The sequence below is a fragment of the Tyto alba genome, unplaced genomic scaffold (genome assembly GCF_018691265.1).
Source record: "Tyto alba isolate M040663 unplaced genomic scaffold, T.alba_DEE_v4.0 Super-Scaffold_41, whole genome shotgun sequence".
Lineage (NCBI taxonomy): Eukaryota > Metazoa > Chordata > Aves > Strigiformes > Tytonidae > Tyto > Tyto alba.
The window spans coordinates 367,609-492,615 of record NW_024881317.1 but is presented as its reverse complement, the minus strand read 5'-3'; the positions used below and the strand labels follow the sequence as shown (position 1 = coordinate 492,615).

Here is a 125,007-nt window from a genome sequence, read left to right as displayed (position 1 = left end):
CTTGCTTAATGAGTTCACGCATATTAACTGCTCCGCCCTGGGCGGGGCTAAGGCTCCTGTTACTGAACATGCCAGGAACATACGTGCAGAGGCGTGTCGGCAGGCGGTCCGGGGAGCCTGCACGCCCTGGAGTACTCGGCACAGGAGGGGTCGGGGGAGGGAAAAGGGCTACAGCCCATCGCCTGGCGTCCACTCGGGGCGTCCCCCGGTCTTGCAAGAACGAAATAAAATGTGCTTCACGGGTGAGACCTGCCGGGGCCGCTGGCGGTTGAGTTTTGCTCGCAAATTGCGGGGGCTCGTCCGAAGTCGTTGCCTGGGGGTCTCCACCACTGAGCTCGACGGTCTCGCAAATTGTCGGCGGTGACTCCACGGGGACCGGCTGGGATCCTGAGGCCCGTAATATAGACAGGCCTTGTGAGCTGCTGGGGGGAAGAAGGATAAAAAAGGAGAAGGGAGCCCTGGAAAGCGCTATCAGACCGGGCAACTCTGTGCACAGACCAAGGTAAGGAAATTGGACCGTTAAGTATTGCCTCGGCGGTCAGGGATGCTCAGGAGACGTAAATTAGTACAAAGCGATCCGGATCTGCAGTTCTGTTCTTCCGCAAGAAAAACAGCCAGAGAAGGACGAAGCGGGAGGATAGAATGGCAGAGTCTCGGGAGAAAAATGGGGAACAAGAATACTAGGCCAAGGGAAAATTCGGAGAAAGTCTCTGAAAGTATTTCTCCAGACAGTCCGTTAGGGAGGGTGTTGATAGGATGGAAGGACATCCCTTGTACGAAGGGAAGGGATTAAAAAAAGGTGATAAATTATTGTGGTTTTGTTTGGACAAAGGAACCCACTTTGAGATGTAAGGTTTTTCACCAAAATATAGGTCAACTGATGACTGGTCACGTCAGGACTTGAACTTCTATGCAAATTCACAGACCCCCTTCCCACAAGAGGAGTCTGACTACGCCTCTTGTTGGGTCCGACAAAGGACTGAACATCTTTTTACCTTAAAGGTGGAACAGGAGGAACAGGAAGAAACTGGGGGTGAAAAGCCTCTCAATCATGGGATCCCCTGAAGTGTTTACCCCTTCCTTATAATCCTCACTCCCCCTCCCCGTAACCCTGAAAACCAAATTCACCCCTTCCCTGTGCCTGTAGCCGAGGATCGGGGCCAACAAGGTGGGCGGTGAGTGCCCCCCCCCCCCTCCCCAAGAACACACCGCAGGCCAAGACAAGAATCAGAACAATGCAGGAGGGATTTGGAGAATTTCCCCATGAGGACAGGGGACCACAGCTCAAGAGAAGCAGAATCTGTGTTCCCTCTCTGGGAAGTCCCTTTGGGACAAAGGCAAGGCGGGTAGTGAGGTGTGGAACTTTAAGAAGAAAATTAGATCTTTAGTAGAAGACCCCATCAGTCTAGCAGAGTAGTTAGATCAGTTTTTGGGCCCTAGTTATTTTTCCTGGACGGAAATGATGTCCATAATGAACATTTTGTTTAGCAAGGAAGAACGAGGGATGATCATAAGGGCAGCAGTGCAGGAAGGGGAGAGAAGAAACCCACCCAGTCAAGGGGTAGTTCCAGCTGAACAAAAGTTCCCTAATATAAATCCCAGTTGGGATAACAACAATCCTGCACATAGGAATAATACAAAATATTTGAGGGAACTGATTGCACGTGGGATTAAAGAAGCTGCCCCTAAATCTCAATGGTGTGAGATCCAGTGTCCCCAGGTTGGCCAGAGTGGGTGCAGGCCACAGCAGCAGCCGCTCTCTCGGTAGAAAAGAGTCAAAAGTTAACTTTCGGAGGGTTTCTGGTTGTGAATACTCCCCATCAGGTTAAAACAGCTTTGACTCAGAAGGCTGGACGGTGGCTAACGGATTCCAAAATCTTAAAGTACGAAGTGGTATTGGTTGAAGAGGATGACCTATTATTAACAACAGCCCCTTGTTTGAACCCCGCCGCCTTCCTCTGGAGGGGCGAGGACCGAGCCCCTGATTTGGAACGTGACTGCCCAGAACTAACGGATTACCAAACCAAGGTAAGAATGGACCTCAGGGATGTGCCTCGGCATGCAGGGCTGAAGTTACTCATAGATGGGTCCTCGAGAACAACAAAAGGAAAAAGGCGCGATGGGTATGCAATAATTGAAGGAATGGAGAATGAAGTGAAAGAAATGGGATGGCTGCCTAACCGCCGGTGGCACGAACCTGTGAGCTGTGTACTCTAAATCAAACATCACAGAGGTCAAAGGGAAAAGAAGGAACGATATATACAGACTCAAGATATACATTTGGAGTAGTACACACATTTGGAAAAATGTAGGAGGAAAGAGGATTCTTTAACAGCCATGGGAAGGGACTGGCCCATAAAGAGCTTATCAGGGAGGTAGTAGTCAACCTGGTGTTGCCAGCTGAAATCGTTGTGGTACATGTCAATGGACATCAAAAAGGGAATTCTTTTAGGGCAAGGGGAAATTGATTAGCGGACAAAAAGGCCTGAGAAGCGGCCTTACAACTTGATGTAATAACCATGAATTATCTCACCCCTGAGGTAGCTGTTTTACAGGAAACTCCGATTTTTGAGGAAAAATAAATGCTTAAGGAAATGGGGGCTAGTGAACAAAACGGGCAATGGGTACACCCCAATGGGATGGAAATGTTAATAACCAACTTCTGAGGGCAGTATTGACCATCCTGCACCATGGGAGCCATTGAGGTATACAAGCCATATGTGACCTGGCGCTGAGAAAACACGGATGTATAGGAATCTACACAATAGCCAAACAGATTTGCGAAAGATGCCTAACATGTAAGAAAGTAAATAAAAAGGAACTCGAGAAACAACCCATTGGAGGGCGGAATCCGGGTTTAAGACCCTTTCAAAGTATTCAGATCAACTTTTCCGAATTACCTAAAGTAGGTAAAGTACCGTGCCTCTTGATCATTTGAGTGGGTTGGTGGAGGCCTCCCCCTTAAGTACAGCTACAGCAGTGACAGTGGCTAAAATAATTTTGGAACAGATTATTCTTAGACATAGAATAGTAGAGAATATTGATTCGGATCAGGGAGGACATTTTACCTCAAAGGTGTTACAGAAACTAATAGATAGTTTAGATATATCTTGGGATTTCCATACCCCTTGGCACCCTCCTCCATCTGGGAGGGTGGAACGAATGAATCAGACAATAAAGAGACAATTATCCAAGCTGGTGTTAGTGACTAAGCTGCCTTAGAGTAAATGTTTGCCCATAGCCTTATTGAGGATCTGAACTGCTCCCCGTAAGGATACAGGAATCTCCCCTTATGAGATGCTCTTTGGGCTACCGTACCTGGGGAGGATTAAGGAACCCCCACAAAGAATGTATTCCTTAAAAGCTATATACTTGGGCTGTCTTCTTCATTACCTTCCCTCAGGCATCAGGGACTATCAGCCCAAACTCCACCGCTGGAGTTCGCAGTCCGTAAATTCCAGCCTGGAGACTGGGTCCTAGTCAGACCCTGGAAGGACACCAAGCTCCAGCCAGACTGAGAGGGGCATTTCCAAATCCTCTTGACTACAGAGACGGCAGCACGGAGAGCCGAAAAGGGGTGGACACGTTCTACGTGGCTCAAAGGACCAACTGGACCCTGGAAGAGCGTGGCGAGTGGCAGATCCGAACCACTGAGGATCCCCTACGGATGGCATCCAAGGAAAAGCACGCATCTACCTTGTAATCCCAGCCGGGAATAAGTGAGTCATTTGAAGTAGGATTAATTGTGGTTGTGATCTGAGTGGGAATAATATTCATTTATATTTGTTGAGAAAAACATAGACTCTGTGGAAAAGATGTGAGGAGGGAATTGGGTGACAATAATTACTTTAATAGCCCTGTGCCTTGATAGAAGTTACAGTAGAAGACTGGCGACAGTGGAAGGAGGAGCTGAGTATCCTGTTATGCTTTGGATAAATATAACTGAGACAGAAATACTCCAAACTATTCAATTTGATGCCTCTCAGGTGTTAAGCTGTGGAAGTGTTGGGGCCCAAAGACAGTTCAGTAGTGAGAATAAATATCTATGTCCTGAGACACAATCTTATAGGGGTCCACCACGTCCTGGGTGGAGTAATGTGCGGTGGACTGCCAACCATCAGGGATGGACTTATTCACCATCCTCGTCTAATTCAGTACAGATATTTAAAGATCAAATAAGCATATTTAAAGGAGTCTCCGGCCCCAGCTGCTCATCCTCACAATGTAATCCTATAGTAAGAACCATCAAAAAGGCTAACGATCTCATAAATTGCACTTGTGGCCTTGGAGCAGAGGTAACAAGGAAGGACCCCGTAGCGAGATTTGGAGTAGTAGTACGGAGACCACAACCTAATATTAGTCAGGAGGAAAAGCAGCCCCCTCAATCCCCTGAAGAAAGAAAATAGAGTCTCCCTAATGACCCTAAAATCGTGACTGTTACGGAAGTAAAGGATCTTAAACAAACTTTTGAAATAGAGACAGGGTACGGGGATACTGATGCCTGGGTAGAATGGGTCGGATACATTGTACAGGGTTTAAATCATGGCAATTGCTACGCCCGTGTGATGGGAAGGCCCACGGCACGAGTTGTTCCCTTCCCCTTGGGTGGGACTCAGGATCCACGATTGCCCTCTACCAGGAGAAGGCTGCTTGGGGGCACGGAACTTGCAAGTCTTTAGCATTACTCTTTCCTGCCACACAGGGCAAGGAAATGGAGGTGCCACCTGCTTTCTCCACTGCCCCGGTACGCATACAGCTCGCCTCTCACGACGGGGTAAGAAAGCTACCAGACTGTTGGGAGAATTCAACTTATGCACAAACGCCTTGGATGGAACCAACGATGGTGCAGGAAATTACTCAGCATTAAGTACCCCCGGAGCAGACGTGCGCTGGCGTTGTGGAGGAAAAATCCTGCAACCCATCCTACCCGCAAATTGGAAGGGGACGCGTGCGTTTGTTCAGTTGGCCAACCCATTCACCCTGGCATTTGAAAAAAGTTCAGATCCTTTAAGCAGGCGAGCGAAGAGGAGCCTAGGAGTATCATCCGATGATCAAATGTACACTGACTCTGTTGGAGTTCGTCAGGGAGTCCCAGACAAATGCAAGGCAAAGAATTGGATATCAGCAGGGTCTGAGTCCTTTTTAGTCTGATGGGTAACTGTAAATAAGAATGTAGACTGTATAAATTATATTTATTATAATCAACAGAGGTTTATAAATTACACCAGAGATGCGGTAAAGGGGACTGCTGAGCAATTAGATGCTACAAGTAGAGTGGCCTGGGAAAACAGAAGAGCTCTAGCTATGATATTAGCCCAGAAAGGAGGTGTCCGTGTAATGCTGGGGAACAGATGTTGGGCTTTTATTCCCACTAGCACAGCCCCTGACAGGACTACCACTGAGGCGATGCAGGGACTTACTACCTTGGCGGGTGAACTAGCAGAGCGTTCAGGCACAGACGGCTCACTGCCTGGGTGGCTGGATTCCCGGTCTGGGAAGCGGACGGGGACGGCCGTGCCTATCCTCACCTCTCCGGAGCAGCAGGTGCCCTAACGGCAGGGGGATGCTGCACAATCCCTCATGCCCGAGGACTGGTCCAACGCCTTAGTGGAAACGCCTTCTCAAAACAGGTGCCTCGGGGCCCGCCTCCCCATCTTGACAAGGTGCTGTTACTAGAAGAACAGGAAGATAAGGACGCGACAGACGCCCCGTCATCGGAGGCAAAACACTAAATCATGTAGTCGAGACTAGAAGCTGCTTGTGGAGCAATACCCTGAGAATATGCAAAAAGCAACAGGACTATAAATAAAAACAGGGGGGGAAATGTATGGGAAAGAACGTTGTTTTCCCATGGCGAGCCTGGTAAGGGTGAAGGGGCTTAAACGCCTGGCTTTTGGTTAAAGAACGAGTGATGTGTGTCGCTGGCGCTAACATACTAACTGGAACAGTCGGAGGTAGCTGGAGACACCGAAAGGCGTGGGGACCCCGCACGTGTGAACGCCCCCCCTTAGCACGCTTGCTTAATGAGTTCACGCATATTAACTGCTCCGCCCTGGGCGGGGCTAAGGCTCCTGTTACTGAACATGCCAGGAACATACGTGCAGAGGCGTGTCGGCAGGCGGTCCGGGGAGCCTGCACGCCCTGGAGTACTCGGCACAGGAGGGGTCGGGGGAGGGAAAAGGGCTACAGCCCATCGCCTGGCGTCCACTCGGGGCGTCCCCCGGTCTTGCAAGAACGAAATAAAATGTGCTTCACGGGTGAGACCTGCCGGGGCCGCTGGTGGTTGAGGTTTGCTCGCGGGGTGCAACCCAAGAGCCGCGGCGTGACGGGGTCACGCGTTGCGGGGGGCACCGAGGGCGACGGGGAAAGGATTCGGTGTGCTGTGCAGGAGCGCTGGGAGGGAGGGGGAAACGGGGAGGATAAAGACCCACAGTTCAATGGGGAAAGGGAGGAGATAATCAAGGGCACAGAAAAACTGTCGTCGCTCCAACCGTCACATGGAAACGTTGTTTTGCGAGGAGGGATTTAACATCAACAAAGGGCGGAGGAGAGCCAGGGAAGGGACATCGAGGGGCACCAGGCGCGGAGAAGGGCGGCCCCCGTTTTCCGAAGGGGGGGGGGGGGGGTCGTCCTCGGGGCCGCGCTGCCGCCCTGCCGCGGCACCCACCGCCGGGGCGAGGCCGAACACCAGCCTGTCACCGCGCGCGCCCCGGGGGGGGGTGACGCCGGGGCAGCGGGAGCCCTTCCGCGAGCGGGGAGGGGGGGCTGCCACGTGCCCTGACCCCGCCGCGCCCCACGGAGCCGGGCTGGGGGGGGGGGGGGGGGGGGCACCCCCCGTTCGGGACCCTGCGCTCTCCATCGGGGACCCAGGGATGTCCCACCCACCGCCCCCCCCCCCCCCGCGGCGCCGATTGGCTGAGCTGCGCCCCTGCCCGCCCACGATTGGCTGGGACCGCAGCGCACAGCCGGTGTGCCTCGATGGCCAGAGGGGCCTGGCCTGCTGATTGGCTGAGGCGGCCGCAGCCTCGTGTGTCCGTGTCCTGATTGGCTGAGGCATCTCCGGACTCATGTGTCCACATTCTGATTGGCCAGGGCAGCTGCAGCCTCATGCCTTCATGTTCTGATTGGCTGAGGCAGCTGCATCCTCCTGTCTCCACGTGCTGATTGGCTGAGATAGGTGCAGCCTGGTGTCTCCTTGCCCCGATTGGCTGAGGCAGCTGCAGCCTCCTGTCTGCACATGCTGATTGGCTGAGATAGGTGCCCCCTGGTGTCTCCTTGTTTTGATTGGCTGAGGCAGCTTCAGCTTCATGTGTCCGTGTTCGGATTGGCTGAGGCAGCTGCAACCTTGTGTCTCCTTGTCCCGATTGGCCGGAGCAGCTGCAGCCTCATGTCTCCCCATGCTGATTGGACGTGGCGGCTGCAGCCTTGTGTCTCCTTGTCCCGATTGGCTGAGGCAGCTGCAGCCTCCTGTCTCCACGTGCTGATTGGCTGAGATAGGTGCAGCCTGGTGTCTCCTTGTTTTGATTGGCTGAGGCAGCTTCAGCTTCATGTGTCCGTGTCCCGATTGGCTGAGGCAGCTGCAGCCTCCTGTCTCCCCATCCCGATTGGCTGGGGGGCCGCTCCCCGGCAGGCGGGGGGCTGGGGTGCTGCCCCCCACCCCTGCGGCCCCGGCCCCCCGCCCACCGGGCCCAGTCCCGCTGCGGTGCTGGTCGTGCTCCGTGCGCGCAGCGGATCTCCGGGGGCCGCGTTTCTGATCCTGTAACGTTTGCAAATATTTGCAAAGCGGGTCGGGCCGCTGAGCCGGCGGGGCTGCAGATTCGAGGGCAGAAATGCCGGTTTAGGTGAACGTTCCTGCCGGGCGGGTCGGGTCTCTGGACGCGCCGGGGGCTGTCGGCCAGCCCTGCAACACGCGTTGTGGGTGTAGGAAGCCACGAGCGCAGGCACCGGTGGCTCGAATGCATCGGCGAGATCAATTTTCACCCACGAATACAAAAAAAAAAAAAACACTGAAAACAAGAAGTGCGCCTGCCAGACAAAGGACTGCATTTTTAGACAAACTCCAGGCTGTGATTAGTCCGTCCAGCCCCACCTGCTTCCATGGAGATGCGAATCTCCCTCTCCCGACGCACCAGCCGCATCCCGGCTGCCTTCGCGTGCACCTTCTTCCACGAGGAGACCCTCATCCTCCTCGCCATGGGAGCCGGAGCTCCTGGCCCCATCTGCGGCTGTAGGACACTTTGCAGCCAACCACCCCCCCCTACCCCGCCGCGTTACAGCCCCCGGCCCCCCCCTTTGGGAACCTGCCACCTCCTGCCACCACGGCCCCATCCTGCCCCCCCCCGCAGTGGACCTCGGCCTCCACCGCTGCCCGTGGCCTCCCCGGGTGGGTAACCACCATCCCCCCCACCACCAGACCCTCAGATTTCTGGAACATCCCAAATTCTGCTCGTCCCTTTCTTTTTTTTGGGGGGGGGGGGGGGGGGGGGGGGGGGGGGAGAGGGGGGGCCTTGCCATCAGCTGCAGTGACACAACCCCTGCGAGGTTTCTGGGGTGCAGATGGTCTTTCCCATACGCCCACCACCACCGTGGAGGAGAGCGATGCCCAGCAGCGAACTGGGAAAGCGGGGTCCCATCACCCACCCCGACGGACACGGCTCCTCCGGGCAGCGCGTACCCCCCCCCCGAGCATCCCTCTACGGGGGGGACGGAGCATCCCTCTACAGGGGGGGGATAAGCCCCCCCAAAACTAAGCGACACTAATCCCCAGGAAAAGTAAAAAATAACGCTGGGGTCAGGGGTCCTGCGTGGCCGCTGTGGAGGAGGAGATGCCGCACGGGGCTGGTGCGGGGTCAGGCTGCCCCGACCCCACGCCCGCACCGGCCCCCAGCAGCGCGGGGGGCGCGGGGTGCGTGTCCCCGTCGGACACCCCCCATCCCCGTTACCATCAGACGAGCCGCGCCCCGCAGCTTTGTTCCCCGGTACCGAGGGGCGGACGCGGCTCCGGGGGACGAGCGGGCTGGGGGGGGGGGGGGGCCGGGGGGGGTGGAAAAACGGGGATCGCGGTGCTCGGGAAACTTGGTGGGAGGGGGGACGCGGGGGCACGGCGGGGAGATAAAGGGCGGCCGCGTTAGGAGGAGCTGTTTTGCATCCCTTCACGTCAGCCCTGCCTCATTCCCTCCTTCTTCCTTCCTGCGCACCCAGCGCCGGGCCCGCAGCCGCCGCCGCCGCCGCCCCGGGAGCGCCCGGTGAGTCCCCGCCGCCGGGACCCCCCCCCCCCCCCGCTCCCCCTGCCCCCCGCTCCGCCAGCACCGGGGGGGGGGGGGGGGACCCGGTGCCGCCGCTCCGTCGCCGCCTTCTCTTTCACTTCCACCTTCCCCCCGCGACCGAGACGGGAGCGATGGCGGCGGGAGAGAGGCGGCGGGGGGGGGGGGGGGGGGGGGGGGGGGAAGCGGCGGTGCCCGCTCCGCACGTGGGTCCGCCGACCCCCCCCCCCCCCCGCCCCACACCCACCCCCCCCCCCCGCCAGTTCCCCGCCGACAAGTTTTCCCGTCGCCGCTCGCAAACTTTCTCCGCGGCCGCGGGGCCGGGGAAGTTGCGGGGCGGGCGGCCCGGGCCGGGGGGGTCGTTACCTGTTGAGGGGGGGAGCGGCGGTGGGAGCGTCAGCCCCGGGCCGGGCTGTGCGGGGGGGGGGGGGTGGGAGGGGGCAGGTAACGCGCGTGGGTGGGGATGCCCGCGGGGGGAGAGGGCGGGTTGGGTGCCGGGGCGGTCGCCGGGCAGCACCCCGGGGTGCCGGCTGCCCTCCGGGGGCGGGGGGGGGGGGGGGTGCCGGGCCGGCGGGCTCACGGCGCTGCTGGGGGCTGGGGTGTCCCCGCGTGGGCTGCGCCCCAAGTTTGGGGACAGTTTGCAGGCGCTGGGGACCGGCCCGACATCGGCTGTCCCGGCTGAGCTCCGCCCTATTTACAGCAACAGAGGGAAAGTGGGGCGCGGGGGGGCTCCACGGGCTCCGGCTGCTCCGTCCCGCACCGGGCAGGTCCCGCTCGCTCTCTCCATCACGGAGGCACCCCCACATTTCCCGGTGTCAGACCCCCCCCCGACGGCGCCGTGGGAGGGGCTCGGTCTGGGCGGGCACCGCTGCTGCCGGGCCGGGGGCTGCTTTGTCCCCACTGGGGACATCGGCTGGTCCGGGACTCCCTGTTTGTGCAGCCCTTTGATAGCTCCCTATTAATCAACAGGATGCAGCAGTTAAATTAGTTATAATTAATTAATTAGCCAATCATTAGTTGCTTCTTTGTCAGCAGCCCGTGGGGGCAGAGGAGGGGGAGCCACGGGACCTCCCTCCGGGTCCCCACCCGGCAGTGCCACGGGCTCCGTCGCGCTCCCGGCCTCGGCGCGGTGGCTTCTCGCGGCGGTGATTTACACCAGCCCCACGCAGCCGTGCAGGCAGCAGTCCCAGCAAACGTGGGCTCCGTCAGATTCGTGCAGGTAGTCCGGGCCGGCCGCAGAATTTTAACAAATGCCTCTTTGGTTGGAGGGAGACCCCAGACCCACGGCTTTCCCGGGGAGATGCCTGAGAAGTCAGGGCAGGGACACCCGTCTCAGCCCCGGGGGGGTAACCGCCTCCCGGCAGCCGGTTGGGGAGCAGCAGCCGTGGCAGCAAACGCCGTTTCAGCAGCAGTGACCGGTCCCCTCTGCGCCCACCCCTGCGTGACAACCTCCCCCCCCACCCCCCGGGAGCCGGGCAAACCCTCCTCAGCCAGAGCCAGCACGGGGAGAGCCCCGGCCAGGCTCCTCTTCTGTGAGCAGGCTTCTATTAATGCCCTCCCTGAATAGCGATCCCATTATATCCCTACAAAATGGTAAATTAGATCAGAGTAACTTGAGCTCTGCTGCACACCAAGAAACATCCCCGACCTAAACTTGGGAGGTGACTCGGAGGGTCGGGCATGGATACCTGCAGCGAGGGGAGTGGGAGCATCTTCCAGGGTGCCCGAGTAGCGTGTCTCCTCTTGTTCCTTTTGACCCTGGCAGGGGTTGGTTTCACCTCTGAGAAAGTGCATTTAGTTGGTTTTATTGGACCGCCGTGCAAAGACGGTTTTTCATTTATAAATTAGTTTAGGGAACACAGTGTGGAGAGGGATGAGCGCAAACATCATCCCGCTCTGCCCGTACAGCTGGAAATGTTGAGGATTAGGCAAAATGGTGTTTTTGTACCGCAAAGAGCATGCCAGTGTAAAATCCTGTGAGTGAGAGCGTTGCCTACAGTCCTCGCATTTATTCTACATTTCTTCTCTGTTGGGAGGTCGGCTCCAATTCGGCACCCGCTTGCGCACGGTCTCGGCACCAGCCGAGCGGGTCGTGTCCTGGTGCTCGGCCAGGCCAGGGCCAAAGGGAGGGAGGGGAGAGCCGCCTGCTGTCCCCGACGGGCCAGGACTGGGGGGTTCCTGCTGGTTTTAGTGCCGTTGCTCCCCCTTCCCTCCGCGGGTTTTGGTTTCCCTTGACCTGTCCCATCTCCTCCGGCGAGGCAGAGCTCAGCTCCTGTCCCCGGCCCGTGGCCGGGACGTGAGATGTCCCAGATACCTGCCCGGGGCGGGTTTGACTGGAAGAACATTGCTGGACAGCCGAGATGTACTGGGAGCGCCGCGGTCCCCTCCTTTGTGCCTGCCGGGAGCCCTCGGGATGAGTCACCGTCCCCGCTGAGGTCCCGGAGCCCTTCCCGCCGCGCTTGACCTTGGGGACAGAGGACAGCGATCCGGTGATTTTTCCCTTTGTCCCGCTGTCCCACGTTTTCCTCCTCCAGCCCGGTGCACAGCTCTCCTCCTCCCCGGGGCGTGCCCGCGGACGGCAGCGCGTCGCGGTGGCATTTGTGCTGGGAGAGGGGCCCGGCACAGCCCCCCCGCACCCAGGCGCGGCCTTCCCTGGAAACCCAATTTCTGTAAAAAAATTGCAGTCGGTCTGAAGGGTGCTCCGGCTGGAGTGAGCTGGGGGGGAGGTTCTGTACTTGAAAAACTAGGAGACTCCCCCTCTTCTTTGCCCTGCGTTCGATGGAGGAGCGGGGTTCTCTCCCACTGAGAGAATGAGCACATAACGCAGTTTTTTACCCAAACTTTAAATTAAGGGGGCGGAAACATGGTTTTAAATTTTCCTGGTCTTTACTCTCAACTGTCTGTCCATCGTCTGAGTGACAGCAAAGTATTTCTAATGAAAACAAACAGAGGCAACCTGTAAGCATCCTGCTTAAAAATCTCTTTGTAAAGCATGCAGCTTCCACTGTGCCCTTGTGCTGTCACCGTCCCCCGGGTTCTCTGAGCATTTGTACCACGTTCTCCATAAGGCATCGCAGGTTTTTTAGTAAAGGAGATGTGACCAGGGCAGGGGTGGGGAGGCTTCTTGTTTTTCAGATGACGGGTCTCCTGGATCACTGTGAACAACCTTAAGTGGGAAGAAAAGCCTCATCTCCCACCCTTCCTTCCTTCCTTCCTTCCTTCCTTCCTTCCTTCCTTCCTTCCCCGGCCACCTCTGATTTCACAGCAGAGAAGCCGAGGGAGCTGGGCAGCGTCTGGATCGCTCTCTTGTGTAGGGCAAGGAAAAAACTTGTAGAAAGTTCATGTGAAACTTCACAAGACTTGTTCCTGAGATAAAAAAGAGATAATTGGGTGATGGGGGAGCACCAGAGGCCGAGCAGGGGCAGGATGCTGAATTAGGACAAGGTACCTCCTGCAGCCCTGGGCTCTGTCCAGGAGTCTCGAGGGGCATCCAAGTTGTACAAATGGATTTAAAAAAAAAAAATAAGGCACGTCATTTTTAACTCGAAATAGGCAATGCCCTCCTCAGGGCTGGGAGGGGGGGGATGGGAATGTTACACCGGGTTTGTGCAAGTCTGCGGGAGTGAGGTGGGGGCCCGGGAGGCTGGTGGTGGGGCGGAGGGACTGGTGCCCGTTCTGGCCAGCTCCCGCATCACCGGGGCGGTCCTGAGCCCCCGCGGAGCACGGCCCCCCCTCAGCGCACGGGGCCGGTGCGAGTCGTTGGTGCGGCGGTGGATGAAGGAGCATCGGGGCAGCCTGGCTCGGGGGGGTCCCAGGGCAGCGGCCGGCGGGGAGCCGCTCGGCGAGGGGGGGTGAGGAGCAGAAGCGCCGGGGTGTCACCCCGGGCCCTGCGCCGCTCGCGCGGGAGGGGAGGAGTGGGAAATCCCTGAAACCCTCTTTTACCCCCAGAAGTGATATTTGCTCTCCGGGAGCGGCGCAGAGGTGGGGAAGGGCAGCGCGGTGCGGAGCGCGGTGACAGTGACATTTGGTGTGGCTGGCTGAGTAGTAGCCTACGGAGGAGGAAAATTTGCAACTGTTCTTCACCTTAGAAGGTTAAAAATTAACTGAATCGACCAAGAATCAGACCTGAGCGCTGCTGCTGGCAGGCTGGGTGAAGGCGCTGGGGACGCAGCCACAACTGGAAGTGCTGGTGGATGGGGTGCTGCTCCCTAAATAAGGCAGGAGGGGGGATGCCACTGGAAATGCCACAGAGTTTTCAGGCAGAGGGTGGTGCGGAGGGTCGTGAGCGATGGGGAGGGGGCTGGCAAACCCCCCCGGAGGTGGCGGCCGTTTGGGGTCAGAGCTGCCGTGGTGCCCGGCCCGGCCCCGGCGTTGGAGACGTCGGAACTGCAGCCAGAAAAGCGACTTCCAGTGCAAGTGGGTTTTAAATGGATGCTGTGACGCAGAGCGATTGAAATGAGTGGATTTAGTTAAAATCAGAACTCTATTCTTCATCTCTTTCCCCTTGCTCTTCAGCACATTCTGCAGGCCCCTGTGCCCTGACGAGCAGCACGCTTCCCTCTTGCGTGCAAAACCATGAGTCTCACCAGCGGAGCCAGCGAATGACGGGCACAAAGAGGTTTTGACTAAGAAGGAAATATCAGTCAGTCCTTTAAAGGCTTTATCTCAGCATGTCAGTTTAGGGAAGAATGTGTTTTAACCAGGAAGCAGCACGTGGACATGTTCATTGTTTTACTTCCACGTCTTGTGTATGTGAAACCGTATTTCTGCGTCGGCATTGTACACCCAGATGCACTTTGCTGGGCAGCGTGGGAGCCTCCGTAAGCTAAAACGGGGAATTTCCTGGGGATTGCAGGCTGAGGCCACAGACAGTTGGTGCAGAAGTGAAATCTTCAGGGCTTGCTGCTCGCTGTCCCTCTGAAGCCGTTGCCGCCCGGGCAGCCGGCCCCGCGGCAGGGCTGGGTTTGCTCCCTGGGCACGGCCGCGCCGGGGAAGAGCCGGGCTTTGCCCCCGGCAGGCAGAAACCCGTGTCCTGCCCATGGGTAACCCGGCGAGGGAGAGGAGGGGGAGGAAGGACGGGCAGAGCTGCAGGAGGAAGAGCGCTCGCTGGCTGCCTCTAAATTTATCTTTCCTGTTTCTGGGTAGCAGCGTTGTGTCATGTCCGTGCTCCGTGGTGCCGGGTCACTTCTCCCCTCGCTGCCCTTTCCCTGACATCTCATCACTCGTCTGTATTGTCCCGGCTTTAACGAGCTCTCTGTCCTTCCCCTGCTTTTTCTTCCAGACTTTTAATTCTTTAAGTGCTCCCTGATGGTGGTTCTCCCTTCCTCTGCCCTCAGCCTGTTCTCACTCCCCTGTGCCGTCTCTGAGCTCTCTCAGCGGGGGCCGGGGGGTTTAACTCTGGGTCGGGGGGTGTCTCGGTGCCTGCGGGCTCAGCGCTGCCAGGGCTGGAAGTAAAGGTGCGAGCTGGAGGACAGCGTTGGGACGTTTTCCCTTGGGTGTTCCGGGGAGCTGGCTCCCGTCCCCAGCCGGGTCACTCATCCACGGGGACCGTGGGACTCTCCTTCCTCGCAGAGAACTTTCCACCCTCAAGTACTGACCCCCCCAGCCATCTGAAACGGGGGCACCGTAAAATCTGGCCTTTATTACCTCCCTGCTCTGTGCCAATTGCAATCTTTTGTTGGTTTTTGGTTTGTTTTTTTTTTTTTTTGATCTGTCTGAGAGTTACCGTTTCCAGGCACTGACCGACCTGCCCTCCTTGGCTTTCCCCTCGGCTTTGCTCTGGAGATGTCAGTATATATTCTTGGTGGCTGTTTTGCGCTCACCCTGCAGCCCTCGCTCCCGAGTCCCCGCAGCTTCTGCCGCTGCTCCGAGGAGCTGCAGACCCGGGGCCTGGCTTTGGAGGCACGGGTGCCCTCCAGAGAGAAACGACTTTCCAGAAGGCCGAGCTGTAGGCAGAACTGAAAGAGCCTTTTCCATCGGTGGTGCCAAGCCTCTTTGCTGAATTTCTTCTCATCCTTCCCCATTTTACGCCTTGGCCGATCAGCACGCGCTTGTGAAGCCCGTCAGCGTAATTGCAGAACTCGTCTGCAGAGAGCAAGCCTTGATTTATGGGGGCTTGAGTGGTTTGGTTTCATTTTATGATTATCAACAAGGGACACATATAAGCAAATAATTTCAACAGCTGAATATTCCGTATATTTATAGGACTTTCTTGCTGTAAGAAGAAAGAGTGCAAAGTACAGCAATTATGCAGATTGTGATGGAAATGGGGACTGGGGTGGCTCAAGCAGACCCGAGTGCGAGCCAGCCCTTGGTGCTGCCAAAGCAAAGGCAAAACGCCTATAGACAAAACCAGCCTTGTAGACGCCCTATCAAATATTTATGAAGATGAGTAAAAAGTCCAGACGCCCCCACCCTGCTGTGTTTGTCCCTGTGCTTCCCCGGGGATCGGCCGGTGAGCTCGTGGGGAGCGCATCACGCCGGGTGGGTGTCCCGCTCCCCCCAGAGCCCGTGTTCGCCCGGCGCTCGCTCCGCTCCCGGGGGCGAAAGGGCTGCGAGCTGCAGGGCCCTGGGCACGGCGCAGGGACGGGGCCGCACGCGCCGGTCAGCGGTGCCAAACTCCGTCCTTTGAGCTCCCTTTAGAAAAAAAAAAAAAAAAAAATAGATACGCAGCGCTTGTGTAAAATTTCAGCCTCCGCTCGGAGTTAGGAGCGCTGGGTGAACTCCCACCACATGATAACATGCACAAAAACCGCGAGTGCAACATTTAAAATTTCCTTTTAACTTGGCCCTGTAAGCGCTGCAGAAGTAGGCAGTGAATACAGCGTTCCTCCAGGCCAGCGAGAGCCTTTGCCTTCCCCCGAGACAAGCAGCCCTGGTCCTCTGGCTGCCGTGGTTTTAAAAGACATCAGCCGCCAGAAAGGCCAGCGCTGCTGTGGTCTGGGGGGGCCGGGGGCTCACGCGTCCCCCCCCTCGCACCCCGTCCCCCCCGAGGACGTGCAGACCATTGCGCCCGGGGCCCCGGCGGCGGCTGGGGATGTCACTGGGGACCGCTCCTCCCTCCGCCCGCAGCTGCTCCCCTCCGGTGCATTTCAGGACTCGGATTTCAAAAACCCAAGTTTCTGCTCCCCTGAAGTCCCCAGGAATGCGAGGGACGTCAGAGCCCGTCGTGCAGGGCGCCCTTCTGCAGAGATCACCCCTGTGGGTTCCTCACTGATGTGTCTGAAGTGGGTTAAAAAGTAGCTCAGTTTAAATAAAAAAAAAAAAAAAATCCCCAAACTTCACTCTCTCCTAGACTCTCAAATAGTCTGAAATTATCTACCCAGCCATTATTTTCTGAAGCACCCGTCCTGTAGCTGCCGTACACTCATTATCCTTCGTTAGGGCAGAGGCAGTGCCTCCCGGCTTGAAGAGCCGCTTTCCATATCAGTCACTCTGACTTCACTGGCTCCACTTTTACCTCCTCTGCTTCAGACTTTTCATCTGTGTCAGCTCAGGCTCCGCGCTGGAGGATTTTTTTTTTTTTCCTTTAATGACAAAGTTTGGTGTTTTGAAACGGGCTCTTTGTGTTCTGGGGACAAACCGCCGTCCCTGCGCCCCGGCGGGGGCACGGAGCGGGGCCGGTGCTGGAAACCCGCCTGCGGGGCTGTGAGAGGGTGAAAGCGCCGCGGGGCGTTAGCCGCGCTCCCGGCTGAACCCCGAAGGCAGGCGGGCTCCCTCGGGGGCAGAAGCCCGGTGTAAGCAGCCCACGTCCCCCGGGCGGTGCCGTATTTTCCAGATCTGACTCAGCACGACCGCTTGCTTGGGTCAGTCCTGAGCTGAGATTTGATAAAGTGGCACTGGTGGGGGGACCCCCCCTTCCCACACGCCCGTCCGTCTGAACCGCTCAGAGGAGGATCTGGAACACTTTTCACCTTGCGGATCTGAAAGCAGCGTGGAGTTTCCAGCTGAGCTTTGCTCCTCAGAGGGTGCAACGTGCCCAGCAGCGCTGTCATCAAAGAAACCAGAAGTGGGAGATGGCCCGAGGGCCCAGCCCGGTACCTGGCGTGAGCCCGGCCCCTGCCCGGACCCCTGCCCGCCCGCCACAGGAAGGCTCCGATTCTCCCTCCTCCTTTCACCTCTGGGCTATCAAAAATTGCACTCGCCGTGTTGGTTATTTAACATTTCTGCCCCCACGGCTGGTGTCACCCGTGAGTTCTGCCGGGGAGGTGTCGTGTGGCGGATGTAATTCCCTGAGACGTTTTGCTGCGAGATCCTGCCTTTTTCGGCCCAAAAGACTGAAAATCTGAAGTTCGTGGAGGAGACACAGGGTGAAATGTGCCCTCGCCCGCCCCTCGGAGCAGCCTCTGTGCCGGCAGCAGGACCTGGCTCCCCTTACCCATACCAGCGGCTCTGACAGGTCTTACATGTGAAAGATTATCCGGTCAACTATTAACGAAGACGCTCCAATTAAACCCTCTTGGCTGTGATTATCACCTTACCCGGCCCGGCAGCGGCGTGGGCGGACGCGGTGACGGTCGCAGCCCCGGCCGCCGTGGGCACAGCAGCTCTGCGGGGAGCGGGCAGCCGGGGGGGCAGGGGGGGGGTCCGGCCCTGGCTGGGCTCTGGGACCCCCCTCACCTCCAGCAGCCGCTGTTTGAGAGGCTGTTTTGGCGTGGGCACGGTGCTGAGGTCCGTGCTCGCCCCGGGGCCGTCGGTCGCCCTCTCCCCTTCCCCGCAGCGAGAGGGGTAACGCGGGGGGGCTTGGGGAGGGGGGTGGGGGGGCATTTCCCGGCCACTGTTCGGCGCATGGGAAGATTGGACTTATCAGCAAAATCACGTGCAGCCCAGAGCGTTCCCCTTCCTCGCAGCCTTTAGCTCTGGTTGGAAATTTCTGGGGGCTGTGAATGGGTCCGGGCAGCCCCCCTGTTCCCATTTCTCCGTTCTCGCAGCCCCGGGGGGGGGAAGGGGGTGGCCGGGCCCGCCCGCTGCCGTCCTGCGGGCAGCTCTGCCTGGACGTGGGCAACCTCCACACGCGGGGAATATAAAAACCATACTGAAATTGTTCCCAGGGATAAGAGCAGCAATGCTTCCTGAAAGTGAGCCTTCCCGCGGTGGGGGTTCTTCCCTCGGTCCCCGCATCTCATCGGGCAACGCCCGTTCCCTTTGGGGTGATGCACGCCTCACGTTTATGACGTTTTGGTTGGCTTTCGCCCCTTTTACAACCAGGGTTACACCTGCAAGGGTGCTGGAGCTCCGGCTCGTGTTATCAGTTCCTCTGACTTCCAGGCACTTTTATTGCTCCGCTGAGTTCTCCCCGGGGTTTATGATTAACCCCTGGCACCGGGGGGGACGCGGAGCGAGAGCGAGGCCGAGCGGCTGCCCAACGGGCCGGTTCTGCCTGCTGCAGGCCCTCGCTTGACTCAGTTTCCCCCTGTCCCGGGGGGACCCCACTGTCCCGGTGGGCTCCAGCTTCAGCGGTTTCTTCTCGCTGCGTTTGCACTCTCCCTTTGTCCCACGTCACAGTGCCCCTTCCTGAGCTTTTGGGTTCATCTCCACCCGTGGGGGGTCTGTTATCCCCCCCCCCCCGCACCCCTCCTGAAGATGCTGAACGGAACGGGATGGCGCTGGGGTTTGCAGACCCGCGGCCAAAGCCCCTCTGGCCTCTCCCGGCAGGGGTGTCTGCTGTCGCTTTCGTCTGCCGAGGGGTTTGGGGGCTGCAGGGCGAGGGGGGCTGCACCGGGCACCGGCCCATCCTTCGCCCCCCCCGGCACCCGCAGCACCTGACCCAGGATCGGGCCCCTGGTTTTGCGTCCATCGCGACCACCCCTCATCTTTCTGCGCAAGGTTTGGGGTTTGACCTACATCTCTGGTGCCGGTTGCTTTTCATGGCTGCGCTTGTTTCTCCAGATCTGTTTTCTCTGGGTATTTGCTCGGTGGCTTTTCCGAGGGACAGCGTGGTGGCTTTTCATCTGGGGGACCTTCTGCGCGAGGACAGTCCTTCCCAGACCCGCTCAGTGCAAAATTTCATTTACTTTTTTTACATATCTGCATGTGTGATTACTGGGAGAGGTATTTTTAAAAGTAGCTTGGCGTCTCTTTCAGGGAGTTAGCAAAGAGCAGATTTATTTTCTGCTATGCTGAGAATTAACTCCCCTTTCTTCCTCTTCCCTCTGCCCCCGCTGGAAAGAGAGAGAATGCAGAAAAGAAGAAAGGATTTACATTGTGGTGGTGATTGGCACAGGCTGTGAATGAGAGGTCATTTCATCTGGCTGTTTCTTTTCAAGCGCTCTTTTTTTCGTGCACACTGTATTCAGGCTGGGAGCATTCTTTCTTTTCAAAGCTTCTCTGTCTGTCTCTCTCTTCCCCCTCCTTTATTTTTCATCCCTTTTCTTTACTTTTGCTGTGTCTTTTCATTCTGTTTTTCTCCACCCCCTTGGGGCTCCATTTTTTCTTTCCTTTTTCCTCTATTCAGTTCCTTTTTTCTTCTCGCATCTTTTTTGAATAGCTCTTCTATTTTCGGAGAGGAAAGGGAGTATGTCGAAGAGAAGTCGTTGCAGCAAGGAGGAACTTGAAAGTCTTTCTTCCCCTGTTTATTTCACTTAAAAGCAAAAACTGTTTTCCAAGGGAGAGCGAGGTTTCTGTGCAGAGCCTTTGAAGCGAGGCTGGGACGGTGGCGGGGCTGGCCGGGCTGGGATTTCTCCCTGCTCCTCGCCGCCCCACAAACACCCTCGGTCCCAAACTCCCGGCCAGCGCCCAGAGCCCCGGGAAGCACGAGGGGGTCTGCGGGCCGGTGCTGCTTCGGCTGGGGTGGGGGTGCTGGTGCTGCGAGGGGGGGCCAGGCAGGAGCAGCCCCTCTCCTTTGGCTCCAGCCGGGCTCGCCCTGCCTCTTCAGCCACCCATTGCTTGTGTTTAATGGGTGTTTCTGGCGCCGGCGCTCCCGTGCGAGCGGGCGGCAGCGTTTTCAGACGGGACGGGACGGGATCTGGAGGCAGGACCCCGGGAGCTCTGCTGCGGCGCCTGTCCCTGCGCGGGGGCTGGACGGGGACCGAGGGGCCGCGCTTGTGCCGTCGGGAAGGGGAAACGTTGTGCTCGCACAAGTAGCCCACGGGAAAGCGCGGGACGCGCCGGAGCGCTGCGCCGGGACCCGGAGCCGGGGCGCGGGGTGGCCCTTGGCCACGGGGAGTCTCTCAGGTCTGATGGACACGGGGCTCCGGGGGTGGCCGGTCGGGGCCCTTCCACGGCAGCAGAGCAGGAAGGGTCCTGTGCACGTCCACGGGGCCACCGCAATTCCGGCTGGGTCTCAGGGAAACGTCCTCGCTCGGCTGGTCCCGGAGCCGCTGCTCCCCAGGCGCCGTTCTGTGCCGCCAGCCGAGCCCTCCTAGCACCTCGGGCGTCTTGCCGCCAGAAGAGCTGCCTAGGGCTGATAAATCAGGCTTGGAGCTCGATCGGTTTGGTCTTCTAAAGAAGAGGCGGTGTTGTGCTGAGTAGCAGAGCGAGGGGAGTTCCTCCGGGAAGGCGGATGTGGGGGGCGAGGAGAATCCCCCTCCCCAAGCTCTGCTCCAGGCACCGGCCGTCAGCGGGGTCCGGTGCGGCTTCGGCTGCTCGAGGAGCAAAGGCTCTTGCGAGCCCTCGGCAGAAGCGGAGCCTGGCTCCGGCATTTGCTCTGGCTCGGCCGCTCTCTGCACAGCAGTTTTTCTCAGGAGCTTCCCGTGGTCCGGGGAGGCACTGGTGGGGATGAATCTGCTCCGGTGGGCTCCCCGCTGCGCGGCGGACCACAAAACGGGGGTCCCCTGGGAGTGACCCTGTGCTGCCAAGTCAGACCCAGGCCTCCCCGGCTCCTTCCTACCGTCCCCCAGACCCCGGAGGAGCGCGTCCTCCCCGGGCAGCCCTTGTCCTTCCCCCACCCCCATGGCCAAACTGATGCGATTCGACTCTGATTTTCAGAAAGCATCCTTTCCCCGTTCATTTTAGTCTCCCCTGGTTGCTTTGCAATAAAGTCGAAGGTGAGTGTTGATCTGAGGCCCACGACCAGGCGTGGGGCTGGAGCCACCGAGGGGCTGGGGGACGGGGCTCAGGACCGGCGGGTGATCGCCCAGCACCCGGCAGCCGGGTCCCGCCGTGGAACGCGAGGCTGAGAGCGGGTGCGTGCCCGGGGCTGCGTCTCTCCTGGGAAAACAGCGGTTCTGGGTGAACGGCGTCTGCATGGGAAATCCGGCAAAGCGGGGACCCCTCGCACCACGGCCCCGACGGTGAAATGCGGGGAGGTGAGCCCCGCGGGCGGCTCACAGGGGGTCTGGTTGCCCGATCCTGAGCGTCTCGTAGTGCGAGAGGAGAATTCTGCTTCCCCTTTGCTTGAAGGGCTCTGGGGGGAGGTTGGAAGGGCCGTGCCGAGGCACGGGAACGTTCCCGTCCTCTGGCAGGGGTGCCCACTGGGGGCTCAGGCGTGGGCAGGAGTCCTGAGCCGTGCGGGTGGGCTGCACGAGGAGTGGGAGTGGAGCTGGTGGCACGGCAGTTAATGAAGTAGATAATTTTTTTTAAAGTGAGATTCAAATAATTGTAACCCCGAGATAGAGAAGACATTGGAGGAGATGAAAAGGGAGAGAGAAAGAAAGGAAGCAAAGGACAGAGGTTTGGAATAGAGAGGGAGATTAGGAGATAGATGAAAGAGAAAGGAGAAAGATAAGAGGGAGAGAGGGGACAGATCTCCAGCGAGAGATGGGCGTTGCCAGGGAAACGGGAAGAATGAGGGAGCGACAGAGGGATGGAGGAGCGGAGGATGCTGGGGGCGGGGAGCGACGGCGGAGGGAGGGATGGAGGCTCGGGCTGGGGAGGAGGAGGAGGAGGACAGCGGGTTCTCAGCAGGAAGGGAGGCGGGAGCGGGATGTCCCGGCTCGGCTCGGCTGCCCGTCGGCTGGGAAGCCGCGGCAGCATTTGGGATCGCGGCTCCGTCCCTCCGCGGTGGACGGCTGCGGCATCCGCTGCTGCCCGCGGGCTGACCCCCCTCGCCCCACGCTTCCACCCGCCAAACCGTTCTGTGCCCAGGGCAGGGAGGTTTTCCGCAGGCACGGGGCAGCACGCTGCCCCCAGCCCGAGCCCGGCGCGTGCATCGTGGGGAGGGCTGGCGGGGGGCAGGAGGGGGTCCGACCTGGCCGGGAGAGCCCTCGCCCGCGCTCGGCCCCGAGGTTTATATTCCACTTCCAGGCGCAGGTGCTGCATTTCCGAGGTGAGAGCGGGGAGCCTGTGACGGCGCGGCCGAGAGGGCAGAGCTGCGACCCGCACCGAGGCGCGGAGCGGTGCCCGACTCCCCGTCCCGCGGAGCCAAGGGTCCCCCGCGGGAACCGGGTGCCAGGCGGGGATAAATCCCCCTCCCAAAAAACAGCCCGGCCTCGGCCTCGGCCTCGGCGGCGGCTGCGCGTGGCGCCGGGAAAAGAAACATTCCTTTTCCCCTTCCAGATGTTGCCAGTAACCTGGTGGCTACAGACACAAATATTTCCTTCTCACCCATATAACTGTTGGGGTAATAATCACTAAAAGGAACATGAACAGATCTACCGGGGAAGGGTTTAGCATGACCGGACAAAGCAGGTCCTGCTCACTTCCCGAGACGTTGTCTGTCACACAGACCCAAAGCCGTCATTTTCCCCAACTTGTCCTCCCTCCTAATCCCACTAAAAACCACTATCGGTGTCACGCTGCAAATTGTAGGTTGTGTCCGTTGATTTTTATTTTTTTAATGCAAGCCCCCAAAGATGATAATTCCCCTGCCCAGAACCACTGCACGCGATATAATGTACGTCTTTCCTTGTCAGGAAGCACATCCAAGGCTGAAGGCAGCAGTTCTGCTTTCTAATCAGCTTACAATAAGTAGGTTTTTATTTTTTTCTAGAGAAGACATTAACAAAAGTTTTCCTTTAAAAAATAGAGTTAGGTAGTATCTAACACGGGGACACTGATTTAACGAATTTAAAAATTGTTTCGATTTCTTCCAAGGTGCGGGGCTGGGTTGGTTGCAGGAACTCAGCACCACGCGTCCTCCCCCCGCGGTTTCCCAGACCTTCGCCCCGCTATGTAAAGTCCAGTTTATCTGCGCCGGCTGCCAGTTTTGAGGCGAGAAGCGGTGTTTTCGGTTGCCCCGTGTTTGGGCCCGGCTGCGGTGTCGGGTGGCTCGTCCCCCGCTCAGCCCCAGCTCCACATTTAGCGAGACGGAGGCGAACCCGTCGGCGCTCAGGCCTGGAGCAGCACAAACGCTCTGGATCAGTTTTACGAATAATTTGAGTTGTTTGTTGTGATTTTCAGGGAAAACGGTTTTTCTGTTTAGAATTTTTGTGGGTGCATTGAGCAGCTTTGTGTGAGAACCACAAGAAAGATGAAAGGCTGATTTTTCCTTTATTAAATTTAAATGAAAGCTCCTTTTAAGAAAGGAAGAAAAATAAAATCAACGGTGTTCTCACAAATATTACCTGTTGATCAGCCATTTTCCGTTAAAAGTTGTGGAAAAGCTTTAACGCCTCCTCCCCCTACACGCCCACCCCCACGTGCCCAACTTCACCCGATTTATGCTCGGGCTCGGCCCCAGCGCCCCGGGAGCTTTGCAGGGTGCTTCCACGGGGGACAGCCTGCGACCCCCCCGGGGCACCGTGGCAGGGGGGCTCTGCAGGGGGTCCCGCAATGGGGGTCTTGCAACGGGGGTCTCGCAGTGGGGGTCCCACAATGGGGATCCCTCAGTGGGGGTCCCTCAGCGAGGGTCCCGCAATGGGGGTCCCACCATGAGGGTCCTGTAATGGGGGTCCCTCAGTGGGGGTCCCTCAGCAGTGGTCCCGCAATGGGGGTCCCACAATGAGGGTCCCTCAGTGGGGGTCCCACAATGGGGGTCCGGCAATGGGGGTCCCGCAGTGGGGGTCCCGCAACGGGGGTCCTGCAGTGGGGGTCCTGCATCGGGGGTCCCGCAACGGGGGTCCTGCATCAGGGGTCCCGCAATGGGGGTCCTGCATCGGGGGTCCTGCATCGGGGGTCCCGCAACGGGGGTCCTGCATCGGGGGTCCTGCATCGGGGGTCCTGCATCGGGGGTCCCGCAATGGGGGTCCTGCATCGGGGGTCCTGCACCGGGGGTCCTGCATCGGGGGTCCTACAAAGGGGTGTGGCAGCTGCCCAGCCCTGAGCGCACCTTCCACGGGGAGGGAGCCGCTGGGGTGGGGGTGCGGGGGGTGCGGGCGGCGGGTTGGACCTGCCACCGCGCAGGTTTCCAGCCGAGCAGCTTTGGGGGGGGGGGGTTTGCTCAGGGAGTGGGGCCTGGTACAAAACAAGGATCTGGGCTGTAGTTAATACCTCAGCGGAGGTGCTGAGCGGGGCGGGGGGGCTGCCGTCCCTCGCAGGGCACCTGCAGTGGGGCTTTGGCCAGGACGGGGTTTTGTGGGAGCAGGGGGCCCTTTGACTGGGGTGCCCCCCGTCAGAGCCGGGGTGTTGTGAGCAAACACAAGCTTCAGGCTGCTCAGCTGAGGAATTGCCAGGACTGTCATGTCCAGAGCTGCTGCGTTGGTGTCTGCGGCGGCTCAGCTGCAGCCGGTGCTGGTGGAGGGGATGGTGGTGCACGACTGTGGGTGAAACCGAGGGAGTTAAAGCCGAGCCAGGAAGGGAAGAGTGCCCAGATAGCGATGGCTTTTAGACTGGTGCAGTGGCTGGAAAACCTGGAACACAGCAAGAAAGGTGCAGGGGGATGAAGGGGCTGTTGGGCAAAATGCTGCTGCAGGGGGGACCCGTCTGGTGTGAGCGGCCCCCGGTGAGAGTTGGGTGGCTAAAGATGAAGCATGAGAGGTAAATAGAAGTAGAATTACATAAGGAAGCAAAAACTATGTAAAAAAAAAAGTGCCTAAAGACTGGGAGGTGAGTGAGGAGCCGGTGGAGGCTCTGAGGAGGGTGGACAGGAGCTGCAGGGATGTGCCAGGGCAGAGCCTGACTCTCCCCAGCTGTGCTGAGAGAGGCAGGAGGAGAAGAGAGATTGCACCGAGACAAAAACCTCCCAGGAGTGGGAGGAGAAATGCTGAAAGAAACCCGAATTTCACAACCCCGGAGGAGCAGGGACGGGAGCCGCCGGCCCCGGGTGCGTCCTTCCCACGAGCGTCGGAGCGAGGAGATGCCGGGGAGCGGGACCGGGAGCCCAGGGGACACCAGCAAGAGCATTTGTGTGACTCCCCGTGCGGGAGGGTGAGCGTGTCCGTCGGCAAACGAGCCGGAGAGCACCCAAACCTGGGCTAAGGGTGTCGGTTTCAACCTGGAGGTGGGTTCAGTTACCAGCTACGTGGGCTGAGTTTGGGCAAAAAGCTGCCAGGTACAGCCGTGGGAAGGATCTGGAGTCTAGAGCTGGGGGAGAGGAGGAGGAGATGCTCTCGTGTTGCTACTGAGATCGATATTAAGACGCGTTTAATTTATTCTGTGGTTTTCTGATCTGAGAGGTGGGACGGAGGGGTGAGCTGAACATACGAAGCAATAGGTGGGAGAGGGGATTAGGGAGGTGAGGGTGGAAGGGCGTAAAGGTGACGGATGGAGCGGGTCCCCGTCCCAGCAGAGAGACACGGCACCCGGCGGAAGGGCCTGTCCCCTGGGGCGGGGGGCAGCCGGCTGCGGAAATGGTCTGGTACCGCAAAACCTGGAGCATTTAAAAAAAATCAGTACCCGCAGCACGACGGCGCGTCTGCCTTTTGCCAGTGACGCGGCTCAGAAATGGATCTCGGCTCCGCACGTGGCAAAGCAGGCACGGACGTCGTCCCCAGGGAGGGGACAGTTGGGCAGGACGGGGCGAGCGGGTGAGCACAAAGGCACAAGGGCCTTCCCGGAGCTGCTCCGTCGCTGTTGGGTGTCAGCAAGGCACGGGAGGAGATTTGAAGAAATCAGTGTAGTAGCAGATTTTTGCACAGAATTTTCTCGCCGAAAAGTTGTGAAATTGTTGAAAAATGGGGTGATGAAATTTGTCATTGCTGGTGCAGTTGTTCGTTGGCGGCCAAGGAGAGATGGGATGAGAAAGGGCTGAAAAGGCGAGCGGCTCGTGCCCGGTGCAGGGCTGGGTGATGACGGGAGCAGGGCGCTGCCAGCCGGCGCGGCACACAGCTCCGCGCCGAATGGAGCTGTGGAATGGTGAACCGCTACCGGGAAGTTCGGTTTTGTGGGGATGGACACGAAAGGCAGATCTTGGGATTGCACAAGAGAGTCGAGTGCGAGGGAGGGAGGCCAGTGAAGGAGGGTGTGGGGTGGTGGGCACGAAGGCAGAAGGGATGTTGGCAGGAGTGGGGTGGGAAGGGGCTGGCGGGGGGGGGGGGGGGACGGGGGTCAGTTTAAGGTTCAGCCTGGTGTCGTTTGCTCTTCCTGGGGTGGAAGATGGGCGAGAGTGGGATTTGCCTGCTCCTCCTCTTGCCCTCAACCTGCCAGCTTGCCTCTCAGGGCGCGTGTCTGGCCCCCCCATCCCCACTCAGCCTGCGGGTCCCCCTCGGGCGGAGGGACGAGCATGTCCTGCTCGCTGCCCCCTTTGCTTGTTTATGGGGGGCGTTATCAAGGCTGTGCGGCCCTTTGTAAAGCTTGTGTCAGTCTCCTTTTCCACACGGGGATGGAGTTTACTTCTTGAAGCATCCTGACAGCTCCCGGAGACCCAGCCCGGTGCTCTGGCACTGGGACAGCACTGGGACCGTTGCTTTGCCGGGGGGGACGGGCAGAATCCTCTCCTGTCCGTGCCCCGCTGCCCGCCCGCCTGCCCAGCACGCCCCGTGCTGCAGCTCCCGCAGCCCCAGCCTCGGAGGGACCAGTCTTTGTTGTAACAGCCCAGCTGGTGCTATTTTGTCAGCACCGGGAGGGACAACCTGGTTGTGATTATTTTCTTTCCCGTGCGGCTGAGGTGGCGGGTGCTGCTGGGGCGAGTTGCCGGGGTGCTCTGTGTGCTTTGCTGTGCTGCTTTCTTTGGCTTATTGAGCAAGATTAGAGGCGGCTCCCTGGAGAGCAGAGCTCAGGCAGTGCTCCGCACCCCGAGGGGTGCCAGGGGGGTTTCCTGGGGGAGTTGAGATATGTGACCTGACCTTACTTGCCAGCGTGTTGGGAAACAGCGTCTCCAGCCCACTCTGCGAGACCCGAGAAGGCTGAACAGGGAAGTGAGAGTGCGAAGTGAAACAAGCATCTGTCCCGTTCCCCACTTCTCTCCCCGCGGTGTTTGTGCAGCTGCAGCGGCAGCTCTGCGAGCTCTCCTGAATAGCAAAGCTCCGTTTCTCACGTACCAGGGCTCGCGCGTCCGAAAGCCGGGACTGCAAAGAGGGATTTGTGTAACACAAGGCTTTTATTTTCGTGCTGAGGGCCTGGAGGAACAGAGCTCGCCCCCTTTCTCGGAATGCCCCGGAGTAGGAATCCACCATTTACTTCCTTCCAAGAGCCCCTGCTTTAGGGTGGTTGTTCTTAAAACATAGCGGTGCTGGTTTTGAGAGCGTATGTGTGCGTCATTCTTTCAGCTTCCGCATCCTGTGATGCTCCTACTCGGGGGCAGAGACCCGGGGCTGCGCTGGGGGGGTCCTGCTGACCCCTCCTCCGCGGTGCTGGAGATGTGGGGAGAACAGTTGGGTCCCGTCTCGTGTCCCTTGTCCCCTCTCCCGTCCCGGAGGGTGCCCGCTGGCTGCGGGGCTGTCCCGGCCGTGCGTTGCCCTTGCTCGGTGGTTACAGGCACCGTGGGGGCAGGATCCGGGGTGCCCTCCTGTCCCCGGCCGGGACCTGGGGTAACAACAGGACGCTGCGAGGAGGCGCGTGGGAGTTTATTGTCCTGTGTGTGTGGCTGTGGAGAAATCCTCAGGAAAAGCGGGGTCTTAACTGGACTGGAAGAGAAACATCCAGTGTATGTGGAAGCAGAAACTGCCCCAAACCAAGGAGGAAAACAAAATCCAAGACCAAATGCGCCCCAGCCTCCCCCAGCTCCGCTCGCCAGGGCAGAGCAGAGGGACCCTGGCGGGGCTGGGCCCCAGGAGCGGGGTCCCCGTTCCAGCTTCCTCGATTCCAGCAGGAATTGCGTTAGCTGATCCCCGAAGGCAGCTCCCTCCAGGACACCCCTGCTCCCCACTGCCCCCAGCCGAGCCCCCGGCCGGCGTCTGCTCGGGACGTGGGGCTGGCCGGGCAGGATGGGTGCTCGGCAGCGATGGACAGACAGACAGACGGGCACGGTCAGGGAGAGGAGTGGGGAAGTGGAAATCGCTCTGGTCCTTGCAAACCGGTGGGGTCCCTGTGCGGGGGTGGGGGCTCTCTGGCCCGGGATGGGGGCAGGGGCCACGGGGAGGAGGAGGAGGAGGAGGGTGGTGACAACCCGCCCTTGCACCGCGGCTGCCCGGGCGGTGGGCGATGGGGTCGGTCAGCCCGGGCCCCCCGGGAGCCTCCCGGGAAAGGGGGTCCCCGGCGGGAGGTCCCGGCCAGGCTGTGCGGGCCGGCAGCCCCCGCCCCGGCTGCTCCCTCCTCTTCCTCTTCGTCTTCCTCCCCATCCTTCCTCCCACCCCTCCTCCTCCTCCTGCCGCCACCCTCCCCCGCTCCTCGCTTTGTTTCGCTGCCTCCGCACTCCCCCTCCCCCCTCTCTTCCCCATCCTCTTCCTCCTCCTCCTCCCCCCATCCTCTTCCTCCTCCTCCCCGCCCATCCTCCTCCTCTCCATCTCCTCTCTGCCCGGTTCCACAGGGTTTCTCCCCGGCTCTGCAAGGAGCTGAAGCCACCCCCCCTTTTCTCGTCTCCCCTCTATTTCTGGTCGCCCCCACCCCCGGCTCTGCACAGCCCATCTCCCTCCATGGGGCAGGGATGCCCGAGCAGGCAGGGATGCTCAGCTGGGGCCTTCCTCCTGCCCGGGCCGGAGGGTGCTGGGGGCTGGAGGGTGCTGGGGGCTGGAGGGTGCTGGGGGCTGTGGCCGGAGGGTGCTGGAGCCACTGGTGAAGGGCCAAGCTGCTGTGCTGGGGCAGAGGCGGTTGGAGCTGGGGGACAGCAGCGTCCACACAGCCTCAGGGAGGGTCCCCTCGCCGGGGGTGTCAGACCCTGGGTCCGGGGGTGCCCAGTCCTGCACCTGGGCCCCGCACAGCGGGGGCTGAGCACGGGAGGGATGCCAAGGGGAGGGCCCGGTACCCCGGGGGCTGAGCCCCCAGGCAGCCAACCCTGCGCGGTTGGGGTCCCTCCCCTTCTCTGGCTCCCCTGTTTTCACACCAGTGGTTCCCCCGTCGCTCCCCCCATCCCCGCAGCACGGGGCCGTGCGGGCGCTGCCGTGAGAACCGCGGGGACGAAAACCTGATAAAGCGGGTTCCTGCACTCAGAGAGCGGTTGTTTAGCCCAGGATTGCCTCTTGCACGGTGCAGGTGCTCCCGGGACTGCAACATAATCCGGTTTAGAGTTTATTCCTGTTTTACCTCCCCCATAGGATTTCTCTTTGTTGTAGCTGCAGAAGTAATTATATTTAGGAGAACATTCTTCACCGCAGGAGGAAGCGGCGGCCTCCTCGCTTTCATCTGGTGGCGGCTCTCCAAGGGCTGCTGGGGGGAGGCTGCTGGGGGGCCTGTGCTGCACCCCACCCAGGGGGGTCCTGGGCTGCCTCGGCCAGGGGGAGCCGGGCACCGCTGGCTGCTCCGGGCTCTGCATCCCCCCCGGAACCCTGCCCCGTCCTCTGTGGAGCGGGTACAGGGCTGTCGGGCCCCTGGGCGCGAGCGAGCTGAGCGTGAGCGTGTTCTCAAAGTGTTGTTTTAATCCTCACAAAGCAAAATGTATAAACTACCCTCCAGCTGAAGGGAGCGTCGTGGCAGCGCCTTTCCCCAGCCTACCAGCGCGCTGCTCCGACCCCCCTGCCCCGCTGCAGCTCCCCCCACCCCTCACCTCCCTCTGTTCTGCTTTGGCCCGTGGTCCTGAGTGTCCCTCCCCAGTTTCCCAGCCTGAATCGCCAAGGAACCTGCGGCCACTGATTGGGGGGGGGGGTGGGGATGGAGGGTGAAGCAGCATCCCCAGGGCGCGGTGGGGCCTGCCCCGCTCTCCTCGGAGCCACAGCCCCTCCGTGCTTTGCTATTCCAGATTCCCGGGCTGTTTATGGCAGCAATTCCTGGGATTGCTGGCCGGTTGCCCCCGAGCTCTCCAGAAAGGGCTGGTGCTGGTGGGGCGGCGCAGGCTCTGCTCCCGGCGGCCGTTCCCGCACCAGTCACACCGTTTCGGTGGGAACGCGCCCCGTGCCCTGCTCTCCGGGCTGGTGGGGCCCCCGAGGGCACAGGGAGCTCCTGGCTTGTCCCGGGCTCAGGAGCGGAGCTGCCGTCCCCGCGGTGCCCCACGCCTGGTGCTGCCACGGACCCGGCAGCCGCCGAGTGATGCCGGCAGCGACCGCCCGTAGGCACAAGGTGAGCAGGGGGGTTTTCTGCTTGTTCATCTTTTGACTTTTGCCGCCCAAACTGCGGGCCCCGCGAGTTTGCTGCGGTCCCAACTCCGCTGCGGTCCTGCCCCTGAGCCCCGGGGCGATACGCTCCTCCCCGCGCGAGCATCGCCGCCTGTGTCGTCCGTGAGCGGTTATCTGGCTTTCTTCCTGAAAACGGATGGAACAGTCGAGTAGCACGAGGTCAGGACTGGAGCCCTGCAGGGTCCTGTCGCCAGCCCCCCCGGAGGGCGGGGGGGGGATGTGTCTCTGGGTCCCCAGAGTCGGGAGCGGGGATAAACCGGTTGTGGCCCGTTCGCCATGTGCCCCGGGGTGGGGGTGGGTCGTCCCGCTCTGCCCCCGTCCGTGTCCGGCGCCTCTTCCTTGTGTAACTGGGGCACGCAGCACCCACCACCCCAGCGCTGATGTGGGGCACCTTGGAGAGGGGGGGCAAAGGGAGAGGGCTCTGAAACCTTCACAGCCTGGGGGGGCACTGGCTGCTGCGCGTCTGTTTGCACCGCGGTGCTGGAGAACCACGGCTCTACAGGGATTTTAGCTAGAAGAGGATCATGGAATAGTTTGGGTTGGAAGGGGCCTGAAAGCTCACCTTGTTCCAGCTACCTGACCAGTTCAGGGCTGGCCAAGCTAAAGCGTGTTGTTAAGAGCGTTGTCCAAATGCCTCTTAAACACTGAAAAATAGAAACAAACCCCTTCTAAAACCTAGAGAAATACTGCTGGAACCTGGCATGCTTATTGCTGGGACGAAACAGCGCTGCTGGAAGGTGTTAATAAAAGCAAAAAAGGGGAGAGGAGGCGATGAGGGGGCTGTGAGACGAGAGGGCTGGGCCAGGCTGGGAAGGTCGGAGCAGCGGGGGGGCTCATGGGGCGCCGGCACAGCCTGCCCCGGGCCAGCATGCCCAGACCCCGCTGCCTCCCGCGCTGCAGCGATGCTCGGGGCCCCCCAGGTGAGTGTGCTGGGGGGCTCTGGGGCACGGCGAGGAGCCAGACCTCAGCCTCGGGGTTCCATAGCCCCCCCAGAAAGGCCAACAGCGGACACGGAGCCGAGCTTCCCCTCCGCAGCCTGGTGTTCTCCCCCCCCCCCCAGCTGAGACCCCCGAGGCCACGCTGCCTCCACGTCCTGGGGCGCGTGGTGCTGGGGACCCACTCTGGCAGCGCCTGCGTCGGTCTGGGGGTTGCTGGGGATGGTGACAAGGACGGGGGTGATGGCTGGAAGCCCACCCCCCCCGCAGTGTGGCATCCCCCGTGGGGAAACGGGGAGGGCTAACGGCCGTGTCTCTCCCTCCCCAGCCATGACAGCGTAGGCAGGCGGCAAGAGATGGATCGCTTCACCGAGTGCGGGACCCAGACGGACGCGGTGGTGGTGCTGTCCCTGGCGCAGGCGGCGGTTCTGGGCTTGGTGTCCGAGAATGAGCTGCTCGGGGCCACCGTCAGCCCCGCCGGCTTCTTCCCGGGGCTGGGAGGGGAGCTGCCGGACCCCGCCGCGGCGGAGCCCGGGGAGCCGGAGGGCGAGAGCCGGCTGGAGGGCGAGGGGCAGGCGCCGGGGGACGGGCAGGAGGAGGACGCCTTGGAGGCAGAGTCCTCCCTGGAGAAGCACGCCCGGAGGAGGAAGCGGCCTCCGGTGAGGCTGGTGCCCAAGGTCAAGTGCGAGAAGGCAGAGGACGAGGCGCCGGACGAGGCGTCCGTCCCCGCGGACGAGGAGGGCGAGCGGCAGCGCGGCCGCCCGCCCCAGGACCCCGGCCAGGAGCCGGCGGTGCAGAGCAGCGCCGTGAAGATGATCGACCTCGGCGCCTTCGGCAGGAAGCCCCGGCGCCTCCGGCACCTCCGCCGGCACGCGCGCCAGGAACCGGGGGGCACCCAGCGTCGCCCCAGCAGCACCGACCCCCCCGGCGCGGCGGGGGGAGGCACCGCGGGGACCCTGCGGACCGAGTGCGCCTTCGAGGCGGGCACCCCGTCCCCCGGAGAGGCCGAGGCCCCAGCGCCGGCGTCCCCCGAGCAGGTGAAGAGCGAGCAGGGCTTCTCCTGGCAGGAGCCGGGGGAGCTGGAGGCGGAGGCGGGGGGGGCCACCAGCGAGCGCAACAAGAAGGCGCAGCTGGACCGGCTGGACATCAACGTGCAGATCGACGACTCCTACCTGGTGGAAGCCGGGGACCGCCAGAAGCGCTGGCAGTGCCGCATGTGCGAGAAGTCCTACACGTCCAAGTACAACCTGGTGACCCACATCCTGGGCCACAACGGCATCAAGCCCCACTCCTGCCCGCACTGCAACAAGCTCTTCAAGCAGCCCAGCCACCTGCAGACCCACTTGCTGACCCACCAGGGCACGCGGCCCCACAAGTGCGAGGTGTGCAGCAAGGCGTTCACCCAGACCAGCCACCTGAAGCGGCACATGCTGCTGCACACCGACATCAAGCCCTACAGCTGCCGCTTCTGCGGCCGGGGCTTCGCCTACCCCAGCGAGCTGAAGGCGCACGAGGTGAAGCACGAGAGCGGCCGCTGCCACGTCTGCGTGGAGTGCGGGCTGGACTTCTCCACGCTCACCCAGCTGAAGCGGCACCTCTCCACGCACCAGGGCCCCACGCTGTACCAGTGCCTGGAGTGCAGCAAGTCCTTCCACTACCGCAGCCAGCTGCAGAACCACATGCTGAAGCACCAGAACGTCCGGCCCTTCGTCTGCACCGAGTGCGGGATGGAGTTCAGCCAGATCCACCACCTCAAGCAGCACTCCCTCACGCACAAGGTAGGGACCGGGGTGCCTCGGGCGCTTGAGGGGCGCTGCCCTTGCCGTGCCTGGAGGAGGTGTGCCGGCCCTGGGGGAGAGGGGTGTCCCAGTGCCCCGGAGCCCCGGCCGGCCGCGGGGGACGGGCGGGTCGTTGATCGGCAGCAAAGGGGCATCGCTATGGGCAGGGACCCTGGGGCTGCCCAGCCTGCAGAATTCCTGGGGGTTTCCATCCTCAGGGAGCGGGGGGTCCCCGCTTTGCGCCCTGCCCAGCACCGCTCCCGCGGGGTCTGTTCAGAGACACCTGGCAGTGCAGGCGGGGCTCTGCCCCGTGCTCACGGCTCTCCGAACCCCTCGCAGGGTGTGAAGGAGTTCAAGTGCGAGGTGTGCGGGCGGGAGTTCACCCTCCAGGCCAACATGAAGCGGCACATGCTGATCCACACCAGCGTCCGTCCCTACCAGTGTCACATCTGCTTCAAGACGTTTGTGCAGAAGCAGACGCTCAAGACCCACATGATTGTGCACTCACCGGTGAAGCCATTCAAATGCAAGGTACCGGTGGGGACCCGGGGGGGGGGGGGGGTGTCTGGCAGATCTGGGGAGGGGGTTAGCGCAGGCCCTGGTGCGCTGCGCTCCCGGAGAAACTCGGCCAGGCTGGGCTGAGTCCTCGGTCACACGAAAGCAGTTTTGTGATGCCTCCCTCTGTTCGCTCGGGCAAACAGCTCGTCCCGATGCTCAGAGCTGCGCGGTGGGGAGCAGCCGCTGCGGGCACCGCTAACGGAGGGGGACGATTAGTGCCCCTCTGCCCAGCGCCGGGCGTGCTGGAGTTCCCAGCAATACCAGCACAGCATCCTTGAGGCCTCCCTCCGCAGTGGGGGGGGGGGGTAGAGAAGCAGCCCCATTACTCTTGGAGGTTGGTGGGAGCACGGGGGGACCCCGGGGGTGATGTCTGCTCTGAAAAGCCCACGCCCCTACGGCAGCACCGGCCGTCGCAGGCGAGTGCCTGCTGCTGTCCCCCTTGGCTGGGGGGGCAGCGGGAGGGCCCCCACTGACCCCAGGGACGCTGCCGGCAGGTCTGCGGGAAATCCTTCAACCGCATGTACAACCTCCTGGGCCACATGCACCTGCACGCGGGGAGCAAGCCCTTCAAGTGTCCCTACTGCTCCAGCAAGTTCAACCTCAAGGGCAACCTGAGCCGGCACATGAAGGTCAAGCACGGGGTGATGGACATCAGCCTGGACAGCCAAGGTAGGCACGGGCTGCGGCCGGTCCCTGGCGTTGCTGGTCCCAGCCCGGGTGCTGTGGTTTGCCTGGCTCGCGGCTGTCTGTGTTGGGAGCTGGGCTGTGCCACAGCGGCTCCAGCCACCTCCCGCCCCGTCGCCCTCCTCGGCTTGCTCGTCCTGCCGGCACCGCGGGGTGTTCCCCAGCCTCCCCTCCAACCTCAGGCACCCGTCCTCCCACGGGGGCCGTGGAAAGGTACCGGGCGGGAGCTGAGTAAGCTTAATAAACTTGGTACAAATACAGGTAAATAACCTTCATAATAAAATAATCGTAGAATCCCAGGTTGGAAGGGACCTCAGGGATCGGCTGGCCCAACCTTTCTGGCAAAGCCCGGTCTGGACAAGCTGGCCCAGCCCCCCCGTCCAGCTGGATCTTCAAAGTGCCCAGTGCTGGGGAATCCGCCGCTTCGCTTCCCGGGGGAGGTGATCCCAGCGGCTGAGTGTTCTCATGGCGATGATAACAAATAGCCCCTCAAGGAGCCGTTGAGGCTTCAGCATCCCCGGAGGGGACGGTGCCCTCTGGTGACGCCGTGACTGCGACTTTGGTCAAAGGGTTTGGTGGGGTGGGAGGGGGCGATGCTGCTGGTTTTGCCCCGGCTGCCCCCTCTGCAGCTGCCCCCGGGGGGGGGGGTGGGGGACGGGCAAGGCTCCCGCTGTGGGTTTGTGCGCAGTGTCAGCGCCGATGCCCATCGGCACTCTTGCGGCACGACCACCCGTGCCTCCTCGGACGGACGGAGCTGGAGACAAGCTCTGGCTGTTGCACCCCCCTCGAGTTCCCCAGCACTTGATGCCCACCTCGACCGCGTCCTGGGGGGACCCGGCAGGATCCCCCTTTCCTGCCCTTTTCCTCCCCACCTCGCACAGCTGCCAGCCCGGCGGAGCCGCAGCCGGTGCCCAGCACCGCGGTGCGACGGGGGCTGCAGACCCCGGCGTGTGGGTCGGGCGCCGGAGCTTTGGGCTCTAAACCCCATCTCCGGGGAGGAGGGGTGCCGTTGGCTGCGGGGCCGTCAGCGGGTATCCCTGTGCTGAACCCTAGATCCCATGATGGACCTGGCCGGGGCCGACCACGCCGAGCTGGACGGGCAGCAGGAGATGGACGACTTCGAGGAGGAGAACTCTTACGGCTACGGGGGGGCAGGCAACCCTCCGGATGAGCACGGCCTGACCGAGCAGGCCATGAAGGAGATGGCGTACTACAACATGTTGTAGCCGAGGCCGGAGGAGGCTGCTGGGGGCCTGCGTGGGCTTTGCGTGGGAAGAGGAGCCGCTGCCGGTGGGCTGCGGCACCCAGCCAGACTCGCACCCCCGGAGCTGGGGAGGGGGGGGGGCTCCAGCTGAGCTTGGTGAAGGAGAAAACAGGGATGCCCAAAAGCCTTTGCCGGGGTGAAGGCAGGAGCGGAGGCTGGAGGCAGCCTCGGCGGAGCTCTCGCCAGGGCTGGGGTGCTCCCCTCCTTCCCTCCCCCCCCCCCCCCCAACCCCAGAGCCGGCCCGGCGCTGACCTCCCTCGGCTCTGCTCCTGCCTGCCCCACGGCGCGGGGGCAAGCCGGGACCTTGCCTGGCCCCCAGCTGCAGGCAGGGGAAGGCACGTCCCAGAAGATGATGAGCATTACTAATTATTCTACCTCCTGGGTCCTCCCGCACGGCTGCGCTGGGGCTGCAGCCCGGCCAGCCCCCCCGCCCCCCCCCCCCCAGCTCCCAGCACCCCGGGGGCAGAAGCCCCTCTGCCCGCGGGAGGAGGGGGGGTTGCATTTCGTGCTCTTCCCCCTCTCCGGCACCGGCTGCGAGCTGGCACGGGCAGCGCTGCGGCGACCTGCGCGAGGCCACGGGGCACATACAAAACAGAATATTTTCTTACAAACTAATGGCAAAGCTCAGAGGAAGCAGCAGCTCTGGGTATAGAGCGGCTGCAGTGAGCCGTGTATTTAAAGGAAGGCAAACCCTGTTCAACTTGAGCAAATGATGGTATTTTGAAAGTAATTTATTTTTTTCAGACGTGCCGCGTGGTTGGATTTATCTTTTCACCGAGTTCAGTTTCCTTCAACCAATGTGCTTTGTAAACCTGTGTAACGTGTGTGGTCTGTGCGCGGGGGGCTGCGATGGTGCTCGGGGTGGGTCCCACCGCCCATGGGGCAGCTGAGCAAAGGCAGGGCCCCCATAATGAACCCCAGCCACGCTCTGCACCCCTCCTCACCCCCCACCCCCCCCGCCGAGCTGCTCCGGGGCTCAGGAAAAGGCTTTTGCTCGGGTAGCACGGCCCTGGGGATGGGGGTTTGTCTCCTCTGCTTCCTGGTGTTGGGGTGGGGTGGGGGAAAACGAGCTGGGGCAGCACCAGCTCTGGGACCACCCTCCTGGCTCTCCCTGCTGTGGGGTGGGGGGCCGCCTAGCACCCCCAGCATCGCTCCCCCCAGTGTGCCCAGTGCCAGGCAGGGTCCCCGCAGGCACCAATACCTCTGGGGGGGGGGGGGCACAGCAGGGGCAGGACCTGGGCTCCAGCAAGGGCACTGGGACCCCCAAGCCCCCCCACCTTTGCACACACCATCTGCCCCAGCCCAAAAGCCCCAGGCTGACTCACCCACCCCCCACCCCCCCCCCAAATTCCCCCAGCCTTGGGGCAGGATGGAGACAGCCACAGCGCCGGCCAGCCCCGACCCCCCCCCCCCCTTTCCACACCCCCCCACGCTACCTCAGTCCTGTTACCAAAAAGCTGTGACGTGGGGGGGCACAGGCTGGCGAGGCCAAGCCGAGGGGGTCCGTGCTGCTGCCAGGGGGTGGCACCGGGCTTCGCCAAGCGGGGGGCTCGTGCCGGTGGCCCAGCTGGTCCCAGCAGCTCCCTGGTGCCCCCCCCCTCGCATACAGAGAGCGTTCAGCCACCCCTGCTGCAAAGTCCTCCTGTGGTTTGGTTATTTTTTTATCTCCTCAGTTTGTTTAGCAATAATTCTAATAAATGCATATTCTTCAGCCGCTGGCTGCCTCCTGCGGCCGGCACCCCCCCGCCCCGCGCCCACCCCACGAGAGCCGTGCCACCACGCGCCGTGGGCCGGTGAGGTGTTTAATGGCTGCTGGCACCGCGCGCTGGGAGGGTACACGGGTCATTGTGGGACAGGCCCCCCCCCAGACCCCCCCTCCCAGTCCTACACACCGCTGCTAGGAAGGCTTTAAAAACACTCGTAAGAAAACTGCTTATAAAAATTATTCAACTGTTCCTGAGCCATGTTGGTGAGCTGGAGGTGGCGCCGGGTCCCCGTCCGTCTGGGTGACAGCGGGGCGGGGGCCGGGTGCCCCCCTCCCCAACCCCCCCTTACTGCTTGCCCAGGGCCTTGTCCAGGTTGTTCTTGATGGCGTCCAGGAAGTCGGTGGTGTTCACAAAGTGCTCGTTCAGCTTCACGCTGCGGGGGACAGAGAGGGGCTGGAGGGGTCCCACGGCTGGGGAGGGGGTGTCCCTGCCCGCCCCCCCCCCCCACCGCAGGCAGCAGCCAGCCCGTCTGGGGCGGCAGCACGGATGTGGGATGTGGGACATGGGATGTGGGTCGCCGGCACAGCCGGACCCCCACCAGCCTTCAACAGACGCCCTGGGACCGCCTGTGACCCCCCACCTCCCCCGGGGGCCAGCCCGCTTTCGGGGTGAGCCGCGCGTACTTGGCGAGGCCGTGGATGCAGCCGGCGAGGTCCTTCGTCATCGTCCCGCTCTCCACGGTTTCAACGCAGACCTTCTCCAGCGTCTGGGCAAACCTGGGGGGGGACACGGCGGCAGCGCCCGCGGCTCCAGCAAAGCCGGCACCCCCCGTGCCGCCGGACCCCACCGCGGCTGGGACCGGGGCGGCTGCCGGCAGCATCCCCCCCCCTCCCCGGCGCAGCCCGCTCACTTCATCAGGTCGGGGTTACTGTCCAGCTTGCCCCGGTGCTCCAAGCCGCGCGTCCAGGCGAAGATGCTGGCGATGGGGTTGGTGCTGGTGGGTCGTCCCTGCACGGAGAGGGGGCTCAGCCGCCGGGCGCGGGCAGCCCGGAGCGGGCAGCTCGCCGCGGGCAGCTCGCCCCCACCTTCTGGTGCTCCCGGTAGTGGCGGGTGACGGTGCCGTGGGCCGCCTCGGCCTCGATGGTCTTCCCGTCCGGACACACCAGCACGGAGGTCATCAGCCCCAGGGAGCCGAAGCCTGCGGCGGGGCGGGGGTCAGGGCGAGCCCACGGCACCCCGCAGCGCCCCCCCTTCCCCCGCCGCCCCACCTTGGGCCAGGATGTCCGACTGGACGTCCCCGTCGTAGTTCTTGCACGCCCAGACGAAGCCGCCGGAGGATTTCAGCACCTGGGCGACCATGTCGTCGATGAGCCGGTGCTCGTACCAGATCTTCAGCTTGTCGAACTCCGTCTTGTAGTGCCTGGGAGCCCGGGGTGGGTGTCAGCCGTGCCGGGCCATGCCCACCCCAGCCCGGGTCCCACAGCCAACCCCTGGGCAACAGCCCCCCTGCTCGGGGGTCAGCCAGCCCCCCCCCCGGGGCAGCCCGAACGCCCTCGAGCCCGTACTTATCGAAGATCTCCTGGAAGATGTCCTTGAAGCGCCCGTCGTAGGCTTTGAGGATGGTGTTCTTGGTGCTCATGTAGAGAGGCCACTTCTTCTGGATGGCGTACTGGAAGCAGCTGTGGGCGAAGCCCGAGATGGACTGCAAGGGAAGCACACGGACCCCCGTGGGACCCCCGGCCCACCAGCCCGGCTGGGCATCCCCACAGGGACCCCGCCGGCTGCCCCCCGGCATCCCCCGTCACCTCGTCCGTGTTGTACATGCCCATGCCCACGCCGCCGCCGGGGAAGTTGTACACCTCCCACTCCTTGGCCCCGCTGCCGTCCTTCGGCGTGAAGACCATCTTGAACGTCCCGGATTTGCCCACCACGAAGTCGGTGGCTTTGTACTGCGAGGGGCAGGGCAGAGCGTGGGGCAGGGTCCGGCCGGGGCTGCCGCACACCCCCCGCCCCGCGCCGGGCTCACCTGGTCGCCGTGGGCGTGCCTGCCGATGGTGATGGGCTTGGTCCAGCCCGGCACCAGGCGGGGGATGTTCTTGCAGATGATGGGCTCTCGGAAGACCGTCCCCCCCAGGATGTTTCGGATGGTGCCGTTGGGGCTCTTCCACATCTTCTTCAGCTTGAACTCTGGGGTGCGCGGAGGTGAGGCCCCTGAGGGACCCCCCCCACCACCACCGGGCATAGCGCCGGCGGTCACACCCCAGCCCAGCACCCAGCCCCTGCCAGCCCCCCCAGTCCCTGCCAGCCCCCCCAGCCTCCGCCAGCCCCCCCAGCCTCTGCCAGCCCCCCCAGTCCCTGGCTCCTCCGTGCCGTGGGCTGCTGCGGCAGCCCCGCTGTCACGACAGCCGACGCGGGCACCGTCGGTGTGGGGCGAGCCGGGCCGGGGCGGGGGACACAGCACTGAGACCAGGGCCCTCAGCCCAGAAACCCAGCAGAAACCCAGAAGCCAGCGAGGGAGGCATCTGGCTGATCCAGAGGGGCCGGGCACACAGGGGGGGGTTCAGCACCCACCCCCCTTGGCAGTGGGAGCTTGGCCCCTCGCCCCCTGCCCACCTTCCACCCTGGCTTCGTCCGGCGTGATGGTGGCACACTTCACGGCCACGCTGTACTTCTGGGTGGCCAGCGCCGAGTCGATGGTGACCTGGTCGTCTGTCTTGTCCCGGTGCGGCAGGCCCAGGTCGAAATACTTCAGCTGGACGTCCACGTTGGGCAGGATGAGCTGGGGGGGCCCAGGAGAGCATCAGAGGCCGGGGGGGGGGGACACACACGGTGTGGGGGTACCCGGCGCACAGCCCCGTGCACGGTGGCACAGCCAGCCCTTTCCCCGCCCCCCCCAGCCCGGGACAGTCCCCCCCCCCCCCGCCTCCCGGGACCTCCTCGCTTCCAGGTCCTGCCGGAAGCCACGCAGATCTCACCACCTGCTTCCTGCGGACGGACTGACGGAGGACGGACAGACGGACGGGGAGGGCGGTGCGCAGGGACTGCCCGTCCCCGGTACAACGTCTGCCCGTCTCCCCCCCGTGCAGCACCCGCCAGCTCCAGCCGTGCGACACCCGGGCAGGACCCCCCCCCCCCCTCACCTTGTCCTTGATGAAGGCCCAGATGATCCGCGTCATCTCGTCTCCGTCCATCTCCACCACCGGGTTGGCCACCTTGATCCGCTTGTCGGCATCTGGGGAGCGGCGGTGTGGCGTTAGGGGCGCACGCCGGCACCGGCCCCACAGCCCCGCACCCCCGTGGGGGGGGCCCGGAGTCATCCTGGGGGGCCCCGGCAGGGTTTGGGTGCCACCCCTGCTCAGGGCTGGGTGCCGGTCAGGGTGCAAACCCCCGTGGGGTCTGGGCCCGCTCGCGGCGTCAACCCCGCTTAGGGCTGGGCTTGGGTGCAGGTCAGGGTGCAAAACCCCACGTGGGAGCGGGACTGGGTGCACCCCCCCTCTCGGGGCAGGACCTGGGTGCAAACTGGGCAGCGAAGCCCCACGTGAGACCAGGACCAGGACCGGGTGCAAACCGCTCTGGGGTCAGACCCAGGTACAAACTGGAGTGCAAAACCCTGCCCGGGACTGGGACCACGAGCAAACCCCTCTCGGGGCTGGACCTGGGCGCAAGCTGGGGTGCCAATCCCTGCGTGGGACCTGGACCTGGAGTAAACCCCTCTGGGTGCCAAGCCTGGCTGCAGGTCGGGCCAAAAAAACCCCCACGTGGGACCGGAACCAGAGGCAAACCCCACCGGAGCGGGACCCCGGTGCAGCTGGGCTGCAAAACCCTACGTGGGGCTGGGACTGGGAGCAGGAGCGAACCCTTCTGGGGCCAAGCCGGGCTGCAGATTGGGCGGCAAAACCCCACGTGAGACCGCGACCAGGAACCAGCCCCTCCAGGGTCAAAGCGGGTACGAACCGGGCTGCAAAACCCCACGTGGAGCCGGGAGCAGGAGCCAAACCCTTCGGGGAGAAGGGGGGGGGGGGGCGCAAACGTGGCAGCGGGTCGGGCGGCAAAACCCCCCGTGGGTCCGTGACCGGTAGCAAACCTTCCCCACCCCCCACCCTCCATCCCGGGACCGGCTGTGAGCGGAGGGACGGGTTCAGTCGCAAAAACACCCCCCCACACCCCCCCAATAATAATAAAAAAAGAACAAAAAACCCCCAAACAAATCCGAGCGTGCAAAGCCCTCCGTGGGCCGGGGCTGGTGCAAACCCCACCCGGGTGGGAGCAGCCGCCCTCTCCGTCCCCAAGGCCGCGAGGGGTGGGTGTCCCCGTGTCCCCGTCCCCCCCCCAAGGTCACCCCCACTCACAGTGCCGGCGCTGCCCCACGGCGGCGGCGGGGAGGGGGCAGCGGGCCAGGCGGCTGAGCGCCGGGGCGGCGCGGAGGCAGCGGGCGGCCATGGCGGGGCTGGACGGGGCGGCCGCGACGGAGGCGGCGGAGCCGGGACGCGGTTCGCTCCGCCCCGGGGAGGTGCGTGACCGGGTCCCCCCCGTGCCCCCCCCGTGGGGCTCCGGAGGGGCCCGCGCGGGGTCCCGCGGGGAGCACGGGGGCGTTGCTCCATCCCCCCCCCCCCCCCATCACGCAGCGCACCCCGCCTGCAAAACACCCACGGATGATAACCTCCGGGGGGGTTGGGGGGGGGGGGGCAAGGCGGGAGGGAGGGTGCCCACCCCCTCCTCCCCGGGTCGGGGGGGGAGGGGGAGATGCCACTCGCTGGGTGCAGCGGGTGCCAAAGCACAAGGTGACCCGCGAGCGCGGGATCAGCTTTCACGGGGTCCTTGGGACGGGGTGGGAAGGGCGGGCGTGCGAGGCAGCGTGTGCATCCCCCCCCCCCCCAACCCCTCCACCACCCCCAACCCCTCCACCACCCCCTCCCCAGCTCTGCTTGGCGTGGGGTGACAGAGTTTGCGTCGGTCCCCGTCCCTAGCAAAGGGACGTGGCCCCCCCCCCCCCCCGGCACACGAGGGTCGGGGACACGCTGGCCGCCGGGCCCAGGGCTGGGAGCCAGCTCAGGGTTTCCCTACACAGACCCGAGGGATCCTGCGTGTCACCGGCGCGTGACTCGGGGCAGCTGGACCCCGCGGGACGGGCGGCTGGGGGGGACGGGCAGCTACCGCCATTTCCCCGGGGGGACCTTCGCCTCGCCTGACCCCGGCATGGGGAGGAAGGGGGTGATGCACCCCAGGGGCACCCCGAGAACGCGCGCAGGGGCCGGGAGGTGTGCTGGGACGGCCAGGAGGCCGCTCGGCCCAGGAGGTTTGCTGTCCCTCCGCACGGGCCAAGCCGATGGCTTTTTTTAGCCACAGGGGACGGGCAGATCCCGCTCCGGGAGGAAAAATAGTCTGGCCGCAGGCAGAGGGGCTGGGGGGAGGCAGGGCCCGGCGCGCTGACGTCTGCCTGGCTTTAACATTAACCAGAGCAGAAGCCTGTGGGGCTGCCAGCTGCGGGGGCCGGGGGGGGGGGGAAGCCAGCACCCACTGCTCCGGGGCGGCGCGGGGGTCTTGCGTGTCCCCGCTCCCCCTGGCACCCCGTCCCACCCGCAGCCCTGCCGCGGGGCGGTGGGCGGCTGTTGCTCCCCATCCCCAGCGCGAGGAGGAGGAGAGGGGGGGGCTGCCCATCTGCAGGGTTGCCCCCCCCCCCCCGGCTGCCCTCGCCCCGGCCCTGCGGTCAGAGCCGCCCAGTGACCGCGGCTCTTGCAGGGACGAGGTCAGGCCAGCGCAGCAGCCGTGTCCCCCCCCCCCAGCCTGGGCTCCGCCGGCACTGCCGAGAGCGGCCATGTGGCACCGGCCCAGGGGAGGGCTGCCTCCAAACAAAGAAGTCCATCCCTGGCCGGAGCCCAATCCACACGCCCCAGGCTGCTGCCAAACCAGCTTTCCCCCCCCCCTTTCCGACCCCCCCAGCGCAGCGGGCCCCAGGGGGGTCCCTGGGGGCTGCCAGGGCTGGCTGCTGAGGACCCGGGCCTCCAGGAGTGACGTGTCCAGAGTGGGGGGGGGGGGGGATGTTCAGCTGCAGCAGGGTGGGGGCACCAAGGGCCCAGCCAGAGGATGAGCAAGGACCTGGGGGCAGAGGGGGGGTCTGGCCACGCGTGCACTGCTGCCTGCAGGGAGCCCTGTGTCTGCCGGGGGGGGGGGGGGGGCTGAAGGGAGCTGTGTGTCCCGTGGGGCGATTCGCGGTGTTCCCTTGTGCAAGCGGTGCTGTCCCAAAACGTGGGCTTCCCTCACCAGCACCGCTCCGAGCTGCTGGGGGGGGGGAGCGGGGGGTAGGCTGTGCCCCCCATTTTGAGAGCAGCCTGCCTTCCCCAGCGGTGACATGGATGTGGGCCCCCCACCGCTAACCCCCTCCCCACAAGCCCCCCCCCGGGGTGCAGAGAGCAGGCAGCTGCCCGCGGCACAGGCTCTGCCCGTGCCACGCGGGGCTCGGTGACACGGCGGCTCCGGGGACACGGCGCGATGTCAGGCGGAGCAGCCGGGCTGCCGCGGGGCTGGGTGGCCCAGGCGGGCAGATGGCAGCGCTCGGGGACAGGAGAAGGGGCGGGAACGGCCCACGGCACGGCCAGGCTGGAAGGATGCTCCAGGAAGGGGGTGCAGGGCCATGGCCAGCCCCGGGACCCCCGCCTGGGACCCCCGCCCGGCCCAGCGCCAGCAGCTCGGTGCCCACCATGCTGGCTACGGGGGGAGGGCTGGCGCTGCTGCCACGGCCGTGCTGGCAGCTCTGCTCTGGCACTGGGCGGGGGGGGTGTCTCCCTGCTGCCCCCCCCCACTGGAGCACAGCTGTGTGTCCTGCCTCGCTCACCCCCCATCCCACAGCCCCCTGCCCTGCTCACCCCTCTGTGCCCAGGGCACAGCTGCCCCCCGCCCACCCCTGCCTGGCCTGGGACAGCGGTGGGCCCCCCCCGGGCTCTCTGCAGACTCCGGCAGCGCTGTGCACCGCTGACACCCCACCAGTGGCCCCCAGCTCCCAGCGTGGCACCGCGGGGACACCTGGAGCCGTGGGCTACCCCCCAAACCACCCGGAGCTGTGTGTCACCGCGAGGTGCCTGGAGCCGTGGTGTCACCCCCAAACGCCCGGAGCCGGGTGTCACCGCAGGGACCCGGCGGTGATGCCTGGAGCCACGTGCACCCGCAGCGGGTGACACCGGCGCAGCACCCACACCTCTGCTCCCGGGGCTGCCGCCCTGCAGCACCCCCTTCCTCAGGGGGCACACGCTACTGCCCCCCTCACCCCCCAAACCCCACACTGACACCCCCCCACCCCCCCACCCGTGCTGAGGGTGGCAGGGCAGCGTGCGGCCAGCCTTGCTCTTGGGGGGCCACAAGCATCATCCCGTGGACCGGCCCCAGCAGGGCCGGCGTCGCCCCGGCCCCCCCCACGCCGGGTCTCTCCCTCCCCCCACCTCCAGCTCCCGCCCCCCAGAACTGGGAGCGACCCCCCCCCCCTTTCCCCGGGCGGGAGGGAGGCCCGAAGCGGCTCCGGTGCCGGTGGCGGAGCGGGAGCCGGGGCGGCGGCGGGGGCGGCCGGGCGGGGCGGCCCTTTGTTGCGAGCGGCGGGCGGAGCAGCCGGAGCCGCCCCGCGCCCCGCCGCGGGTGGGGACCCCGGAGCCGCCCCCGCTGCCGGCGGGTCCCGCCGCACCCGCCGCCGAGCCGGTGAGCAGCGGGCGGGAGCGCCGGGCCGGGCCGGGGGGGGGAGCGGGGGGGGGGTGCGTGTGCAAGGGGGTGTGCACGGGGGGTGGGGGGGGTGGGTGTGCACGGTTCCTGCGAGCGTGCGTGTGCAAGGGGTGCCGGGGAGGGGGGGGGGGTTGCGCGTCTGCGTGTGCATGCACAGGGGGTGTGCAAGGGGCTGCGTGTGTGCACGTGCACGGGGCACCCCGAGGGACCTGGGGGGGGAGGGGGGGGTGGGGTGGGGGGTGGCAAAGGGCCACGGGTGGTTGGTGGTGGGGGGGGGGTGCATGTGTGTGTGCGCAGGGTGCAGGCGCGGGCGCACGGGTGGCAGCCCACCCGCAGCTTGGGGCCGTTCCCCACGGGGGGGGAGTGCTTTCCAGGCGTGTGTTTTGCCGTCCCGGGGTGTGTATGTACAGCCTCCCCTGCGTGTGTTTACATGCGTGTTGGGCACGCGTTAACGCGCGGTGCTTGGCCGGAGCGCACACGCGTGGCGCCCTGGACATGTGTCACGGGTGGCCTGTGAGGAGCTGTGTGTGCATGCTGGGCTGCAGGTATGGGGCACACACGTGTGCGGCGTGTCCCACGCGTGTGGACATGCCCTGGGCACCTGCAGGCCGCACACGTGCTGCGTGTCCCCGGCCCGCGGCTGCTGCACCTGACGACACCGTTAAGGTGCTGGAGCAGCCCTTGGGCTTGGGGATGCCCTGAGAGTCGGGTCCCCAGTGGCTGTGGGGTCCCCAGTGGCTGTGGGGTCCCCAGTGGCTGCGGGGTCCCCAGTGGCTGCTCCAGCTGGTGCTGTGGCTGCTTTGGGGTCTGGCACCCCCTCCTCCCCCAGGCAGCACCACAGCGAGGGTCCCACCGGGCTGAGGGCGAGCGGGGGCCGAGGAGGCCGGCGCTGGTTTGGGCTCTGTGGGGCCAGGGGTGGCTGGGGAGGGGTCACGCATCCCTAAGCCAGGACCCCCCCCCAGTTCCTGCACCCCAGGGTGCAGAACTGCCCGTGCTCAGAGCCCACCACGTCCCTGCCCTCCAAAGGGTGCTCGCCGTCTCTGCTTTGCCCTGTGCCAGGGGTGCCCCACAAGCTGCGGGGGCCCAGGGCAGCACCCCGTGTGTCCTGCAGCCTCCCGGGCAGGCAGTGCGTGGGTGCAGGCAGGAGCTGGCGCTGAGGAGGGGAGCTGGACCGTGGGGATACCCCATAGTCCTCAGAGCCGAGCCCGATGTGTGGGAGCGTGGGGGTGATGGGACGGGAGCGTGTTTCGCAGTGCCTGGTGGGCTGGGTGCAGGGGACCCCACAGCACGCACAGCTCGGGGTGGAGGGGTTGCTGTGGGGCAGCGTGGGGCTGGCTGTGTGCTGCTGTCGGACAGGCACTGGCACCCCGGGAGGTCCTGGCAGTGGGGTCAGAACTGGCCGGGGTGGGGGCACAGGGGCAGCCAGGCTTTGTGTGGCTGGGGGGGGGGCAGAGAGCAGGGCTGCGGCCCCACGGGAGACCCTTGGCTGGGGCAGGGTGGCACAGCCTGTGCCCACAGGACAGGGAGGATGCTCCGGGCCGGCACCAGGCTTTGGCCCTCCTGCTCCGCGGGCTGGGGGCTGCCCCAGCTCCTGCCCCTTCCCCTCGTCCCGAGTGAGCCCTCTCCCCTGGGTCTGCCGGCTGCGGGGTGCCCGCGTCACCCTCCTCCCTGCCGCGGCGACGGCGGCGGCTGTGCCATCGAGGCAGCCCGGCTCCGGCGGGACACGCGGTGTGGTGGGAGCAGCTGGGGCTGGGAGCATCTGTGCGTGAATCAGCACGGCCCGGGAGCCTGCGCGGCTGCAGGTGTGCGTGCAAGCACACTCACGCTCTGCGCGTGTGCACGGCCGAGGGGAGGCCGCTGCCGGGGGGGGGGGGGGGAGCTGGGGGACACGACGACTCAGGGGGGAACCGCCTGGTGTTGTCTGGCAGCCTCCGGGAGAGAGCCGAGCCGGGGGCGTGCGTGCGAGCCACGGGAGATGTGGGTCGGGAGGAAGAGCCCGGGCGCGTAGGCTGCGTGCGAGCTGGGTGCAGGTCTGCGAGCAGGGGACGTGCCTGCGCTGCTGCCTCTACAGCTGCCCGCGCTGCTGCCTGCGCTGCTGCAACTACAGCTGCCTGCACTGCTGCCCCTGCTGCTGCCCGTGCTGCTGCCCGTGCTGGGGCAGGCTGCAGAAGGAAGGCGTGAGCACGCAAGCAGCAGCAGTGGGGCACACGCAGCCCCGGCCCTGCTCCCCGCAGGCAGCAGGCACCCAGCTCCGCAGCCGCCTTCCCAGGCGCCCACCGCCCGCGGGGACAGGGTGGCGGGCGCCGGCGTGGGAATTTGGTGCAGAAACCAACCTGGTGACCCCAGGCCACAGGTTTGGGTGCTGCCCCCCGAGCGGTTTCCCCGTCGCCAGCCTCCGTTGCAGGCGGAGGGTGGGCGTGCAGGTACCTGCCGAGCGGCGCAGGGCAGGCAGATGCCGGCCCGGCCGGGCGCTGCGCCTGCGCGGGGGTGCGAGCGGGGCAGGGTGCTGCAGGGTGCCCCCGGCGCTGCCCCGCGCTGGCAGCCTGCGTGGGCAGGCCGAGGAGATAAATGGGAGTTTGTCGTAAACAGGCCTGGCTGCCAGCAGCCGTGGGGAGCGCCTCGCCGCCCCGCTTAAAGGCGCAGGCTCTGGCCTCGCTCCGCTGCCTGCTCGCTGCCCAGCCGGGGCCAGGGCATCCTGCCCCCCCTGCCTGCCCCCCTGCCTGCCCCCCCTCCTCCTGCCCCCCCTGCCTGCCCTCCCTGAGAGCACCCGGCATCCCCACAGGGGGGGTTCCCCTCGCCGCATGCCATCACACCGGGGTGTTGGCACGTCCCCCGGAGCCCCCCTGGGGTGGGCCATGGCTGCGGGGGTGAGTGTCTTGCTCCCACCCCACGCAGGGTGACATGCCTGCTTGGCTCCGTGACGCAGAGCCCTGTCCCGGCTGTGGCACTTCCCGGGCAAAGGGTGCTGATAAGGCAGGTGGGGTGGAGCCAGCGGGGTTGTCCCCGGTCCGGGAAGGGACATCGGCCTCCGGTGAGCAGGAAGGGAGCCGAGCCGAGGAGGGAGGCAGGGGCGCTGCCGGCAGCCCCAGCCCCTGGGCGCCAGGTACGGCCTGGGGAGCGGGCACCCTCCGGCAGCGCCGGGCGGGCAGAGCGTGGGAGCGTGGGCACGGCCATCCCCGGGAGCGTGGGAAGCGCTTCTCCCGGGTGAGGGGCTCGCGGGGGGCCCCACCGGTGGGGTGGTGACGGCCCGGGGTGCCAGGGCCAAGGCTGGCCAAGCAGGGCGGTGGGGAGCTCTGCCCCACGCGGGGAGAGCAGTGGGAGGGCAGCCCTGGCCCCAGGAGAGCTGCCTGCTGCCAGGAGAGACCCTTTCCCCCCCCCCGTTGCCATGGCAAAATAAGCAGCTGTCATTAATAACGCGTCGCCATGGCAACCGCTGGACGAGCGGGCAGCTCTCTGGGGTCTGCACGGGCTTCTGCCGGGGGGGCCGCGAGCTCTCCCCGCACCCCGGCCGGGGTGCTGAGCCCACCACAGGCCCGGGTGGAGGGTCCTGCCCAGCACTGCCTGCTCGAGGGCACGGCCACCCCCGTGGGCCCACTCTGCGGTCCCACCGCGACCATGGTCAGCCCGGACCCCCCAGGGACAGGGCGCGGGGGCTGGCAGCGGCGAGTCCCATGTCCCCGGGTGCTGCCCTGGGGGAGCACTGGTGCTGGCGAGCGGGGTGGGCTGGCACAGGCGTCCCACTGCCTGGCTGCGCCGTGCCCCGTGGGCTCCTATTGCTCCCCAAGGGAGGGCAGGGAGCTCTGCGCTGTGCTGGGGAGGGGGACACAGCCCCCCAGCAGAGACCACGGCCCCGGGCACGCAGGGCGGCCGGACAGCTGGGGAAACCTCTGTGGGGCGTGGAGACAGAGCGAAGCTTGAGCTGTGAGAGCAGCAGCGCTCCCCGCAGGGCCACAGGGCCGAGGTGTCCCCGGGACAGCCATCCCCAGACAGACATCATCCCCGGGACAGACACCCCCGGGACAGACATCATCCCCGGGACAGATGTCATCCCGGGATCCCGGGCCAGCCGGTTTCCCCGCCGCAGGGAGAGACTTGTGGGTGCGGGGGAGCCCCCGGCTGCCGTCGGTGCGTGGGACAAAGGCCCGGCCACTCGGGACCGTGCCCGCGCTCGGTGGGACGGGGCGGGAGAGGCAGGGCAGGGCAGGGCAGCTCGCAGCACCGGGCGCCCCACGGGGCCGCCGTGCCCCGGTCCCGGCGGGGAACCGGCCGCCTCCTCTTCCGAGCCGCCCGCCCCGCCCGGGGCCCCGGCGCGGCTCGGTCCCGGGGGCTCGGTCCCGGGGGCTCCGTCCCGGGGGCTCGGTACGGCTGGGCTGGGCTCCGCGCCTCGCCGCCCCGCCCGGTCCCGCCCCGGGGCCCGAGGGGGCGGGCGGGCGGGCAGCCCCGGGGGCGGGGCCGGGGCCGTACCGAGCCGTACCGAGCCGTACCGAGCCCCTCTCTCCCCGCAGGTCTGCAGCGCCCGGGTGGCTTCGCGGGAGGCGGCGGAGCCCCGGCCCGGCCCGGGATGGCGGCGCGGCCGGCGCTGCCCGTCCTGGCACACTCGGTGCTGGCCGCGCTGCTGCTGGCGGCGGCGCAGGAGCCCGTCCCGCGGGTCAGCCTGCCCTACGGTGAGTGTCCGCCGGCCCACGGGGGTGTCCGCCGCGTGGGGCTACGGGGGGGGGGCCGGCGGGGACACCCCCCACCTCCGCCCGAGGGCGGCGGAGCATCTCCCCCGCTCCCCGGGCTCCCCACGCCGCGGGGGCCGCCCCGCGTGGAAACGCCTTGTGACAGCCTGTACAGCACCCTCCCAGCCAGCCCGGCAAGCTGGGGCCTGTGTCCCGCCGTGGGGCTGGGGCTGGGGCGGCCGTGCTGCCGGGGGGTACGCAGGGCAGCGGGGTGCCCTGGCAGCGGGGCGCCCCGGCAGTGGGGCACAGCAGCAAGGGCTGGGCAGAGCCCCCGGGGCTTCACGCACGGCAGTCGGGGAGCAAAGAGGCTTCCCTGCATCGGGACCTGCACCGGGGGGTGTGAGCGGGGCCTGGGGCACCCCAGGGTGGCGGTGTCCCTACGCGCAGGTGATGGCGGCGGCCAAATCCTGCTCGAGCAGGGGATGCGGCGAGCCAGAGTGCTCTGCTGGGTGGTTCCCTCCTCGTTTGGGCAGCTGGGTGCTCGCAGGCCCCCTCCCCTCTCAGCTGCGTCCCTGGGGCTCTGCCTGGCCCCAGGCTGCTCCGGACCCACTGCAGCCCCAGCAGCAGCGGGGCCCCGGCTGGGCTCGGGGCTGTGCTGGGGAAGGGCAGCCGGGAGGCTGCTCGGCCAGGCAGAGCCCCTCGGAATTGGGGGGCCCGGCCTGCAGACCCCTCTGTCCCTGCAGAGAGTCACCCCGGCAGCTGGCGTGGGGTGGGTGAGCAGCAGGACACGCTTCACGGGCAGCTCAGCACCAGCAGCTGCTGGGCCCAGCTCCATCGTCCGGGGCTGTGGCGTGGTGGGGGCCGCCCACATGTGTCTGGGCTGGCTGTGCTGCCAGGAGAAGGTGGCTAAATCCAGCTGCCGCCGGCCAGTGGGGCCCGTCCCGTGCTGGCTGCCGGCTGGGCAGCCTGGGAGGGTGCAGTGGTTTGGGCCGGGCCGGCTCTGGCAGCGAGGCGCGGGCAGCTGGGAGCACTCCCTGGCTCGGCGCGCTGCGGTTCGCCGGCGTGGACGTGGCCCCGCCACGTGCTCCCGTGACCCCCTGGCCACGGCTGCGGCGGCACCGGCCGATCCGGGACCCGCCGAGCTGGACCGGGAGCCAGCGGGACAGCCCAGCCCAGCTCGGTGTCGTGCCACGCCGCGCCGCGTCGAGCCGCGCTGCCCGGCCCTGCCTGCACAGACCGGTTCTGGCCGAGCTCTGCCCACCCACAGAGGCTGCTTGGGCTGCAGCCCGCGGGCAGCACCCGGGGGTCCTGACCTGAACCCCCAGCGCTGCCACGGGGGTTCGGGTGGGGGGCACAGGCCGGCCGCTCTGCCGGGTGCCCGGCGCTGTCTCCCGGGGACCGCGGCCGCGTGGGGCTTGCGGTTGGTGGGAGGGAGGAGCTGGCGAGCGGCTCCCCGGGAAGCGCTGGCTGTGCCTCCAGCAGGTTTGTCTGGAAGAAGCAGGTCTTGTCCTAACAGGTCCCTTGGCAGCCGGCGTGGGCTCCCGCAGCTCCCCGGGCCGGGACAACCCTGTGGGGTGCAGGGGCCCCCGCTGTCCCTCCGCTGCCTGCACCAGGTTGTGCCCACCACAGGTGGCATCACCCTGTGCTGGGGTGCGGGACCCCTCACTGGAGGATGCCCTGGGAGCGGGGGGGTCAGTCGGCATCCCTTCCTCTGTGGTGCTGCAGGAGAGCTGGGGCAGGTGCTGGGCCAGGGGCCAGCTGAGCCCCCGGGGGCAGGGGAGATGCCGTCCCATCCAGCAGCAGCCGGAGCTCGTGAAACGACAGGGGAGGGGGAGAGGAGCAGGGTGCACCCCGCAGCACCTCGAGCCATCGTGGTGGCTTGCGCTGAGCAGGGGCTCGCGGGAGCTCCGGGACCATCCTGTCGGGGACCCGGGAGCGGGCAGGGGGTCGGGGAAGGTCGAGGCGTCCCCGGGGCGCAGGGTGTCAGGGAGGTGACAGCGTGAGTCAGCCCGACGTGTCCCGCTGACACAGCCGGGCCCATCTGATTCAGCACAGCTGTGGGAGAGGAAGGGTTTCCGGGGCCCGGCCACCCACGCGGGACGGGCGCTCCGTGACTCAGCCTCTGCCCCGGCGTCCGGCCACGGCACCCGACTCTCCGTGCTGCAAGCTTGGGGTGCCCGCAGGGCCGGGCCGGGCTGAGCCCCGGGGGCGTGCGAGCGCAGACCTGGCTGCAGTGCCTGGTGCCGTCCCCGGGGCTGGGAGCGAGCCGTGGCACGGCTGACCCGCGCGAGGCTGATGCCCGTCGCTCTCCGCCCCCCTCTCCCAGACTCAGCCGAGCGGGTCGTGCAGCGGTTCGAGGTGCCCGGCGTGTCCAACTACACGGCCCTGCTGCTGAGCCCGGACAGCAGCACCCTGTACCTGGGGGCACGCGAGCTGCTCGTCGCCGTCAACACCAGCCACTTCCAACCCGGGGCACCGGCTCGCAGGGTGAGCCTGCGGACAGGGGATGGATGAGCCCCGTGCGGGATCGCGGAGCCCCCGGGGCTGGGCTGCCCTTTGAGAGGCAAAGGGGGGCACCGAGCCAGCTCTGGGGTGGGGGGTCCCCTCCCCGGCGGTGTTTGGGGTCTGCACAACCCGCTGCACGTTTGGGAGGTGCTCGGGACAGCGTGGAGGCAGCTGCCCCGGGCAGTGGGGGTGCTTGTCCCCGGGCAGTGGGGGTGCTTGTCCCCGGGCAGTGGGGGTGCTTGTGCCCGGGCAGTGGGGGTGCTTGTCCCCGGGCAGTGGGGTGCTTGCTTGTCCCCAGGCAGCAGCTGCCTCACCAGTGTGATTGGGGTGGGGAGGACACTGGTGCTGGGAGCCAGCTCCGCCAGCCCGAGGAGAGGGTGTGCGGGGACCAGCCGGTGACAGGGGGGGCTCCCAGTGACCCTCCCCTCTCTGCAGCTGCTGTGGAGCGCGGATGAGGAGAAGAAGAGGCAGTGCGTGTTCAAGGGCAAGGACCCCCAGGTGAGCCCCGCTGCCGGCGGGTGTCTGGGGGCTGCGGCGGGGGCGGGCAGCGCCTCGTGCCGTGGTGCGTGCGGGCAGGAGGGCTGAGCCGGCCCCCCTCGCCCCCGCAGAGAGACTGTCACAACTACATCAAGATGCTGCTGCAGCTGAACAGCACCCACCTCTACACCTGCGGGACCTGCGCCTTCAGCCCGGCCTGCACCTACATCGTGAGCATGGGGAGCGGGGCCAGGGGCCGCGGGTCCCTCTGGGGGTGCGGGGTCCCCCCTCCGCTGTTGGGGTCCCGGGTGCTGCCGGCTCACAGCCCGGTCCCGTTGCAGGACGTGCGGCGCTTCAGCCTGGAGCGGGATGCGTCGGGGAAGGTGCTGCTGGAGGACGGGAAGGGGCGCTGCCCCTTCGACCCCGAGTACCGCTCCACGGCCGTCATGGTCGGTAAGGCACGCCGCCCCCGGGCCCTCGCCCTCTCGGCCGGGCTGAGGGGGGGGGCCGCTGAAAAGGGAAAATTCTGGGCTCCCCCGTGCCGGCACGGAGTGCGGTGGGGTGCGGGGCCGTGCGGGTGGCGCGGGCCGGGTCCCAGCGGGAACGTCTCTTTGGCAGACGGCGAGCTCTACGCCGGGACTGTCAGCAACTTCCAGGGCAACGAGCCGACCATCTACCGCAGCCAGGAGAGCCGCATCGCCCTCAAGACGGAGAACTCCCTCAACTGGCTGCAGGGTGAGGGCCGGGGCCGGCACGGCAGGTCGGGGTCTGCGTCCCCCCGGGATGGGGGAGGCGTGGGGACGGGGTCAGCCCCGGCGGCGAGGCGATGCTGAGGGTGCCTGTGTCCCCAGACCCGGTCTTCGTGGGCTCAGCCTACCTGCGGGAGAGCCTGCCTGCCGGCAACCCCGAGGGCGATGACGACAAGGTCTACTTCTTCTTCAGCGAGACCGGCAAGGAGTTCGACTACTTTGAGAACACCATCGTCTCCCGCATCGCGCGCGTGTGCAAGGTGGGCGCAGGGCGGGGGGCGTGCGTGGGGGGCTGTGCTCACTGCTGCGGTGACCGGGGGGGGGGAGGTGTGGGACCACCCCGCGCATCTGCATTCAACAACCCCGGTTCCTGGACACCGCAGGCGGGGACCCCAGCACCCATGGGAGACCCCTTTGGAGCATTTATGGCTCCAAAGCGCCCAACCCAGGTCTGCGGCTCGAGCCCGCTGCTCCCGCCGGCCCCGGTAGTGGCAGCGACCCTTCCCCATCCCCTCTGCCCCCCCCGCAGAGGGGATGCAAGCCCTGTCCTCTTCTCGGGTCGTGTTTCCCTTCCCCTGGGCACATCGGTTGCTGCTTCACTTGTGCTCCTTGACACCGGGCTGGCTCCGCCGGGGCCTCGGCACGGCTGCACAGACGGACAGACCCCTGCCCCGCTCGCCCAGCCCCGGGGGGCTCCCCCCGGCCGTGGCATCGCGCCCTGACCCGCTGCGCCGCGCAGGGGGACCAGGGCGGGGAGCGCGTGCTGCAGCGGCGGTGGACGACCTTCCTGAAGGCTCAGCTGCTCTGCTCACACCCCGAGGACGGCTTCCCCTTCAACGTGCTGCAGGACGTCTTCGTGCTCACCCCGGGGGAGCTGCGCTGGAGGGAGACGCTCTTCTACGGGGTCTTCACCTCACAGTGGTGAGCGGCTGGCGGGGGGCCCGGGAGTGCTGTGGGGTGGTCGGGGGGGGGGGGGTGCGGGTCGGCTCTGGCCACGCTCAGCTTCCTGGGGTGGTGCGGGGCGGCTCGGCGGAGCCGGGGTGCCTGATCTCCCCGCGGGCTTTGCCTCTCCCCTGCCAGGAACAAGGGCGGGCTGGGCAGCTCGGCTGTGTGCGCCTTCCCCATGCGCAGCGTGCAGCGAGCCTTCGGCGGGCTCTACAAGGAGGTGAACCGTGAGACGCAGCAGTGGTACACGGACACCGGCCCCGTGCCGGAGCCCCGGCCGGGCACGGTAAGCGCCTCCTGGGTGCCTGCACGAGCGCGGGACGTGGGGCAGCCCCTCACGCTGTCCCGGTCCTGGCAGCCGCCGCAGCGCGGCCACCCACCCACCCGGTGCCCCGGCTGAGCCCCTTCCTCTCTCCCCAGTGCATCACCAGCCACACGCGGCACCTGAAGATCAACTCGTCCCTCCAGATGCCGGACCGGGTGCTGAACTTCATCAAGGACCACTTCCTGATGGACAGCCCCGTGCGCAGCCAGCCGCTGCTGCTGCAGAGCCGCCTGCGCTACCAGCAGATCGGCGTCCACCGCGCCCAGGGCCTCCACGGCACCTACGACGTCCTCTTCCTGGGCACGGGTGGGTGCAGCCGCGGGCCGCCGGCGGGGCGGGTGCGGGCGCGCTGCGTCCCGTCCTCGCTCAGCACGGCCCTTGTGCTTGCAGACGACGGCCGGTTGCACAAGGCTGTGCGTGTGAACCACGGGGTGCACATCATCGAGGAGATCCGCCTCTTCCCCGCCGGCCACCCCCTTCTCCAGCTGCTGCTGGACCAGGACCAGGCAGGAGCCGGGCATGGGTGCATGGGGCGAGGCAGTGTGTGGGGGGGGGGGATGCTTTGGGCTCAGGCCTGCGTGGGGCACATCCTGCCTGTGGGCTGGCGGCCAGGGAGGGCAGGGGTGTGCAGGAGCCCACCCCGCTGCACGGCGCCGGGGCTGACCCCCCCCCCCCCCCCGTCCTCCCTCCTGCAGGGCCTGGTCTACGCAGCCACCTACACAGCGGTGGCTCAGGTGCCCTTCGCCAACTGCAGCCTGTACCGCAGCTGCGGGGAGTGCGTGCTGGCACGGGACCCCTTCTGCGCCTGGAGCCGGGGTGCCTGCCGCAGGGTCACCCTGCACGCCCTGGCGCACCCCCAGTAAGTGTTGCACCCCCGACAGCACCCCCTGCAGCACCCCCGCAGCACCCCACTGCCCCAACCCCTCTCTGCCCGCAGGCTCTGGGCTCAGGACATCGAGGACGCCGACACGGAGCGGCTCTGCCAGCTCGCCAACGCTTCCCAGCCCCGTCCCCGTGTCCTCCTGCCCCCAGGTGAGCTCCCTCCCGCAGGCGCTGCCCTGGGGCCGGGGGTGCTGCCTGCCCGGGGCGTCCTCAGGACACCCAGGGTCCTGCGCGGCACCCCCACATCACCCCCGTGCCCACGGCGGGGGTCCCCGGCGCCTCGCTGATGTACATCCCCGCGGGTTGTCTCCCCGCAGCCTCGGGCGCCCCGTGCCAGCGGATCCAGCTGCCCCCCAACGCAGTGCGGCCGCTGCCGTGCCGGCTGCTCTCCAACCTGGCCTCGCGGCGCTGGCTGCACGACGGGGCGCCCGTCAACGCCTCCTACCTGGTGCTGCCCGACGGGGCCCTCATCCTGGTGGGCAGCCCCGAGCGGGCGGGCACCTACGAGTGCTGGTCGCTGGAGGAAGGCTTCCGCAAGCTGATGGCCAGCTACTGCGTGGGCGTGCAGGAGCTGGCCCGCGGGCCGCTGGACCCCGGCAGGAAGGTGGCCGCTGGCCGGGATGCCCTGGAGACCGTCAGCACGTCCCGGAGCACCTCGGCGGTGGGCAGCGCTGCGGCCCGGCTGGACGGCAAGACCTACTGGACGGAGTTCCTGGTGATGTGCGTGCTCTTCGTGGCCGCCGTCCTCGTGCTGGCCCTCTTCCTCTTGCACCGGCACCGCGACGGCATGAAAGCCTTGCTGGAGCCTGCGGACCCCGGCCGGCACCAGAAGCCGCCCCGCAAACCCGTGGAGAGCCTGCCCCTGAACGGCAGCAGCCTGCCCAGCGCGGCCCCCGAGCACAAGGGCTACCAGGCGCTGCAGGACAACTACATCGTCAGCACCCCCGTGCACGAGCCCCCGGGCCCCCCACGCGCCTTCTCCGAGTCAGAGAAGAGGCCCCTCCACGTCCGGGACAGCTTCGTGGAGGTTTCTCCCGCCTGCCAAAGACCCCGGGTGCGCCTGGGCTCCGAGATCCAGGACTCGGTGGTGTGACGGGGACGAGGACCGAGCCCTCGCCCACCTCTGCTCTGCTGAGCCTCGCCGGACCGCGGCGCCGTGGCCGGGGTCCGTGTTGTCTGTGTGTGCATGCCCGGAGCCCGCGCCCCGCTGCGGCACCCACGGGGGGCTTAGCTCCCCCCGCCCCGCCCCGGGCATCACCTTGGGGGGCTCCGGGTGCGAGGGGTGCCGCGTGCCTTCCAGGGACGCGCAGGACGTTATCCCCAGCCTGGTGTCCCCGCCGCAGGGACGGGCACGGCGCCTGGCCCCGGCTGCTGGTGCGGCCCCGGCTCCGTGGGGCTGCGGCCCCCCCCTCTATGCAGAGGGCAGGAGGGGGGACGGCCGCGGCCCCCTCGCGCCCCCGACTCACTGTGACGTCCCGCTGCGGGACCCGGAGCCACGCGCGCGGCCGGGCGGTGCCGGCGCGGCGGCCCCACGGCATGTGCTGTGTGTGTCTGTGCTCGGTTCGTTTTTTAATACGTCGAAAATGTGAATCGTGTCCTGGGGAGGGAGCGGGGAGCGGCGCTCGCCCCGCGCCGGGCTGGGCAGCGACTCGCCCTGCCGTGTCCCCACGTGTGTGTGCGTGCAGAAATGTCTGTGGTTTTTATATAAAGTTCAGGTGTCTTCTTTGGACGTGTGCGTGTGCTGCCTCGGCGGGGCTGGCTGTGGTGGGACCGTTCTGGCAGCCCCGCGGAGAAGAACCGTGTCCGGCTCTTGTTGCGGTTCGGGGGGGAAAACCTGCCCGTGGCCGGCTGCTCCTCAGCTGGGCAGGGACAGACAGACGGACGGGGCGGGAGGGTTGTGCTGGCGGTCAGATCTCCCGCAGGCTGTGACGTCCCCGAGCGTTGGGCTGGGGCAGGCGGGGGTCCCGAGGGTCCCTGTGACCCTGCTGTCAGGGTGCTGTGCCTGCGTGGCAGCGAGCTCAGGCAGCGCTCAGATGTTTCGGATGGGTCGTGCCCGGGGGGGCAGAACAGAGTGATCCCTGTGCTGGGGGTGGCTGCCGAGCGATGGGGTGATGCTGGAGAAGCGGAGGAAGGCTGAGGTGATGGGGAGGAAGAAAAGGGGGGTGCCTGGGGCGGGGAGCAGGGCAGCCCCTTCCCCCAGGCCCACGGAGCAGGCAGGTCCTTGTCCCCGTCCCGTGGAGCTGCAGGCAGACCCGGTGGGACCCGGCGCCGCGATGGCCGAGCCCCGCGCTGCGTCGCGGCGTGGGAGCCCTTGTGCCCGGGAAGCGCCGGCAGCGTGGGACGGTGCGGGGGGAAGCGGCGAGCTCTGAGCTGGCGAGTCCAGGCAGGTTTTCCTCCCCCCCCCCCTCCGCGGGCACCGGCGCTGCCTCGCTCCCAGCTGGACCAGCGCACCGATCTTCCTGCCCAGCCTGTTCTGGGACATCAAAAAAGCCACCGGAGGCCTTGGCTGGTGCCCTGCCAGCAGACACAGCCCCCCCCCCCCCCCCCCCGGCGAGCAGATACCATCAGCACCGCGGGGCACCGAGCTGGAAGGGCTGGCACCACCGGGAGCAAGGAGCCCGGTACGTGAGAAAGGGCCGCGCCGGTGCCCCGGGACAACCGTCAGCCATTCCGCCCCGGCCGTCGCCTCGCCGGCGCGGTGGGAGCGCGGCCGGGGGCTCGCTGGGGTGCGGGGGCCGTTGCCCGCGGCTGGCTGCGGCCCAGGGCAGAGCCTGACGGATGAACAGACACAAAGGGAGGCAGAGGTAGCCGCTCGCCTGCCCTGGATTTCCCTTTGTGCCCCTCGCTCGCTCGCAGAGCCCTTTGTGCGGAGAGCAGTCCCGGGCTGAGAGGAGGGAGGCGGCTGGCGGAAAGGGCTGTCACCGAGCGGGACGGGGGGACCCGTCCCCCGGGGCCGCGGCTGGCACGCAGGCAGAGGGGCCTGGCGGGGAGGGGGCCGGGTCCCCAGCACCCCCCGTGGCACCCGTCCCGCGGCGCTGCCGGAGCGGCCCCCTCCGCTGTCCCCGCAGCGAGACAAAGGCGGCACAGAGCAGGGGGTGAAACCAGAGCCCTTTATTTGTGTCCTCGCAGGAGCAGAGGGAGGAAGAGGCCGGAGCAGCTGCTGAGCCTGAGCCAGAGGAGGGGGCAGAGAGGGAAAGAGAAGGACAAGGAGAGCAGGGCCCCAGCATGGTCAGTGCCGAGGCAGCGTGGCGGGATGCTGCTGCTGGGATGGCACAGGTGTGGTGCCTTTGGGTTATTGCTGAGAAAGGGGCCCCTGTTTGGGATATTGCTCAGAGAGAGGGATCCCTGTTTGTGCTGTTGCTCAGAGAAGGGATCCCCAGTTGGGTTGTTGCTCAAAGGGATCCCCGTTTGGGTTATTGCTCAGAGAAAGGGATCCCCAGTTGGGTTATTGCTGAGAGAAAGGGATCCCCGTTTGGGTTATTGCTCAGAGAAAGGGATCCCCAGTTGGGTTATTGCTGAGAGAAAGGGATCCCCAGTTGGGTTGTGCTCAAAGGGATCCCCGTTTGGGTTATTGCTCAGAGAAAGGGATCCCCAGTTGGGTTGTTCCTCCAAGGGATCCCCCTTGCAGCAGGGAGGCCCCCTGGAAGACGGGCGAGCTGGGCAGGGGGAGGCAGCTCCCTGCCTGCTCGTGGAAGGCACAAATCGGTGCTGAGGGCAGAAAGGGGCTGGGCTCGGTGCAGCGTGTGCCTCCCCCCACCCACAGAGCTGCCCGTGGTTCGCATGAGGAGTTAAAAATCCGATCCTGGGAGAGTAGAGCAGCGGCAGGCAAGGCAGCTCAGCTTCCCAGGGCCCCACCGCTGCAGAGGGGTCTGCCGGGCCGAAGGGGGAGCAGGAGGGTGTCCTGCCCAAGGCACTGTGCGGCACCGCCGGGCTGGTGCGGAGCGGGGGCCTCTGCCCCGCTGCTTGCTGAAAGAGGAAATGTCTGAGACCACGAAGAGCTGCAGCAGTCGGAGGAGCAGTTCTGCTGGGGAGCCGCAGGGCTCTCACAGGACGATCTTGAAGGAGCTGCAAGAGACACGGCAGGTTCTGCACCTCCTCGCTGGCTCACACGCAAGTGGCTTGCAAGCTCCCCGTGCGACAGTGAGGCAGTGCCGGTACGGGAGAGGCTCTCTGCAGAGCTAGCACGGGATGCAGAGCCCCTCAGACAGGGTGGCCTTGCCTTACTGCCACCGAGAGCTCTGCCCCAGTGCCAGCGCAGCGATCAGAGTGGGCCAACCCCCCCAGACAAGCCCCCCGGGACAAGCGGTGCCACTGGAAACCACCGTACCTGGCGAAGTCCGGGGAGCGGGAGACGGTGTGCTGGAACTCGGAGAGGTTGATGGTGCCGTCCCGGTCGATGTCGGACTCATCCAGGATCTGGAGGGGAGGGAAGGGCGAGTGGTGAGCTCAGTGTGGCCGGGGCTGCGCAGCGGCCCGTGCCCCACCTGACCGTCCTCACGTTTTGGATGAGCTGCTCCATCTCCGCGGTGCTCAGCCGGGACTCCTCGCCTTGCCCGGTCAGACAGTTCACCACTTTCTCCAGGTCCTTTCTGTCCAGAATCCCATCAGCATCAAAGTCTTTGGGGAGAGGAAAGACACATTTCAGCAGGGCCGCAGCGACCCCAGAGAGTCACAAGCACCCGCGCTGGGCGAGGAGAGGGCCTGGGTGACCTGCACCAAACCAGCAGTCCCCACAGTTCCCAGCCCTCCTGCCCACCCCCCGCCGAGGTGCGGGGACCCCAGGACGTGGCACCCACCCCCCGGCTTTACCAAAGATGCGGAAGGCGTAGTAGGATTTGATGTTGACGGTCGCGGAGTCGCTGAAGACGCTCAGCATATCGAGGAAGTCTTCGAAGGACATGCTGCCGTCGCCGTTGCCCGAGGTGGAGAACACGTGGCAGATCTGGTGCTGGAAGGGGTTCGCCTGCCGACAGAGGAAGGGGCTCAGCGCAGGGCTGGGCTGCGCCGGGCCGGCCCGTGGCAAACACCGGCCACGGGCTCGTGCCCACCCCGGGGAGCAGCAGCGCGTCCCGGTCTGCCAGGCACCGTACCCGCAGCTCCGGCAGCGTCAGGATCTGGCTCTTGGGGACCCGGGCGGAGCCGGCGCTCCCCCTCTCCTCCTTTGGCAGCAGCTCACTGAACCTCTTGTAGGCACTCGAGGAAGCGAGAACAAGGGGGTGCTCTGTGGCGGGAGCGGGCAGCTCTTCCCAGCGCTGCACCGAGGCGGGCGGCCCGTTTCCCACAGCTCCTTGCCAGCGGTGCGCAGAGCCGGCCCGGGGGGGGTCCCCCCCACCGCTCCCGGGACCCCCGCGGCTGGCAGCGAGGGCGAGGAGCCTGCCCACCCAGCCGGCTGGGACGCGGGAGGGGGACAGAGCCGCCCCCGGGCCGGCCCCGTTCTGCGGCGTGTCCCCATCCAGGCCCCCCGCCCTGTGCCACCCGCAGCACCCCCAAACCTTTGCCCCCACAGCCCGGGCGGCAGGGAAAGGTCCCGCGTGGGATCGGCAGCTCCTGCTCGGCATGGAGCGGATCCTCAGCACAGGGGAAGCCCCGCAGCGGGGCCGGGGCCTGCCGGGACCCTCTGTGCCCCCCCAAATCAGAGACACCCCCCCCCACCACCACCACCCCGGGGGGGCCGAGGTGTCCCCGCTCCCTGCCCAGGGCAGTACTTACAGCAGGATCTCCTGCTTGCTCAGGAAGGTCAGCTCCTGCGGGGAGAGCGCCGGTCAGCACCGGGGCAATCCCCCCCGCCCCGTGAACCCCCCCAACGGCCGAGCCCCCCGCCCCCCCCACAACGGCCGAGCCCCCCGCCCCCCCCCCCCCCCCCCCCAACGGCCGAGCTTCAGTCCCGGGGCCGGTTTCCCCACGACCGATCCCCCCCGCTCCCGGTGCCGGTGTGTGCCCGTGTCCGTGTCCGTGTCCGTGTCCGTGTGTCCCCACCTCATACTCGCCCAGCGCTTCCTGCGGCAACAGGCTGGCCGAGCCCCCCATGGCTGCCCGCGCCGCTTCCGCCTCGCACGTCACTCTTGCCGCTCCCATGGCAACGCCCCGCCCACCCGGGAGGCACAGCCCCGCCCCGCCCTCGGCACCCAGGGGGACACGTGGAGGGGGGGGAGTTATCCGGGGGAGCACCGGGGGTGACGCGGGGCGCACCGGGAGGGGGAGGAGGAGGAAGAGGAGGGGGAGGAGGAGGAGGAAGAGGGGGGGGAGGGAGGGCACCGGTCCGCCCCCGCCCCGCCCCAGCACCCGGCATGGCGGCGGCGGGCGAGGAACCGGGCGACCCGAGCCCCGAGGACTTCGTGTACGGGGAGGAGGACTTCGTCCTGCAGGCAGCCGGCTGGGAGGGCGACCCGGGCTCCGCGCCGTCCCGCTTCGACCGGGCGCTGCTGGAGGGATGGAGCGACAGGATGGAGCGGGGCCTGTTCCGGTACCGGCTGGGGCCGCTGCCCACCCGCGTCCTGCCCGGCCCCCTGGGCCTCCTGGCCCAGCTCAACGAGCAGCGCGGCGCCGCCCGCCGCCCGCCGCAGCCCGTCCTCAGCCTCCGCCAGCCCTTCGACCCCGCCGCCTTCAACTTCACCCGCCTGCGCCCCGCCGAGCTGCTGCTCCGCCTGCGCCGGGCGGGCCCCGGCCCCGCCGCCCCGGACCCGGTCTGGGTGGCGATCAACGCCAGCCCGCTGGACCGGGGCCACGTCCTGCTGCTGCCGGAGCCGGCGCGGGGGCTGCCGCAGGCGCTGCCGGCCGCGGGGCTGCGCGCCGGGCTGGAGGCCGTGCTGCTCAGCGCCCACCCGGGATTCCGCCTCGGCTTCAACGGGCTGGCGGCCGGCGCCTCCGTTAACCACCTGCACCTGCACGGCTTCTACCTGCGCCGCCCGCTGCCGCTCGAATCCGCGCCCGCCCGCCCGCTCTGCCCGCGCCGCCGCCTCAGCCTGCTGACCGGCGTCCCGGCGCCCGCCTTCCTCTTCTTCGCCGCCGGTCCCGCCGCGCTGCCGGCGCTGGCGGGGGACGTGTGCCGGGCGGCGGAGCACCTGCGGGACCGCGGCTTGGCTTACAACGTCTTCGCCACCCGGGGGGACCCGCCGGCGGGGGGGGGGGGCGCGGCGGGGCGGGGGCTGCGGGTGCTGCTGTGGCCGCGCCAGCCCCGCTTCGGCGCCGAGGCGGGCGCGGGGTTCGGCGTGGCGGTCTGCGAGCTGGCGGGGTTCCTGCCGCTGCCCGCCGCGCCGCTCTTCCGCGGCATCACCGAGACCCAGGCGCTGCGCGTCATCCAGGAAAGCCTCCTGCCGGAGCCGCAGCTGCTGCGCCTCGGCGGGGACCTGCTGCGGCTGCTGGAGGGCTGAGCTGCGCGGGGCCGGGGCCAGGACCGGGGCCGGGACCGGGACCGGGGCCGCTCCCCGCACCGGGACCGGGGCGTCTGCCTTCCCGCCATCCGCCAGGGGGCGCTGCGCGGCGGCTGACCACCGGGAAGAAGGAAGGGGGCCTCTCTGGCTGGCAGCGCCCGGGTCTCTATGCCCTTTGGGGAGGAGTCTCCCGTGGCTCCGCCCCCCGCCCGCGCGGGCCCCCGCCCCGGTCGCCATGGGAACGTGTCGCCTCCTCCCCCGGGCGGCGGGCGCGATGGAGGCGGGAGGCGGCGAGGAGGGGGGGTCAGCCCCGGGACCCCCCGCCCCGGGACCCCCCGCCCCGGGACCCCCCGCCCCGGGAACCCCCGCCCCGGGACCCCCCGCCCCGGGACCCCCCGCCCCGGGACCCCCCGCCCCGGGACCCCCCGCCCCGGGAACCCTCCGCGGCCGCCCCCTCGGCCCCGAGCCGCGGAGGAGGCGGAGGAAGCGCAGGCGAGTGCAGGAGGGAGGAGGCCGCAGCGCCCCCCCCCCCCCCCCCTTCGGCAGGGCCCGGCCCGCTGTGCCCGGGATCCGCCCGTCTGTCCGCCCGTCTGTCCGCCCGTCGGTCGGCGCCCGCCCCGTGTTCGGTACCGGGCGGGGCGGCGGGAGCCGGGGCGCTGCCCTGCTCCTCCCCCGGGGCAAGGCTCGGCCGGGCCCTCCGCCCCCGCCCCGGGGAGCCTTTCCAGGGACCTTGAAATCAGAAAATAAACGCTCTTTCCCTTAAATTGTCCCTCTAAACCCAAGCCCGACGCGCCCGGTGGGTGCTGCGCCGCGCCCGGGCCCGGCTGAGCACCCGCTCTCTGCTCTTCCCCTTCCAGCGCTCCCTCCATCAACCTGACCAGCTGCAAGTACGAGAGCGGTGAGTCCCGGTGCCGCAGCGTGTCCCTCGGCCAGCCCACCCACGGCGAGCGCCCGGTACCGAGTTAACGGGGAGTTAACGGGGCGCCGTCGCTCCCGCTTCACGCACTGACTGGTTGCGAGCGACTTGGGGCCCCCCGTGGAAGTTGGGAAGGTTTTCCCGCTGTGCACTGAGGTGCCCTCTGGTTTACGAGAGGCACGAAACGCGCGGCAGCAGCGCGAGTGCGTCGGCCCTCGACCACCCACCCGCCAGCACCGGCGAGAAGGGTTCGGTCGGGGGCAGCTCCGGTGCAGAGCTGGTACCTGTGCTCGGGGAAATGGCCTGAGAGGCTCCACTCCTGAACGTGAAGCCGGTGGTGGAACAGGCAGGATCGGTATCCACAGCCTCTCCCTTCGCCGTCCATCCCCGGTGACGTGCTCCAGGGAGCTCGTTCCCCTCCCCTGCCTTGCTCTCCTTTGCTGCCACAAACTGGTTCTTAAAAGAACCGGCTCCTGTCGTTTGCTGGGTGCCGTTGGCCGGTTTGCTGACGGCTGTTCCAGCACTGCAACCACGTTTGCGTTGCCGAAGGTTCGCAGCCTGCTCAGCTGCGCCGGGAAGGCGGAGGGGCAAGAGCCGCGTTTGGCCCCGGGCCGTGCTCGGGTTTTTTTTGGCGAGGGGAGGTGGGTGGGGACCCGCAGCAGGACCCAGAACCGCTCCGCAACGGTTCCTAGGCTTCATCGCCTCCCCAGCCCCCCGAGAGGCCAAATTCAGAACCAGCACCAACACGAACCACCCCAGCAGCAACCTTCTGCTCCAGGTAGCTTTTGATTTCGAAGGTGACACTCATACCTTTGGAAGACTTGTATCTGCCCGCGCGGTGTCAGACCCACGGCGCGTTCACGCCTGCTGTAGTTCAGCAGGTGCTGTGGGACCCCGAGGCATGTGGGCTTAGGGGGCTGATAGCTCCCAGTACGCTAGCAGCCAGAGACTGGGGTGAGTTTAGCTGGGCAAAGCTTGTATTCCTGACACCCCCTGAAGGGCCCCGCCAATGCCTCCCGTCTCTGAGAGTGGAACTGCGGCCTGGAGAAGTTTGTTCCACTCCTCCGTCTCTGGTTACTTTGGGGATTTAACATCCCTGGCGCTCACGTCCTCTGCCTGGCCCCTGTCGTGTGCTTGCTTTGGTACAGTGCGGCGGGCAGCACGGTGCTGCGGGCTGAAAGAAGTGGGAGAAAACGAGGAGTGGACGGTGTATTGGACGGACTACTCGGTCTCTCTGGAGCGCGTCATGGAAATGAAGCGGTTTCAGGTAAATACCCCCGGGTAAAGGCAGCCCAGCAGGAAGAGCTCAGGAGGGAGGGTGAGAGGGGGGCTGTTAGTGGAACAACGTGTTGCAGAATGAAACCGAAGTGTCCAAACGAGCACCCGTGCCCCTTTCTCTGCGTCGGTGCCAGGGGCTGCAGGTTCACAGGCCTTTGCTTCTGCCGTGTCGCTGGTACGGCGCCGTCAGCAGCGCCTTGGCAGTCAGTAGCGTGAACTGGAAAGCCGCCAGCCCCTTTAATGCAGCATGAAATAAATGGTTCTTGATGACAAACAGCTCCCTCCCTGCATCCGTGATACTCTAGGGAGGGAGAGATGGAACGAGCAGATAAATCACACGGTGAAGTTCAGATAAAGCAGTCGTAGCGTAATCTTGTCCCCCCTCAGCAGACGTTCAAGGCAATCACAGGCCCAGCTTCCCGTTCTGCCCGCCGGTTTCCCTGCACGCAGGCTTTCCTCGGGTCTCAAGGAGGATCCCTGCTGTTCCTTTGCTGATTCTGTTTTTCATCTGCACCTCTTTCAGAAAATCAACCATTTCCCAGGCATGATAGAGATCTGCCGTAAGGACTTGTTGGCTCGCAACCTTAACCGCATGCTCAGGCTCTTCCCCAAGGAGTACAATATATTTCCCCGCACTTGGTGCCTGCCAGCTGAGTGAGTGATACGCACTAACGCAGCCCAGAACAGGGGTATGAAATGAGGAAGTGGGAGCCTCTATGCTTGACAGCCAGGGCTGGGTCGGGGATGCCTGGCCGAGATCTTATCTCTTGGCCTGGGCCTGCAGAACCTGCCCTGGAACTGAGCGGGGTGTTGAGACAGGCTTCTACTTTCACACATCTTTAATTCCTATTAGACTGGATGGGCCCAAGGAACGGTGTCCTCTGCGATGCACGCCTTGCTGCGGGGCAGACCGCATGCGGAAGGGCTAAATCTGGGCAGAGGGACCCACCTGTAGAGCCAAAGGGCGGTAGTGGGCACGTGGAAGGTGTCTCTGCAGCTCCGGGCTGCCTGGCAGGCTGCCTTCCCCACCGGCGCTGTCGGTGCCCATCGCCTGCCGGAGGGGGCAGGGGTCCGGGGCACGAGGCCGTTCCACCCCGCCGGCTGCGATGGCTGCCTTCACAGCCCCTGCACCTCTGCTCCTGCTGCAGCAGAGCACACAGATGGGAGAGGAGGTCACTATGCTAATACGTATACAACTAGATGCAAACCATCACCGAATTCCTCAAGCTTTGGGGCAGAAGGCCTGGCTTCTCCGATCACATACGGGCAAGCAGTGATAGAGACGTAGCTGAAAGAGGCCACGGGGCACTCGAAGTTTGGGTGGTTGTAAGGAGACAAGATACCCATTCTTAGACAGATTTTACTCTTACCATTTCCTGAAGACCTCAAAGAAGGGCTCCCGTCACCTGTTCTGTAGCTGGATTCTCCTCATAGTTAGAATGTTTTTCTTAATTTCTGACCTAAAGCATCTTCGCTGAAATACCGGCACTGAGGACTTCTCCCGTTTGCACTGGCCCTGGAGAACAGTGGTTTGCTGCGTTCTGCTAATCGTGTGTCATGTCCAGGACGGCTGTTGCCACGTGTCCTCTCAGCCTTCCCACTTCTGGAGAAGACGGACCTAGTTCTCTCATCTTTCTTTCCAGGCTGCGTTTCCCGGACTCGGATCGCTCTTGGCACTGTTTTCAGGGATTTGTCCTGTTTGCCCCTCTCTTGCCCTAAATGTGGTGCCCGCTAGAGAGACGGTGCTTCTCCGTCTACAGCAAAATACCGAATTGGCACGTGAGCTTGACACTTGAAAGCACTGTGCTCGCACGGGAGCTGCTCCTGCAGCTCAGCCCTGTAACGTGATGTGGGAGCTCAGCTGCCGCGCCTCTGCGCCCTGGCCGTGGCCTCCCGCCTGCTTGCTGCTGAGCTGGCCTAAAAAGGGATGGGAAGGCTTGCAACCTCCTCCTCTGCAGCCAGGGCTTGTTTATTTTCTCCTGCTCTCTCTGTGGCAGCAGAGCCGTGATCTCACTGGCTCCTGTGTGCGCAGTGGTGACTTGCTTCCTGTGAACCTCCCGGGAGAGGTGGAGATGTGTGCAAGCAAAAGGTGGAACCAGGAGAGCTTTGTCAGGTCGCACAAGGGCCAATTTCTAACCGATCAGGCTGGGAATAGGTGCGCTGTTCCTCTGCTGCACAAGTTTGGTCTGCACTGGCCCATAGTTTGAGTACCTAACTGTTACGAGAGAATTCAGGGGCTGTTTTTTTGCAGCTTGTAACAGCCGCCCCTTTCTTGCACAGCTATGGAGATTTCCAGGCCTACAGACGCATGAGGAAAAACAGAACATTCATCTGCAAGCCAGACAGCGGCTGCCAGGGGAGAGGGATCTTCATAACACACAATCCCGAGGAGATCAAACATGGAGAGCATATGATCTGTCAGCAGTATATCTCCAAGGTAGCGGGGAGAGTCTCGAAATACAGGTGGAGGATTGCAGCCTCCTGGCTCTTCTGACACCCCGCATCCTCCTTGTCTCCTGTGCCCGGGTGCTGGGGGGGCTGCAGCGCAGCGGGGGCACAGGGAAAGCTTGCCTGCTGCCGAGCTGCCAAGGAGCAGCACAAGCAGTGCAGATAGAGCAGCCAGCCTCAAGGAACTGGCAGCATGCCTAGCAACGTTTCTTTATCTCATGCTTGCTCCTGCCTTTTTTCTCACAGCCGTTCCTTATTGACGGCTTTAAATTCGACATGCGTATCTATGTGCTGGTTACATCTTGTGACCCGCTGAGGATTTTTGTCTACGAGGAGGGTCTGGCCCGGTTTGCCACCATGAGGTACATCGATTCCAGCAGCAGAAACCTGGTAAAAAAAGGGAAGTTTCCAAAAAAACTTGCATAGTATCTGCAGGTGTTAGTCCCTAATTTGCCCCAGGGGCATCCCAGACCTTGAAAAGACAGGCAACGGTGGCTTTTGTGGGACCCAACTTTCTTCTTTCCTGTTCTCTCCTCCCTCTGCACCTCCCCCTCCTCCTCACAGGAGGTATTTCAGGAGTGTCTGGAGTATATCTACTCCCAGGCCCCATGTCTGGGCTGTTTACTGGCATTATCACAGAGTCAGGGAGTTGTTTTGCTTAGAAGGAACCTTGGAAGGCCTCGAGTCCAACCTTCTGCTCAAAACCAGGTCGACAGTAAATTCAGATCTGGTTTTCTTGGGGTTTCACCCAGTCAGGCATTGAAAGACTGCAAGGTTGCCCACGGTGTTTCGGGGCAGCGCTCCTACTGCTTCTGCCCTTCATGAGCGTTCTCACGTCCACACCATCCCTCGTCTGCCTGTGCTTCAGGCGGAAAAGAGGGACCTGGGGGCTGTCTGGTGGTACTGGCACAGGCTAGGAGAGACAGGGAGGGGACCTGGGAAAGCAAGGTGCGGAGTATGGCCGTGCCCACCTCCAAGCAGGGGTCTGTAACCTGTAAAATCCCACAGCGTTGGGTTGCTGTGCTACAGTCGCTGCCTGGCCCGAGACACCCCGGGCTTCTGGCTGTCTCCTGCCTGGCCCAGAGCTGCCTGGCTCTATGCCCTCCCTCACTCGATACGTGCATGGCTTGGAGAGGTCTTCTGCTTCGGGTGAACAAAGGAGGAGGAAGAATCTGCAGAAATTTGCTGCAGCTTCTGTCCCGAGGGGTCCCTTGCTTACTGGTGAGGCCACGGCTGGGATGGCATTTGCGGAGCTGACTCCCGTGCTCTCCCCCAGAGACGAGGACAGAGGTGTGGAGAGGGCCAAGCTCTGTTAGCTCTAAATTCTGGCTAGGGAGGGACTCGCCAGCACAATTAACTCCTTGCTGCAAGTTGCCGCCAAGAGATGGAACCAGGGGAAGCTGGTGGCTAGATTAGTGCTAATGAGGCTGTTGCTATTTACACTCTGGGGTTAAGAGTAAATGAAAGTCTCTTGCGGTTCCTCTCTCAGGGTGATATCTGCATGCATCTGACCAATTATGCTATCAACAAACATAACGAAAACTTTGTCCAGGATGGCACGGTGGGCAGTAAGAGGTATTGTCTTGTCCAGGTACCGCAGTGCCCGGTGCACGTCCTGCAGGGACACTGGATTACTGCCACCTTTCTGGGGGGCAAACGTGGTATCACAGGTCAGCTCTTATTGTCTCCTGTCCTCCACACAGGAAACTGTCCACCCTGAATGCCTGGATGACAGATAACAACTACAACACAGCAAAGCTCTGGGAAGACATTGAAGATATTATTATAAAGACTCTTATTTCAGCTCACCCTGTTGTGAAGCACAATTACCAAAGCTGCTTTCCGAACCACACGACTGGCTCTGCCTGCTTTGAGATACTGGGTTTTGATATTTTGCTAGACAGAAAGTTGAAGCCGTGGCTGCTAGAGGTGAGGAAGGAGTCTCCTGCTGTGTTGAAGCAGCTCTGGAAGCAGCAGGTAGCTGAGAGCTGGCTTGTCTCCGGGAGGCTCCAGAACAAGGGGTGGTGGGATGAACAGAGCTCCTTTGATTAAAAAGGGCCACCTCATTTGTGAGATTAAGCAGGCTGTAATGACGAGTAGCCAAGCAACCTGCTGTAGGCCCAGTGGGATCCAAGAGCCCATTCCCTGCACACCCTCCCTAACGGCAGGGAGTTTCCTGGACTTTGGGTCTCCCTGGCCTGTAGCATCATCCCGAGTTCCTGACAGCTGCCCCGCGCCTGCAGCCCTGCGGGGTGCGGGGCCTTTCCGTCACTGTTAGAGGGAGGAACGTCCACGGAAAGCGTGTGATGGGGCAGACTGTGAGCTGGCAGCGCCTTCTGGGACCTGGGGCTTGCCAGGTTAGATTAGCCGCTTGTTTTGGCAGGTGAACCACTCTCCCAGCTTCACCACAGACTCTCGCCTAGACCGCGAGGTGAAGGATGCTCTTCTCCGTGATACCATCAACCTGATAAATTTGCATGCCTGCAACAAAAGGAAGGTGCTGGAGGAAGACAAACAGCGGGCGAAGGAACGGCTCCTCCAGGCCCATCAGACGCTCCGTGCAGCCAGGTATTGCTCTTCCCCATAGTGCTGCAGTGAGCAAAGGTGGGGTGTGGCGCAGCAGGATAAAACTGGGGCTGGTGGTCTCCAAAGTAAAGCTCCCAGGGGCCGGGGCTCTATACAGCCTCTGAGAAGAGAGCTCCCAAGCCATCTGCATCCCGCAAGGGAGAGCCAGAGCTCATCTCTGGGTGCTAGGAGATCTGAGACGCCTGGTGCTCTAGGCTCTGTACAGAGTCATCCCCATCGAGCTGCGCCTGCTCGTCACGTCCCTCAGTGCCGAGGGCAGTGCCGGCATCCCTGGGCTCACAGTGACGCTGGACGGACAGACTGCAGCACTGCTTCGGGGACCGAGAGCTCCCGGGGGCACGGAGCCCTTCTCCAGAGCAGGGTTCCTTTCCCAGGGCTGAGAGTTTCCCTCCCCCGCCTTCTCCATCTGCATGTCCTTTCACGATTAATTAACCTACACAAGGATGCTCTGGAGGCCAGGTTGGCTAAGCCTGCTGCCTGCGCTTTTACTGCCGTGCAGGGCGAGGCAGGAACTCCCTCCAGCTCCCGCTTTAATTAGGAGACCTGAGATAACTCTGGGCTGCAGACACCGAGCGTCAGCCTGTACCGTGCCTGCCCGTGCAGCCCCAGCAGCACGGGTGGCAGACAGGCCCCGGACGGGCACATCTCAGCTGAACCCCTCTTGTAACTGGGTTGGTTGTGTGAAAAGGCTGAGGGGCAGGGCGCGAGCCTGGGCGGCGGGGGAGAGGGCTGGGAATGCCGCCCCAGTGCTCCGCAGGCGGAGGATGAAGAAGTTAGGGGTTGTGGTGGCTCCCTGCAGCGCACCCAGGTGAAACCAGCTCCCAAACGGGGCAAGACGGGGGAAAGTGCTAGCTAGGTCCGTGTCCCGCAGCCAGGACAGCACGCGGAGGCTCCTGTCGCAGCTCCCTGCCTCCGCTTTCTCCCGGTTTGCAGACGCGAGGAGTTAGAGAGCAACCAGGCTGCCTGGCTGTCTCGGGCAGAGAAGTACGAGAACTCGCACCTGGGCCGTTACCGGCGCATCTATCCGGCACGTGGAACAGAGAAGTACGAGCCATTTTTCAAGCAGAGTGGCTCCCTCTTCCAGGAAACAGCCGCGTCCAGAGCACGGGAGGAGTGTGCCAGGTACGCTGCTCCTGCCGCAACCCCGCTGCTCACGCCGTGGCACGGAGACCGCTTGCTTCTGGTCCCTTCTTGGGAGCGGCTCTGCGGCTCAGCGGAGGTAAGCGAGCCGGTGAGAGCTGGAAGGGAAGGAGCCTGCGTGTGCTGTGTCACCGTGGCAAAGCACCTTCCTTGCGCACGTACCCTCGAGAGGCAAGCGCAATATTCCATCAACTTTTGGACTCTGGAGGCACCACGTCACAAGTGTCCTCCACCCTTCTGGCAGGCACTGCCTAATGCAAAGGCATTTCTTACAGCAGTGAGAGTCGCTTTTAAAAGCACTCCTGGCCCATTTCTTGGCACACTTCTATTGTGGGCTATTCACTACAGAACTTCGGACTGCAGTAAAATGTCCTTGGATTGAAGGCTTCATAATAGCCTTTTGCTATAATGGCTTTTATTGAACCAGTGACTAAGACTACTGTTCTATGGCAGGCAGCAACTGGAGGAAATTCGCCTAAAAAAAGAAAAGTTGGAAGCTGTTACTAAGAAGAAGAAAAGAGAGAGGAAGGAAGAGCTGCATGGAGAGTCAGCTGGAGACAAATCCCAGATCCATAATAAAACCACAGCCCCTACCACTCGCCTCACCTATAGCAGTACCAGGATGTGGGATAGAAGGGTACCCTGCTCTTGTCCACAGGGCTCTGAGGGGCAATGACGGGGCTCTGGGAACAGCGCTGGGCCGTGGGTGTCTCCCAAGGAGCAGAACTGGGGGGCTGGACTCCCCTTCACGGAGTCGGGAGAGTTGTCAGTTTGTGCTGGGACGCGCTTGCAAGCACCAGTGTTGTCCCTCCCCTCGTGTGGCTCCCGCCGGGACCTTCACCGCAATCCCCCCCAAAGCCTGTGGTTCTCCCCAGGGCTCGGAGCACTCTGTGGCTTTGCCTCTCGCGCACGTTACTGCAGCTTCAACTTCGCTGTAACTCAGGTCTTTCTTTCCCAAGATACAACGCATGCAGTACGACTCTATGCAACCCCAGGATATTGTGGAGAATGAGGAGAAGAGGAGAATAAATGCCCTTCTGCAGCGCGAGAACCTTATCCGAGGCCTGGGCATCATAGACCAGCTCTGCCAGCTGCTCCCCACAACCAGCAGACCAGCCGACACCCAGACATCCTGCGCCGTTCTCCCCACGAGCCAGGTAACTGAAGATTGCCCACATCCATCCTGCCAGGCCGACCTAGGAGACAGCCACTCGCGGGAGGACCGTGAGGATTGAAGCACGGGCACTGAGCATCTCTGGTGTGGCTCAGTTAAATGAGATCCAACGTAGTGTCCGGGCCCGTGGGCTTTCATACAGTTTCTGACTTTGTCCCTTTCGCAGCGGGCGTGCTGGGGGTGTGCCAGGCAGCTGCGTAGAGCCCCTGCACGCCCCGACGACCCCTCTCCCCTGTATTGCAGAGAACAGACCGCCAGGATATTGCCTTTCGGACACCGCTGTCCCCAGCATGCAGCTTAGTGTGAGCTGCTGCTTCGGGGCGGTAGCGTCATTCTCCCAGCTGAAGAAAATTAATTCCTAGGTAGGGTTAGGAGCACTAACGTGCTAGTAGGAGTGGGTTAAAGGGGCGCACACAGCAAAGGGGGACTGAAGGGAAGTCAGTGGATGGCTAAAAAAAAAACCCGAAATATCTTCAGGTGAATTCTGCACTGCAAACAACGCCTCTCCCTAAACATCTTGCCTTCTACACTGCGCCACTCCCCACACGGGGAAGGTGACGGGTTAGTGAGTTAGTGCACATGCCTAAACCCCGTGGGGCTCAGCCCTCGGTCTGGGGCTCAGCCCTTGGTCTGGGGCTCAGCCCTCGGCCTGGGGCTCAGCCCTCGGCCTGGGGCTCCCTCTTCAGAGTCATCCTCGCCCTGCAAGAGCACACGACGGTGTAAACCCTCGGCGCCGCTGCTCCCGCGCCCCAGACTGTCGCGAAGTGCGCAGCCGAGGAAAGCTGGGCTTCGCAGAGGATGGACCAGGGGAGCCGGGGTTTGGACCTCGGCTTAAATGAGATGTGCGTGGTTGTCCCAGACTGAGCCTTGGCTACCACACCAACCCCCAAACCAGGATTCCAGTCTAAAACCAGAGGAGGAGGAAGCCTGCAGCCCGCTGTCTGTGTGCTCCGTGAGGCTCCAAGCGCTGTTCTGGAGCACTGATGGTGGCCGTCACCTGCTGTGTCGGGGACCTGCAATTAATGAAAAACTGTGCAAGGGCCGTTGCCTTCCAGTGGCACCATCTGTTTCCAGAAAGGCAGCCTTGGCTGGGTGATGCACTTTAGAAGGATGTTGACAAACTCAAGGCACCAGAGTTGCAGGAATTATCCAGGACCTGGGACTCTTCTAGTACCTTACAAGAAATTGGAAATAGTCCATTTAATTTAACAGAGGAAGTCTCAGATGGGATTTGATCTGTAAGAACTGATGGTAGCTGCCTTTTCCTCCACTAGACAAAGCAGGATGTAACCTGAAACCCAAACTCTGCCTGAAATCTGGGTAATTTTTTCAGCAACAAAGGGTTACCTGGGGGTGGCTCAGGTCCTTCATCACTGGGTCTTGGCATGTCTTTCCACGAACCCTGCTCCAGCTCAGCCCGGTGTTACGGGCGGAGGACGGGGCCCTCGGCGCTGCTGCAGCTGCCGTCACCTCTTCGATGGTTTGAACCTGGGACGGCAACTGCGGCGTGCCTGCGGAGAGGGCGCCGGGCGACGCTGCTTTAACGAGCGCCTGTAGATGATTAGAGAAGGCTTCTCCCCCCCCCCCCGTCGCTGGCCAAGCCCTCCGGAGCTAAGCCGCGGCCGCTCTCTTCCCTTCCAGCCGCAGTTCGTCTGGGATGTGCTCAGGGACCAGGAGGCCCAACGCTTAATGACGCCCATCCCCTCCTCGCTCCTGGGAGGTCCGGTCCGGCCTTCGGGACGGCGGTTCACACGCAAGCCCGCAGCCAACGCCGAGCTGCCGGCCGGCCTGGGCTCGGATCCTGCCGCCGCGGGCACCCTCTCCGTCCGAGGCCAGGGCATCCCTTACCGTGAGCAGCACAAGGTGCGGCAGAGCCTGCGGGCGCAGGACGGGGGCTGGCTGTGGGGCCGGGCAGCACGGACCCAGCCCTGCCCCGAGCCCGGGGGGCTGCAGGTGAGAGGCCGGCGGCTACCTGGTGCTGGACACAAGGCTGCAGGCTGCTGTGAGTACGTGTTACCTTCCTTTGGCGCCCAGTGTCGGCATTGCGGAGGCTCAGCTCGGTGAGCCAGAGCCGTGGGCAGACACGTGGGAGCTGTGGGTGTTCCCAGGGTGGGAGGAGCGGGTTAGGGGGGGAGCTCAGAGCCCCTGGGGTGCTCGGACCCCGCAAAGGGGACGCCGCGTCCTCTCTGGGAACTGGTGACTGCTGGAAGTCTCTGCCTGGCACTGGTAGCGTCCCACTTGCAGGGGCAAGGAAGAAAGTGGGTGTTTTCCCAGGACCGAGGGTTGTTGTGCGGGGATGGGGGAGCGTGAGAAGCCCCGAAGCACTTGAGAGTCGGGTCAGAAGCGCAGCAGAGACAGCCAAAGGGGCGCGTTAGCTGTGGGGAGTGTGGAGGGGACACTTGGTGACACAGCATGGCCCCCAGCCCCTCCCCGGGCCTCGCTCATGCCACGCTGCTCCCCGCTGCCCCCGCGCTCCCACTGCCCACCCCTCCACCCAGCCCTGCCCGCCCTCCCTGGCTCCCCCCGCCACCGGCTCCAGCCCCTCTGCAGCCGTGGGGGCAGAGGGGGTCTGCCAGGGGGCTGTGGTGCTCGGCCCCACCATCGCGGAGGGCGGCGCAGCACGCTGCTGCCGGTGTCTGCCCGCCCCCCACGTCTGCCCGTGCTCTTGCAGGTGAAGCTGGCAGGCTGTCCTCCCACGCAGGCAGCTGCCACCCGGGGTCCCCGGCCAGCGTGGGGAAGGTGCCAGGCGACGGCATCTTCAGCCCCGCCGCGGTCCGGGTCTCCGCCACCGCCCACGTGCCGCCCACGCGTGTCTCGCACACGCGCAGCGTGAAAAGCACAGGTAGCGTGGCAGAGGGGATGCCCACGCTCGGCCTACCTCCCCGTGGGTGCTCGCTGAGGAACCACGGCTGTCACAACGGGGCCGGTTGTCTGCCCACCCCCCCCCCCCCCACGGAGTGGGGTCTGGGGGTCCCCTCACGCGTCCTGCTGCGCACCCCGGCCTGGTGCCTGCACCCCCTGGGTGCCCCCCGAGAGGCTGCCCCGCTCCCTCGTCCCCCGACCACCCACCCGGGACCGGGACCCCGAGGGGGGGGGGGGGGACGACACCGAGACCCCGCCGGCCCCGCCCCGCCGCCGGCCCCGCCCGGTTTGTTCCCCGGTTCCCGGCCATGGCGGCGCTGCTGCGGCGGGGGCTGCGGGCGGCCGCGCTCCTCACCGGGACCCCGCGGCGGGCGGCGGCGGCGTGGCCCGGGGACCCGGAGCCACCGGAGGAAGAGGCCGAGAGGTGCGGGAGGGGCGGCCGCGGCGGGGGCCGGGCCCGGTGCCGGCGGGGGGGGGGGGGGGGTGTTTCTCACGTCTCTCCCCCGCAGGGCGCGGCGGCGGCGGGCGGCGGCGAAGCTGCGGCGGGAGCTGGGCGGCGGCGGCGCCCCCGAGCGCACCCTGACCCGGCAGGCCATGGAGCAGATGCGGTGAGCGGCGGGGCCGGGACCGGGACCGGGAGGGAAGGGCCGTGCCCCGGTGACCGTTGCCGTCCCCCCGCAGGTTCCTGCGGCAGGAGCTGCCCGAGGAGTGGCCGCCGGAGCGCCTGGCCCGAGGATTCGGCGTCAGCCCCGACGTGGCGCGGCGGGTGCTGCGGGGCCGGGGATGCCGCCTCTCCCCGCGCCGCCGGCAGCGGCAGGACGAGAGGGCGCTGAGCGCCTCACCGGGGGGGGCCCGGGAGGTGCGCGCCCCCGACGGCTCGCTCCTGTACCGGCTGCCGCGGGGCCGGGGCGGGCCGGGGCGCGGCGCGCAATAAACGTTTCGGAAGGGCCCCGCCTCCCCCCGCGCTGTTTCCGCCGCGCCGGTCATGGGCTCCGAGGCGGCGGCGCTGCTGGCGGCGACCGACTTCGCGGCCAGGAAGCACAAGGGGCAGCGGCGGAAGGACCCCGAGGGCACCCCCTTCATCAACCACCCCATCGGTGCGGAGCCCCGACGCTCTGACCGGGACCCCCCCCACCACCACCACCCCGCAGCACCTCCACCCCGGCCCCCGCTGAGAGCCCGGTCCCCTCCCCTGCGCCGCGGGGCCGAGCCCCCCGCGCCCTGCCCACTCCCGGGGAGGCTGAGCCCCCCCCCCGCCCCGGCGCTCACTCCCTCCCCTGCCCCGGTTGGGGGGGGGGGGGGGGGGGTCCCCACTCCTCTCGGGACGCTGCCCGCGGGAGCTGCTGCCCTGCCCGGCGCGGGGTCCCCTTGTCCCCACAGCCCCCCCCCCGCCCGGCGTGGGGACCCCGCGGCTGCCACCCCCCAGCCTGCCCCAGCTGGAAGCTTTCACCCCCCAGGACGTGCCCGCAGGGTGTCGTGTGTCCCGTCCCGTTCCCCCCCACGCGGATCTCGGGGGTCCTGCCACCCCCCCCCCCCGACAGCCGCATCCCCCTCCCCACCTCTGTGCTCCGTGTCCCAGGGGTGGCCAAGATCCTGGCCCACGAGGCCGGCGTGACCGACATCGTGGTGCTGCAGGTAACACGCTTCCCACCCCCCCCCCCCCCCCCCCCGCCGCGGAGGGGGCCCGGCCCCCGCGACCCCCCACCGCCCCCCTCCTCGCCCCAGGCCGCCCTCCTGCACGACACGGTGGAGGACACGGACGCCACGTTCTCGGAGATCGAGGAGCAGTTCGGGGAGGAGGTCAGGCGCGTCGTGGAGGAGGTGACGGACGACAAGGCGCTGCCCAAGACGGAGCGAAAGCGGCTGCAGGTGGAGCGCGCCGCCGGCACCAGCCCCCGCGGCAAACTGGTCAAACTGGCCGACAAGCTCGACAACCTGCGGGACCTCAACCGCTGCGCCCCGGAAGGTAGAGCCGCCACCGGCACCGCCGCCACCGGGGGGGGGGGGGGGGGGGTCCCCACGCCGCGCTGGGGGACACGGACGAGCCCCCGGTCACGGCTGGGGAGGCTGTGCCCGGGCCCGCTCGGCCTGATCCCGGCGGGGCTCGGGGAGCCGCTTCCCAGGCGGTGCCGGGCACGGTCCCCGGGCGGCGAACGGGCCCTTCCCGCCCGTGACGCGCCCACGCGTGTCCCCGCAGGGTGGTCGCCGCAGCGCGTGCAGGAGTACTTCCAGTGGGCCGCGCAGGTGGTGGCCGGGCTGCGCGGGACGAGCGCGCCGCTGGAGAGCGCGCTGCAGCGGCTGTTCGAGGAGCGCGGCCTGGGGGGGGCCGGCACCGGCACCGGCACCGGCACCGGGGCGGGGCGGGAACCGCGGCCGGGGCGCGGCGGCCAATAAACGTGCGCAGAGCTGAGAGTCCCGCCTCCTCGCGTCGCCATGGCGCCGGGCACTTCCGCCGCGGGGGGGTCCGTACGCCCCGCCCCGCCATGGCCGCCGCCGGCCGCCGCGACGTGCCCGAACCGCCCGACTTCGCGATCCTGAAGCGTCTGGCGCGGGACCAGCTCATCTACCTGCTGGAGCAGGTCCGGGGGGGCCGGGACGGGGGGTGAGGAGGGGTCCCGGGCGGGGGGGGGGGGGTGGTGAGGCGCCGGGATCGTCCCACGGCCCCACGGCCCCACGGCCCGCCCGCAGCTCCCCGGGAGGAAGGACCTGTTCATCGAGCCCGACCTGATGAGCCCCCTGGACCGCATCGCCAACGTCTCCATCCTGAAGGTACCGCGGGGCTGGGGCGGGCGGCCGCGATGCCCACCCGCGCCCCGGTCGGTCTCCGGTCCCTCCCCGCCCACCCGCGCCCCGGTCGGTCTCCGGTCCCTCCCCGCCCACCCGCGCCCCGGTCTCTCCCTCCCCGCCCACCCGCGCCCCGGTCGGTCTCTCCCTCCCCGCCCACCCGCGCCCCGGTCTCCGCTCCCTCCCCGCCCACCCGCGCCCCGGTCTCCGCTCCCTCCCCGCCCACCCGCGCCCCGGTCGGTCTCCGCTCCCTCCCCGCCCACCCGCGCCCCGGTCTCCGGTCCCTCCCCGCCCACCCGCGCCCCGGTCGGTCTCCGGTCTCTCCCCGCCCACCCGCGCCCCGGTCGGTCTCCGCTCCCTCCCCGCCCACCCGCGCCCCGGTCTCCGCTCCCTCCCCGCCCACCCGCGCCCCGGTCGGTCTCCGGTCTCTCCCCGCCCACCCGCGCCCCGGTCGGTCTCCGGTCTCTCCCCGCCCACCCGCGCCCCGGTCGGTCTCCGGTCTCTCCCCGCCCACCCGCGCCCCGGTCGGTCCCTCCCCGCCCACCCGCGCCCCGGTCGGTCTCCGCTCCCTCCCCGCCCACCCGCGCCCCGGTCGGTCTCTCCCTCCCCGCCCACCCGCGCCCCGGTCGGTCTCCGCTCCCTCCCCGCCCACCCGCGCCCCGGTCTCCGCTCCCTCCCCGCCCACCCGCGCCCCGGTCTCCGCTCCCTCCCCGCCCACCCGCGCCCCGGTCGGTCCCTCCCCGCCCACCCGCGCCCCGGTCGGTCTCCGGTCCCTCCCCGCCCACCCGCGCCCCGGTCTCCGGTCTCTCCCCGCCCACCCGCGCCCCGGTCCCTCCCCGCCCACCCGTGCCCGGTCTCGCCCCGCAGCAGCACGAGGTGGACAAGCTGTACAAGGTGCAGAGCCGGCCGCCCCTCAGCACCAGCGACCAGTGAGTCCCCCCCGCCGCGGCGGCACCGGGGCTGCCCGCCCGCCCTGCAGCCAGCCCCGAGGATCCGCGGAGCAGGCGGGGAGGGAGGGGGGACGCGCCTCTCCCAGCTCAGGGCCGGACCCCTCCGCACCGGGGGGTCCCGGGGCAGAGCTGCCGAGGGGAAGGGGCTGGGGAGGGGCCGGGCACGCCGGGCTTCTCACTCCCCGCTGCGACCGCAGGTTCTGCTTCCTGGTGCGGCCACGGATCAAGACCATGCGGTACATCGCCGGTGAGCGCGGGCGGCCGGCACCCGCGGCGGAGGGTGACCCCTCAGCCCCCCGCCGCGGCTGCTCCCTGGGCACCCACGGGCGTGGGGAGCATCCCACGCTGCGTGGGCTGGGGGGTCGGTGTCCGGGGGGGGGGGGGCTCCTCGAGAAGGGCTTTCGGCGAGGCTGCCGCCTTGGCAGACGGGCGCCACGCTTGGGGTTTTTCCCTCTGCCTCGGGTGTTTCGGGTGCTGTGAGGTGTGGGGCCCTGCACCTCATCACACAAGAGGGGTCGTGCCGGTTCGGGGGTGGGCAGTCTTTGCAGGGTCTGTGCATTTTTTGTCTGCAGATATTGTCAATGCTGACAAGATGTCGGGGAGGAGCAGGAAGTACAAAATTATCTTCAGCCCCCAAAAGGTCAGTCTGACCGTGCTCTGCTGCCAGCTACCCCGTTGCTCCCCGTCTGCCTCACCTTTGTGCTCTCCACCCTTTCTGCAGACACCAAAAATTCTCCGTCTCTAACCCAGGAACGTTTCATTAAAACCAAGCGTAGCGATGCCTGGGAACAAGCTGGTCCCTTCCATCTCCACATCTTTTCTGCACGCTCCGGGCCTGGCTGGGCCCTGAGGGTCTCTCCTTCTCTTTCAGTTTTACGCTTGCGAGATGGTGCTGGAGGAAGAGGGAGTCTTTGGTGGTGAGTGGGGCTGTGGTGCCTGCCCCTTCCCCTCCCTGAGGGCTGCCACAGAAGCCCAGTTGAATCCCGGGACTGGGATCCCAGTGCTGGCAGGGAGGGGAGCGTGGGTGAGCCCGGCTGCCTGCCTGCAGCCAGGCGTGTGTGCACCACGCCGTCCGTGCCTCTCCTCTCCCTTCTGGGAGGAGGGAGGGTCCTGCCACGAATCCCCCTGGAAAAGCCCCATCTCTGTGCTCCCCACACCCCCGTTTGCAGGGCTGTCGGGATTCTTGGGGCTGTTTCTGCCGAGGGTTGGGTAACTGTCACCTTTCCCTGTCCCAAACTCAGACGTCACCTGTGATGAATGGTCCTTCTACCTGCTCCCCCTGGACGAAGACATCATCAGCATGGAGCTGCCCGAGTTCTTTCGCGATTACTTCTTGGTCAGTGGGACGATGGTGTCGGGACGCTGCCCTGCGGGGCGGCAGCCTTTCCCTTGCCCCTCTTCTGGGCTCAGGACAGCTTTATTCAGAGAGCTGATGCATGACGTCCCGCTCAGTCCCCTCCGCCCGCGCCGGAGGCCGTTGTCTGCTGTCCCAGAGTGGCTTTTGCTGGGGGCGGCTGCTCTGGCGGGCTGTGATGCCCCCCCCTCCTCCACACACAGCCCCCTGGTGCCGGCTTTTCCTCTGCTCCCTCCTGAGCAGCTTCAGGGCGTCCCGGCATGTTCCTGTGCACGTTCCTTCTGGAGTTGCCAAGCCCGGAGCCTGCTCCATCCTCCCGTCCGCCTCCAGCCGAGTCCCCCAGCGTGGTAGTCATTTCCAGACTTGCTCCCCGACGTCTCGTCGTCCTTGCAGGAGGGAGATCACCGCTGGATCAACTCCGTTGCCCGAGCCCTGCAGCTACTGAACTCCCTGTACGGGCCTTTCGGCAAAGCCTATGGGATTGGCAGGAGTGCCAAGGTACGGCCCGGGCGCAGGGGAGCCTCTCTGCTCCCCGCGAGGGGTGCGGCTCACGGGGAATCAAACCCCATCAGCCATGCGGCATCGGTGTCGCCGTAGGGGGGGCACCGCGCTGCTGCCCCTTCCCGGGCGGCTCCGGGGGCTCGGCAGCTTGGCGGGGTGTGGGGGGGTTCCCCCCCGCTGCCCCCCGGGGCCCTGCCACGCTCTGCCCATCACAGATGAGCTACGAGCTGTGGCGGGAGCTGGAGGAGGAGAGCGAGGGCGACGGCCAGGGCAGGAAGCCTGAGATTGGCAACGTCTTCCTCATGGACAGAGGTGGGCGGGGGCGAGGGGGGCAGCAGGCGGGGGCTGGCTGAAGAGCAGCTCGGGCCGGCAGCTCGCCCGGGGAAGGATCCCCGGCAAATTAACTGGGCAGGGAGAGCCTGCGGTGGCTGCAGGCGGCGGGAGGAGGCCCGGGGCGGCTGGCTGCGGTGGTTGAGGCCGGGCAGGGCCGTGGTGGGCAGGCAGGGAGGGCGCGAGGAGCAGGAGGGCGGCCTGGGCACCGGCTCTCGTTGCAGACACGGACTACGTGACGGCACTGTGCTCCCAGGTGGTGTACGAGGGGCTGGTGGACGACACCTTCCGCATCAAGTGCGGTAGGTTGCCGGGGAAGCGAGGGTCTGTGGGGTTTGTGCCCGATGTTGGCAGACCCAGGGCCTGTGTGCTGTGGCCGAGGCTGTTCCCCACGGGGATGGTCCCAGTGCTGGGGGCTCCTTGGTCTGACCGAGCGGCTGGGTGGGCGTCCCCTGTCTCTGCTGCTTTTTGCAGCAGGGCTGATGTGTCTGGGGATGCCGCTAGTGCTAGGGCAAAGCGGCTCTTCATCCTTCTCTGCAGGGAGCGTGGATTTTGGGCCAGACGTCACCTCTTCTGACAAGAGCATTAAGGTGCTGCTCAATGCCCAGGACAAGGTGAGTCCGCGGGGGAAGCGGGTCCCGCCATGCCGCGTGCCCGGGAGGAGGCTGAGAGGGGCAGTTCCTCCCCTAAGCCTGAGCAGGGAGCAGCCGGGTGCTGCTGGGCCTCGGAGCACAGGTTGGGATGAGTCGGGGCACAGAGAAACGTGGTCTGCAGGCGCAGGTCGGCTTCTGTGGTCAGCAGAGCCCCTGTGTGCGGGGGTGTGTCACGCCGGCCAGTCGGTATTTTGGGGACTGTGGGGATAGCACCTCGTCTTGCCGCGGTTCAGGCGTCGGCTCTGGGTGCTGCGGTGCTGTTGGCTGGGCGGGTCCCATCCCGGCCCGGGGGAGAGTGGGGCGCGTGCCCAGCGCCGACAGCTGCGGTGCTCTCCGCAGGTGTTCAGCCAGATTCGGAACGAGCACTTCTCCAGCGTGTTCGGCTTCCTGAGCCAGAAGTCGCGTAACCTGCAGGCGCAGTACGACGTGGGTATCGCCGCGGGATGCCCGCGGTGCCGCCCCTCCGCAGCCGGGTCACCCCCCTACCCACCCCGTGCTGTTTTCCACAGCGGCGCCGTGGCATGGACATCAAGCAGATGAAGAACTTTGTCTCCCAGGAACTGAAGGGACTGAAGCAGGAGCATCGCCTGCTGAGCCTGCGTAGGAGCAGGGGCTGGGAGGGCACGGGGGGAGAGGCCCTCGGCTGCCTGAGCTGCCGGGGAAAGCGGCGGGGGCTGGAGACCCCTGCCAGTCGCCGGGAGGGCAGACGGTCTGAGCAGTGGGCAGGGTAACAGAGGCCGTTCATACGTGCAAGAGTCTGTAGTGGGGCCGGGGTGACAAGCGATGTGCAGAGCTTGTTAGGCCTCCAGTGTGGCCGCCTCTCTTGGGGGTGCAGATATTGGTGCCTGCGAGTCCATCATGAAAAAGAAAACCAAGCAGGACTTCCAGGAGATGATCAAGGCCGAACACTGTGAGTGCTGCTCCTGGTCCCACATCTGTTGCTTCCCCCATCCTCTGCTCCAACCGACATGCCCCAGGCCTGCGCAACCTCACACCCGGGTGCCCCCGGCGTGACCGCAGTGCTTCCACATCATTTGTACTGGGGAGGGCCTTGAGGTCCTAAATAGGGTCCAGCCACGTCCCCGGAGGGCTGTGGAGGGGTGGGAGGTCCAGCATCACAATCCTGCCCTGTTCCCTGGGGATGGCCGAGCCCAGAGTCCAGCTCCTTTAGCTGGTGAGAGCCCAGGGGGTGGGAAAGTGACGCTGCCTCATCCCCACCGTAGCTCTGCTGGAAGGCTTCGACATCCGTGAGAGCACCAGCTTCATAGAGGAGCACATTGACCGTCAGGTGAGCCCATGCCGGGCCGGGGGGCTGGGCTGGGGGGGCTGCGGGCAGCTCACCACCCGCGTCCCTGCAGGTGTCCCCCATCGAGAGCCTGCGCCTGATGTGCCTCCTCTCCATCACAGAGAACGGTGAGGCGCAGGGCAGGGGGGCAGCACTGGGGCCCTCCGGCCGTGCCGCAGAGCTCAGCCCGGTGCTCCCCACAGGTCTCATCCCCAAAGACTACCGCTCCCTGAAAACCCAGTACCTGCAGGTGAGCGTGTCCGGGGACTCACCGCAGAGCAAGCGTTGGGTCGGACGGGGCTTCGCCTCCCTGCCCGCTGCTCGCCGGGACGCTCGGGCTGTCTCTGCAGCACGGCCCCAGCCTCCACGGCTCCGCATGAGCCCCGAGCTCAGCCTGCCCCTGCCCTTTGCCTGTGGGGCTGCTCCGAGCAGCCTCCCACAGAGCTGGCACCCTGCTGTCCTCCCGCACTCGCAGCCGGGGCTCGGCGCTGATCTGGCTGCCCCTTCCCCAGAGCTACGGGCCGGAGCACCTCCTGACCTTCCACAACCTCAAGCGCATCGGGCTGCTGACCGAGCAGTCAGCTGGAGAGACCCTGACTGCTGTGGAGAGCAAAGTCAGCAAGTTGGTGACGGACCGCGCTGCGGGTGAGAGCCAGCCCTCTGCCCCACGGGTCCCCAGGCTGGGGGGAGCCCTGGGGCAGAGACCTGCCCCGTCGGGAGCTGCCGCTTCAGAAAGCGTGTGGCGAAGGCGGGCGCTGCTGGCACGGAGCACGAAGGCAGAGATGGTGCTGCCGACAGGGCGGTGGGCTCTGCAGCTGGCAGGGCTGTGGTTAACCTGGAGGCCCTGAGCCGTTCCTCCTTGTCTTCTTTTCCAGGAAAGATCACAGATGCATTTAATTCTTTGGCCAGGAAGAGCAATTTTCGAGCCATAAGCAAGAAGCTGGGGTTGGTATGTCCTCCTGGGGCTGCCCACATGGCTGCGCCCAGCTTTCCAGGCTCGGCACCCCCAGGGTCACTGCTGCCGCTCGAGGCAGCAGAGGGGCTTCTCCCTGAGACTGGGGGTCACTGGTGTGGTGGTGGGCCTGGCGCCGGGGGGGGTGCAGCTCTGTGGTCTCTGTCCTGAGGAGGTGGAAGGGTCCTGGGGCGGTGGCGAGGTGACGTTTCCATCCCTGGCGCTCCGCTGCACAGCTTGCCCAGGTTGTGTGCTTGGTCGCGGGGTGGCAGAGGCTTGCTCTGGGCATGTGTCCCTCCTTGCCCCACTGGCACCTCGGGGGGTGGGTGAAGCCCCAAGCAGGCTGGTCCCGTACCCCAAGTATTGCACATCCCTGCAGATCCCTCGGGTGGATGGAGAGTACGACCTGAAAATGCCTCGGGACATGGCTTACGTGTTTAGCGGGGCCTACATCCCCCTGAGCTGCAAGATCATTGAGCAGGTGAGCCTGCCTGCTGCTGGGGGGGGGCACCGTGTGTGTCCCCCCCAGCCTCCTACCAGGGGGTCCAGCGGGGGTCCCTGCACCCCGGGGCTGTCGGCGTTGGTCTGCTGAGCCTGACCCCCTGCCCCCAGGTGCTGGAGCGGCGGGGCTGGCTGGGCCTGGAGGAGGTCGTGCGGCTGCTCAACGGCAACGAGTTTTCTGTCTCAGGTAGCGCCAGCACCGGGCTTGGTGGGGGGTCCGGGGCAGGGCGGGGTTGGGGGGTCCCACAGCGCTGTGCCCTGTCCAGACAGCACCGTGGAGGACAACCCGGCCTGGGAGTCCCAGCGCATCGTCCTGGCTGTCTTCCTGGGGGGCTGCACCTTCTCCGAAATCGCCGCCCTTCGGTTTCTGGGGAAGGAGAGAGGTAGGAGCTGGGGGGGGGGTGGCGGGGGGCCCCTCTGCCTGCCGGAGGGGTGCATGAAGCCGCCTGGAGACCCGTGTGGGGCTGTTGGGGAGCGGCCGCAGCCCCCCGGGCTGGCGGGACGCTGGCGGGGCCTCTCCCCCAGGGTACAAGTTCATCTTCCTGACCACGGCCATCACCAGCAGCGCCCGCCTGATGGAGGCCATGATCGAGGCCAAGGCCTGAGGCCCGGCCGGGGAGGGGAGCCCCTCCGCGCCCCCGTGCCAATAAACATCAGTCCTGGAACGGAACCGGCTCCGGCTTTGGGGGGGGGGGGGGGGCGGAAATCCGGGGGGAACGGAGACGGTAGAGGGTAGCAGAGCGCCCCGCGGCGCATGCGCACTGGCGCTCCGGAACCGCCCGGCGCCGTTTCCCGTGATCCAACGGCCCCGGCGGCGCCGGTGATTGGTCAGACGCGCCGTGAGGTATTTTTTTTTTGCCGCTATTGGCTGTCGGGCGGCTTGGGGCGGGGCCGGGCGCGGCAGCGCCGGGTGGGTCGCGAAGATTGACGTGTCGGCCGCGGCCCGAGCGGCCGTTGTGGGCGGGGCTGGCGGTGACGCGGCCGCTCCTGGCAGCCAATGGGCGCGCCCGGGAGGAGAGTTTGAATTGGCGGAGGGAGCGGGGGGCCGCAGAGCGGAGCGGCCGCCATGAGGAAAAGGTGCGGGGGGACGGGGGACACCGGGACACGGGGGGGACGGGGGGCACCGGGACACGGGGGGGGAGGTGACGGGGGGCACCGGGACACGGGGGGGGAGGTGACGGGGGGACACGGGACGCGGGGGGGGGGGACACGGGACGCGGGGCACCGGGGCGGCGGCCCCGTCCGCTGCCGCCCCTGATGACGGTGGCCGGTGGGCCCCGGTGCCCTCAGCGAGGTGCTGGCGGCTGAGGCCGTGTCGTGCCTGAACCGAGCCATGGCGGCACTGCGGGACATCTGGGAGGAGATCGGCATCCCCGAGGAGCAGCGCCTGGAGCGCACCGACGTGGTCAAGAAGCACATCAAGGTGTGTGTGTGGGGGGGGGGGGGGGGTCGCGGCTCGGCCTGGGCTCGCCCAGAGCTCCCGCGGGGCCGGCCGTGGTCCTGCGGGGGGGGGGGGTCCCCGCAGCCTGTCCCTACCCACTCCTGTGCCGCAGAGTCTCCTGGACATGATGGTTGCGGAGGAGGAGAGCCTGAAGGAGCGGCTCCTGAAGAGCATTGCCCTGTGTCGGAAGGAGCTTGACACCCTCTGCAGGGAGCTCCAGCTGGACCCCTTGGAGGTAAGGCGTTGCTTTTCGCTCCTAAGATCCCGTCGGCAATGGTCTTCTGCTGCCCGGGTGGCTCGTGAGACCGGAGCTCGCGATGCAAATGCCTGTTCAAAACCACTTTTCCTACTCTGGTAGGGCCAAAGGCTTTGTGGCTCCCCGCAGGTTGGGTGATGGTTGCGAGGAGGCCGGGTGGGTTGTAGCATCCCGTTTTGTACGTTGCTGCTGTGTTTGCACCTTCCTGGGGAACATCCTGCTCAGAACTAGGGCTCGTGTCCTAGGTCATCATTTAAGAAGCTTAAATGCGTGAGTCAGGTCTGTGGGAGTTGTGGAGAAGAGAGCTGATTTCTGGACTCCTCTAGGCAGAGGAAGAAAGCACCATTCTACAGATGGAGAAGAATTTGCGGACCCGTGTGGAAGTGATGTTAAAGCAGAAAAGGGATAGGAAGCAGGAGCTGAAAACCCTGCAAGAACAAGACCGAGACTTGTGCGACATCCTCTGCACAACCCCGTTCTGCATCGACAGCAATGCCGTGCCCAGCCTGGAGGACCTGGACCGTTACAGGCGCCACTTGGCCTCCCTGACCATCGAGAAGGTAAGCAGAGAGGGGGTGAGGGTCTCGCCGAGGGTGGCATGTGGGGTGCTCGCTGCTTTTAATGCTGCTTGTCGCTTCCAGGAGCAAAGGCGGGAGGAGTTTGTCAGCAGCAAGCGGAAAATCATCCTCCTCATGGAGGAGCTGGACCACACTCCGGACACAAGCTTTGAGCGGGACGTGGTGTGCGAGGATGAGGAAGCTTTCTGTTTGTCCACGGACAACATTGCTGCCCTCCAGAATCTGATGCAGCAGGTATGTTGGGCATAGCGAGGCAGCGCTGCTTGCTGTCGATGGGGTCCCGACAGCAGTTGGCACCACAACGCAGAGCGACCGCTCGGTGTGTTAGAACATCCTTTTGGGAGCTTTTGCAAGGAGATCTCAGAAGATGAGAGAGTGGCCCTGGTTGGTGCAGTAGAGCAAATGGCCTTTGGGGCCAGGCTGCGCTGGTGCTGACCCTGTGCTCTCCCTCTGGCAGCTGGAAGCCCAGCGATCCCTGAACGAAGCTGTGTGCACAGAGCTGCGCTCCAGAATTGTTGCGCTTTGGGAAAGGCTGCAACTTCCTGCGGAGGAGAGGGAGTCTTCTGCAGTGCATCTGGCTGGGTCCAAAGCCAAAACCAGGAAAGCTGTAAGGACCGTGCTGTGCCTGTGGAGGGGGAGGGCTGGGAGCGGCAGCTCTGGGTTTCACACTCCTCTTGGCTCTGCCAGAGCGGAGTTGCTGCTTCTAGCAGTCAGGTGTGAGGTGAGCAGGCCAAATCCTGCCCTTGTGGGTGGAGGAGCTGGGAATTGGGGCTACCAACTGCCCCATCTTAGAAAGCGGCTTATGCAGAAGATAAACCCTGTTCTGCACATCTTCTCACGCTGCCTGCTCTGAGTCTGTGCTCTGATCTCGTTGGCAGCTGCAGTTGGAAGTGGACCGTCTGGAGGAGATGAAGCTGCAGAACATGAAATCGGTGATTCAGGCAACCCGGGCAGAGCTGGCTGAGTACTGGGACAAATGCTTCTACAGTCAGAAGCAGAGGGAAGGCTTCAGCCCCTATTATGATGGTGGGTGCTAGCTCTTGCTGCTCCCTGACTGCCCTGTGGGGGCTGCAGGCTGCCGGGCTGCCCTTGGCTCCCAGCAGCATGGGGATCCCGGCTGCCTCCTGAATGTGCTGCTGTATCCTCTCTAGACGACTACACAGAGACCCTGCTTGAGCTCCACGATGCTGAGGTGGTGAAGATGAAGAACTACTATGAAACGCACAAAGATCTGTTTGAGGCTGTCCAGAAGTGGGAGAAGAATTGGAAGCTGTTCCTGGAGCTGGAGGTATTGTCTGGGCAGGAACGTGCTCTGCCTGGCGCAGCGCTAGGTCTGTGGGCAGCACCCATGAGCAAAGTGCTGTTGGGAAGGACGGGGGAGGCTCTAGGAAACCACAGCGGGTTGGTGAGGGGCTGGGGTGCTGTATCTAGGGCGCCGGTATGGTTTGTGATGGGGGCTGTGCAGCAGGGATAGCTTCCTCCAGCGTCTGTATCCGGGGCGAGCGGTTGTTTGCTTCTCTCCTGACCTCCCTTCTGTACTAGAGGAAAGCAACTGACCCCAGTCGCTTCACCAACCGTGGGGGGAATCTGCTGAAAGAAGAGAAGCAGCGAGCAAAGCTGCAGAAGATGCTTTCCAAGGTAGGTTCAGCCCTGGAGATGAAGCGTTAGTTCCAGGTAGGCTTGCACAGCGCTGACCGAGGAGAAGCGCGGCACTTAGGGCCGGCGCGGGATGTCTCCGGGCGCAGAGATGCTGCTGTTCAGGAGGGCAGCCTCTCTGCACTGCCCTTGTGTCCGCAGCTGCAGGAGGAGCTGGAGAGCAGGGTCCAGGCCTGGGAGGAGGAGTGCGAGGGGTCTTTCCTGGTGAAGGGCCAGCAGTTCATGGAGTATGTGACGGAGCAGTGGCAGCTGTACCGCCTGGAGAAGGAGAAGGAGAAACAGGAGCGGGTGAGTGCGAAGCTGAGCGTGCTGCCTCCTGGCCTGGAAGGGGTGGGGGATCTGCCTCAGCTGCCCCCCCAGCGCTGCTGGGGCTCTGCCTTCTCACTCTCCGCCTGGAAGCGGCTCTGCACGCAGTCACTTTTCTCTGAGGGTGGGACTGGTGTCCGCTGCTGCCAGTGCCTCTGTTCAGCCCCTTCACTGGCCCCAGCTGTGCCAGAACTGCAGCTTGGCTCTGGATACCTCCAAATCTGTTGAATTGGACACTGCCTGGCCCTGCCACGCCGTCGGCAGGGCACCGCAGGTGCTTCCCCGCTCCCCTGCTCGGGTTTGTAAGTGCAGATCTCTCGCACAGCACCTGAAGAAAAGCCGCCAGACTGAGACAGAGATGATGTACGGAAGCACCCCGCGGACACCCATCAAGCGTCGGGTGCTCGGCCTCCACACTCCTGGCAAAGTAAGGAAGGTAAACTGTGTGCAAAGCAGTGTGGACGTGCCTGTCTGGGATCAGCTGAGCGCTGGGCTAGAGCCGTGCCTGGTCTTGGGCTGGGCCCCCCCCTCCCACGCAGGGGCGCGGGGAGGGTTCGGGGTGCTGTGGCAGCGTAAGGGGAGCAGGGAGAGGATCCAGGCCACGGGCAGCTCCGTTCTCCCTGGGGACGAGCAGCCTGTTGTACCGTGGTGCTCTGGAGGTAAAAAGCTCTGCCAAGACATCCACCCCGGTTTCCCCAGCGTGGTGCAGCCGCTGGCTTCCTCCCCGTGTGACGTGTGCTCTGCTTTTCCCCTCAGCTCAATGGCACTTCCATCTCCAGCGCCACTCCCAACAGCACCGTTCGTTCAGCTTTTGGGGGAACCATCTACCACTCGCCAACGTCTCGGTTGCCACCTTCCGGAGGGAAGGTGAGGAGCTTCCCAGGGAGCCCCTGCGCAGCAGGGTGGGCTGGGGAGGAGCAGGGCGAGCTGGCACTCTGCTTCACTGCCTCCCCTGCCAAGCTCCCGGGGTGCAAGAGCCCCTCTTTGGCCGTAGCCTGCTGAGTTGGGCTGCCGCGATCCTGGCAGGGTATTTCTGGGACCCTGAGGGAGGAGGGCAGCAGCAGCATTCAGGAAATCTTCCTCCAGCTTAAATTTCTAGTGTGCCTCTCTTCCTCTGAGCTGAGCCTGTGGCCTGGGGGACTACAAAAGGCGGGTGTGGTGCTGTATGTTTCTGGGGTCAGAACTGGGCCTTAGACCCTGGAGGGCTCCTGGAGCTTGAGACCCCCCTGGCACCGCAGAGTGACAGTGAAGCTAGCGCAGCTCCCCCAGATCCCCTCGATTCCTGTGTCCCGTCTAACCGTCGTTTCTTCCTGTAGCTTGGCCAGGCTCGGACCCCCAGCCGCCCAGCTGTGAAGCCCCCCCGTCCCGGACACAGGGAGCAGAACAAGGAGAACATGTCCCAGCTGCACGGAACCACCCTGAGCGGTGGGTGCACCCCCAGAGCCCCTGCCCAGCGTAACCACAGCGTTAATTCTGTTGCCAGCACCTATTCTGAGTTTGCGGTAATTCACCTCTTCTAAACCCACCTCCCCTCACTAGGCAGCACAGGGGGGGTGCTCCCCGCCTCCCAGAGCCCCCCCACGGGGCTGCAGCTCTGCACAGCCCCCCCTGCTGTCCCCACGCAGAGCGGCTGGTCCTGCCAGTGCCTGGGGCAGCAGCTGTGTTGGCTCTGGGTCAAGAACTTAAAAAATTGAGGTTTAGTGGCTGAGGCCAAGCACTGCTCCCGTTGTACAAAGACCCCGAGCAGCCCAGGGGGGAACAAACGCTGGTGTTGGGGGCACCTCCCAGCCCTGGGCAGGGGCAAAAAGCTGTACGTGGCCCAGGGCCCCCAGAACAGCCCCGCAGCCGCTCTCCCAAGGTGGGTCTGTCTCAGCTGCTTGAGCAAAGTCTTCCCCCCCATCCCCCTGAGGTCCAAGTCGCTTGTTGCAGTGTGTTCTGGGGGTGGTGATGCTCCCCAGCCTCCCCACGGGGCTGCAGCGTCGCGCCCTGGGCAGCAGCAGCGCTCGGTTGCTGCCCTAACTGGGTCAGGGGGAGAGGGGAGGGAGGGAGGGAGGGTCTCCTCCCCGCCACCCCGGGCTGGGGAAGCCCTTCCCTGCTGCCTGCGTGGATTCCTCAGGCCCCGGCTCACGCAGGTTGCTGCTTGCTGTCCCCCCTGGTGTCTGTCCAACCTTTTTCCACTGGTCGCTGGGCGAGCAGAGGCTGGGAGCTGCCCCAGCTGCTGAAGAAGCTGCTCTCTGCTGCTGGATGGGGCTTTGCTCTCTCTGGCTGGCCCGAGGTCCCTTGGAAGCCTCTGCCCTTCCCTTTGAGTGTGCTGAGCTCAAGTTTTTAACATCCTCTGACACTGGGCAGCCATGAGCATCTCTTCTGGCAGCTAAGCCGGGGTGCCCTGTGTGCCCCTGGGGCTGTGCCTCGGGGCGAGGATGGTGCTGGTTTGTGATGGAGGCAGATTCCTGCTTGGTGTTCCCTTCCCCCAGCAGCCTGGTACGACTGTCCCCATCCTGCTTCCCTTCGCTGAGGGGCAGCTTTCTGCTGCTCTGGCAGGGTGCTTCCCAGGACAGACGGACCGCTGCAGGAGGGAGGGATGTGGGTCCCAGCCTGGGAGCTCTGGGGGGCTTCTGGGAGGCTGATGGGCTCTGAGAGGGGTTGGGGAGCCCAAACACCCAAGCGGGAGCAGCCTGGCCTGTGCTCCTCACTGTCCTGGAGCTGTTCCTGCTTCCCCACAAAGCCATGAAGCAACACTCTGTCCCCTCTGTCATCTCCTCCTCATCTCCTGCTTCTTGTTTCCACAGCGCGAACTTTCAAAGGCTTCCAGATCTGACAGTAGCTCCCGCATCCTGAACTCCACCACCACCCACGCCTTCTGCTGAGGAGCTGCCTGCCAGGCTCCAGCTGCTCCCAGTTGTAGTGAGTCACTGCTCAGGCAGTGTTACGCAGCTCCCCCCGCCCCCCCAGGCCTCCCTTGCTCTGGGATTAACTTTTACCTGGGTCCCGGGCCAGGCTGGTGCTCTGGGGGGTGGGGTGCCCTGCCTGACAGGGTAGGGTGTGAAAGGGGCACTTTTAAAAATTTGCTTTTATTTAGGGAATTCTTGCAAATGTTTGTGATTAAAGATTTGAGTACACGGTCGCGTTAGGGTAGCGCAGTGGTGGGTGCTGGCTCCTGCCGCAGCCCAGCTGGCTGGGGTGGGCGTTGGTGCTCGCTCACAGGGGCTCTGCCTTGCTGAGCATGCTGTGGGACAGGCAGGACCCACCCCAGACCTGGCTTCGGTGCCTTTCCTTACAGGCTCTTTTCCCCTCCATTTTTGAAGCTGTTGTCTACCCGCATCTTCCTTCCTCACCATCACAGCAGGCTGGTTTTAGTGGGGGCTTGCTTTAGGGGAGGTGCCTGTAGCAGGCTCTGCTTGACCCCAGAGTCCTGGGCTCACTCCGCGTGCGGTGCCCGAGGGTCCTGTCTCTCCCTGATGGGCTGGGGGGCCCCGGGAGGGAGCAGCAGGCACCAAACCTGACCAGGCATCCTCCTGGCTCTACACCTTGTGCCCTGCTGCTCGTGGGGCAGAGCAGGCACGTGTTACTAGCGAGGAAGGGAGCTGTGCTGGGACAAGGCTTCTCTCCAGCCCTTGGGAGGGGGGGCGACTTGTCCTACCCCCAGGACCTGCTCCCCACCGTCCAGCGCTGCCCTCCCTCGCCCTTCGCTCCGGCCGAGGACAGCGAGCCCAGCACTTTGGTGGTCCGACACAGCCCTGGGCAGGAGGGGCCTGGTTGCACCTTTGTTAACGAAGCTCTGTCTGCATGCCTGTCCCTGATCATGGCTAACTTGCACCTTGTTATCACTACAGTCCCCCACTTGCTGTTATTTATTCTCCAGGTTCTGTCTCCTCGCTCTGTAACTCTGTATATACTGTTCATGGGAATAATACGTATCTGTGTATATAGCTGCTGCTGTTTGTGTGTCTGTGAGGTCACGCAGGGCTTTAAGCCACAACTGGCTCCAGAGGGGCTGGGGGAAGCTGGGCCCGTCCTTTGTACACAGCACCAAGCACCACTGCAGCCCTTATAGAAAAGCAGATGTATGTAATAAATGTGTTTGGCCTTCCCCGGGCTTGTCTTTAGCGTGTGTGCGGCCGCGGCGTCAGGCACCAGCCCAGGGCCAGGCTCTGGGGGCCTGAGCCCAGCCTGATCCTGGGGCTGGCACTGGGCTCCAGGAGCATCCTCCTGACCTGGCGGGGGGCGGGGGGGCTCTCAGGGCTCCAGCACACAGATGTAGGTGGTCCAGGGCCCGCACACCACCTCCTCTGCCCGCAGCCCCTCGGCCCCCAGGTACTCAACGCGGCGTGGGCGGTCGGAGCTGGCGTTGTCCCCGTGTCCCAGCTGCCCGTATTTACCTGCAGCCACCACAGTTGTGCCACGATGTGGCCCTGGGGGATTCTGCCCTTGCAGGGCCGTAGCCCCCCCCAGGTGTTTGGGGGAGAGGGAGGAAAGCTGAGTGTACACACACACACCCCCCCCAGCACACAGCCCCCACTGTGGTCTGCTCTGAGCCTTCACAGTGATAAAATAACTCATTCTCCAAGGAGCAGCAGAGGGGAAGGGAGCAGAAAAGGAAAGCTGGCTCGGAGGGGGGTGTTGCAGCGGCACAGAGCGCAGGCAGCACTTACCCCAGCCCCAGGTGTAGAGCTCGCCGCCTCCTGCAAAGGGGCAGCACCCATCAGCCTCAGGCGCCTGCCCCCCCCCCGCCCCCCCGGTCCCGGGCAGCACCCACAGCCGGGGCTGCCCGCCGCCCCCCCGGCGAGAGCCGGGCACTCACGCGTGACGACGGCCGTGTGCCGGGACCCGCAGCTGACCCTGCCGACCTCCGGGTCCTGCGGCAGATCCAGCAACGCCGGGAACGCCTGGATGGAAATGAAGGCGACGTCCTCGGGCTGCTCCTGGCCAGACGTCACCTCCGCGTCCCCTGGGGACGAGCCGGCCCTCAGCGCCGGGGCCCTGACCCGCACCGGTCCCCCGCAGGGACCCAGCGCCACCCACCCAGGGCCCCCGAGCCCACCAGCAGCCCCCGCACCTGCGCCCGCGTCCTGCGCCCGCTCTTCCGCCAGCGCCTTGGAGGGCAGAGCCAGTTGGCCAGACTCGTTCCAGCCCCACACGTAAAGGTCTCCGGCCTCTGTTGGGGGGGGGGGGGGGGAGCGCATCAGGGGTGGGTCCAGCGCAGAGCTCGGCCCTGACCCCGGCGGCGGCAGCGACTGGGTGCTCCTGCACCGACCGCGCGCCACCCAGGGCCGGGCGCCCCGGGGTGACCGCGGCGCGGGGGCCGGGCCCTCACCGCTAACGCTGGCCGAGTGCCACCCGCCGGCCGCCACCGCCCGCATCGGCACGCCGGCCAGCGCCTCCACCAGCCGCGGCTGCGCCTCCGACTCCAGGGTCCCGTGGCCGAGCTGCCCGTGCCTGCGGGGAGACAGACGGACGGACAGACAGACAGCCGCCTCCCACACCCCCGCTGCCCTCCGGCCCTCATGCCCCCCTGTGAGCCCACGGTCCTGACTGAGCCGCTCCTGCCTGCCGCTGCCCGTGCTGCCGCTGCCAACCCGGCCCCCCAGTGCCAGGGGGTGCAGCGGGGGCACAGAGCCCAGCCTGGGGGGGGGGGTGGGTGCCCATCACCCTGGTGCCAGGCCGCGTGGGAGGCTGGCGGGGTCTCAGTGGCCCGGGGCAGGTTGCAGCACACAGGGCTGTGACCCATCAGCAGACGGGAGTCTGCGTCACCGTGCCGGCGGCACGAGAGAAGTGCTCATGCGTTAGAGGCCACTGATCAGCCGACTGATTGCTGCGCTTATCTGGGCCACCGAGCGCCGAGCCAGCAATCAACAGCCCAGCGTCGGGGCCATCAGGCTGGCCCCAAGCCTGAGAGCAAAAAGCAGGGGATCCCACGAGGGGACAAGCTGGGGCTCGTGGCGGCGGGGGCAGCACCACCCACCAGGATGAGCATTTCGCAACGGCACAGAAAGGCGAGCAGGCCCATGTGGGGCAGGAGCCAGACCCGCACGCTGTGGGGAATATAAACACACCAGTGGCCTTAATTGCCAAAGCTGTGGCAAAAGCAGAGAGGTGGAAGGGGCTGTGAGGGTAAAATAAAGAGCTCAGCTGCGTGCAGCAGATGAGTCCTGGGGCTCATCAAAGGGTCAGAACAGGACACCAAAAGCTGTGGTAATACAACAAGAGAGGGAGGGCTTTGCACTTTCTTTCACGGGGATAGCTGCAGAAGACCGAGGCGAAGAGATGCACCCCGTGGGGCTGGTTCCCAGTTTCCCACCCCCCGAGCACGGCCACAGGCCCGGAGCAGCAGCTCAGAGCCAACAGGCAGGGACAGGATTGCCGCAGCCGGGAAAGGGGCTCCGAGCAGGGAAAGGCTGTAGGCAATCAAAATGACTTGAGAGTTATCAATTGTAGCTCAATAATTAGGTGCAACAGCACAAAGAATAACAGGGTCATGAAGTAATGAGCGGTGTGTTCACCAGTCAGTTAGTTTACTGATCATGGAATCACTTTATTAGATTGTTTTGCCATGTTGACTAATCAATCAACACTACAGAAACCTGGACCGGTTTGCCTTAGGCCTGCAAGCTAACGGGGGGCTCAGACCCGGAGGTGACCCCCCCACCCCAACATCCTATCTTCACCTGCATCCCCACCCGTCCCTCTCTGCACCCCCATCACTCTCCCCGCATCCCCCCCCAGCACATTCAGCATCCACTGCTGCATCACCCCCCCCCTTCCCCTCGTGTCCTTGATCCCACACGCTCCTGCCTCGATCCCAACCTGCAAACCCACCACCGCCCCCCCTTCCCACACCCCACACCACCTCCCCATGTGCTGCCACTCGCACCCTTTCCGCAGGGTGGCTGCACCCTATGTCTGCATCCCTCCCCCCCACCCCCCCCGCCCCACACTCACCTCCCGCCGCCCCACGCGTAGAGCTCCCCGTGGGCACCCAGCACCAGGGCGTGCTCCTGGCCCAGGACCAGCTGCCGGGCGTGCAGCCCCCCGGGCAGCGGGGTGAAGAAGGGCGGCCGCGGGCGGGCGAAGCCCCCGGGCAGCAGCGGCAGCGGGCGGGGGGGCCCCGGCGGCAGCTCCCGGCTCCAGGCGGGGGGGTCCCGCAGGTCGCCCCGCAGTGCCGCAGCCCGCGGCCAGGCCCGGGCCCCCCCCGGGCCCCCCAGCACCAGGTGCGTCTCCGAGGGCAGCGCCTCGGCCCAGCCCGGCAGCCGCCGCCGCAGCCCCGCGCTCCGAACCTCCAGCCCCGAGCCTGCCGTACCGGGACCGACAGCCGGGGAGGGGGCATCAGCCCGGGGGGACGGGGGCAACCCGGGGGGACCGGAGGGACGTGGACATCCCGGAAGAACCAGCTCTGGGGGCCACGGGGACATCCCGGGGGGATCGGGCGGGGGGGGCAGAGGGACGGGGACATCCCGGGGGGACCGGCATTGGGGGTCACGGGGACATCCCGGGGGGATCGGGGGGCAGAGGGACCGGGACATCCCGGGGGGACCGGCATTGGGGGTCACGGGGACATCCCGGGGGGATCGGGGGGCAGAGGGACCGGGACATCCCGGGGGGACCGGCGGTGGGGGTCACGGGGACATCCCGGGGGGATCGGGGGGCAGAGGGACGGGGACATCCCGGGGGGACCGGCGCCATAAGGGGTAAGGGGTGGGGGGGTGGGTGCTCCATCCCGGGGGCCCGGTCTCAGGGGATGGGGGAGCCCCCAGGACAGAGCGGGGACCGCGGCCCCGGGGCCGGCGGGCGCTCACCGGTCTCCAGCACCACGTAGCTCCAGGCGGGCCAGACGCGGCGGATCCCCCCGGCGCCCGGTTCCAGCCGCCGCGGCCCCGGGCCCGGCCCCGGTTCCCCCGCCGCCTCCTCGGGGCTGAAGCCGAAGACGATCCACGCGCGGCGCGGAGCCGCCATGACGGGGCGGGGCCGGGGGGGCGGGGCCGGGGGGGGGGCGGCGCGACCGACGGACGGACGGACGGACGGACGGACAGAGGCCGGGCCGTGGTCCAAGAGCAGCTTTAGTGCGGTGTCACCGGGCGGACCCGCCGCCGCGCAGGGTCCCGGTTAAGGCAGACGGTGGCAGAAGCAGCGGCGAGCCCCCCCCCCCCCCCCCACCCCCGAGCCACCGAGCCCCGGGGCAGCTCCCGCGGGCCACCGGCAGCCCGGATGGGGCAACCGACGGGGAGCAGCGGGCAAGCGCGGCGCGGCCTCACGCCTGGCTGGGGTTGGGCTGGATGAGGCCGTAAGCCACGGCCCGGGCCAGGCTCTCCTTGGCCGCCTGGGCCACGCGCGGCTCGGCGGCGGCGGCGTCCCTGGCCAGCACCGAGAGGATCTCCAGCATCTCGCTGGCCACCAGCTGCTCCGCCACCTCCCGCTCGGCCGCCATCATGTTCATCACCACCACGGCCCCGCGGTGCTGCAGCTCGGCGCTGGGGCTCAGCAGCAGGGCCTGCAGGATCTCCAGCCAGTGCACCGTCTGCGGGAGCAGGGGGGCTGCCCTCAGCGAGTGCCCCCCAGGCAGAGGGGGGCCAGCTCCCCCCCCCCCCCCCCCCGGGCACCGGTGGCCCCCCGACCCCCCAGCGTGGCTCAGGCTGAGGGCAGGAGCGGCCAGCACTGGGACACGGCCCCAGGACACCGGGGGAGGGAAGAGGGGACAGCGGGTGCTGTCCCAGGGGGTCCTGGGTGCCCCCCACCCCCTCGCTGGGCACTCACCACCTGGGGGATCCTCTTGCAGATGGGGGGGTGCAGGGCGGTCAGCATGGCCAGGGTCCCCGAGGCTGCCCGCCGCAGCTTCTCGTCTTCCTCCCCGCTGTACAGGACCATCAGCTTCAGGCGGTCGCTGCCCTCGGCCAGGAACAGCTCCTGCACCTGCCGAGGAGGGGGGGGTGGGTGGGGGTGCGGGTGGGTGTGCGGGGGGCCGGGAGCCCCGCGCAGCCCCTCACCTCCTTGCTCATGGCCATGTTGCACATGCACTCGGTGGCAGCCAGCCGGATCAGCTCGTGCTCCTCAAACATGTACCCCTCGATCATGGGCACGGCCTTCTCCTTCAGGATCTTCTGCCTGCGGCGGGGGTGGGCGTGAGTGCCCCCTGCCCAGGGCAGCACGCCCCTGGGACAGGCAGGGACAGGCCAGGCCCCCTGTCCCCCCCGGCCCGGCCCCACCGCCCCTACCGCAGCCTCTCGCTGATGCCGGCCAGGTTGGTTAACGCCATCAGCCCCTCGAAGTTCTCCAGGCCCGTGCGCTGAAGGTGCAGAAGGCTCACCAGGGGCCGGACCACCTCGTAGATCTGTGGAATCGGCAGTGCAGGGCTCTAACCCCGAGCGAGGGGCAGGGGCTCTGCACCCCCTGGAGCAGGGCGGGTGCAAGGAGCCCTGAGCCCAGCCTGAAGGCAGAGCTGCTCCCGCGGTCAGGCTGAGGCCATTGGGCCTTTGTGGGGAACATGGGGGTCCTGCCACCTCCTGCTCCCCAGGGAAGGACAAACCCGTGCTGGCAGCTCCTGGGGCGCAGATCCCACCTCGGATCACCAGCCCTCTGGCCTTTAGCCCCGGGGCCACCGCGCCCTTTCCCAGTGGGCGAGGAGGAGCCGAAGCCCACCCTGTCCCAGACACCCCACCCAGGGACCCGGGCGGCCCCTCCTCACCCCGACACCTCCCCAGAGCAGACAGGGTGCCGCAGCCTGGGCAGGCACCAGGGGGGGGGCGAGTCTGTGCCCACTGCTGCTCCCACGCGAGCCCCGGCTGCCCACCCACGGCCGTTCCCCCCCGCCCGCAGCGGCGACACGGACCCGCTCTCCGGGGAACGCCATCTCCGGGTTGGAGGTGATGGTGATCTTCGCCAGCGCCTGAGCTGCCTTGGTCTGCCCCACCTCGGTGCCCTCCAGGGACAGGGGGATGAGGGCCTGCAGGCAGAGGCACGGCAGCCAGTGCAGCAGCCTGCTCACAGCAGCCCCGGCTTCCCCAGGTCCCGTCGGAGCCAGTGCGGTCCCCTGCCCGGCCCCAGCCCTCCCCGGAGCCCCTCATCACCTTGCCTCCTCCCTGCGCAACCACACCGCCCCGGTCCTCCGCCTCCGCCACCAGCGCCAGGAACACCCTTGGGACAAAGCGGGAGCAGCTGGAGCCACAGCGGGTCCCAACAGCGCCCCGACACCCGCAGCGGGTCCAGGCTATGCCAGACCCCCCCCCGACACCCCCTCCTGTTCTTGCATTCGCCTCGGAGCCCAGCTCCCGCTCTGCCACCCCCCCTGCCCACCCCATACCTGGAGATCAGCTCCCGGCAGGAGTTGGTGAGCGCCGGGTTCTCGCTCTTCACCATGCAGGCTAGAGCCGACACCACGCCGGCCGTCAGCAGCTTCCGCACCCGGCGCTTCACGAAGTCCGGCTTGTCCTGTCCCAGAGGCTGGGTCACCGCTCGGCTCGGTGGCACTGGCCTGCCGGCCACTGCAAGGTCTCCAACCCAAAGGCCCCAAGGACCCCTTACCCCCACTCAGGACCCCCTGCCCCTGCTCGGGACGCCGGGCTCTGCCCACCCATGCGCCCTCCTCCATGGCCAGGGCCCCCGGCGGCTCCTGGGGACGGCCGCGTCCCGCTCACCTTGGGGTGCTGCTCCGGAATGTGCTGCTTGGCGTACTTGGCCAGCTCCAGCATCTGGGGGTCCGGCTCCTCGTGGTCGTAGCTGTTAGTGCAGTTCACGAGCGTGGAGGCCACGGCGTAGAGCACGCTCCTGTCCTCCGACTGCAGCGATAACGGGGCGCCCATCACCCCCACGAAGGAGGGGACAGGCCGGGGCTCGAGCCCCCCCGGCACCACGGGGCCCCTCGCACACAGCCCAGCCCCACAGTGTGTGCCCCACACCCCACTCCGGCACGCTCCCCCAGCAGCCAGGCCCCCCCCCCAGCGCCGCGCTCAGCACACACAACCTTGGCCAGCTGGAACATGGCCTGCATCGCCGCCTTGTCCTCCACAAACTCCTCCTTGACGTCTGCATCGAAGGTGAGGTAGGCCAGCCCCTCCACCGCCCAGCGCCGCGTGCCCGCGTCGATTGTCTCATTGCAGAGCCACCTGGGAGAGGGGGGGAGCCCCGTGAGCCCAGGCTGGGGGGCACGCTGCCCGGCCCCCCCCCGCCCCGGCAGCACTCACTTGCGGCACTGCTTGGCCAGCTTCATCGTGGAGCCCTCGGCAAACTGCTTCATGCTGAAGTCGGTGCCGCCGGCGGAGCCCAGCTTGCAGAGCCCCTGCAGGCAGGAGCGGAGCGTGGGAGCAGGAAGGGGCAAGGGGGCACCCCAAAGCAGGGGGGGGGGACACCCCCGCGGGCCCCGCAGCCGCTCCTCCCCCGCCGCCGCGCTCACCACCAGCGCCCGGATGCGGATGCTGTCCCTCTCACTGTGCTTGTAGATCTCCTTGAGCAGGCTGACGCCGTTGGCGGTGATGAAGGAGGCGCGTTTGGCCTTGTCGGCGGCGTGGATCAGCGCCTCCACCGCTACCAGCTGGTGGGCCTCGCAGACGGAGGCGCAGAGGGACAGCACGCTGTCCATGATCCCCTCCAGCTCCAGCACCCTGTTCCCAGCATCCGAGGGGCCCTGCAGCAGGCACGACACCGTCTGGATGGCCCGCAGCTTCCCGGCCAGCTCGTGCCCCTCGAACCGGCTCCTGCAGGGGAAAACCACCCGGGAGGGTAAGGCTGAGCCCACCCGCCGTCTGCAGCCGCACGCAGCCCCTCCTGCTGAACCCCAGCTGCTCTCCGGGGGGGTTTGCAATCTGCTTTTATCACCAAAAGGTCTGGGGGTAGGTGGCTGCTACCTCCCCAGAGGGCCGCAGGCTGTACGGGGCTGAACCCCCAACTCTGACCGGGCTCACCTCACGTAGTCCTCGCACAAGTGGTGGAAGTTTTCCCTCTCGGCGTCGCATTTCAGGTCATCGTAAAGCTTGCTCAGCAGAACCGAGGCGCTCATCCGGCTGTTCTCCGTCACGGGCAGGCTGCCCGGGGTGCCGCACACCGTACTGCCCACCTCCAGGATCTTCTTCAGGCCTAGGAGGATGCGGAGGTCAAACACGCGCTGAGGAGCAAAAACGGGGCGCACAGGGGGAACGGAGGAGCGCAGCACCCCGAGGCAGCGGGGCGCGATGCTGCAGGCTGCTCTGCTCACCCTGGTCGATCACCCAGAGGCTCAGGCTGTTGTTGGTCTCCTTCGGCGACTTCCTGGGCACCACCTTGATGAGCAGGTTGAGGGCGTTGTCGCGCCCGTGCGCAGAGGCCCCTTCCAGCGCTAGCAGCTCCAGGAGGTGCTTGATCAGCAGTTTCAGGTCCTTGGAAGAATCTTCCAGAAGAGACGGTGCCCAGCAGTGAGCACCCTGGGCCTGGGCTGGCAGGAGATGCTGCCACGATCGGGGACTCCCACCTCGACCTCAAACTAACCCTGGGCCGGAGCCCCGGCTCTGCAGCCGGGCACGGTGACAAGGTGAGGGGTGGGAGATCCACCCGCTGCAGCTCAGTGCCTCCCCCCCCCCCGCCCCGGGGGGGCTCTCCCCACCTCCTCCCAGCCCGGCGGGCACCCACCCAGCACCACCGCCTCCTCCTTGCCACGGAAGTCCCTCTGCAGCCCCTCCTTCAGGGAATCGAACATCACATGCAGCAGGTTGCAGGCAGCCAGGGAAACCTGCTCGTGCTCCACACCCAGCACCGCCGAGAGACGAGGGGCCTCCAGCTCCGCCAGGACGGCCGTGGTCTGTGGGTACAGGCACAACTGTCCGCTGGAGACCCTGGGGAAGCCTTAGCGCTTCCCTGTCGCAACAAGGCTCGCGCACGCCCGGCTCGGAGCTCCTCTGCTCGGCAGGGCTGCAGCCCGAGGCCAGCGACGCTGCGCTGCCCGGCAGCGGTTCCCCTGGGCCAGGCCCTGTCCCGTGGGAGAGCGGGGGCTACGGCAGGACCTACCCGGGAGCGGTGCCCAGAGCACAGCCCCACCAGCGTCCGCAGGGCCGCCAGCATCAGGTCAGCCTGGGCCGTGTCGAGCAGCCGCGCCAGCAGCCGCACGCCGTCGCTTTGGAAGATTTTCTCCGCTCCAGCCTCCTCTCGCGCCAGCACAATCAGGTTCTGCGCAGCCTGGGAAAGGAGAGCGGCGTCGGGGTCACCCGCCAGAACGCAGCCCGGCGTGGGCAGGGGATCTCCCCAGCCGGGCACCTCCCGCCCCCAGTCTCTGGGGAGCACGTTCTGCTGGCGGGGGGCCCGACCTCCCCTGGGCGGCACCGTTAGACCCACCAGTGCTGACCTCCAGATACCGCTCCTCCCCTCCCCGGAGCTCAGACCTTTTGCTTCTTGTCTGCGTCCTTTTCTTCAGGATCCAGCAAGATCTGGAACATCTGCTCCACCTTTGAGTCCGTGCAAGACATGGTCTTCATCTGAGACAGAGCAGAAAGAACGGCTCAGCCCTCCCCGCCTCCCTGAGCCCACCAGGCAGGGGCCCACAGCAGCTCCCACCCCCTCCCCGCTGCCTCCCCGCTCACCTTCTCGTGCACGCTGCTGCCCAGGGCGCGCAGGGCCTCCTGGAAGGCCTTGTTCTTGGGCTCCAGGCTGACGCACCGCTGCAGGTCGCCGACAGCCTGGTCCAGGCGGCCCAGCTTCTGCAGCGCCTGGCTCCGGCGGAACAGCGCCTTCACGTCCCGGCCGTCGGCTTCGATGGCTGCGGGCGAGCGGGAGGGTCTGTCGCAAAGCCCCCCCGACTGCTGCGGTCTGCCCGGACGGGCAGCGCACAGAGCCCGGGCCCCTGCCAGCCCCACTGATGGTACCTTTGGACGCATCCGCCTCTGCCTTGGCGTAGTCCTCCTGCGGAGACGGAGAGCCAGCGAGAGGGAAACGCCTGAGGCGCTGCCCGTGCAGCCCTCGCCCAGCCCAGCCTGCGGCAGGCGGAGAGGGGGGAGCAGGGGAAGGACCGCGGGGTTGGGGGACGGGAGCAGCATCACCCAGGACAGCGAGCCAGCCCCCAGGGCACCCTGTCCTTCCCCGAACGCAACCCTCGTGGGGTCCCCCAGAGAGCCCTAGGGCCCCCAGTGCTTTTCAAGTGCTCCTGCTCTACTTGAGCCCCTGAAGTTCCTCGTGTTCCCCCTCGTCTCAGAGGCAGCTCCACAGCGGGAGATCAGAGACGCTGGGGAACAGCCGCGGGTGTGGATGGGACCGGCCTGCCCCGGCCCCCACAGCCCACAGGGAGGTGGGGCAGCACGGGAGAGCGGGCACGGCCGGGAGAAAAGGCGAGTGGAGGAAACACCCGAGAGCACCCTGCCTGGGGACCCGTGGGACCCCCAGCCCCCTGCCCAGGGACCCATGGGACCCACAGCCCCCTGCCCAGGGACCCACGGACCCCCAGCCCCTGCCCAGGGACCCATGGGACCCACAGCCCCCTGCCCAGGGACCCATGGGGCCCCCAGCCCCCTGCCCAGGGACCCACAGTCCCCACAGCCCCCTGCCCAGGGACCCACAGCCCCTGCCCAGGAACTCATGGGACCCACAGCCCCCTGCCCAGGGACCCACAGTCCCCACAGCCCCCTGCCCAGGGACCCACAGTCCCCACAGCCCCCTGCCCAGGGACCCACAGCCCCTGCCCAGGGACCCACAGTCCCCACAGCCCCCTGCCCAGGGACCCACGGACCCACAGCCCCCTGCCCACAAACCCACAGCACCCACAGCCCCTGCCCAGGGACCCACGGACCCCCAGCCCCCTGCCCAGGGACCCACGGACCCCTGCCCAGGGACCCCCAGCCCCCTGCCCAGGGACCCACGGACCCACAGCCCCTGCCCAGGGACCTACGGGACCCCCTTGCCCTCTGCCCGCAGACCCCCAGCCCCTGCCCGTGGCCCCCCGGCCCCCCAGCCCCTGCCCGCAGACCCCCGGCCCCCCAGCCCCTGCCCGCAGACCCCCGGCCCCCCGCGCTCTCACCAGCCGCAGGTAGCAGGCCGCCCGGTTGCGGTGCAGCACGGCGCGCTCGGGCCCGGTGCCGCCGAGGCTCAGCGCCTCGGTGTAGGCGGCCAGGGCCGCGGCGGGGTCCCCCGCCTGGAACAGCGCGTTGCCCCGCTGCCGCAGCTGCCCCGCCGTCACCTGCCCACGGACACGGGTGGGACACGGCAAGGGCGGGCGATGGGGCCGGGACCCGCCGCCGCCGCCTGCCCCAGGACGGGCCCCGGGACCCGCCGCGCCGGGACCACACCCCATGTCACACCGGGACCGGTCACACCGGGACCGGTCACACCGGGACCCCGCCCGGTGTCACACCGGATCCCGGGACCCGTCACACCGGGACCGGTCACACCGGGACCCCGCCCGGTGTCACACCGGATCCCGGGACCCCTCGCACCGGGACCGGTCACACCGGGACCCCGCCCGGTGTCACACCGGATCCCGGGACCCCTCGCACCGGGACCGGTCACACCGGGACCCCACCGCGTGTCACACCGGGACCGGTCACACCGGATCCCGCCCCCCGCCACACCGGGACCCCGCCCGGTGTCACACCGGATACCGGGACGCGTCACACCGGGACCGGTCACGCCGGGACCCCGCCCGGTGTCACACCGAATCCCCCCCCCCCGCTCACCGCCGCCTCCATCGCGCCTCTCTCGCCGCGCCCGTGACGTCACCGCCGATCGCCCGGGGAACACGGACGCCACCGCCCGCGTCACGTGACGGGGGCGCCTCCGGCAACAACAACCACCAAAAAAAAAAAAAAAAAAAAGGGGGGGGGGGGGGGGGGGCGAGCGGGAGCCTCTGGCGCCGCCTCGCGGCCTGGCGGTGCCGGCACCGGCCACGTGCGACCTCGTGCGTGTGTCCCCGCGTGCCCCACCCCCTCGGGCACCCAGCCCCCCGCACCCCCCGCCCCAACACCCCCCCCACCCCCCCCCAGCACCCCGAACCCCCCCAGCCCCCCCCTCAGCACCCCCGAGCCCCCAGCCCCCCGCAGCACCCCCGGGCGGGCGGCGGCAGCGGGACCCCCCCGGGTCTGCGGGGCAGGAGGCGGCAGCGCCGGGTCCGGTAGAAGTGGCAGAGGTCGACGGCCATGAGCAGGAGGACGAGCAGCCCGTAGAGCCCGACGAAGGGCAGGGCCAGGGGGTTCCTGGGGGGATGCGGGGGGCGCGGGGGCACCTCAGGGGGGGGGCAGCCGTGACCACCCCCCCCCCCCCAGCCCCACCGCCGGGTGCAGCTCTGGGTGCCGCCAGCCCGTGCCGGGACCCCCGGCCGCCCCCTCCCACCGCCACCCGCTCACCGGAGGAGGCCGGGGCCGGCCAGGCTGGAGAGGTTCACCCCGGTGAGAGCCTCCAGGGCGGGCTGGGAGCAGCAGGACCTGGGGGCGCGGGGGCCGGGCTGGCAGCAGAAGCGGCGGCCGGCCGGGTCGGTCAGCCGCGGGCAGTAGAAGCCGGGGTGGTAGCGGCCGTCGGGGCCCGCGTAGCCCTCGCAGAGGTGCGGGTTCTGCAGCGAGACTGCGGCGAGGAGCGGGGCTCGGCCCCCGGCACGGCGTGCCGCAGAGCCCCAGGGCACCGGGCTTGGCCCTCGCGTCGAGGCGGGTCGGCGAGGGGCCGGGGGGGGGACGCACGGCCAGTGCCGGGCTGCGGCGGAGCGGAGCCTTGCCCAGCCCCGGCGGGGATGGACTGGGAGCCCCCGGCTCGGCCAGCTCGGTGGGTCGCTGCTGGGCTCCAGCCCCGGGGGGAGCGCCGGCTGAGCGCAGCCCCACCCCGCCATGGCTCCTGTGCCTTCACCCCCAGTGCTCCCCGTCGCCCCGGCAAGGGCAGATGGGCGAGGAGGACGATGGCGGCAGAGAGGAGGGGGAGAGCCAGCGGGCCAGCCTGGATCTCCCTGTGCGGAATCCCCTCCCCGTTCCCCACCACCCCCCAGGGACAGCGCTTCTCACCCCACAGACGTGCTGCCGTGGGACCAGCCCCGACCCCAGCACGCCCGGGTCGCCACCCCCAGTGCGGACCACCGCCTCCCAGCACTGACCCCCCCAGCCTCCATCGGGGGCAGCCCCCCGGGGACGAGGCCCCAGCAGGGATGGGGAGGGTGGGTTCAGGGCGCAGGAGGAGCGGGAGCGGGGCTGTACCTGTCCCGAGGAGGCCGGGGCACAGAGCCGCAGCGAGGAGCAGCCAGAGCAGGAGCCCACCCAGCATCTTCCCAGCCGACCCTGGGCCGAGGCAGCTCTGGCTCCGGCGGAGGCAGAAACCACAGCCCCTCCTGCCCCCGCCTCCACCGCGGCCCATCAAGAGCTGCTCGGAGCCATTAGAGCCTCCTGCGCTCGCTGCCCGCTCCGCAGGGACCGGGGGGGGGGAGGCGGGAGCATCGCTAATGAGCTTCTCGGGGGCCAAGTGCGGGACAGCGGGCGCCTTCCCCACCCCGCAGTGGGGCACCGGCCGCCGGGTCCGTCGGCCCCAGTTGGGCGCCCCAGCCCGTGGGGGGATGTGGGCGAGGACCAGGGGCCAGGCTGGGGCACGGGGCGAGCGGCTGGCCCTGGGGGCTGTGCCGGTGCAGCGGTGGGGTGGCACGCTGCGCCGGCACAGGGCTGGGGGCCCTCATGCCCTGGCACAGCCCCACATGTGCAGCCCTAGGGGTCCCCGGGGCGGTGCGAGGGGCTGAGCTGGGTTGCGCTGGCCCCACACTCTCGGGGACGTGGGCGTGCGTGGCCGAGCCCCTGGGATGCGGGCTGTGCCAGGGGCTGTGCGGGAACCGAGACCGGGCTCAGCCAGCACCACCTCCTCACCCGGCCCTCCCTGCGGCCCTCTCCCCTGGCACCCCTTCACCGTAATTAGCCCCCGGGGGGCCAGGGGAGCATGGCAGCCCCTGCGGTCCCCACAGCAACCGGGAGGATGCTCCCTGTGACAGCGCCTTCCCGCAGCCCTGGGGCACTGCAGAGCAGCCAGCCGAGCTCCTCAGCGTCAGCCGGGCACGGCCCGCAGCGCCCCACGGCAGCACCCCACGGCAGCACCCCACGGCCCTGTGCACAGGAGCAGGACCGGGCTCCCCCGGCAGCCACGGGCGTTTCAGCAGCGCAGGGGTGCACACGCAGGTGCTGCAGCAGGCAGTGGTCCCCCCCATCCCCTCCCTGCTGGGCTGGGCCCCCCTCCTGGGGTACCAGGGGTTCCCCAGTGACAATCTGCACCTGCCCCTCGGCCACCGGCAGCCCCAGCAGAGACCAGGCTGCCAGGTCTCACAGAAAGGGGACTAAAGGCACTGACTGTGGGGGAGGCCGTTCCCACGCTTAACTCAGACGGTGCTGCCTGCAGAGCTGCCTAACGTCAGTCCACACCACATCCTCCCTTCCTCCTGCCAGCGCCAGGCGCTGCCTGTCCCCAGGCATGGCGGGGCCTGGCCGTGCCGCCAGCCTCGCCCCGGACCCCACAGCCAGCTCAGCACCAGGAGCACCAGCAGCGCAGGGACCCCACGGCGCCGAGGGCGGCACAGCCCCGGCAGCCCCCCCAGCCCAGACCTGGCCACAGCTCCCAGTCTGCCTCCCCCCTACCTCGGGCTGCCGCCTCGTCTCCTCCCTGAGCACGGCTCCCACTCCCCCCTGGCACCGGCGCGAGAACCACAAACCACACGCAGACCGGGGCCCTTGGAAACAGCCTCATGTTTCCTACAAGCTCCAGGCGAGCTCAGTCTCCAGTCCACAGCACCTCCCCGGCCAGCTGCCCCCAACCCCACCAGGCTGCTGGCAGCCCCCCGTGCTGCCCCACGGGTGGCTGGGGGGAGCCCAGCACGGGCCCCTGCCCCGGGACGCCGGGGTGGGCGCCCTCCCGGGGAGCTGTGTCCGTCCCGCCGGCAGCGCCCAGCCCGCTGCCCCCGCCAGCTGGGCTCTGCTCGGAGAGCGCCCGGCCCTCGGCCTCCAAGCCCAGGCAGCGCCCGGCAGCCTCCGCACAGCCCTGCCGCAGCAGTTCACTTCGGAAATCTACCTGGGAACAGAGGGCTAATCAATTGGAAGGCAGCAGCCTTTGCAAGTCCGGCACCTCCCGCCGGCGCGCCGCGGGCCGGCTGGCCCAGCCTCTCCCGAGCCACGCTGGTGCTGCTGGGCTCAGCGACTGCTCCCACACTGCCCAGCCAGTCTGCTCCTCTCCCGCTCCGGGAGACACTACCCCAGGCGGATGCGGAAAGTGGCGATTTCCATGGGGTCCAGGTGGATGTTGGTGCTGTTGGAGGCCGTGCCCAGAGGGTACATCAAAGTCAGCGAGGTGGGCTGCAGGGACCCCAGCTCCAGCCCCTGGAACAGGCTGCCCAGAGCCAGCTAGGGAGAGAGGAGAGCGGGAGAAGGGCAGTTTGCAGGCCTGCCATGGCAGCCAGAGCACCCCGCTGGCCCAGCCCAGGCTCTGTCCTGCCTCACTGGGGGACGCAGGGCTGGCGGAAGGCTCCAGACCTCCCTTTATGAGAAACCAGTACCCTCCGCTTTGCCTGGGGCAGAGTGGAGCTGCATGCAGCACCGCGGGACTCTTAACCAACCCCTGGTTCTGGGATACTGGTGCGGGGGGGCCTGGGATCCCCTCCAGCCTCCATCCTGGCTTGGCACGAGTGCGGGATGCAGGAGGCAGCCCTGGCACCAGCCGGGTCGGGGGCTCCAGCCTGGCTCTGGCCCGGGGCGGAGGCGGCAGCCCGGTCCTACCTTGCCCTGGCTGGTGGTGCAGTTAAATCCCAGGTTCTTGGCCTCCAGGCTGCAGTCAAAGCCTTTGCGGTGCAGGATCAGGGCTGCCTCAGCCGAGGGTAGCGAGTCGTCCTGCCGGGGAGCCGCGGTGTGAGGTGCAATACCGGGGACGGCGGGTGCAAGACCCCCCCCCATCCCGAGGGTCCTGCTGCCCCCCGGCCGTGCCCGCCCCGCTCACTGGGCGCAGCTCACCTCCGCCTGCAGCGTCCGCAGGTTAAGGATGTGGAAGTCACAGGGGAAGGTGGCGGAAAGGGGCAGGAAGGAGCGCAGGGCTGGTGGGGCCGGCTTCTCCTGGGCCACGGGCATGACCAGGGCCTCGGCGTTCAGGTGCATGGAGGTGATGTGGCTCAGCAGGGAGGGGAAGCTGACGGGGCGGCCATCCTGCACCTGGCAAAGAGCCCCCGGGTCAGCAGCAGAGCCTGCACAGAGCCCACGGAGCCTCCCACTCCTTGCAGCCCCCCACCAGGCACCGCACACCCAGACCTGGCCCCCCGCCCAGGCATGGCCACCCTCCCCAGCACCCAAACAGGGAGGTGGCTGCCGGCCGGGCAGCCTCTCGGGCCCTGGCTGGCCGCCGGTCAGGCTACGGGGCTAGTTGCTAGCAGCTAGTGCACGAGACAGGGAGGCACAGTGGGGCCAGGCTGGCCGTTACCTCTGGGCTGCCAGTCCCGGCGCCGGGGAAGCCCAAGGCTTTAAACACGGAGGCCAGTTTGGAAAAGAAGCCGGAGCTCTGAACGGGTGGCATGTCGCATGCACAGAGAGCAGCGAGGCGGGGGGGACGGGACAAGAACGCTGTGATCGCGCGGGGCGGCCCGGGGCGGCACCCCACCTGTGGGACGGAGCCCGCTCTGCCCTCCCACCCTCCCCACGCCCCTGCGTAGTGCCAGCGCGGTGGCCCGGGGTGGGGACGGGGGGCACCCGGCAGCGCCTTCTGCAGACACCTCCACCCTGCTGCGTCCCAAGGCGGGGCTGGGCTCTCGGGGCGAGCGGCACCGTGCCGGACCCCCGCCCTGCAGCCTCACCTTGCTGGCGGCAGCACGGCGTTCCAGGAGGAGGCGGAACCGGTTGCAGGTCCGCTTGTTGTCCTTCAGCCCTTGGCCCAGGCCCCGGTTGTCATCTTGCATGAGGCGCCGGTCCAGGATCACCTCCAGCTGGCCTGCGGAGAGGGGGTCCCAGCACCCGGGGCTTTAATGGGAGCCAAACCCGGGGCACCCTCCTCCCCAGCATCCCCCGAGGAGGGTGGCCCCGGCCCTGCGGCAGGCGCAGCCCCCCGGCCGCGGCACCGCCGGCTCACCGCTCCCGAGGCTGGAGACCCCCAGGGCCTGGGCCGTGAGCAGCGTCAGGCGGCTCTGCGGGTCCTGGATGTAGGCCATGGTGGGCATGGGGTAGAAGTTAGCCTGCAGCGGCAGCTTCCGCTGGTACCTGCGGGGCTGGATCTGCCGAGGGACAGAGGTCAGTGGCTGGAGGTGGCTCCTGCGGCGCCCGGTGATGGGTGGCAGGGCACTGTGTGTCCCCCCCCCGCCCCCGAGGGCAGCTGCTGTCCCTCCCTGGGCTGCCGGGTACCTGGAAACCGTTGAGGTCTGTGAAGAAGGTGTCATCGCTCTCGATGTCGGTGCTGAAGCGCAGGGCCAGCTCCTTGTTGACGTGGTCACGGATGTCCACCACGCAGGACACCTCCAGGGACAGGCCCTCCACCCCTGCGGGCAGGCAGTGAGGGGCTGCACCCCCCGGGCAGCGTCGCCCAGCGCCCACCCCGGCACAGCCTCACGTTGTCTCACCCGGCACGTTGTAAAGCCGCACCACGGTCTGGACGTGCTGGTAGTAGCTGGCGACCTCCGAGAAGATGGGTCCCTCCGTCACGCGCACTACCGGGGGGTCCTTGGGGGCGTAGGGCTGTGGGGGAAGGAGGGGTGTGCCGCGGCTGCTGCCGGCGGGACTCGCGTGGCCGTGGCACGGCTGGCTCTCGGAGCAGGTCCCCGTACCTTGGCCTCGCCGTCGGGCAGAAAGAGGTAGGCTCCGCTTTTGTCCTTGGAGGTCCTGGTGCCGTAGATGAGGAACTCGCTGCTCACCCTCTGCTCCCACTCCTCCCCGGCTCGGCGGATGCTCTGCGGGGCGCGGGCCGGCGCAGCGGTGAGCACACGCTGCACGGGGCAGCGCTGCGTCCCCCCCGCTCCCCTCCTTCGCCCCCCACCCCCCCACCGCCCTCAGACCCCCGCGCTCGCCTGCAGCAGGCCCGAGTGTCCCGAGAAGCAGGCCTGCAGCTGCTGGCTCTCCAGGCAGAAGTCATCGGCGGCGGCCGGGAAGACGTGGGCGGGTAGGGCCTCCTGGCTGCGCACGGGCAAGTCCCGGCCGTGCAGGTACAGGCGCACGCTGGATTTCGGCGCGGCGGGGCCGTCGGTGGGCTTGTGCAGCTGCAGCACACGCAGCCCCAGCGCAGGCAGGCGGGCCAGGACAGACACCTGCGGGCAGCACGCGGACCTGAGCCAGCCCCTCTGCGGGCGCGTGGGGACCCGCCGGCGCTGGCGGTGGGGCGCGGGGGAGGCTCGCTGATGCGGAGGAGGGCTCATGGGGCGTCCTGGCTGTGGGAGCAGCGTGCGAGGGCGGGAGCCCGGCACGGGGGGCTGAGGGATGGGCAGCGGCACCCGGGCACCCCATACCTGGTAGACATCGGGCACCGCGTCGGTGGCGGAGCTCCAGTGCGCGCTGAGCTGGGAAGGCAGGGGCTGCCCCTCCTCGGAGAGCACACGCACGTGCGGGGAGTCCACCAGCACCGGCACGACGCTCAGGCGCTCCTGCTCCAGCGGGTTGAACACCACCAGGAACCTGCGGGTGGGATCACACGGGGGGGGGGGCGGGTGGCCACCCCAGCCTCACGGCGTCCCGGGCACCACCCCGCTGCTTCACAGAGCCCAGGCACCCCCCGCCCCCGGCTGCCCCCGCCATGGCCCCGCAAGCCCCCAGATCAAGGCAGGCAGCTCCTACCGAGGCGTGGTGTCCAGTCTGACCACCGTCCTTTCCGGGAGGGAGTCCTGGCTGGGGCGCAGTGTCGTCCTGGGGAGCGGAGCGGTCAGAGCCGCGCTTTGCCCACCGCCCCCCCGCCAGCCCGGCCCAGCGTGCCAGGGCGCGGGGAGCCACGGGGCAGGGTGCTGCTCACCGTGCCGAGGAAGGGCGCCGTGGGGTCGTGGCGGTAGGCGCCCTTGTCCCCCAGCACGAGGTAATGCGCAGCGTTGATGATGACGCGCTTGAGGTTCGTGAGGGAGTGGAGCAGCCTGGGGCACAGGGGGAGCCATCCGAGACTGCCTCCCCGTCCCGCCCCAGTGACCCCCTCCTCACCCCACGGGACCCCCACACCCAACCACGCTCCCAGCCTGGTGCTCACCAGCCCCCACCCAAAAGCAGCTCCCTCACACGCACCGGACTCCGTAGTCGACCGCCACGGCCTCCTTGGCGGTGCCGGTGATGGCGTCGTGGTGCTGGAAGAGGCCCAGGTTGCGGCGGGCGTTGCTCAGCAGCGCGTAATCGGAGAGCGGGTACCTGCCGTCGGCACCAGCGCGGCGGGCGTGGGCAAGCGCCAGGCTGTACAGGATCTCTGCCCCCCTGCACAGGGTCGCTGTCACCGAGGGCCCCCGCCCCGGCACCCCAACCCCAGCCCGGCCCGCGCGCTCTCCTGGCCTCGGGGAGGGCAGGCGGGGGGCACACGCTGCCCTGGGGCTGAGCGAGGGTCCGGCGCTGTCCGGGCCACCCCCAGCACGCGGGCAACCGGGCGCAGACCGGGGGACTGCCCGCCCAACCCTTGCCCGTGCCCCCTCCCCGCACACACAACCCCTGCCCCGGGGCTCAGCCCGCTCCCCCTCACCGCAGGTGGGCTTCCAGCACCCGGTCCAGGCTCTTGTAGAAAGGCCGGGAGGTGTAGTAGCCGGTCCAGTAGTGATCCTCCCGGTCCGCGTAGGAGAAGAAATCCCCGCTCAGCACCGGGAACCCGGGCAGCTTCATCCCCGGCACGATGCCCACCTTCTTGTAGAGGGCGTCGAAGTAGTCGGAGAGCGTCCCAAACTGCGCCTGCGGGACAGCACGCACAACCCTGCGCTGGGAGGCTCTCGCCACGCCCCCCCCCCCCCAGCAACGCCCACCCTCCCACTGGGCTCTGCGGGCATTCATCCTCCCCACAACCTCCACCTGGGGGGCCCTGCTCCCCCACCCAGCCCCCCCGTGCTGTCCCAGACCTCCCCGCACGTACCTGGACGTGGAGGTCGGGCCGGGCGTTAAGGAAGTCGAAGATGCGCTGGTAGTTGAGGAACTGGGCATCCCACTCCTGCGGCTTGTCGTAGCGGAAATCATCTCCCAGGGGCACCAGCAGCACCTTGCTGCGGTACAGCTTGGACTTCTTGCGGTACTGGTCCAGCAGCAGCTGGGCCCTGCCGTGGGGGGGCCAGGGTGTGAGGCTGGCTCCCGGGCAGGGCTGCAGGGCTCAGAGCCGCTTGCCCCTGGCCCCGCGGCACTCACCGCTCGGCTACGTTGGCTTCGGTGATGGCTCGGGGGGGCACCTTCCAGGGGCAGTTGATCCGGCCACCCGGCAGGCGTTTGAAGTCGAACTGGCAGCAGATCTTGGGGTCCGGCCCACAGGTGTGGGGCACGTCGTAGCTGTAGAAGGGCATCATGTGGCAGAAGATGTCGGTGCTGGCGTCTGGATCTGCTGGGACCAAGGACAGCTGAGCACCAGCCACGGCTCCTCCTTGCCCGTTCCCAAGCAGGGGGAGCCCACCGAGACGTGGGCATGAGGATGGCTGTGGGGGCAGAGCAGACCTGGCACACAGGCTCACCCCCTTGGAGCCCGGAGGGCACAGCAGCCTCCCCCAGAGCACCGGGGCGGCTGGGGAGTCACACCGGGGCTGCCCCATTGGGCAGAATCGCGCTCGGCTTGCCAAAGCAGTTGGTGGCTGTTCCCCACTGCCACCCGCCCCAGCAGGACCCCTCTGCGGGTCACCTCCAGCAGCCCCCTCACCCCACGTCTGTCTCCACATGAACTCCAGGTTCTGGGTGGCAGCGAAGTGCTTCTTGATGGCGTAGTGCACACGCTGGATGAGCATGCCGGTCAGGTTGGAGCGCTTCAGCAGGTAGGGCATGGTGGAGCTGTACCCAAAGGGGTCGACAGCCCAGCCCGACCGCGGCAGTCACGCCTGGGGGCACAGAGACCCGTCAGCACCCCCCTGGTGAGGAGGTGCTCAGGGTGCCCACGGGCGCGTCAAGCGGGGCCCCCAGCCAGCCCTCCTGCCCAGCATCCCGCCCAGCTCTCACCAATGTTCCTCTCCAGCCACTGGTGCCCCTCGATCAGCTGGTCGATCATGGCGAAGTAGTGGGAATTGGCCTCGTCGGGCATCACCCAGCCACCCGTCACCATCTCCAGTTGCCCGTTGCCAACCAGCCTGTAAAGGGGACACGGGAGCTGTGACCGGCTGCGGGCAGAGCCCTGCGGGGAGCTGCAGCCATGCCAGAGCCTCCCCCCGCACTGCCTGCCATGTCCCACTGCCGACACTGTCCCCACGCAGGCAGACAGCCCTCCACGGCTCTACACCGGCCGAGGCCCCAGCCGGAGCCCGTCCCCACACAGGCCAACACCCTCCGCTGCATCCTGCAGCCCACGTTCCCTCTGCCCTCCACCCCCAGCCCTCCCGGGGCAGGGGGGTGGGCTGACAAGGGGCCCCCCTCCCGCCACGCAATCTTGCTCCCCAGGTCTCCCCCCCGCCCCATAGAGGGTGCCCGGGGCGTCGCGAGGCGCCGGCACTGCTCAGGCTCTGCGGCAGCGCTCGCGTGCTCGGGGTTACAGCGACAAGAGGGAGTTTCCCAGCCCCGCAAGCACAGGGAGCGGCGCAGGATGAGACCCGCCTCCTCCAGCCCCCCCAGCCCCCGCCGCCGAGGCCCCGGCGCTGGCAGCACCCCGGCTCTCACGCCGCGCTGCCGCGGTCTCGGCAGCTCGTGGTGCTGGGGGGTTGCTGGCAGTGCCAGGGCATCCCGGCGGCGAGCGGTGCGGAGCCCACGGCTGCTGCCGGCGTCTCCCCGGGGCGCTTCTCTCGCGGCCCCCCCGTGCTCGCAGCACCCAGGGACCCGTCGCCGGGCGGGCGGCCCTACCTCCGCACCGCAGCCCGCTTCTGGGCGCTGATGTTGTCCCACCACTTGGAAAAGAAGGAGATCTCGGACCAGATGAAGCGCCGGCGCGGGTCCTCCTGCATCTTCAGCACCATGCTGTTGAGGATGTGCTGCGTCTGGTCATAGTAGTACTTGTCGAAGGTCTTGATCCAGCCTGCCAGCGCAGGTGGGGGGGGGTCACGGCGCGGGGCCCAGCCCTTCCCCACCCGCAGAGCGGGGCAGCGCCAGCCCTTCCCCTGCCCTGCCCGCCTTCGCCTGCCGCTCACCCGGGTCGTTGTGGGAGTGCGGCACCACGAACACCTGCAGCGGCTCGGCGTCCCACTCGTTGGGCTCGTAGGTGATATCGAAGCCCTGCTTCCACACGCCGCCGTCCTGGTTGTCGAAGGGCAGCAGGGAGTACACGGCCAGCATCTGCCGGGCGGGAGACGGCGCTCAGGGCAGACACCGGACTGACACCCCCCCCCCCCAAGAGCGCAGGGCCAGGGCCCCGCGGACGCGCTGGCAGGGACCCCCCCCCCGCACCCGCAGAGGTGGTCCCTGAGCTGCAGGGCCGAGGTGCCGGCCCCTCACCTGCAGGTCTGGGCTCTGGCCCGTGCCCCCCAGGGCGAACTGGCAGTCCTGGGGGGAGACGGAGAGGAAGCTGGGGCGGCTCTCGGGGGGCAGCACCCAGGAGCCGTTGGGCGTGCGGTGGGGCAGCGCCGGCTGCCCCTCTGCATGGGCCGTCAGCTCCAGCACCGAGTCCTTTATGTGGCTGATGATCTCGTGGTTCTCCTCCAGCAGCTGCTCCAGCTGCTCGATGCGGTTCTGCAGCACCGAGATCTGGCTCTGGGGACACGGAGGCTGCGGTGAGGAGCACCCCCCCCCCGCCCTCGCCAGGCGGCCCCCGCGCCGGCGGGGAGCCAGCCCCGGCCGAGGCAGCCAAACCGCCCGTCCGCCCGTCCGTCCGTCCGTCCCCGCGCTCACCCTGGGGAAGTTGCCCCCACTCGTGTGCCGCGTGGGGTCGTGCTGCACCCGGTCCAGCATCAAGTAGAGGGAGAAGACGGCCACGCAGAAGATGGCAGCTCCACACACTGTCACCTGCTTCTTCAGCTTCATCCCGGAGGGCCGCGGGGACACACCTGCACCGGGGCGGGGCGGCGCCGGTGCCCCCCGCCCCGGGCCGAGCCCCGCCGGGGTCGCGGGGTGCCCCGTGCCCTGCCCGCCGCCGCCTCCTCCTCCTCCTTTTCCTTTTCCTCCTCCTTTTCCTCCTCCTCTTCCTCTTCCTCTTCCTCCCCGCCGCGTCCTACTTCGCTTAATCCGCCGCCGGGTATTTATAGCCCGGGCCGGAGCAGGCCGCGGCGGCCCCGCCGAGCCGGGCAGCCCGGGGCCCCCGCGCCGCGGGGAGCGGAGCGGGACCGGGGGGCGGTGCCGGTGCCGGTGCCGGTGCCGGGGCGGGGGGCGCGGCCGCTCCGCTCCCACCCTGGGCGGCTCCGCGGCCCGGCCCGGCTCCTCTCGCCGCCCGCCCCGGGCCCGTCGCCTGCCGCGGCCGGGATGGGCCAGGCCCCGCCCCCCGCCCCGCCCCCCGGGCCCGGGCCCGGCCCGGCGGGGGGCGGCCCCGCCCCGCACGGCTGCCCCGGGCCGGGCTGGGCGGGGCCTCGGGACCGCGGGGAGGGGCCCGGCCCCCGCAGCGCCGGGGGTGCACCCGGGCAGCCCCCCCAAATCCCCGGGGGTACACCCGGGCATCCCCCCAAATCCCCGGGGGTGCACCCGGGCAGCCCCCCCAAATCCCCGGGGATAGACCCCGGCATCCCCCACAAATCCCCGGGGGTACACCCGGGCATCCCCCCAAATCCCCGGGGGTACACCCGGGCAGCCCCCCCAAATCCTCGGGGGTACACCCGGGCAGCCCCCCCAAATCCCCGGGGGTACACCCGGGCATTCCCCCCAAATCCTCGGGGATAGACCCCGGCATCCCCCGCCAATCCTCGGGGGTACACCCGGGCAGCCCCCGCCAATCCTCGGGGGTACACCCGGGCATCCCCCCCAAATCCTCGGGGGTACACCCGGGCAACCCCCGCCAATCCTCGGGGGTACACCCGGGCAGCCCCCGCCAATCCTCGGGGGTACACCCGGGCATCCCCCGCAAATCCTTGGGGGTACACCCGGGCATCCCCCGCAAATCCTCGGGGGATAGACCCGGGCATCCCCCGAAAATCCTCGGGGGTACACCCGGGCATCCCCCCCAAATCCTCGGGGGTACACCCAGGCATCCGCCTGTGCCCCCAGGACACACCCAGGCATCCCCCACAGCCCCCAGGATAGACCCAGGGATTCCCCCCCCCCCCCCCCCCCCCCCCCCGTATCACCACAACGCATCTGGGCATCCCCTGAAAAGCCCCGGGGATAGACCCGGGTATCCCCCCCACCCCCGGGACACACCCAGGCATCCCCCGCAAAGCCCCGGGGCTCGGTCAAGGTGCCCACGTGCCCTGTCCCGGGTGTAGTGTGGGCTCCCAGGGGCTCTGTGCCCTCCCCCGTACCCCGACACGGTGCTGCAGAGCTGGTTCATTTATTACACAGGACCAAGCCCAGAGTGGGTGCCGCGTCCCCAGGGTGGGCAGGAGCCCCTGCCCCGGGCTGGAGGGGGCACAGCCGCGGCCGGCCGCCCCGCAGCCCCCCGGTTCCCGGGCCCGAGGGACGGCCGCTGCTGGCAGGACGGATGCGGGGCACGGCCCTGGGCCTGGAGCCACCCCTCACCGGTGCCGCTTGCGGATGCCGATGAGGTCCTGGTGGATGATGCTGAAGCTGGGCCGCTTGTGGGGGTCGTACTCCCAGCAGCGCTGCATCAGCCGGTACACCTCCTCGGGGCACTGCTCGGGGGGGTCCAGCCGCACGCCTTGGGGGGGGGGGGCAGCGATGGGGACATGGCAGCCCGGGCCATCACCCCAAGCCCCCCCACAGCCCCATCCCGTCCCATGGCCATGGCTCCGTGGGGGATCTGCTGCGCCGCACCCACGACCCTTGCCAGCCGGACCCCGGCCGCACCCCTTACCCTGTTCCACCGCCTCTCGCGTTTGCTGGTTGCTGAGGTTGGTGTAGGGGACAGCACCCAGGCTGAAGGCTTCCCACAGCAGGATCCCAAAGCTCCAGACGTCGCTCTCCGAGCTGTATCGGCCTGGGGACACGGGGCAGGACGGATGCTGATGGCTGGGGACACCCATGGCACTGCCGACCCAGCTGTGCCCGTGCTCGCAAGGGCTGCAGTGCCTGGTGTCTCTCTACCTCCCTCCCCAGGAGCACACGTGTGGGAATGGGATGTGTGCCCCGGACTCCTGGCCCCCAGCTGTGCCCGGCTCCATCCCGTACCGTAATTGAGTGCTTCAGGGGCGGTCCACTTGACAGGGATCTGCTTCATCCCTCCCGTGGAGGCGTAGACGCCATCCTCCTCCTCCCGCGACATCCCGAAGTCGCTGATCTTCAGGGCGTTCTTCTCCGTCACCAGGCAGTTGCGAGCGGCCAGGTCCCTGGGGCGGCCCAGAGCCATCAGCCGCACACCTGGCCGTCCCCAGGGGCCTCGCCCCAGCGCGGGACGGGGGACAGCGCGGGCTCTGGGGTTCACCCTGCCCTTCCCGGAGCCCACCTGTGGATGCAGTGCTTGCTCTCCAGGTACTCCATGCCGGCGGCAGCGTTCTCCGTCATCTTGATCAGGTCCTTCACCCGCAGGTGTGGCCCCTCGCTGCGCAGGAAGCTCAGGAAGTCCCCCCCTGCACCCAGGATCGCGGAGCTGGCGGGCAGCTGCCCCGGCACAGGCGCACCCCGGCTGCCCCAGCCGCGCAGGGGCCGCGGGACGGGGCCACTCACCCTGCACCAGCTCCATGACGATGTAAATGGGCTGCTTCTGGGTGCAGACGCCGATGAGCCGGACGATGTTCGGGTGGTTGTACTGCTTGAGGATCCTGTGGGGACGAGGAAGGGCACCGTGAGTGTGCGGGGGCCCAGCTGCTCTGGGCACAGGTCACCTCCGTGCCCAGGACGGTCTGGCCGGCCGGTCCGGGGACGCGGCCCTCAGCACAAGGATGCTGCAGTCCCAGCGGCGTTTGAACAGCCCCAAGTCCTGAGGACAGACAGACAGACAGGCTGGGACAAGCGCGATGGCCACATAGACCTGGCTTCCTGCAGGAACTTGGCCTTGAGTTCGGGTGGGAGGGTTTCCCGGCACGATTTCACAGCCACAGGGGTGTTGTCAGCACGCAGGCGGCCGCTGAACACCTCCCCAAAGTTTCCCTGCCGAGAGACATGGGTGCACTGGCCCAGCCTGCCACGGCGCAGCCCAAGGCAACTGCTGCCCTCCCGCAGACCCCCCCGGGACAGCCCTCCCCTCCCGCAGACCCCCCCGAGGACAGCCCTCCCCTCCCGCAGACCCCCCCGGGACAGCCCTCCCCTCCCGCAGACCCCCCCGAGGACAGCCCTCCCCTCCCGCAGACCCCCCCGAGGACAGCCCTCCCCTCCCGCAGACCCCCCCGAGGACAGCCCTCCCCTCCCGCAGACCCCCCCGGGACAGCCCTCCCCTCCCGCAGACCCCCCCGGGACAGCCCTCCCCTCCCGCAGACCCCCCCGAGGACAGCCCTCCCCTCCCGCAGACCCCCCCGGGACAGCCCTCCCCTCCCACAGACCCCGCACAGGCAGGGCCCAGAGCACCCCGACTCACCCGGCCGATGCGCTCCCCCAGCAGCACGTCCTCGTGATTGAGCACCCATTTGTCCTGCAGCGAGCGGACACCGAAGGCGGTGAGCCGACCCCCAGCCCACCCCAGGCCCACATCCCCCCCTGACGCTCCCTCTCAGGCAGCCCTGGAAGGGGGTCCCCCAGCCCCCGGGGCTGGGCCACCATGTCCGGCTGGAGAAGCGTGCTTGGGGCTCCCTGCCCAGCCATGGGCAGGAGAAGGGGTCAGGGCTGCCCCCCCCCCGCTGCCTGCCATCACCTTGGGCACGGCCCTGGCCAGGATGATCCCGCTCTTCCGAGTGATGGGCTGCTGGCTCTGCAGGAGGTGCTCGACGAGCAGTGGGATGGTGGGGAAGCTCTCCCCCTCCAGCCGGTACATGTTCTGTGGGGAGGGGAGGCTGAGGGGGTGCTCCTGCACGCACCCACGGCCGTGCTCACGGGGGCTGGGGTGCGTGGGTGTGCACGCACGGATGAGTACGCACGCACCCGGTGTGGGACAGGCGTGCACACCGGGCAGGGCACACACGCACGAGCGGGAGCTCACACACGTGACGCAGGGCTCACACCCCGCACTCGGCCCGTGCGAGGGTGGGTGCGCACGACACGTACCGTGCACACGCGTCCCGTGCACTCACACAAGGGCCCCTGCGGCCACGGAGCCGGGGCCGTGCCCGGGCATGGACCCCCGCCCGCCCACACAGGGCCACCCCCGGCCGTCTCCCCCGGCCCACGCTCACTCACGTCGGCCGCTTGGATGATGAAGTGCCGCGGCTGCCCGTCCCACAGCACGCTGAGCACGTACTCCTGCTTGCCCTGGCTCTCCCGCACCAGGAAGTCCCCGCTGCAGGTCAGCAGCTCCTGCACCTCCACGCGCGGGATGGCCCCGTGGTACCAGACCTGCTGGCACAGCGGCTTCTGCACGTCCGGGATCAGGGGCACGGGGGGCGGCAGCTGGACAGAGAAGGGGGTGAGCCCAGACGTGCCCCCGGGTCGTGCCGGAGCCGGGGGCAGCGGGGAGCAGGGGCTGGAGGGGCTGGAGAGAAGAGGGAGGGCAGGGTGGCCAGAGGTGCCCGGGGACTCACCGAGTACTTGGGGCTGAAGATGCCCGAGATGTGGTTCTTGAGGGTCTCCAGCGCGGTGGCCCCGCTCCGCTCCTGCTCCTGGGGGGGAGGCATGAGCTGTGCGCTGGCTGGGGGGGCGACCCGAGCCCGGGGTGCCCCATCCCCGCAGCTCCCGGGGCGCGGCGGGGCAGGACTCACCACGGACGAGACCGACTGGCGGTCCTCCTGCAGAGGCAGGGCGGGCAGGGGCTCCCCGGTCCCCAGCTCCCCCAGCTTCCCCGCCAGCAGGTCCCGCTGCGCCTGCAGCTTGGCCTGGGTGCAGAGGCAGCCCTCGAGCTGCTGCTGCAGCTCCTGCAGCCCCTGCCGCTTGCCCAGCAAGTGCACCCTGGGGACGGGACAGGGCGGTCAGCCCCCGCCGCCCGCGGCCCCTCACCCCCCCTGCCCACCGCACCTCACCGCTCCCCAGGGCTCCGGCCCTGCTCCTCGCCCCTGATCTCCGCCTGCAGCTCCCGCACCCGCTGCTCCTTGCTGCTCACGGCCTCCGCGGTGGCCGCCAGCTCCTCTTCGACCGACGACAGGCTGCAGGAGACGCGGGCGCCGGTCGGTGTGGAGCCGCGCTGCCAAGGGCGGCCGCCCCTGCCCGCGGCACGGCCCCACTCACGAGTGCTGGACGCTCTCGATGGTCAGCTCGTTCAGCTGCAGCTCCCCTGGCACCAGGCCCTCCGTCTCCTCCAGCAAGCTCTCGTCGAAGGACACGGCCGGCGGCACCTCGGAGCCGTACCTGCGGGCACCCAGCATGTCTCTGCCTCCCACCGCGCCCAGCTGAGGGGCTGCAGCCGCGCGGGGCCGTACCTGTGGCTCTGGACGAAGCCGCTGTACTGGGTGGCCGGGTCAATGGCCTGGATAGCGCTGGCGATTTCCTGGTGCACGGCCAGCACGTCCTCCTGCACCAGGCTGCTGATGCTGTAGTATTCCCTGAGGATCTCCTTCCTGCGGGGACGTGGGCGCTGGGGGCTGATGGGCTCCTGTGCCGCCCCCCCAGCCCAGGGTCCCTGCAGCCAGGCACCACCACCCCTGCCCCAGCCCTGCCGCCCGGGTGTCCCACCGGCTTGTACCCCCAGCCCCGGGGCACTGCCGGGCGGGCTGCGGTGCGAGGGGCAGGCGATGGGCTGGCAAGGATCTGGCAGGAGGAGGGAGCACCGGGGTGCCCAGGGACGGGCAGTGGGGCGCAGGACAGGCGGGGGCCTTACAGGACAAGGACCATCTCCTGCTGCAGGCTGTAGAGGGACTGGTGGAGGCTGGGCAGCACACGCTGGTAGTGGTGTTGGTGGTGAAGCGTGGCCGCCTGCACGGCCAGCACGTACTGGTTGTGCAGGGCGTAGAGCTTCCAGAGGCTGCGCACGTACTTCTCCTTCGCCTTGTCCCGCTCCTTGTCTGGAGGGGAGAGGCCGTGGGAAACACCCGCTACCACCACGCTGCTGGTCCCAGTGCTGCAGCACGTCCCCCCCGAGCAGCCGGGGGGGGCTGGAGCAGGGGCTGGGGGGCTGATGGGGCGGGGAGAGGGTCCCGGGATGGTCACACAGCTCCCTGTGCACAGCGATGCTCCTGACCCACGGCAAGCTGTCCCGAGGCTGCAACTCCCCAGGAGTTTTGCCCGGCTGCCCGGGATCCAGGCTGGGCTCTCCCTGCATCGCCTGCCCCCCAAGCCCCTACCCATCCAGGCTGCACCGTGGGTCCCACAGGGCACAGGGTGCTCCGGCTGTCCCCGACCCATGAGAGGAGCGGGGAGGGGACCCAGTGGGCCAGGGCGAGGGGAGACAGGGTGCCGGGGCGGGAGCTGGGCTGGCAGGCACCTTTGCTGGCCTCCTGGTACTTGCGCTTGGCCTGGGCACTGTCCCGTGCCAGGCTGCGGTACTGCGCCTTCAGCTTCTCCATCTCCTGCTGCGTGGTCTGGGGAGGGAGGGAGACGGCGTCAGGGGAGTGGGGCCGGGCCGGGCCCCCCCATTCCCCCCCCCCATTCCCCACGTACCCGGGCGTACTCCTGGCTGAGCTGCTGCCACTGCTCGCTGAAGGCTTTGCGGAGCTGCTGCTTGTCGCGGATCAGCAGGCTCAGCTTGGCCAGCGGCCCTGCCGCCAGCTCCTCCGCGTGCCGCCGCAGGATCTGGCTCAGCGTCTCCGTCCGGCTCGCCAGCACCCACCAGGACTGCGGGGAGGGGACGGGGCGTCAGGGACGGGGTGGGGACGGCCGCCCCTCCGACGCCCCTCCGGGCTCTGCAGGACGCACTCGCGCACCGGGGCGTCCCTACCTCCGCCATCTGACCGCCGTGGTCACCGGCATGGAGCTGCCCGGGGCCCTCCTGCTTCTCCAGCTGGGAGAACATGTGGTGCAGCATCCCCGCGTACTGCCGGTCGCTCTTGGCGCGCTGCGACATCCACTTCTTCATCAGCTCCAGGAGCCGCAGCTCGCCATCCTGCAGCCGCAGCAGCGCGCTGTGCCCCTGCGGGCACCACAGCTCCGGCCCGAAGCCCATGGCACCGCCGGCCCGGCGCGGAGGAGGCTGCGGGGTGGCGGGGGACCCTGAGCCCCGGCTGCGCCCCGCGCCCCGCTCCGCCCTTACCGGTGGCGGGGGCCCTTTGCATCTTGCACCCTCCTGCCCTGTTGCCCCACCACGGGACGTGGGCCAGCAGCGGCAGGGGGGGGGCAGAGAGGATTCTGCCCCGCACAACCTGCCTTGCAAAGCGCGTTCGAAGCAGGCGGGAGGGCTGAGCGCAGCGACAGCGCCACGGAGGAGGAAGTGTGGGGTCAAAAACAGCGGTGTCACCTCTGCCGTGAGCACGGGGCTGCTTCCCAGGGGAAGCGCGGCCGTGCCACCCACCAGCCCCACGCAGTCCGGCAGCTCCGGCCCCATCCTGCCCGTTGGCAAGGTCACCCCTCCCCCTGCAGTGGGGGAATTCCTGGGGGCCAGGGGAAGCCGGCAGGAGGGGGACGGGGTGCTGAGCCCCAGAGGAAGATGCTGAGCCTGGCTGTGTCCCAGCACCCTAGACTCCAGCACGGCCGTTGGAGACGAAGTGGTCCCAGCCACTGTCCCGGGGTGCCCTGCCCCATGGCGAGGGCGCAGCGGGAGCAGAAGGGTGCTGGGGCACGCTTTGGCGCAGGGCAGGACGTCCCCAGCACAGCCCTCAGCCCCACAGAGAGCCAGAGCTGAGACCCTTCCCCCCAGCCCCGAAAAAAGGGTCCCCCATCCCTGCCAGCACCCCGCTGGGGTGCGGCCCCTCCAACCTGCGTGTGCCGTGAGGTCCCTGCCGTGGGGCTGGTGCTGGCGTCCTCCCAGGGCCGGGGCCGGCGCAGTCTGGACCCAGAGCAGCTCCAGCTCCTGGGGAGGAACAGGAAACCCGGTGCTGACCATACAGCCATTGCGAGATTTCCTGCGCTTCCTCCCCTCCCTGCCAGTCCCCACGCCGGGGGCTGACACCAGCACACGGCCCCGCCGCCCCAAGGCCTGGTGCTGGCAGGATCGGGGGCTGCAGGAGCCCAGGGCTCCCCCTCGCCCCCGCTGCGGTCCACGGCCGGGACCCCGCTCCCGCAGCAGCCCCAGGCGCTTCGCCCCCGGTGGGACCGCTCGGCCCTGGCAGCCGCACCGCAGGGGCAGCCGCTGCCCAGCACTGCCACGCGCGTCCCCGGTGCTGCCCCAGCCCAGCCCAGCCCATCTCCTGGGTGGTTTGTGCTGAGCTCCCCACCCTGTGCCCGGCAGGGGTGCCCCGGCCCCAGGGGTTCATCGCCATCACCTGCAGGACACAGCTGAGCTGATTCCACTGTTAGATGATGTTGGGGGGAAAAAAAATGTGCCAGAGAGTTTTGCTGACTTGCCTTCCCACAGCTCAGCAAGGGCTGGGTGGTCAGAGCGAGGAGCAGCACAATGGCACGGCGGGGGCTGCCGGGCGGCCCCGGGCACAGACCCCAGGCAGCACTCCAGCTGTGCTGGGCGACACAAATCCCCACCCAGAGTCACCACAACCCCCCCCCCGGGGAAGAGGAGCCTGGTTAGTAGCTCATTTGCCACCTGGCCAGGTGAGCAATTCGAGAGCTGCCAGGGTCTCCAGTCGCCCACCGGCTGCTTACAGGGTAACTGGCCCTGGTCCCCAAGGGATCCTGCCTGCCGGGGGGGCCCAGCCTGCCTGTCCCCACGGAGTCAGTCCTGCCTGCCGGGGGTGGGGGGCTCTGCTTTCCCCACACCCCGTTCAGCCGCCCAGA

General features: G+C 66.8%; 14 protein-coding genes and 3 long non-coding RNA genes across 37 annotated transcripts; 8 read left to right on the top strand and 9 right to left on the bottom strand.

Moving 5' to 3' along the window:
• The first annotated feature begins 1,018 nt into the window (after positions 1 to 1,018).
• LOC116959030 lies at positions 1,019 to 6,811 on the top strand. Its single transcript, XR_004405606.2, has 3 exons — positions 1,019 to 2,028; positions 3,550 to 3,719; positions 4,703 to 6,811. It is a non-coding gene; the product is annotated as an uncharacterized LOC116959030 (long non-coding RNA).
• Positions 6,812 to 9,059: 2,248 nt separating this feature from the next.
• ZNF710 (zinc finger protein 710) lies at positions 9,060 to 36,691 on the top strand. Of its 4 annotated transcripts, none has more exons than XM_042804033.1 (5): positions 9,060 to 9,245; positions 31,925 to 33,374; positions 33,714 to 33,905; positions 34,427 to 34,601; positions 35,670 to 36,691. In XM_042804033.1, exons 2-5 carry the CDS (start codon positions 31,953 to 31,955, stop codon positions 35,840 to 35,842), a joined length of 1,962 nt encoding a protein of 653 aa, XP_042659967.1. In that variant the 5' UTR covers positions 9,060 to 9,245; positions 31,925 to 31,952; the 3' UTR covers positions 35,843 to 36,691. The 4 variants fall into 4 exon arrangements, with proteins under 4 accessions (XP_042659967.1, XP_042659966.1, XP_042659969.1 ...); XM_042804032.1 differs by lacking the exon at positions 9,060 to 9,245 and adding an exon at positions 24,711 to 25,518; XM_042804035.1 differs by lacking the exon at positions 9,060 to 9,245 and adding an exon at positions 29,350 to 29,354.
• A 975-nt stretch (positions 36,692 to 37,666) lies between these two features.
• IDH2 (isocitrate dehydrogenase (NADP(+)) 2) lies at positions 37,667 to 42,053 on the bottom strand. The gene is made up of 11 exons (XM_042804036.1): positions 41,936 to 42,053; positions 40,727 to 40,818; positions 40,200 to 40,365; positions 39,613 to 39,773; positions 39,392 to 39,535; positions 39,152 to 39,288; positions 38,855 to 39,006; positions 38,672 to 38,784; positions 38,497 to 38,594; positions 38,270 to 38,362; positions 37,667 to 38,019 (listed from the first exon to the last, which is right to left on the bottom strand). Exons 1-11 carry the CDS (start codon positions 42,024 to 42,026, stop codon positions 37,932 to 37,934), a joined length of 1,335 nt encoding a protein of 444 aa, XP_042659970.1. The 5' UTR covers positions 42,027 to 42,053; the 3' UTR covers positions 37,667 to 37,931.
• Positions 42,054 to 45,212: 3,159 nt separating this feature from the next.
• SEMA4B (semaphorin 4B) lies at positions 45,213 to 57,563 on the top strand. Of its 2 annotated transcripts, none has more exons than XM_042804316.1 (15): positions 45,213 to 45,269; positions 49,796 to 49,954; positions 52,278 to 52,438; positions 52,892 to 52,954; positions 53,065 to 53,163; positions 53,275 to 53,386; positions 53,552 to 53,668; positions 53,785 to 53,942; positions 54,422 to 54,603; positions 54,763 to 54,913; positions 55,048 to 55,258; positions 55,343 to 55,458; positions 55,648 to 55,811; positions 55,890 to 55,984; positions 56,152 to 57,563. In XM_042804316.1, exons 2-15 carry the CDS (start codon positions 49,852 to 49,854, stop codon positions 56,925 to 56,927), a joined length of 2,508 nt encoding a protein of 835 aa, XP_042660250.1. In that variant the 5' UTR covers positions 45,213 to 45,269; positions 49,796 to 49,851; the 3' UTR covers positions 56,928 to 57,563. The 2 variants fall into 2 exon arrangements, with proteins under 2 accessions (XP_042660250.1, XP_042660249.1); XM_042804315.1 differs by lacking the exon at positions 45,213 to 45,269 and adding an exon at positions 47,662 to 48,393.
• Positions 57,564 to 58,930: 1,367 nt separating this feature from the next.
• CIB1 (calcium and integrin binding 1) lies at positions 58,931 to 61,984 on the bottom strand. The gene is made up of 7 exons (XM_042803962.1): positions 61,811 to 61,984; positions 61,544 to 61,578; positions 60,925 to 61,027; positions 60,644 to 60,797; positions 60,333 to 60,451; positions 60,162 to 60,250; positions 58,931 to 59,899 (listed from the first exon to the last, which is right to left on the bottom strand). The coding sequence occupies exons 1-7, from the start codon at positions 61,907 to 61,909 to the stop codon at positions 59,878 to 59,880; spliced, it is 621 nt and encodes a 206-aa protein (XP_042659896.1). The 5' UTR covers positions 61,910 to 61,984; the 3' UTR covers positions 58,931 to 59,877.
• Positions 61,985 to 62,116: 132 nt separating this feature from the next.
• GDPGP1 (GDP-D-glucose phosphorylase 1) lies at positions 62,117 to 63,336 on the top strand. The gene has a single exon (XM_042803961.1). The coding sequence runs from the start codon at positions 62,122 to 62,124 to the stop codon at positions 63,202 to 63,204; it is 1,083 nt and encodes a 360-aa protein (XP_042659895.1). The 5' UTR covers positions 62,117 to 62,121; the 3' UTR covers positions 63,205 to 63,336.
• Positions 63,337 to 63,592: 256 nt separating this feature from the next.
• Positions 63,593 to 76,407, top strand: TTLL6 (tubulin tyrosine ligase like 6). 9 transcript variants are annotated; one of them, XM_032982572.2, is made up of 14 exons: positions 63,593 to 65,387; positions 65,922 to 66,052; positions 67,679 to 67,835; positions 68,093 to 68,236; positions 69,336 to 69,421; positions 69,550 to 69,775; positions 70,230 to 70,414; positions 71,366 to 71,554; positions 72,026 to 72,209; positions 72,532 to 72,729; positions 74,388 to 74,748; positions 75,418 to 75,588; positions 76,118 to 76,216; positions 76,290 to 76,407. In XM_032982572.2, exons 1-13 carry the CDS (start codon positions 65,130 to 65,132, stop codon positions 76,189 to 76,191), a joined length of 2,364 nt encoding a protein of 787 aa, XP_032838463.2. In that variant the 5' UTR covers positions 63,593 to 65,129; the 3' UTR covers positions 76,192 to 76,216; positions 76,290 to 76,407. The 9 variants fall into 9 exon arrangements, with proteins under 9 accessions (XP_032838463.2, XP_042659880.1, XP_042659877.1 ...); XM_042803946.1 differs by having other exon boundaries at positions 63,593 to 64,102; positions 65,269 to 65,387; positions 76,118 to 76,403; XM_042803943.1 differs by having other exon boundaries at positions 63,593 to 64,102; positions 64,813 to 65,387; positions 76,118 to 76,403.
• On the bottom strand, positions 71,943 to 72,538 carry LOC116959055. The gene is made up of 2 exons (XR_004405610.2): positions 72,179 to 72,538; positions 71,943 to 72,047 (listed from the first exon to the last, which is right to left on the bottom strand). It is a non-coding gene; the product is annotated as an uncharacterized LOC116959055 (long non-coding RNA).
• LOC122154563 lies at positions 73,275 to 74,394 on the bottom strand. The gene is made up of 2 exons (XR_006166598.1): positions 74,094 to 74,394; positions 73,275 to 73,920 (listed from the first exon to the last, which is right to left on the bottom strand). It is a non-coding gene; the product is annotated as an uncharacterized LOC122154563 (long non-coding RNA).
• Positions 76,408 to 76,491: 84 nt separating the features above from the next.
• Positions 76,492 to 78,020, top strand: HDDC3 (HD domain containing 3). The gene is made up of 4 exons (XM_042803963.1): positions 76,492 to 76,705; positions 77,188 to 77,243; positions 77,334 to 77,574; positions 77,806 to 78,020. The coding sequence occupies exons 1-4, from the start codon at positions 76,594 to 76,596 to the stop codon at positions 78,000 to 78,002; spliced, it is 606 nt and encodes a 201-aa protein (XP_042659897.1). The 5' UTR covers positions 76,492 to 76,593; the 3' UTR covers positions 78,003 to 78,020.
• VPS33B (VPS33B late endosome and lysosome associated) lies at positions 78,019 to 85,583 on the top strand. The gene is made up of 23 exons (XM_042803951.1): positions 78,019 to 78,187; positions 78,297 to 78,377; positions 79,260 to 79,321; positions 79,540 to 79,589; positions 79,915 to 79,982; positions 80,214 to 80,259; positions 80,584 to 80,678; positions 81,090 to 81,194; positions 81,413 to 81,509; positions 81,752 to 81,829; positions 82,068 to 82,141; positions 82,520 to 82,606; positions 82,690 to 82,780; positions 83,016 to 83,090; positions 83,404 to 83,468; positions 83,539 to 83,593; positions 83,669 to 83,715; positions 83,978 to 84,110; positions 84,341 to 84,414; positions 84,797 to 84,898; positions 85,030 to 85,105; positions 85,185 to 85,301; positions 85,444 to 85,583. The coding sequence occupies exons 1-23, from the start codon at positions 78,092 to 78,094 to the stop codon at positions 85,521 to 85,523; spliced, it is 1,854 nt and encodes a 617-aa protein (XP_042659885.1). The 5' UTR covers positions 78,019 to 78,091; the 3' UTR covers positions 85,524 to 85,583.
• Positions 85,584 to 85,642: 59 nt separating this feature from the next.
• Positions 85,643 to 93,247, top strand: PRC1 (protein regulator of cytokinesis 1). 3 transcript variants are annotated; one of them, XM_042803953.1, is made up of 14 exons: positions 85,643 to 85,995; positions 86,209 to 86,341; positions 86,472 to 86,594; positions 86,942 to 87,175; positions 87,257 to 87,427; positions 87,651 to 87,800; positions 88,072 to 88,219; positions 88,345 to 88,481; positions 88,736 to 88,831; positions 88,991 to 89,137; positions 89,481 to 89,582; positions 89,912 to 90,022; positions 90,472 to 90,657; positions 91,945 to 93,247. In XM_042803953.1, the coding sequence occupies exons 1-14, from the start codon at positions 85,985 to 85,987 to the stop codon at positions 92,020 to 92,022; spliced, it is 1,827 nt and encodes a 608-aa protein (XP_042659887.1). In that variant the 5' UTR covers positions 85,643 to 85,984; the 3' UTR covers positions 92,023 to 93,247. The 3 variants fall into 3 exon arrangements, with proteins under 3 accessions (XP_042659887.1, XP_042659888.1, XP_042659886.1); XM_042803954.1 differs by having other exon boundaries at positions 89,481 to 89,591; positions 90,472 to 90,580; XM_042803952.1 differs by having other exon boundaries at positions 89,481 to 89,591.
• On the bottom strand, positions 93,204 to 97,111 carry RCCD1 (RCC1 domain containing 1). Of its 5 annotated transcripts, XM_042803957.1 has the most exons (7): positions 96,949 to 97,111; positions 96,095 to 96,443; positions 94,470 to 94,591; positions 94,212 to 94,310; positions 93,957 to 94,103; positions 93,808 to 93,837; positions 93,204 to 93,534 (listed from the first exon to the last, which is right to left on the bottom strand). In XM_042803957.1, exons 1-7 carry the CDS (start codon positions 97,103 to 97,105, stop codon positions 93,392 to 93,394), a joined length of 1,047 nt encoding a protein of 348 aa, XP_042659891.1. In that variant the 5' UTR covers positions 97,106 to 97,111; the 3' UTR covers positions 93,204 to 93,391. The 5 variants fall into 5 exon arrangements, with proteins under 5 accessions (XP_042659891.1, XP_042659889.1, XP_042659890.1 ...); XM_042803955.1 differs by lacking the exon at positions 96,949 to 97,111 and having other exon boundaries at positions 96,095 to 96,723; XM_042803959.1 differs by having other exon boundaries at positions 93,426 to 93,534; positions 93,957 to 94,041; positions 96,095 to 97,067.
• An 80-nt stretch (positions 97,112 to 97,191) lies between these two features.
• Positions 97,192 to 104,865, bottom strand: UNC45A (unc-45 myosin chaperone A). Its single transcript, XM_042803942.1, has 20 exons — positions 104,770 to 104,865; positions 104,115 to 104,273; positions 102,970 to 103,006; positions 102,688 to 102,863; positions 102,490 to 102,582; positions 102,119 to 102,286; positions 101,744 to 101,912; positions 101,334 to 101,504; positions 101,044 to 101,215; positions 100,536 to 100,836; positions 100,327 to 100,421; positions 100,107 to 100,248; positions 99,781 to 99,921; positions 99,447 to 99,574; positions 99,214 to 99,280; positions 98,976 to 99,089; positions 98,362 to 98,477; positions 98,134 to 98,251; positions 97,904 to 98,059; positions 97,192 to 97,667 (listed from the first exon to the last, which is right to left on the bottom strand). Exons 1-20 carry the CDS (start codon positions 104,779 to 104,781, stop codon positions 97,401 to 97,403), a joined length of 2,802 nt encoding a protein of 933 aa, XP_042659876.1. The 5' UTR covers positions 104,782 to 104,865; the 3' UTR covers positions 97,192 to 97,400.
• A 275-nt stretch (positions 104,866 to 105,140) lies between these two features.
• LOC122154574 (protein shisa-like-1a) lies at positions 105,141 to 106,346 on the bottom strand (the record flags this gene model as incomplete). The annotated part of the gene is made up of 3 exons (XM_042804291.1): positions 106,267 to 106,346; positions 105,436 to 105,649; positions 105,141 to 105,285 (listed from the first exon to the last, which is right to left on the bottom strand). Coding segments are annotated over exons 1-3 (426 nt in total), but the record flags the coding sequence as incomplete, so codon positions are not given.
• A 1,423-nt stretch (positions 106,347 to 107,769) lies between these two features.
• MAN2A2 (mannosidase alpha class 2A member 2) lies at positions 107,770 to 116,489 on the bottom strand. Its single transcript, XM_042803964.1, is given in 24 exon segments — positions 107,770 to 108,438; positions 108,811 to 108,921; positions 109,042 to 109,236; positions 109,502 to 109,579; positions 109,872 to 110,005; positions 110,144 to 110,285; positions 110,413 to 110,546; positions 110,628 to 110,742; positions 110,832 to 110,954; positions 111,072 to 111,308; positions 111,507 to 111,672; positions 111,832 to 111,890; positions 111,892 to 111,900; positions 112,004 to 112,118; positions 112,264 to 112,446; positions 112,706 to 112,908; positions 113,087 to 113,264; positions 113,353 to 113,539; positions 113,852 to 114,026; positions 114,134 to 114,272; positions 114,976 to 115,147; positions 115,260 to 115,404; positions 115,564 to 115,818; positions 115,957 to 116,489. Coding segments are annotated over 24 exon segments (3,540 nt in total). The 5' UTR covers positions 116,089 to 116,489; the 3' UTR covers positions 107,770 to 108,285.
• A 1,036-nt stretch (positions 116,490 to 117,525) lies between these two features.
• On the bottom strand, positions 117,526 to 124,162 carry FES (FES proto-oncogene, tyrosine kinase). 3 transcript variants are annotated; one of them, XM_042804388.1, is made up of 19 exons: positions 124,040 to 124,162; positions 123,062 to 123,226; positions 122,785 to 122,958; positions 122,609 to 122,705; positions 122,006 to 122,189; positions 121,608 to 121,745; positions 121,417 to 121,536; positions 121,212 to 121,334; positions 120,954 to 121,140; positions 120,777 to 120,854; positions 120,436 to 120,645; positions 119,954 to 120,076; positions 119,681 to 119,734; positions 119,138 to 119,256; positions 118,834 to 118,928; positions 118,613 to 118,736; positions 118,339 to 118,496; positions 118,025 to 118,147; positions 117,526 to 117,868 (listed from the first exon to the last, which is right to left on the bottom strand). In XM_042804388.1, the coding sequence occupies exons 1-19, from the start codon at positions 124,160 to 124,162 to the stop codon at positions 117,726 to 117,728; spliced, it is 2,538 nt and encodes an 845-aa protein (XP_042660322.1). In that variant the 3' UTR covers positions 117,526 to 117,725. The 3 variants fall into 3 exon arrangements, with proteins under 3 accessions (XP_042660322.1, XP_042660321.1, XP_042660320.1); XM_042804387.1 differs by having other exon boundaries at positions 123,062 to 123,313; positions 124,036 to 124,095; XM_042804386.1 differs by lacking the exon at positions 124,040 to 124,162 and having other exon boundaries at positions 123,062 to 123,881.
• Positions 124,163 to 125,007: the final 845 nt, after the last annotated feature.

Coding starts and splice junctions, on each gene's coding strand:
- UNC45A (XM_042803942.1), bottom strand. Junction 102,864..102,969: donor AGAGGCGGATGCGTCCAAAG/GTACCATCAGTG, acceptor GCTCGCCCGCAG/CCATCGAAGCCGACGGCCGG. Junction 101,505..101,743: donor GGAGGAGGCGGTGGTGCTGG/GTGGGTGCCCGC, acceptor CTCTTCTGGAAG/ATTCTTCCAAGGACCTGAAA.
- ZNF710 (XM_042804033.1), top strand. CDS start 31,953: ATGGATCGCTTCACCGAGTGCGGGACCCAGACGGACGCGGTGGTGGTG. Junction 33,375..33,713: donor AGCACTCCCTCACGCACAAG/GTAGGGACCGGG, acceptor AACCCCTCGCAG/GGTGTGAAGGAGTTCAAGTG. Junction 34,602..35,669: donor CATCAGCCTGGACAGCCAAG/GTAGGCACGGGC, acceptor GCTGAACCCTAG/ATCCCATGATGGACCTGGCC.
- VPS33B (XM_042803951.1), top strand. CDS start 78,092: ATGGCCGCCGCCGGCCGCCGCGACGTGCCCGAACCGCCCGACTTCGCG. Junction 78,378..79,259: donor CCAACGTCTCCATCCTGAAG/GTACCGCGGGGC, acceptor CTCGCCCCGCAG/CAGCACGAGGTGGACAAGCT. Junction 81,510..81,751: donor CGTCTTCCTCATGGACAGAG/GTGGGCGGGGGC, acceptor CTCTCGTTGCAG/ACACGGACTACGTGACGGCA.
- FES (XM_042804386.1), bottom strand. CDS start 123,664: ATGGGGCCGGAGCTGCCGGACTGCGTGGGGCTGGTGGGTGGCACGGCC. Junction 122,959..123,061: donor ACGGCGGTCAGATGGCGGAG/GTAGGGACGCCC, acceptor CCCTCCCCGCAG/TCCTGGTGGGTGCTGGCGAG. Junction 119,257..119,680: donor TGGGGGAGCGCATCGGCCGG/GTGAGTCGGGGT, acceptor GTCTCTCGGCAG/GGAAACTTTGGGGAGGTGTT.
- CIB1 (XM_042803962.1), bottom strand. CDS start 61,909: ATGGGAGCGGCAAGAGTGACGTGCGAGGCGGAAGCGGCGCGGGCAGCC. Junction 60,798..60,924: donor TGACGCTGCCGGAGCTGCGG/GTACGGTGCCTG, acceptor CTCTGTCGGCAG/GCGAACCCCTTCCAGCACCA. Junction 60,251..60,332: donor TGGAGCAGCTCATCCAAAAC/GTGAGGACGGTC, acceptor CCTCCCCTCCAG/ATCCTGGATGAGTCCGACAT.
- PRC1 (XM_042803952.1), top strand. Junction 87,801..88,071: donor AAGCCAAAACCAGGAAAGCT/GTAAGGACCGTG, acceptor TCTCGTTGGCAG/CTGCAGTTGGAAGTGGACCG. Junction 89,138..89,480: donor AGAAGGAGAAACAGGAGCGG/GTGAGTGCGAAG, acceptor TCTCTCGCACAG/CACCTGAAGAAAAGCCGCCA.
- RCCD1 (XM_042803955.1), bottom strand. CDS start 96,675: ATGTCCCGGTCCCTCTGCCCCCCGATCCCCCCGGGATGTCCCCGTGAC. Junction 94,104..94,211: donor GGCGCAGGACGCGGGCGCAG/GTGCGGGGGCTG, acceptor GCTCGTCCCCAG/GGGACGCGGAGGTGACGTCT. Junction 93,838..93,956: donor GCACACGGCCGTCGTCACGC/GTGAGTGCCCGG, acceptor GCCCCTTTGCAG/GAGGCGGCGAGCTCTACACC.
- TTLL6 (XM_032982572.2), top strand. CDS start 65,130: ATGCCTCCCGTCTCTGAGAGTGGAACTGCGGCCTGGAGAAGTTTGTTC. Junction 66,053..67,678: donor ACTTGGTGCCTGCCAGCTGA/GTGAGTGATACG, acceptor TTTCTTGCACAG/CTATGGAGATTTCCAGGCCT. Junction 69,422..69,549: donor GGCACGGTGGGCAGTAAGAG/GTATTGTCTTGT, acceptor TCCTCCACACAG/GAAACTGTCCACCCTGAATG.
- GDPGP1 (XM_042803961.1), top strand. CDS start 62,122: ATGGCGGCGGCGGGCGAGGAACCGGGCGACCCGAGCCCCGAGGACTTC.
- HDDC3 (XM_042803963.1), top strand. CDS start 76,594: ATGGGCTCCGAGGCGGCGGCGCTGCTGGCGGCGACCGACTTCGCGGCC. Junction 76,706..77,187: donor CTTCATCAACCACCCCATCG/GTGCGGAGCCCC, acceptor TCCGTGTCCCAG/GGGTGGCCAAGATCCTGGCC. Junction 77,575..77,805: donor CAACCGCTGCGCCCCGGAAG/GTAGAGCCGCCA, acceptor GTGTCCCCGCAG/GGTGGTCGCCGCAGCGCGTG.
- SEMA4B (XM_042804315.1), top strand. CDS start 48,192: ATGCCTGCTTGGCTCCGTGACGCAGAGCCCTGTCCCGGCTGTGGCACT. Junction 48,394..49,795: donor CCCCAGCCCCTGGGCGCCAG/GTACGGCCTGGG, acceptor CTCTCCCCGCAG/GTCTGCAGCGCCCGGGTGGC. Junction 54,604..54,762: donor GGGGTCTTCACCTCACAGTG/GTGAGCGGCTGG, acceptor CTCCCCTGCCAG/GAACAAGGGCGGGCTGGGCA.
- IDH2 (XM_042804036.1), bottom strand. CDS start 42,026: ATGGCCGCCCGCTGCCTCCGCGCCGCCCCGGCGCTCAGCCGCCTGGCC. Junction 40,819..41,935: donor CGTGGGGCAGCGCCGGCACT/GTGAGTGGGGGT, acceptor GCCGCTCCCCAG/ATGCCGACAAGCGGATCAAG. Junction 38,363..38,496: donor AGTAACCCCGACCTGATGAA/GTGAGCGGGCTG, acceptor GTCCCCCCCCAG/GTTTGCCCAGACGCTGGAGA.